The sequence below is a fragment of the Dendropsophus ebraccatus genome, chromosome 3 (genome assembly GCF_027789765.1).
Source record: "Dendropsophus ebraccatus isolate aDenEbr1 chromosome 3, aDenEbr1.pat, whole genome shotgun sequence".
NCBI lineage: Eukaryota > Metazoa > Chordata > Amphibia > Anura > Hylidae > Dendropsophus > Dendropsophus ebraccatus.
This window is the reverse complement of record NC_091456.1, coordinates 190,591,721-190,735,899: the sequence shown is the minus strand read 5'-3', so window position 1 is coordinate 190,735,899 and position 144,179 is coordinate 190,591,721. Positions and strand designations below refer to the sequence as shown.

At 45.5% G+C, this 144,179-nt stretch overlaps 5 protein-coding genes and 1 non-coding gene across 6 annotated transcripts; 1 reads left to right on the top strand and 5 right to left on the bottom strand.

Moving 5' to 3' along the window:
• Window positions 1–1,235: 1,235 nt before the first annotated feature.
• LOC138786831 (DNA ligase 1-like) lies at window positions 1,236–1,961 on the bottom strand. The gene is made up of 2 exons (XM_069963899.1): window positions 1,871–1,961; window positions 1,236–1,774 (listed from the first exon to the last, which is right to left on the bottom strand). Exon 2 carries the CDS (start codon window positions 1,685–1,687, stop codon window positions 1,262–1,264), a length of 426 nt encoding a protein of 141 aa, XP_069820000.1. The 5' UTR covers window positions 1,688–1,774; window positions 1,871–1,961; the 3' UTR covers window positions 1,236–1,261.
• Window positions 1,962–12,354: 10,393 nt separating this feature from the next.
• Window positions 12,355–15,060, bottom strand: LOC138786620 (oocyte zinc finger protein XlCOF6.1-like). The gene is made up of 2 exons (XM_069963601.1): window positions 14,832–15,060; window positions 12,355–13,944 (listed from the first exon to the last, which is right to left on the bottom strand). The coding sequence occupies exons 1-2, from the start codon at window positions 15,058–15,060 to the stop codon at window positions 13,082–13,084; spliced, it is 1,092 nt and encodes a 363-aa protein (XP_069819702.1). The 3' UTR covers window positions 12,355–13,081.
• An 8,790-nt stretch (window positions 15,061–23,850) lies between these two features.
• On the bottom strand, window positions 23,851–108,715 carry LOC138786619 (uncharacterized). The gene is given in 11 exon segments (XM_069963600.1): window positions 23,851–25,624; window positions 53,344–54,515; window positions 63,590–63,856; window positions 65,732–65,891; window positions 73,631–74,943; window positions 75,441–76,236; window positions 76,452–76,515; window positions 78,886–78,996; window positions 78,998–79,882; window positions 104,609–106,046; window positions 108,636–108,715. Coding segments are annotated over 11 exon segments (6,951 nt in total). The 3' UTR covers window positions 23,851–24,959.
• Window positions 37,258–48,996, bottom strand: LOC138786821 (uncharacterized). The gene is made up of 2 exons (XM_069963887.1): window positions 48,878–48,996; window positions 37,258–38,117 (listed from the first exon to the last, which is right to left on the bottom strand). The coding sequence occupies exon 2, from the start codon at window positions 38,054–38,056 to the stop codon at window positions 37,400–37,402; it is 657 nt and encodes a 218-aa protein (XP_069819988.1). The 5' UTR covers window positions 38,057–38,117; window positions 48,878–48,996; the 3' UTR covers window positions 37,258–37,399.
• Window positions 101,039–101,229, top strand: LOC138787639 (U2 spliceosomal RNA). Its single transcript, XR_011362404.1, has one exon. It is a non-coding gene; the product is annotated as a U2 spliceosomal RNA (small nuclear RNA).
• Window positions 108,716–132,389: 23,674 nt separating the features above from the next.
• On the bottom strand, window positions 132,390–138,542 carry LOC138786618 (oocyte zinc finger protein XlCOF6.1-like). Its single transcript, XM_069963599.1, has 4 exons — window positions 138,444–138,542; window positions 137,155–137,310; window positions 136,836–136,875; window positions 132,390–134,187 (listed from the first exon to the last, which is right to left on the bottom strand). Exons 1-4 carry the CDS (start codon window positions 138,540–138,542, stop codon window positions 133,370–133,372), a joined length of 1,113 nt encoding a protein of 370 aa, XP_069819700.1. The 3' UTR covers window positions 132,390–133,369.
• Window positions 138,543–144,179: the final 5,637 nt, after the last annotated feature.

Here is a 144,179-nt window from a genome sequence, read left to right as displayed (position 1 = left end):
ATCTCTAGACAAGACTATTCAAGTGTGGGAAATCATAATAGAACTGTATACATGTTGGTCAGACAGGTAATGTACTCCTGGCATTCAAGAAACCTAGACTCATCTGATTGCATTATTCTTGGTGTTGTAAGGCTTGCATACAGCTGCTCGGCCATGGAACCCCATGCTATGAAGATTCTGGTGGGCACAGTTTTGCTGCTGATACTAATGTCAGATGAGGTTTGGTCTTTGCAGTTATGGGGTCAGCAGAGCGTTGGTGACTGTTATACTCTATGCTCCTCAGCTCTCGGTGAGCCTGCTCTGCAAGGTTGGGTTCACACTGTGTTTTTGCAATCCGTTTTTTGCACAAAAAAAAAACGGATGAAAAACAGATGAAAAAACGGATGCATTTGTGTGCATCTGTTTTGATCCATTTTTCCATTGACTTCCATTGTAAAAAAAACGTATCAAAACGGATCAGGTTTTTTTAACGGACACAAACATAGTGTCAGCTACGTTTTTGTGTCCGCCCAAAAAAACTGATCCGTTTTGAGCCGTTTATTTTTTTACAATGGAAGTCAATGGAAAAACGTATCAAAACGGATGCACACAAATGCATCAGTTTTTTTCATCCGTTTTTTGCAAAAAAAAACATGAAAAAAACGGATTGCAAAAACTCAGCGTGAACCTAGCCTAATTTAACATGGTCTTCAGGGCTAATCCTGCTCACTGGTGACTGTAAAAGAGGAAAGAAGACGTTTCAGGAAATGTCGCAGCAGTGGCTCCTATATCAGTGGAGTCTATACGACCCATCCACTCAATGAATTTAACTACAGTGCGGTACTTTTCTCCCGATAGTGAAGCACAACCCAGCTACAGCCAATCACAGCACACACATATTATATGACTATATTCTACATATTATACACACATCGGGGGAGGTTTATCAAATATGGCATAAAGTGAAACTCAGTTGCCCCTAGCAACCAATCAGATTCCACCTTTCATTTTCCAAAGAGTCTGTGAGGAATGAGAGGTGGAATCTGATTGGTTGCTAGGGGCGACTGAGCCAGTTTCACTATACACCATGTTTGATAAATCTCCCCCCATGTGTTATTACCTGCAGCCATGTAACATTGTCATATATATTATATTAGAATTTTAGCTGACTGATTATATAGCTGGAAAACTGACAGGACACAGAGCTTATAATATTCCACACAGAATAGTTACAGCCGGTGACTGAGGAGAATGTGTGACTGTTCTCTGCATTTAGTGGTCACTACTCACCTGGGCGGTTACCTGTAGTGATGTCCTCCTTATACTGCTCATCACTGCTGTCATCTGTCGCCTCTTCATCTTTTGCCCTTATGTCTGTGCCATTTATATAGTTTAAATTCTTTCCCATAGGAATGTCCTCCTTATACTGCTCATCACTACTATTATCTGTCTCTTCTTCTTCCGCCTCTTCTTTTAATCTTATGTCTGTAGCATTACAACAGTTCAGATTCTTCTTTCTAGTAATTTCCTCCTTATACTGTCGATCACTGCTGTCATCTGTCACTGATTCCTGTAATGTTATGCCTGTATCATCAGTAGAGGTCAGATCCCTTCCTGTAGTAATTTCCTTCTTATACTGCTCTTCACTGCTCACGTATGTCTCTTCTTTTACTTTTACCATCTTGTCTGTATCATTAATCAAGTTCATATCCTTCCCTGTAGTGATGTCCTCCTTATACTGCTCATCACTGCTCACATCTGTCTCTGTGGCATTAATGTTGTTCCCATCTTCCCCCTGATTCATAAGATGTGAGAGAAATATAGTAAAAGTCATCAGACAGGAGGAGAAGTCAGGTGGGATGTACAGATCATAGGGAACATCTCCATCTACCTGATCCTGATCCTGTGGGAGAAGAGGACGGGGACATCTCTCTGGTGCTGTTCTCTTACTGGATCTGACTGGAGGGAACACATACAGAGACTGAATTCATTCTTTCCATCCAGATAATACAGAGAGGAGGTGTGTATATAGTCCTGTCTATTACCTGCTGATGGGAGGGGCTGCTGATCCTCCAGCATCACATCCTTGTACTGATCCTTGTGTCCTTCTACATACTCCCACTCCTCCATGGAGAAATAGACCGCCACGTCCTGACACCTTATAGGAACCTGACACACACAATGATCACACAGTCATCCCCCCCACCCCTCCAGTGGTGTTACTGTATAATGTCCCAGCATTCCCAGCAGCCACAGTCTCACCTCTCCACTCAGCAGCTCCACCATCTTGTTGGTAACTTCTAGGATCTTCTCTTCCTCCATTTCCTCATGTATCAGGGGCCCCGGGATTGGGCTCAGGGTTCTTCCCCATCCTTCACACCCAGGGGCCCCACAGCGCCCACTAGAGGACTTCTTCACTACTGTGTAATCCTGTGTATGGAGAGACACATTACTATCACTCCATCCATTCCCAGAATCCCTCACCTCTCCAGTCCTATCCATCTGTTATTCCATAGATAAGAATGATGTCATGATGACATCACTCCCAGAATCCCTCACCTCCCCAGTAAGCAGGAAGAGTATGTGTAGGGTGAGGGTTATTATCCTCTCGGCCATCTTGTCTCTGTCTCTCTCCATGGTTGATGGGTCGGTCTCTTATATAGAAGATATCAGCAGAGGATCCTGGAGTGTTGGGAGATGAATGGAGAGAAGATGAGACAATGGATAATAAAGGCTGCAAGTAAAAATTACAACTTGTCCGGCACAGGAATAAAAAGAAACAAGTTATAAATACGTAAAGACGTTCAGTCTCTTATGATGCCTCAAAGAAAAAGAGAAAAACACGTCATCTCACAACTCCAAACCGCCCAGTCCTGAAGGGGTTAATCCTCCCGCTGTCCCCCAGCTCCTTCCCTCCACCTGCAGAGCTGTACAGGAGCCGTGTGCTTCCCCTGTGCTTCCAGGACCTGCCATGATGTCACAGTCATGTGATCAGTCACATGGAGGAGGAGGAGTCACATGATCAGGGGCTGCTGCTCAGTGTATGCAGGACTCTGCTGTGCTGGATGAGCTGAAGTGATGTGTATGCAGCAGAGCTGTGTGTGTATGTGTGTGGAGCAGAGCTGTGTATGTGTGTGTTATATATGCCTGCAGCAGAGCCCTGTGTGTAATGTACATGTAGCTGAGCTGTATATGTGTGTAATGTACATGTAGCTGAGCTGTATGTGTGTAATGTACATGTAGCTGAGCTGTATATGTGTGTAATGTACATGTAGCTGAGCTGTATGTGTGTAATGTACATGTAGCTGAGCTGTATATGTGTGTAATGTACATTTAGCTGAGCTGTATATGTGTAATGTACATGTAGCTGAGCTGTATATGTGTGTAATGTACATGTAGCTGAGATGTATGTGTGTGTAATGTACATGTAGCTGAGCTGTATATGTGTAATGTACATGTAGCTGAGCTGTATATGTGTAATGTACATGTAGCTGAGCTGTATGTGTGTAATGTACATGTAGCTGAGCTGTATATGTGTGTAATGTACATGTAGCTGAGCTGTATATGTGTAATGTACATGTAGCTGAGCTGTATATATGTGTAATGTACATGTAGCTGAGCTGTATATGTGTGTAATGTACATGTAGCTGAGCTGTATATGTGTGTAATGTACATGTAGCTGAGCTGTATGTGTGTAATGTACATGTAGCTGAGCTGTATATGTGTGTAATGTACATGTAGCTGAGCTGTATATGTGTGTAATGTACATGTAGCTGAGCTGTATATGTATAATGTACATGTAGCTGAGCTGTATATGTGTAATGTACATGTAGCTGAGCTGTATATGTGTAATGTACATGTAGCTGAGCTGTATATGTGTAATGTACATGTAGCTGAGATGTATGTGTGTAATGTACATGTAGCTGAGATGTATGTGTGTAATATATAAACTACTCAAAAATATTGGGGAAATTTTGCGTGCTGGTGGAATTTTTGTTAAAGGGGAACTCCAGGTAGAGGTTAAAAAAATGAAACTTCTGCAGAAGCATATAGCATTACTTACCTATCAATCCCAGTTTTGAAACTACCAAAAATCCATTTGTTTTGGGGGTTGTTCTATATTGTGTTTCTGTGCTTCCTGGTTGAGCAGTTCCCAGAATGCAGTAATGATTCCAATGCTTTCCCTCAGCTGTTCATCACAGTTCCCCACCCTGCCCATTCCTCGCCCAAATCTGTTGCAGAACATCTAGATCAGTGCTTCCCAACCTTTTCCACCTCGGGGCACACCTTAGAAAAAAAATTTCCTCGGGCGCCCCTACTAAATAATGTTCTACAAAATAAGAAAACCGTCATACAGGGACTCACAGGTGACGTCTTCTTTGATCTGAGGAGTCACTTTCCCTTTTCCTCTCCATCCGCCATGATGATTTCTTCCAGCTACTTTTCATCTTTTCAGAACCTGCGAGACAAACAATTTAGGCTCCGCACATTTCTAGCAACTTCCTTTCCTTCCTCCCTCCTGTAGGCTCCATAGTAACTGCGCTGTTTGGTGTTATGTGCAGTAAAGCGAGTAGGAATGTGGGATGCCCCCTGTATGTAGGATCCCCTGCTGTGATGAACTAATAATGCCCCCAGAGGTGCCCCCATGAACTAATAATGCCCCCAGAGGTGCCCCATATACTAATAATGCCCCCAGAGGTGCCCCCATGAACTAATAATGCCCCCAGAGGTGCCCCCATATACTAATAATGCCCCCAGAGGTGCCCCCATGAACTAATAATGCCCCCAGAGGTGCCCCCATATACTAATAATGCCCCCAGAGGTGGCCCCCATGAACTAATAATGCCCCCGAAGGTGCCCCCATGAACTAATAATGCCCCCAGAGGTTCCCCCATGAACTAATAATGCCCCCAGAGGTGCCCCCATATACTAAAAATGCCCCCAGAGGTGCCCCCATGAACTAATAATGCCCCCAGAGGTGCCCCCATATACTAAGAATGCCCCCAGAGGTGCCCCCATATACTAATAATGCCCCCAGAGGTGCCCCCATATACTAATAATGCCCCCAGAGGTGCCCCCCATGAACTAATAATGCCCCCTGCTCTGCCCCTTAAAAAAAACAAACATCCTACTCACCTAATCCGCGCTGTGCAGGCAGCAGCTCTTCCTCCTCTTCGGGCTCCATCTTGCGAGCCGCGGGGACGGGACTTCCGGCAGGAGTGATGACGCCTGCCGGAGAGGTCACGTCCCGGCCTCCCATAGGCTGCTGGCATGAAGTGCCGGTGGCCTATGGGAGAGAATACAGGAGGAGGACGCTGACACTTCCTGCTCCTATATTCTGCTCGCTTTAATGTTCCGCCCGCTTACAGTGCGGGCAGAACATGAAAGTGATCCGTGCATCCCGAGAAGCTGCGCGACCGCAGCTTCTCGGGATGCTTAAAGAGACAGCGCACATTTCCCACCGGTTGGGAAACGCTGATCTAGGCTGTGTTCACACATTGCAGTTTCATTGTGTTACTGAATTATTTGCAGTAATTTATCATTTCATTGTGTTCCCACCCACACAGCATGCTGTATTCTCTACCTGTAACACCACACAGCACTCTGTATTCTCTACCTGTAACACCACACAGCACGCTGTATTCTCTACCTGTAACACCACACAGCACGCTGTATTCTCTACCTGTAACACCACACAGCACGCTGTATTCTCTACCTGTAACGCTGATATTGGAATAAAGTAAAAAAAACTTTTAGATTTTTTTTTTCCTTTTCATTTTACGCACATATGATGAAGCATCTTTTATCTTTGAAGCTGAGCCCCACAATAAAAACTTTATCCGATATTGTGTTACATGGAATATACTGTTTATGCCTCGGTTTTTCTCCAGGTGGGATTGGCAGTGCCGGCTCTGATCCTCTCTGCCGTTTAGCATCATTTACTTGTGTTACTGCATCATGTTTGTGAATACGCTGCAGTACTGCAATGAAACTCCAACATGTGTGAACACAGCCCTAATTTCACTGCAGACTTTTGCACAATCAGTTAAATCAGTGCAGCAGCTGCTTCTGGCCGGTCAGAGATGGTGAATCACTCAGGGGATTGGGGGATCCATCACACCCTGCCCCCTGTCTGCATCATCAGCCTGTGCTCAGCAAACACACACAATGTGAGACAGAGGCATGGAATATTTGTCTCCTAAGGTGGGAAAGCAGTGGAAGCAGGAGACAATGTGAATTGGCACAGAGGACATTTTTCTTCACTTCCTGGATGTCTATCAGCTACCAGTGTGGCAGAACTGTACAGATAAGGTAATACATTGTATAGACACATCTATATAACTTTTAATAGAAAAAAATTTTCCTTATGTGGAGTTCCCCTTTAAACATAAAAAGTTAATGCTACACTGATATTAGAAGTTGAAAGTAGAGCATTTGGTGGCGGTGTTAGGGTGGGTTCATACTGAGGAATTCTCGCGGATAATATCCGGGGAATTCCGTCGGCTGTCCGCGTGCACGGCTGCGCGCCTTTCCGCCGATTCCATAGACACCATTCTATGGGCTGGCGTATTCCGCCGAAAGAAGTGACATGTCACTTCTTTCGGCGGATAGCGGAATACGCCGGCCCATAGAATGGTGTTTATGGAGCCGGCGGAAAGGCGCGCGGACAGACAGCGGATTTCCGCGGACATTATCTGCGAGAATTCCGTAGTGTAAACCCACCCTTACAATATGTATAAAAATAATGAGACTCATGGTTACTATTTGCAGACAGTGTAAACCATCCCACCACGATAAGGTGGCCTCATGCCGGGATGGACCCTACACTGTACTCAGGGCCGTTTTAATACATTGGTGGGCCCAGTGCACAGCCCTCAAGAGTGGGCCCCCCCTCCCTTTCGGCACATTGTATAATGTACTGAATTTGCCCCCACACTGTATCTAGAGCCCCAATACATACAGTAGTTACCTTATAACACTATATCCACCATACAGTGATTACATATTATATAAAAACTGCACTAAACAAAACAGAAAGATATCATCAATTATACCATTACATAATACCGCCACATCATGACCCCTAACACTACAACCCTATAACAGAGTGCAGTTACATCCAGTGACTCACCGGGGGCGTCTTCTCCGATCAGAGTCTGTCACCTTTTCTTTTTCTCTCCATCCAGCCTGGGCCACCTTGAAGTCTTCTCCTGGCTGGGAATCTTCTCTCCAGAATCTGCCAGACAAATATTTTAGGCTCCAACACATACAGTAGTTAGGTCCCTTGTACCCCTATACAGTAGTAACACCCCTCTGTACCCCTACATAGTTACACCCCTCTGTGCCTCCATAGTTTTAAGGTGTCCCTGTAGTATATAGACCCTCATGCGCTCCTCCAGTTATATACAGCCCTCCTGTGCGCTCCCCCATTAGTATATAGCCCCCCTGTGCACTATCCCCAGTAGTATATAGCCCCCCTGTGCTCTCCCACAATAGTATATAGCCCCCCTGTGCTCTCCCACAATAGGATATAGCCCCCATGTGCTCTCCAATAGTATATAGCCCCCCTGTGCTCTCCCACAATAGTATATAGCCCCCCTGTGCTCTCCCCAATAGTATATAGCCCCCCTGTGCTCTCCCCCATAGTATATAGACCGCTGTGCTCCCCAATAGTATATAGCCCCCTGTGCTCCCCAATAGTATATAGACTCCTGTGCTCCCCAGTAGTATATATCCCCCTGTGCTCCCCAGTTGTATATAGCTCCCCTGTGCTCCCCAGTAGTATATAGCTCCCCTGTGCTCCCCCATAGTATATAGCTCCCCTGTGCTCCCCCATAGTATACAGCCCCCTTTGCTCCCCCATAGTATATAGCTCCCTGTGTTCCCCCATAGTATATAGCCCCCTGTGCTCCCCCATAGTATATAGCTCCCCTGTGCTCCCCCATAGTATATAGCTCCCCTGTGCTCCCCCATAGTATATAGCTCCCCTGTGCTCCCCCATAGTATATAGCTCCCCTGTGCTCCCCCATAGTATATAGCCCCCTGTGCTCCCCAAAGGTATATGCACTCCCCCTCCCATATAACATTGAAAAAAACAAACACTTTTACTCACCTAGGTCCACGCATTCCTCTTCTCTTCCCTCTTGTGGCCGCACTTACCCTCGCGCCGACACTCCAGTGACGTCGGGTGCTAGAGGGAGAGTGCGGCCTCTTGTGACCGCAGGAAGTGCGGCCACAAGAGTGACTGACAGGGAGGAGCCAATGGCTCTCTCTCTGTCAGTATCGCTGCTGCTGAAGCACCGCCGCAGCAGCGGGCGGGGGATGGGGGGGGCCCTGCAGGGGGCACCATGGAGGGGTAAGTAGATTACCCATCCATGGCGCTCCCCCCTGACAGGCTGGTGGCCGGAGCCCTGTGCGACCGCACTGGTCGCACATAGCAACAACCAGCCTGCTCGGGGGGGCCCCTTTAACCAGTGGGCCCGGTGCACGTGCACCATGTGCCCTCTGGTTATAGCGGCCCTGACTGTACTATCACCTCTCCATGACATATAATAAGCCTATGCTCTGGGCATGCAAGACCCAACTAATACTGGCAAATATAATAACCACCTGGGTGGGATAGGTGGAGCGCACGACCAAGTAGTGGCAGCCGCTCCCCCCATCTGGAACACAGGCAAAAATGACAAATTTGGTCAGCTCTCCTAGAACACCATTCACACTAGGCAGGAGCACGTTGCTATGGCTGAAATTGCAAACACACAAGAACACAGGAAAATGTATTGGGTCTGCATCTAACCATTGCGGTAAGCTGTCACATTTTTCTGTGTTAATTCTTTGGTCTCCTCCCAGACCTGGACTAAAGGATACGCCAACTCCTGGACAGTCTGTGCTGAAACGTGACGTTGGTGGATGGAGGAGACATGATGTTCCAGATTTGGTCAAAGGGATTCAGGTCTGGGGAACGGGCGGCCAGTCCAAAGCTTCACTGCCTCCATCCTGCAGGAACTGCTGACACCCTCCAGCCACATGAGGTCTAGCATTGTCCTGCATTAGGAGGAACCCCAACCGCACCAGCATATGGTCTCACAAGGGCTCTGAGGGTCTCGGTACCTAATGGCAGCACATAAAGGTTTGTGCGGCCCTCCAAAGAAATGCCACTCCACGCCATTACTGACCCACTTTGGCTGTACAGCATGATGGAAGTTGTAGTTTTGCAACAGCTGGAGAGCCAAGGTTCCCTAGCCCTGCTCTATGGGGTGTATTCAGTCAAAGTAGCTAGGTAAGCATGACGTTGATTTAGGCTATGGGCAAAATCTTAGGTCAACTGATAGGAACAGTCAGCGCACTCTGGGTTTTCTGTTACTACTGACCTTTATTCAGAATACAGAAATGGTTATAGAAAGTCTCATCTGTGACTATGAACTGATCCTGGCTACAGTCTTATTATTTAAGGACAATGTCCCACACGCATCTGTGGATCTTATGAGAATACGGCCTGAAGTCTCATAGAAGCCTGTTATGATTTAACGCTTCAGACCTGTGTGAAACCATCATATCTCCTCAGGACAGTAGGAAAGCTGGGTCCTACTCTCACAGTCCGGGAATGGAAGCCACTACACCTTTAATGAAGATGGTACTGTGGGTGTGCAATATATCTCTGAAATATGTGGGGGGAAATATGTTATAATTTATCCTGTACTGTCCTTTCTTCTGATGCGTCAGACATTTTTGATCACTTCAAGACATTGTTTAATAAAGTTTTTGAACTATATTTAAAAACTTTAAACATAATTTTACAAAGTTCCAAGCCCTCCGTCCTCCACAGTCTGTGGAGCTCAGGAGGTTCCCATGCATATCCACCAATAAGGCCAGAGCTGCTGGGTAATGTGCATCTTCTTCATTAAAGGGGTAACAAAAACAATCTGAAATATTCTGCTCTGGGTCTATTCTGACCCCGCTCAGCTCCCTCTTCCCTCCTCCCTTTAGAGCTCAGCAAGCAGAGATTTAAACATACACAACGTCCCCCACGCCCAGTAAACATATGCCCGTTATGCAGCACATAGCTACACCATACGCGCGTCAGCTCTGCTATACCATCAGCTAGTATGGAATATTGGAGAGATTCAATGCAAAGTCTGTGAAAAAAACAGCTGTATTTACTGTACTATAGCAGTGGGCAGGAAAGAAAGCTAAGGGAGCAAGTACACAAATGGACCAATCAGGGAGATGCTTGATTTGAAATGTAGTTTCCTGGCCGGCTCCATCTTGGTTATAGGTCGGCTTTTAGAAAAACTTGTAACTCAGGAACGGCAGCAGCTAGAAAGACAAGAGACGGCTCAAAATACTCAGGGGGACTTGGTGGGTGAGAAGAGCTAGCATTTCATTTTTTTCGCTCTTAGGTGGATAACCCCCTTTAACCCCTTGCCTCCGCAGCCTGTTTTGGCCTTAATGACCAGGGCCTATTTTTCTAATCTGACCCGTCTCTCTCTATGTAGTGATAACTCTGCGATGCTTTTAATTATCGCGGTTATTCTGAGATTGTTTTTTCGTGACATATTCCTCTTTATGTTTGTTGTATACTTTGGTTGATACACTCAGTAGTTTTTTTGTAATAAACACATTTGCGCAAAAATTTGAAAAATTTACATTTCTTTATATTCAAAATTCTCTTCTCCTAAGAAAAATAGTCATATCACATAAACTAATTATTACTGCAACATCTACAACATGTCTACTTTATGGTGACGTCATTTGGTGAACGTCCTTTTACTTTTTAGGTTGTTAGAGGGCTTCGGAATTTTGCAAACTTTCATGAAAATTACAATTCTGATTTTATTAGGGACCAGTTCAGTTCTGAAGTGGATTTGTGGGGCCTGTATGTTAGTTACCCCCATAAATCTCTCCACTGTAAAAACTGCACCCCTCAAAGTATTCAAAGTAACATTTCATAAGTTTATTAACCCTTTAGGTGTTTACAAGAAATTTAAGCAAGTTGGGGGGGGGAATGTAAAAATTTCATTTTTTTGGCAGATATTCCATTTTAATTAATTTTTTCTTCTAACACAGCAAATACTAACTGAGAAATACCACTCACTATTGATTCCCCTTATTCCAATGTTTCTAGAAATCCCTCATATGCGGCCGCAGTGCGTCACCTGACTCAACCACAGGCCGCAGACATGACAGAGACCTGGGGAATTATGGGGCCTTTTTTTTATTTGTTTTTTTTTAGCCATTCTACCATGTCACAGAGGCCTTGCGGTGCCAAAATATTTGTGTAAGACAAGTTGATGTTTCCATCTTTACCATTCTGGGGGACATGTGACACCCTGATCATTTTTTATAAAATTTTTTATGAGGTGGTATGAATAAAAAACACAATTTAACAAAAAAAATGTAATTTTGATTAGTTTTTTTTATTTTTGCGGCGTTAATCGGGCAGGATAATTAATGTAACGAGTTAATAGACGGGGTCATTACGGATGCAGCGATACCAAATATATGTATCTTATTTATAGGGGATCATTTCTAAAGGGGGATGAGGAATGTGTATATTTAATTTATTTGTGTATTTATTTATGTATTTGTGTGTGTTTCAACTTTTGCAGGTACATTTATAATACATTACAGCACATGATCAGTGCTGCAATGTATTATAGAGTGAATGAGCTGTCAGTACAATGACAGCTCATTCATATGATCAGACCCATGCCTCAGTGCAGGGGTCTGATAGTTATATACTATAGCAGCCCAGACACATTAAGCAGCACCTGGGTTGCTATGGTGACCCCCGAGCCGCCCAAACGCTTGCATGGCTCGGGGGGGGGGGGGGCTTCGGAGGGAGCAGATCTCCCTCCGGATTCCCCATAGACGATGCGGCGCCTATGGGGTTAACTGTCCTGGGGGGCACGCGGCTCCCCTTCGGGCAGTAGCAGCGGAAGGAGGCTGTGTGACACAGCCTTCAACCGCTGTCCCATCGTTGTTAGGGACAGCAGGAACTACCTGCATTACATGACATTTCCCAAACATCATTTTGCAGCAAGGGGTTAACTATAAGTGGGACTACCTACTTTGAGGATAGGTACATGGGGGATTCTACTTACTTGGCGGGTTAACAACTGGGGGAGGGGGCTACCTACATGGATGCACAGAGAGGCCTAAATACTATATGGGGGCACATAGATGACCTCCTATACTTTATCGGGGCAAAGAGAGGGCATGTCTACTAAATGGGGGCACAGGGTGGCCTGAATACAGTCTCTGAGCACATAATGGCCATCACTGCTCATATGGGTGCACAGTGGGGACACTACTACTGTACGAAGCAATATAGCTGCTGCCTCAAACACCATTAAAATACGCAACTGAGGCGCCTTCAAGGAGAAAAATGTTTATTTAGTAAAAAAATAAATAAAATTAAGATTTAAAACGGGAATGGCCCACACCTGAGCGTTCAACACATACAACATTCATCCGTTATACGAATACATAAATACTACACACTACATATACAGCAGCTAGCTGGGTGTAGTGGTGCATAACTGACCACGTGGACACTTACTAAGGAGTCTAATTTGAGTCTAAGTAAAAAGTTACACAAAAAAAATCCCCAAAAAATTCACCTGGTACTCACCAAACATAGACCTGCACCAGTCTGTTATAAATGATAAGTTTGGGGCAAATCCAGGATTATGTGGATTTTTGGGTGAATACGCAAAACAGGCAGATTAAAAAAAAAAATTGCATCTAAAAAATATTCACTGGTCGAATACTCATTCATGAATAGAACTTAGACCGAAAGGCTGTGAAAAATCTAATTATCCAATAAAATAGGCGCAAAGCCCTTGATAAATCCCCCATGTCCATGGGAACAGCAGGCTGTGATCTCCACACTGCCTGCAGATGTTCTCACCCAGGGGTGAGGGGGTGGTGGTGTAAAGGTAGCATCCTGTAAGGTGGCTCCAGTAGCAGAGCCCTCTACAGCCTCTGTGATGCGAGCCTCTGCTAGTAGCAATAAGCTGTAGCGCAGAGATGCTGCAGGAAGTTGCCAGTGACCAGCCAGGAGCCTTACAGTACAGGACAGCTGACTCTCCTGTGTGTGTCAGGGGAGGAGCATGGTGTCCACTCCAGCCTTGCTACCCTCCTCCCTTCCCCTTTGCTTTGTGTGAGTTCTTTGATGTTTACCAAGAGTTGATTTCTGAGTAAAACATTTCCCACATTTTGAGCATGAAAATGGCTTCTCCCCAGTGTGAGTTCTCTGATGCTCAACAAGATACGGTTTCTGAGAAAAGCATTTCCCACATTCTGAACACAAAAAAGGCTTCTCCCCTGTGTGAATTCTTTGATGTTCGACCAGTTTTGATTTCTTTGTAAAACACACCCCACATTCTGAACAAGAAAATGGCTTCTCTCCTGTGTGGATTTTCACATGTGTGACCAGCTTAGTTTTCTGACTAAAACATTTCCCACACTCTGAGCATGAAAACGGCTTCTCCCCCGTGTGAGTTTTTTGATGTTTAACAAGATCTGATTTTTGAACAAAGCCTCTCCCACATTCTGAACATGAAAATGGTTTCTCCCCTGTGTGAATTTGTTGATGTACAAGAAAATTTGATTTAAGAGCAAAATATTTCCCACATTCTGAACATGAAAATGGCTTCTCCCCTGTGTGAATTTTCTGATGTCTTTTTAGATATTTTTTAAGAGCAAAGATCTTTTTACATTGTGAACATGAAAACTGAGTCTTTCCTGTATTTTCTCTTTGATGTTCATCGTCTTCTCTGTAAATGTCAGCTTGCTGTGATGGATCAGAAGATGGGACTTGTATAACAGGATGAGATGAGAGATCTTTGCTGTGAGGGGCTGAGGGTGTATCTGGGATAGTGGACGGCTCCTCATATGTATCTTGTGTGATATGATCCTCTGAGGAGATCTGATGTCCCCCTGAGCTCCTGGTAGAATCATCTGCAAAGGAGAAAACACCATTTCTGTAATCTTTGAGTCATATAACAAACATATTGCAGACACTATGTAACATATTAACAATGATCACAATGTGTCAGGAAGAAGCATGTAGAAGCTGAAGGCAGGTTAGCCGAAATCCTTAGGTCTTATTCACATGTTCGGTAAATTTGTCCGTAATTATGGAAAAAATTAGGGTCCATTAATTTCTATTGGGCTAATCACACTATTTGTAGTTATATGGATCTGTATATAGGACATGTGCCAGTGCAGCTGTAAATGCGCAACAATGCGGCAATAGACATCTATGGGATCCGTAAAAAATTCGGATAACGGATGCACTAAGGACGGATATGTAGTGGATTGTGGACATAATATACGGTCCTGAAAAATTACTGAACAAGTGAAAGAGGCCTAAGCAGTAAAAAAGGTGGAAACTCTTCTCAAAAAAAGAGGACTGTTAACCACCTACATACCAATAACTACTTTTATGTAGAGTTTGAGAAGGTAAAAGTGTGTATAAAAGCTAGAGACCCCATCAGTCTGGGGAAAATTATAATGGAATTAAGGACACATTCTTCAGACTGGTATCGTTCACGAAACCCAGACTTGTTCATTAGATTGCATTATTCTTGGCTATGTAGAGCTTGCATACAGCTGCTTGGCTGTGGAATCCCATGCCATTAGGATCCTGGTGGACACAGTTTTAAAGCTGATACTTATACCAGATGAGGTTCAGTGTCTGCAGCTCACAGGTGATCAGCTACAGACCGGCACAGCACATACATATTATATGACTATATTCTATCTATCTATATTATACACACAATAATACACACAGAATATTTACAGCCGGTGACTGTTCTCTGCATTTAGTGGTCACTACTCACCTGGGCGGTTACCTGTAGAGATGTCCTCCTTATACTGCTCATCACTGCTGTCATCTGTCTCTTCTTTTACCATCATATCTGGAGCATTAATATAGTTCAGATCCTTCCCGGTATTGATTTCCTCCTTATACTGCTCATCACTGCTCACATCTGTCACCTCCTCTTCTTCTTCTTCTTTTACGGTTATATCTGTAGCATTGATCACAATAAGATCTCCCCCCTGATTCATAAGATGTGAGAGAAATATTGTAAAAGTCATCAGACAGTAGGAGAAGTCAGGTGGGATGTACAGATCATAGGGAACATCTCCATCTACCTGATCCTGATCCTGTGGGAGAAGAGGACGGGGACATCTCTCTGGTGCTGTTCTCTTACTGGATCTGACTGGAGGGAACACATACAGAGACTGAATTCATTCTTTCCATCCAGATAATACAGAGAGGAGGTGTGTATATAGTCCTGTCTATTACCTGCTGATGGGAGGGGCTGCTGATCCTCCAGCATCACATCCTTGTACTGATCCTTGTGTCCTTCTACATACTCCCACTCCTCCATGGAGAAATAGACCGCCACGTCCTGACACCTTATAGGAACCTGACACACACAATGATCACACAGTCATCCCCCCCCACCCCTCCAGTGGTGTTACTGTATAATGTCCCAGCATTCCCAGCAGCCACAGTCTCACCTCTCCACTCAGCAGCTCCACCATCTTGTTGGTGACTTCTAGGATCTTCTCTTCCTCCATTTCCTCATGTATCAGGGGCCCCGGGATTGGGCTCAGGGTTCTTCCCCATCCTTCACCCCCAGGGGCCCCACAGCGCCCACTAGAGGACTTCTTTACTACTGTGTAATCCTGTGTATGGAGAGACACATTACTATCACTCCATCCATTCCCAGAATCCCTCACCTCTCCAGTCCTATCCATCTGTTATTCCATAGATAAGAATGATGTCATGATGACATCACTCCCAGAATCCCTCACCTCTCCAGTCCTATCCATCTGTTATTCCATAGATAAGAATGATGTCATGATGACATCACTCCCAGAATCCCTCACCTCTCCAGTCCTATCAATCTGTTATTCCATAGATAAGAATGATGTCATGATGACATCACTCCCAGAATGCCTCACCTCTCCAGTCCTATCCATCTGTTATTCCATAGATAAGAATGATGTCATGATGACATCACTCCCAGAATCCCTCACCTCCCCAGTAAGCAGGAAGAGTATGTGTAGGGTGAGGGTTATTATCCTCTCGGCCATCTTGTCTCTGTCTCTCTCCATGGTTGATGGGTCGGTCTCTTATATAGAAGATATCAGCAGAGGATGCTGGAGTCTAGGAAGGTGATCTGGAAAGATAATGAGAGAATGAATCAATGACGCACAAATTAATTTTTGTTAGTCGTTTGATCGTTGCATACACAAAGATTATCAAATGTAATGATTTTCCACACAATAATCTGTCCGTGTAATAGGGCTCTAAGATTTACTAACTTTGTGCAGATGATGGGAGGAGACTATAGCGACCAATCAGATTCCAGTATTTTTTAATGTAACAAGAAACCAGAATGTAACCGGTGTGTAATCTACAGAAGCCCAAAACCTCTCATCCTTCCATATTACCTCCTCCTCCGGTATAATCTCCAGTCCTCCAGCATTATATCCCCCTCTACTAATACGTTTATGATGGTAGTCATCTTGTCTGACCTTTTATTAAAAGGAGATATCCAAAAATAAAAATAAAACAGCTCCACCCCTGTCCTCAGGTTGTGTACAGTATTGCAGCTGAATGGAGTCCAATTATAATTCTGCACACAAGCTGAGATGTTTCCCAATCCTGGAGGGAGGAGACTACACAGACCTCAGCACTGCGGGGGAGGAGACTACACAGACCTCAGCACTGCGGGGGAGGAGACTACACAGACCTCAGCACTGCGGGGGAGGAGACTACACAGACCTCAGCACTGCGGGGGAGGAGACTACATAGACCTCAGCACTGCGGGGGAGGAGACTACACAGACCTCAGCACTGTGGGGGAGGAGACTACATAGACCTCAGCACTGCGGGGGAGGAGACTACACAGACCTCAGCACTGTGGGGGAGGAGACTACACAGACCTCAGCACTGCGGGGGAGGGGAACATCCCGGACACTGAGCACCACAGAATCACAGCCTTATCCATGTTATAGGAGAACAGACAGATATATGACAGGAACCATGTGTTTCCCTCTCCTACCAGCATCTAACTGTGTCCGCCAGGTCCTTCCCTGTGGTGACGCCACACATCTTTCCACCTGCAGAGCCATGTGCTTCCAGGACCTGCCATGATGTCACAGTCATGTGATCAGTCACATGGAGGAGGAGGCTGCTGCTCAGTGTATGCAGGACTCTGCTGTGCTGGATGAGCTGAAGTGATGTGTATGCAGCAGAGCTGTGTGTGTGTGATGTGTGTGCAGCAGAGCTGTGTATGTGTGTGTTATATATGCCTGCAGCAGAGCCCTGTGTGTAATGTACATGTAGCTGAGCTGTATATGTGTAATGTACATGTAGCTGAGCTGTATGTGTGTAATGTACATGTAGCTGAGCTGTATATGTGTGTAATGTACATGTAGCTGAGCTGTATATGTGTGTAATGTACATGTAGCTGAGCTGTATATATGTGTAATGTACATGTAGCTGAGCTGTATATGTGTAATGTACATGTAGCTGAGCTGTATATGTGTAATGTACATGTAGCTGAGCTGTATATGTGTAATGTACATGTAGCTGAGCTGTATATGTGTAATGTACATGTAGCTGAGCTGTATATGTGTAATGTACATGTAGCTGAGCTGTATGTGTGTAATGTACATGTAGCTGAGCTGTATATGTGTAATGTACATGTAGCTGAGCTGTATGTGTGTAATGTACATGTAGCTGAGCTGTATATGTGTAATGTACATGTAGCTGAGCTGTATATGTGTGTAATGTACATGTAGCTGAGCTGTATGTGTGTAATGTACATGTAGCTGAGCTGTAAATGTGTGTAATGTACATGTAGCTGAGCTGTATATGTGTGTAATGTACATGTAGCTGAGCTGTATATATGTGTAATGTACATGTAGCTGAGCTGTATATATGTGTAATGTACATGTAGCTGAGCTGTATATGTGTAATGTACATGTAGCTGAGCTGTATGTAATGTACATGTAGCTGAGCTGTATGTGTGTAATGTACATGTAGCTGAGCTGTATATATGTGTAATGTACATGTAGCTGAGCTGTATATGTGTGTAATGTACATGTAGCAGAGCCCTTTGTGTAATGTACATGTAGCTGAGCTGTATATGTGTAATGTACATGTAGCTGAGCTGTATATGTGTAATGTACATGTAGCTGAGCTGTATGTGTGTAATGTACATGTAGCTGAGCTGTATATGTGTAATGTACATGTAGCTGAGTGTTATCCACACGCCACTCTTATTATATGGCAGCGTGGGGTGTTGTGAGTTCTTTGGGATTCTGAGGGAATTGAATGGGGTGCTGTGTCAGGTCTCTTTAAGGGGACCTGTCACACTCCGTGCCGGGGCAAAGCCCGGCCGACCCCTCGCTAGAGACCACTATACTTATGCTGTGCACGAAGTCTCGCTCCTTGAGCCGGTCCCAGCTCTATGAGGATGGTATGAGGGCCCGACATCCACAGGTGGGGGTTGTGCTTACAGCTGAACACCGTGCAGGATGCATGACATTTGCCAGAGAACACCAGGATTGGCAGATTCACCACTGGCGCCCCCTGTGCTCCTCACAGATGAGAGCAGGTTCACACTGAGCACATGTGACAGAGTCAAGATGCCGTGGAGAGTGATCTGCTGTCTGCAATATCCTTCAGCATGAGCGGTATAGCAGTGGGTCAGTAATGGTGTGGGGTAGCATTGCTCTGGGGGCCCGCACAGCCCTCCGTGTGCTGCCAGAGGTAGCCTGACTGCCATTAGGTATCGAGGTGAGATCCTCAGGCTCCTTGTGAGACCATATGCTGGTGCAGTTGGCCCTGGGTTCCTCCTAATGCAGGACAATGCTAGACCTCATGTGGCTGGAGTGTGTCAGCAGTTCCTGCAAGATGAAGGCATTAAAGCTATGGACTGGCCGCCCGTTCCCCAGACCTGGATCCCATTGAGCACATCTGGGACATCATGTCTCCTCCACCTACCAACGTCATGTTGCAGCACAGACTGTCCAGGAGTTGGCGGCTGCTTTAGTCCAGGTCTGGGAGGAGATCCCTCAGGAGACCATTGGCCACCTCATCAGGAGCATGCCCGGGCCTTGTAGGGAGGTCATACAGGCACGTGGAGGCCACACACAAGACTAAGACTCATTAGAACTTGTGTTAAGAACTAGAGATTAGCGAACCAGGTTCAGGTTCGAGTCGATCTGAACCAGAACGTTCGGTATTTGATTAGCGGGGCTGCTGAAGTTGGATAAAGCTCTAAGGTTGTCTGGAAAACATGGATACAGCCAATGACTATATCCATGTTTTCCACATAGCCTTAGGGCTTTATCCAACTTCAGCAGCCACCGCTAATCAAATGCCAAAAGTTCGGGTTCGGATCGACTCGAGCATGCTCCAGGTTCGCTCATCTCTATTAAGGACATTACATCAAAGTTGGATCAGCCTGGATTGTTTGTCCACTGTAATTTTGTGAGTAACTCCAAATCCAGGCCGACATAAACGTGATTTCCATTGATGATGTTTCTGTGAGATTTTCTTGTCAGCACATTCAACTTTGTGCAGAACAAAGTATCACTAAGAAGATTTCATTCATTCAGATCTTGGAGTGGTTATCTGAGGGGACTAGAGATGAGCGAACCTTGAGCATGCTCGAGCCGATCCGAACCCGAACTTTCGGCATGTGATTAGCGGTGGCTGCTGAAGTTGGATAAAGCCCTAAGGCTATGTGGAAATCATTGATATAGTCATTGGCTGTATCCATGTTTCCCAGACAACCTTAGAGCTTTATCCAAGTTCAGCAGCCACCGCTAATCAAATACCGAACGTTCGGGTTCGGGTCGGCTCGAACCCGGTTCGCTCATCTCTAGAGGGGTATAGGAAGTGTATAACACACATACAGCTCAGCTACATGTACATCACACATATACAGCTCTACTCTATAAACATACAGCTCATGTGGCCCAGGGTAATATTGGCTGTTACTGTGAAGGGTTAATTAATGACCTCTGTCTGGCAGTTAGAGAGTGTCATTGGTGCCAGCACACATTGATAGTTTTCCAGCAGTGAAGCAGTTGTGTGTGAACAGGCAGATGTGTGCTGTGCATGCTGGGAAAGAGGGGCGGGGCATAGAAGGATCCTATGTGGAGATCCAGTCAGAGTCAGTGTGTGTGCTCTGAGGTAACAAGAAGGATCCTATTGTGTTATGAGGTAAAAGACTGATAGAGTTATATAAAGAGCCAGAAATAACAGTATAAATAACAGGTATTTACCTCAGGGAGAGAGACCAGGATTTACCACAGGGAGAGAGACTCCAGCCCATTGGGAAGTGGAGGGTTTTACAGGATAGGACTGATAAACCCAGGTACCTGAAACATACCCTCCACATTTGTTCTCACTGATGTTTTTTTACTGATTGAGTTCTACTGTATGGAGAATGTACCACAATAGGTTCTGTTAAATTTCATTACAATGGAGCCTGCTTAACATCATATGTGCTATATAGAAGATAACACTTAAGAGACCTGACACAACATTCAATTACCTCAGAATCGCAATGGTAAAGGGGTTCTCCGGGCCACGGTTATTTTTATTGTATGGCTGGGGAGGGGATGGATCTAGACGGTGCCGGTCGCTTGCCTCCCCGGTTCCAGCGGCAGATCCCGGATCGCGGCGCCCCGTTCTCCAGTCCCGCGGACGCTGCCTGGTCTGAGCTCAACCACTCAGCGGTCGTAGTGGGGTACCGCTGAATGGCTGAGCTGCCTTGAGACGTCACGTCTCAAGCCGCAGCTGTGGGACAGGAGAATGTGGCAGCGCGATCTGGGACCCGCTGGGGGAGGTAAGTGACCGGCGGCTTCTATATCCACCTCCCCAGCCATACAATAAAATACCCCTGGCCCAGAGTACCCCTTTAACTCAGTCTTAAAGAGACCGTACACTGTCCAACAACAGTGGTAAAAATAGATAAACAAATAGATCTCCAACCTGCTGCAGAACTGGGTACAGTTGCAAGATTTATGAATCTACCAGAGGAGTATGTAGCTTAGGCGCATAATCGCCGACAGCTTTTGGCAACCAATTATTGGATGAGTTGGAGGACAGTCAGGAGAAGGACACTCTGTTGGTGTTTCTTCAGAGACTAACTCAGTCTATTGAGAGTTTGCGGGCTGTGGAACCAGAATCAGTACAGGGGACAGTGATGTGAGGTATCTCCACAACAGACTCAGCTGCAGGAGTTAAAAGAACAATTCAGGAATCAGCAAAGTCATTTAAGAAGGTGATTAGTCCTGACAAATTTCCTCATTCCCCCAAGCCAGAACTACTAGTAAAGAGGACCAGTCCAGCCCCAGAGATAACCATCTGCAAAGAATTCTAAATAAATGGCCAAATTGGTGAAAGAGAACAAAACGAGAAACAATGTCCGCTGATCGTTGTGTCGCTTGTTTTTCAAACATGTTGAAAAACAAGCGACTGATACGGCAGCGATCTGCTGCCGTCGCTCCATAGAATAGGAGCGTCGGCAGCAGATGCTGCTATATGCTATGGGCTGCTGGACAATCTAGCGATCACCCGAGCAGCCCCCCCCCCTCAGCTCCCCATGCCCCCCCCAGACCGCTCGCTGCTGACACGAGGAATAGCGGCGGTAGCGAGCGGGGAATGAGCAGCTGACAGCGCTTCCGGTGCATAGAACAGCGTCGTGCACGGGAACTGGGCCGCGGTCCGAAAAACGGACCGCGGCACCGGCCTCCCCGTGACAGCACCGTTCGATCTGTCGGTTCAGATTAAAGAGGATGTACCTGGTGGTACATCCTCTTTGATTAACTCTTTGTTGTCCTGTTTTGGTGTCTCATTTCACTCTCTCCGTAGGGGAACAATGAAGACAGGGGGGAGAGCTTCAAACTGCTTTTTAATGATAAAAATAAATTTTTTGGCTTATAAACCCAATTACAAAGTTTCTTAAAATTGCCTGGACTATTGATTTCTGCAAAAAAAAAAAATTCACGACAGTGACTCTTAAGGGTTGTTTTGTTGGTTGTGTAATGTGTAAGAAAAGTTGCCTATTTTACCTTTAACAAATAAAGATCTACCATCTCCAGAGCTGCGAGAAGAAAAGAGGAGGAAAGGGACTTCTCTATGGATCGTTATTGAGACTCCTTTCCATGCTGAGCTGTCACCGCTGCTGTGGAACCAATAGGAAAAATTATTAAGAGGTAGCTTGGGTATTTTTTGGCTTAATAGAAGATAATGGAGATCTTATCCTTCTTAAGGACATCCGGTATCCTGTTCCTTTTTTGAAGGGAGATGAATAATTTCGCGGACGACATGTTACAACCAAGGATGGTGTGGGGACTCATAGCATGAGAGAGGAGAATTACTACAGAGTAGAAGCGTGGCAGAAATATAAAGGACGGGAGGTACAAGTGAACGGGACAGTAGCCAAAGATGTAGGCTAAATATGCAAAAGTGCCAGATTCTGAGGTCGGCTTCAGCTGGGACTTGTTCTGTCTAGGCGATTTAGGCTTCGTCATTTTAGGTAGATGAGGTAGTCGTGGGTGGACTATACCGGCATCCAAAAAGGGATATCTATCATGGGGGGGGGATCCCCGGAAATTCTTAAACTCTGTCTAGATCATCCGGTGTGTGAATCACAAGTCTCTTGCCTCCCTTGAGAATGGCTAGGCCAAAGGGGTAGAGTCAAGCATATTGGATCCTCATCTCTGGAGCAACGGCTCCAAAACCAAACCGGCCCAGGTAGGTATAATTTCCAAGATAAGCGAAGAGACAGCACTTCCAGTAACACTCCAGTGGTTTTATTAAGCAAACCAATACGTATTGGTCTTTTCATCAGTGTCGTTGCAGCAACATCTTGGAATAGTTGCACGGACTGATCATCCAGCGTTAGTCCTGGGTTTTCCCTGTTGGCTCTCAAAATGGCCGCTGTATCTACATAACTGAGTAGGCCACAGATCACATCTCTTGGACCTTAGTCTGCTTTCGGTTTGGGGGGGGGGGGGAACAGCCCTGGATCCTCTCTATGACTATAGTGGCTGCTCTTTCTTCCCCAATAGCTGGTCAGTGACCTGAGGAGCGTAAGTCTGAGGGATTTCTTTGAATCTAACATTCTTTCTTCTGCTCCTGTTCTCCTGATCTTCTAGGAGCAAGTAAGTGCAAGTCAAATGGGTTTCACGCTGCTGGAAGGAGTGGGACACTCACAGAGTTTGCCGATACGACGGACATCTTGTTTCAGGTCGGCCAGTTTCTGCATAACAGAGGTGAGCGCACAATGTAGCGCCTACTGAATTGTCTTGCGCAGGTAGGCTCTGGAGATTATTGTGGCATCAGGGTCCAGAGTCAGCATCAGCCTTGGGGTCCCGTGCTGCACGCGTCGCCATCTTGGCTGATCGTCCAGGGCTCTGCTTCGGCTTCTTTATAAAGAAATGATCCATGTCTTTCCCGGTTTTCTGCTTTTTAGGGGTGCTGGGGGGTCCAGCACCCTTGTCCCTCCCAATCTTCATCACAACAGGGGCTGTATACTGTAATTAGAAGGCAAAAAGGGGTCTTGCTGAAAGGAGCCAGTCTTCTATGCTGCCATCTCGGTCTGCGATCAGGCTCCGCCCCCAAGTCTACTATCCTCTGAAACCAGCACAGCCGCACATACAGATCCTGGACTATATCCCCATGCCACACAGTGGTGGTAACATGATACAAAGATTAATAGCATTAGACTTCTTCTGGATACACACTTGGAACCCCATAGACTAAACAGAGAATACGAGATATTCTACCATTAAGGACATGAGGCCATTACTCTTTTCACATTGGTTTATTATGTGTTGAAACTTACATCAATTATACTCAGCGCTCAATACTGAAAGTCTATGGCTCCTCCGCTAAAACCCCGTATTAGGTACAGAAATTATAATAAAACTTGTTCGCCACCTGCCCCAAGCGTGTGATCTATGGACGATGGGAGTAGTAGTTGTTTCTCTATTTATTCCAAAGTCAAACTGTGCACAATACTTGTGTGACGTCCAGTCCATATGCAGTGCTGTTATTTCTGTTGCGGTGATGCCCCGGCCGGCAGCTACTACCCAATAAAAAAAAGAATAAAACAAAACAAAAATCCTGAACACTGAAGATAAAAGTATTCAAAGCTATGTCCAAAGTTCCCTGGGTCAAGTGACGTCTCTCTCTAATCTCTATGGATCCTTGTGTGGGTCAAAATAACTATGCGTTTCGGCAACTCTGTTTATTTGTCTCCATCATATGTTGATAGTATTTTTCTTTTTTATCCAGGCTTTAGGATTGTTCCCTTATGTTTGTAGTCACTGTTCCGATATGATGAATGGAATAAAGGTCCAGCAGGTAGTATGACACCATCTCCTGCACGCTTCTCACTTCTATCCTCTTTCCCCTCCACCTGCTCCTCTCTATTACTTCCATCCTCTATGTGTCTTATAGCGTTTAAAATATGTTATTTTTGGCCCATTAAAGCCCGTATATGTCTATTGAGGACACTGGGGGAGGGGCATGGGCACGGCCATCTTATGGACAGAATCACCACAGAGCAGGACGGCACAGCCTGGAGGAGGGGAGGCTGATTATAGCTCTATGGGGTACACAGGGAGCTGCTGTCAGTAAGTGCAGTGAGTACAGTTACTAATACTATACACTGAACTATTTTACTATATTAAGCATATTTTTCCTTTATAATTATTTAGAATTCTTCATATTGATTTAACACATTGTCAACTAGAAAATGGCTTCTCCCTTGTGTGTGTTTTTTATGTGCAATAAGAGTAAAACATCTGCCACATTCTGAACATGAAAATGGCTTCTTCCCTGTGTGAGTTCTTTGATGTACAATAATATATGATTTCTGAGTAAAACATCTCCCACATTCTGAACATGAAAATGGCCTCTCACTTGATGGTTTCTCTAATGTGAATTCTTTGATGGCGAACAAGATCTGATTTTGCGATAAAACATTTTCCACATTCTGAACATGAAAAGTGCTTCTCCCCTGTGTGAATGCGTTTATGTTTAAGAAGATTTGATTTACAAGAAAAACATTTTCCACATTCTAAACATGAAAATGGCTTTTCCCCTGTGTGAACGTTTTGATGTTCAAAAAGTTTTGATGGGCAATTAAAACATTTTCCACATTCTGAACATGAAAATTGCTTCTCCCCTGTGTGAATGCGTTTATGGTTAAGAAGACCTGATTTTTGATTAAAACATTTCCCACACTCTGAACATGAAAATGGCTTCTCTCCTGTGTGAATTATTTGATGTTTAATAAGATTTGATTTCAGTGTAAAACATACCCCACATTCTGAACAGGAAAATGGCTTCTCCCCTGTGTGAATGCGTTTATGGCTAATAAGACTTGATATCTGAGAAAATCTTTTTCCACATTCTGAACATGAAAATAGCTTCTCTCCTGTGTGAATGGTTTTATGGTAACGAAGACCTGACTTGTAAGTAAAACATTTCCCACATTCTGAACATGAAAATGGCTTCTCTCCCGTGTGAATTCTTTGATGTTGAAAGAGATTTGATTTCTGCACAAAACATTTTCCACATTCTGAACATGAAAATGGCTTCTCTTTTTTGTGACTTATCTGATGTCTTTCAAGATTTCCTTTAGTGGAAAAGCATTTTCCACATTCTGAACATGAAATTTGAGTCTTTCCTGTATTTTCTCTTTGATGTTCATGGTCTTCTCTGTAAATGTCAGCTTGCTGTGATGGATCAGAAGATGGGACTTGTATAACAGGATGAGATGAGAGATCTTTGCTGTGAGGGGCTGAGGGTGTATCTGGGATAGCGGACGGCTCCTCATATGTATCTTGTGTGATATGATCCTCTGAGGAGATATGATGTCCCCCTGAGCTCCTGGTAGAATCATCTGCAAAGGAGAAAACACCATTTCTCTTATTTCCCAGTAATAGAAGCTTAAACATATTGCAGACATGGAAAGTTACTCTTTTTTATGTAACATAATAAGAATGATCAGATCTGTTCCCATCCACAGGAAGTGTCAGGGAGAAGAATCTAGAAGCTTAGTAGTAAAACTAATGGGGGGAAAAAAATAAATACAAATTGACCCCCTATATGTCAACCACTTGCTGGATCCCAACCAGCATGGCGTTACTGGGGGCAGATCACCTGACTGAGTTTTTGACACACAGGTGTTGGATGCAGGTGATGCTGTGTATATCTTCTTCCTGGACTCTGATAGGTTCCTTATAAAGAGCTGATATCTGTTATTACATCTGAGAGTAATGGAGTTATCCAGGATGAGAATAATAGAGCTGATAACTCTGCTATCACCAGGGCTGTGGAGTCAACTCCGACTCCTGCTCCTTCATAAATGGCCGGTCATATACTAGGGGAGTTACTTATGTCCTACATGATCCTGGGGCGACTTCTGAGGGAATAAGGAAAGATATAAAGCAGCTTCTCCTGTGTGTGTGCAGTGGATGCAGCTAGTCTCCAGCCTCCATGTCCTGAACTACTCACAACTAGACTAGATGGAGCAGGTGGGCTTTTCTGCTGACAGTCTTCTATGTGTCTAACTAATGTTCACTATACACAAAGAAACACTGCTAACAATGCCGGATACATGTGATATAGAGGGGTCACACATAGTGATTTAGAATACCCCTTTAATTTCTGCCTCTCTCTTTCTCTCTCTCACACACACACACACAGACACACAGCTGCAGCCATAGAACACTAAAGAAAACACACAATCTTCTCCCAGAGAGGAAACACCACACTGAGGACAGAGGTTACAGCTACACTACTTTTGTCTTCTCCTCCTCCTCTATATTACACAGGATATCTTCATATTACACTGCTGCTCATATACAGTCATCCAGCATCCAGGAAGAGAACAGCACAGATCTCCCCCCCCCCCCACACACAATGGACTCTTCCAGCTCAGAAACAAACTGCTAAATAGTAACCGACAACTTTTCCCCAACCCCCCTTATGTAATAGGGCCAGCGTCCGGGGAAGCCCGAAGCTCTCCCGAGCAGCTGAGTGTCTAATTGGAGACGCTCGGCTGCTCGGGAGAGCTTCGGAAGAATGACAGAGGCTTCGGAAGTAACCATCACACTGGCTGCGCCGGGAACGGGAGCGGAGAAGAAGACGCGCGGAGGTCGGGAACGGGCCCAGGTGAGTTAACTGTTTTTGTTTTTTTATGTGTAATCTGATTTTATTGACAACCACACAGCATACAGTAAATACAAAACCAGCAAACATTGGTATAGGGCGACCTGCAAGTCGCATGGTGTCATTCATTTTACATATATATAAAAGAGTAAGAGAAAGATCAACCAAATGTTAACATTTCTAAACATAAGCACCACCAACGCGGTAGCGCCGCTGCAACCAAATAATACTTTCAATAAAAGTGATGCAAAATTTAGGAAGAAAAAAGAGGAGGCAGAAAAAGAGAGAGAAAGAAAAGATCAGGAAAGAGGCGAGGGGACAGACGGAGGACAGCCGCCAGAACCCTGCGTAACCACCAGTAGAGAACTATTATAGCCGGAGATTCCCACCATTAACGCACAAGAGCAGGGAAGGCCTCAGAGTCCATGAACAAACGCCATGGAAACCACACCTTGTCAAATTTATCAGACTGCTCATGAACCTCTGCTATCAACTCTTCCATTCTACCCAATTCCCGTAGCTCACTCAGCCATTCTGCTATCGAGGGTATGACGGGTGTTTTCCAATGTCGGGGGATGACCATTCTAGCTGCAGTTAGAAAATGTCTCAAAATTCCTTTTTTAACTGTAGCGAGAGAACCTGGGATCTGCGAGAGCAGGGTCAGTTGTGGGGAGTTGACGACAGTCTTTCCAGAATAAGCATTATAGATAACAATGATCTTGTCCCAAAAATCTCGGATACCCGGGCAGGCCCACCATATATGCAGCATGTCACCGGTCTCAGTAAGACAGCGCCAGCACCTGTCGGACACCTCAGGGAACATAAGGTGCAAGGAGACCGGGCAGTAATACCACCGTGAAAGGATTTTGTAATTCTTCTCCTTAGCTTTAGCAGCCATGGACATGCCATGAGTAAGCTCACAGGTTTTCTGGAGAGACTGACCGTCCCAAGGAACACCCAAGTCGCGTTCCCATTTATCAAAGAAAGGAGCTCTGTCAGGATTAGCCATAGTAACCAAAATCTGATACAGCACGGATATGCAATGCAGGATAGGAGAGGCGGAATTAGCCAAGTTGTCAAAATCCGTGAGTGTGGGGGTGTATGAACCCCTGGGAAAAAGAGCCTGTACGAATGAGGCTAACTGCCCATATTCCAGCCAGGACAGCAGACGCTCCGGAGACTGAGCCTGAAGGGTCACCAGAGAGGAGATAGCTCCACCAGTCATACAGTCTCGAATTCTAGGGCAAGCGGACCTTTCCCACAAAAGGAATCTATGCGTCTGCAGGCCCGGCCGGAACGAAGGGTTTTGTAGTATCGGGGAGAGCGGTCCCGGAACCACTGACAATCTGTGTTTTGTTACCCACTTATCCCAAATGCACAACACATGCGGAGCAAAAAATGACAGGCCTGCCAGGGACCGACGGTCCCCCAAAGTGATCCAGGGCAAGAGAGAGGGCGCAATCGGGCAGATCGAGAAGTCCAAGTCCACCCACCTCTTGGAGCCCCTGTAATGTACCCAATCCAGGACTCCGCGCAAGACAGCTGCCTCATGATAGAGACGTAGATCAGGCAAACCCATGCCACCCGTAAACCGGGATTGAGTAAGAGTGGAGTATGCAATCCTGGGTTTGTTGTTTCCCCAGATAAATTTGGAAATAGCCCTGCGCAGAGTCCTGAAGAAGGCCACCGGGACCACGATAGGAACAGTTTGGAAAACATACAGTAGCTTGGGAAGAATATCCATCTTCACAATGGCCATCCTTCCAAACCACGAGGTCGGTTTCAGGAAGTAGGATGTCATATCTGAGAGGACCCTGTTCAGCATGGGCGTATAGTTCAGATCAAAAAGGGAACTCAGGGCCGGCGGGAGCTTAATTCCCAAGTAAACAATAAAATCTGTGTGCCACTGAAAAGGGAAAGAAGCTCTAACCGTATCAAACACAGCTTGGGGGATGGAGATATTAAGCCCCTCAGTTTTAGTCAAGTTCACCTTAAAATTACTGAGGTCACCAAATTTCTGGAACTCCTGCAGAATAGAGGGGAGAGACGTAGTAGGGGATGAAATATAGAGCAGGAGATCGTCCGCATACAATGCAAGCTTGTGGTGGTCCTGCCCAATCACAACACCCCGGATCGTAGGATTATGCCTGAGGGCTACTGCCAAATGTTCCATTGATAGAATGTAAAGCATGGGAGACAAGGGACAACCTTGACGTGTACCGTTGTGAATCTCAAACGAGCTAGATAATAAACCATTAGCCCGCACTCGAGCCGAGGGAGCAGAGTACAACGCCATGATTCTGTCCACTAAAAGCGGGCCGAGTCCCACTCCCCGCAGGACCAGCCGCAGGAATCCCCAATGTACCCTATCAAAAGCCTTCTCTGCATCGATGGAAAGTAGGCACAAAGGGGACCCCGTACGGCGGGCCCAAGACATCAAAGTGAGAGTCCTTAGCGTATTGTCCCTTGCCTCCCTGCCCGGAACAAATCCCACCTGGTCGGCATGGATGAGGCGGGGGATGTAAAGACTTAAACGATTGGCCAGCATCTTGGAGTAAAGTTTGAGATCACAGTTAATGAGTGAAATGGGACGGTAATTTTTACAATATTTAGGATCCTGGCCCGGCTTGGGCAGAACCACCACATGTGCCTCCAATGACTGGCGGGGGAATGGGCATGCTGCTGAAATACTATTAAAGCACCTAGTCATAAGTGGCAGTAACAGATCTCGAAATGTTTTGAAGAAGCAAACGGTGAAGCCGTCCGGTCCCGGACTTTTTCCACCCTTCGCATCAGTGATGGCTCCTCTGAGCTCACTGTCAGAGAAAGGAGATTCCAAGTCTTCGACCACCTCTGCAGACATACTAGGCAGCTTCGTGTCTGACAGGTATGCAGATATCCTAGCCTCCAAGTCCTTTGCCGGCATCTCTGAGTAGCGCCCTTTAATGTTATACAGAGATGAGAAATAGGAGCGAAAGAGATCAGATATCTCTCTGGGATTGTGTATGGCAGTACCAGTGTGGTCAAGGAGGCTAGGAATGTGCGTGACCTGTGTCCTTGGGTGAATCAGTCTAGCCAGCGTCTTACCACTCTTATTGGCATGTTCGTAAAGGAAGCTGCGATAGCGCTCCCGCTGAGAGGAGGAAGACCTGTTGAGGAGGTCCTTCAATTGTTCCCTAGCAAGCGTCAATGCCGTCAGTGCTTCATCGGTAGCATTTTGTTTATGTGCCCTAGATAAAGCCTCTACTTTGCCAGCCAGTTTAACAATTTTAGCACCTTTGTCCTTTTTGATCCGAGCCCCCTGCTGAATCAAGGTTCCCCTGACAACACACTTCAGGGCCTCCCATTGCATTGGTAGGGCAGTGTCATCATCAGCGTGATCATGAATGAAATCAGTTATGGTCTGAGTAACAGCCGCTCTACACACCACATCCCGGAGGAGCGATTCATTCAATCTCCACGACCATTCCCTAGGCACGATCCCCGGCAAAGACAATGACAAAAATATGGGAGAATGATCGGACCACAAGGCAGTGCCTATTGAAGCCGTGGGGTTAAACGTTAAGGCATACTGAGCGACAAAAAACATATCCAGTCTGCCATAAGTACGGTGAGCATCTGAATAATGTGTGAAGTCCTTATCCTTAGGATGAAGGATGCGCCAGACATCCACCAAGCTATGGAGACCGAGGACCGATCGTGCAATCGCATAATCAGAGCGTGGCACCGCTGTTTTGCCGGAGGAGGTGTCCAAGGAAGGGTCCATCACCAAGTTGAAATCCCCTCCCAAAATCAACACGCCCTCTATAAATGTAGAGGCCGTTCGGAGAATAGCCCTCAGGGTACTGCCCTGACGGGAATTAGGGAGGTAAATATTTCCAACAGTATAAATCCGTGCTTGGATCTCTATCTTAATGAAAGCATATCTCCCCTTAGGACACGTCAGAGAATCAAGCAATTTATGTGACAAGGTTTTGTGCAGTGCTATGGAGACTCCTTTAGATTTGGCGTCAGAATTAGTACTATGTGTCCACACATTGTAGTAATTGAGCCGCATCTGAGGAGCATGGGCAGTCTGAAAGTGGGTCTCCTGTAGTAGCAGAATGTGTACCTTCTGTCTGTGCATGGAGTAGAGGATCTGAGACCGTTTCTGCGGGACATTCAATCCCCTAACATTAATGGAAGCAAGTCTGACGTCCGCCCCCGCCATGTCCCCACCACCCCCCGCCCCAGAGGGAGAAAAGAAGAAGAAAGGTAGAAAAAGAATATGAGGGAGCAGAGAAAAGAAGAAAAGAAAGAGATGACAAAGAGAATATGTCTAGGAAAAAAGAGCAAGACCGAACCAGCAGCCAGAAAAAGGGGGTTATCAAGAGAGACAACCTCCGATTCCAGGTAGTTCTACACTACCAGGACAGACCCAACTGGGTACAGCAACGCGTCAAGCGTCTAGTTTAGAGAGGGACGGACTGACAGATGAAGGTCTGTAAGCCCGTAACAGAACACCAGAATGTAAACTAAGTATATACCATAAATGCACTCAACAACTATATGTGATATGCTAGATGAAGAAACACCCCACAAACAAATACCTGAGCAAGCTCCCCAAGAGCCCCAACCCCCCACCCCCAGAACCCGCACACATAGAAACCGGCATAACTATACAGCCATGTTATTATAACCAAATAAGCAGTAAGTCTGACGCATTATTAGGAAACAGGAAAAGATACAACCCGCGTCAGTGAGGCACCTCAAAAGAACCAGACGCCATGGCCACTATCCTCCAAAGCGTCCTCAGTCCCCGGAAGCCGCCAAGTCAACAGGGCGAGATGACCTGTTCGGTGTTATCGGCGGGACCGGATCCCAATCCGGCAGAGTCATCTGCGGCAGATCCAGTGCAACCAAGAAGGCAGGCAAATCCTCAGGCGTGTGTAACTCAAATCTTCTCCCGCCTCTACGGACAACCAGCTGGAAAGGAAACCCCCAAGAGTATTGAATTTCACGCTCTCTTAGCAGTTCCAGCAGGGGTTTTAGGGCCCGTCTTTGTGTTAGAGTAGCTCTGGAGAGATCCTGAAGAAAAATCAATTGGGCCCCATCAAAATCCACGAAGTCCATGTTGCGCACCGCTCTCATAATTTCCTCTTTCACTCTGTAGTGATGGAGCCTGCAAATGACATCTCGTGGCCGATTGACATTAGTAGAAACAGGACCCAGAGTGCGGTGAGCTCTGTCAATCTCAAACTCTGCCCCCGGCGGCCGCTTAAGGATAGATGCGAACAAGTCCTGTAGGGACGGGACAAGATCAGCGGCTCCAGTTGCTTCAGGAAGTCCTCTAATGCGAATGTTATTCCGCCTACCGCGGTTCTCCACGTCCTCATGAAGCCTATAAAGATGACGTATTTGCCTCTCCTGAATAGCAAGGGTAGCCTGGACATCATCCACTGTGGTGGTCAAGGAAACCTGGTCAGCAGCAATATCCGAAACTTTTGCCTCCAAGGCATGCACGTCAGACTTGAGAGAAGTAAGCTCTTGCTTATAAGAGGTTTCCAGGCGTTCCACAAATTTTTCCATGTCCGAGCGTGTGGGCAGCATTTTCATATATTCTTTCCAATCCCACTCTGTGCCATCCTGTACGGGGTTAACTGATGCAGCAGAGCTAGGATGGTGCGGCTCGCTGCCTCTAGTGGAGGCGAAGGGAAGTGCAGCAGGGGACAGGGAAGACATGGTGGCTGCCAGGATAGGACCTGATGTGGAGGCACAGTCTATGTCCCTATAGGAAGCAGGGTTTATGGCCACCTCTGCTGTCCTCTGTCCAGAACAAGGGGACACCACTGCACTAAGGCTGGGACCAGGAATCACTGCTGGGAGAGAATGAGGCTCCAGGAGTGCAGCAGCCACAATGTAGGGACCAGGAGACACTGCCTCTGTCACGTCCCTGAGACAGGAGCCCGTCAGCAGCGCACCCGTGCGGGGGAGGCAGCTAAGCACCGCTTCTCCGAGGTGGGGGCCAGGAGGCACTGTGTCAGCAGTGACGAGCGGTCGGCTCCGGTGAGCTGTGGAAGCCGCGTCTGAGGGCCGGGAGGTGAGCCTGGCTGTGCCCTGTGTCTGTCTGTTGCCGGGGCTCGGGGGGGCCAGAGCGGGGGCTGTCGAGGCCGGGGCTCTCACCGCTATGTCCGCCGTCACCGGGGGGCACCTCACACCGGCGGGGGTGTACTGCAGTTCCGGCACGGACGGATCCGCGGCTGCTGCTGCTGCGGCGGCGGCCGCTCTCGTTACTCTAGAGCCGGGGAGTGTGGAGGCTTCAGGCCTTGCAGGTAGGCCGCGACCGGCGGGAGAAAAGAACCGGTCCAGGCTACCCCGGGCGGGCCGGGGCTTAGGTATAAGTGTGCCTGCCTTGGTCCTCCTACGGCCACCGACCATTTGGGGTGAAGCTCGGTAATCTTGGGGTGCTTAATAAGCTGTCTGGTGCTCTGAGGTGGGAGCCCACAGAAGATGCGTGCTCACTCCTCCATAGTCAGGCCACGCCCCCGTGTTTTTGTTTTTTTAAATGGTCGCCCCATAGGGTGGGGATGCGGGCCATTTTTGAGCCCCCCCCCCCCCCCACCTTATGGGGCGACCATACCCGGCGCCGGGAGCTAACACCACCCTCCTCATCACAGCGGCATCAGAAGGGACTGAAACCCCCCCCACACACACACACACACACCCACACCCGTACCGTTATTTCTACTGTGGACTTCAACCAATCAACCTTGGTATCACCAAAGGCGGAACATATATTCTATTGTATACAAACTTTACTGTATAACAGCTACTAACACAGGTTAATGGGACTACCCTACACTCTGGATTCCGGACCCCCTTCCCTTATATATTAAATTGCCCGTTTCCACACAGGGTTAAAGCGTAACTGTCATTTCAGGGTCATTTTTTAAAAAACATTAAATATCAACAGTTCAAGCAATTTTAAGAAACTCTGTAATAGGTTTTATAAACCAAAAGAGTTTCCTTCTGTACTGAAAAAGCAATCTCCCAGCCTCCCCCCTCACTTCAGAAGAAGCAGGATTTCTGTGTCCATTATGTGGCTATGGAGAGGGGAGGGGCTGTTAGGAGTGACTGAGCACGGAGCAGTCCAGCACAGCACAACACCCTGCAATCTTCTCTCAGTAAGTTCATAGATAAGCACTGACCTTTCTGACCCCAGAATCCTGCAATTTAGGTGCCCAGAGAGTCTACAAACAGCTGACCTTCATGTCACCTCTTCCTGCTCCCTCATCTCCCTCGGCCCCTCCCCCCTCCATAAGGATAGAATGGAGAGAGCAGAACCCGTCTTCACTGGCTTCTCTGTAATGAAGACGTGTTTGCCTGATAATGCACAGATAAGAAGTCAGGGGGGGAGGCTGGGAGATTGCTTCTTGAGTACAGAAAAACCTTTTTTGGCTGATAAAACCTATTACAGAGTTTCTTAAAATCGCTTATACTGCTGATTTCTGCAATAAAAAAAAAATATGACAGTTGCGCTTTAACTACTCCTGTCAGATAACCTTGTCACTATATAACTCTTGTATGTGACTTTCGCTACTACTACTATGGCGCTGACGATCCCTGACCACTCTCACTAATTCTCTGGGAGACGCAAAAACTTCTAACATAAGACAATAAATATATTTGTTGCCAAAACGTCTCGTGAGGGTGCGCAAAAATCACAACATATCAGTACGGCCGGCCATGATGGACACATTCAAGCAGATAACTGCAAAACTCCTTCAAAACAAAAAGTCTCCAGATCTTCACAAACATCAAAGCTCACAACCACTGACATGGGTACATTTCATCTTCATCGTGATGACCGCTCTTTGTCATCCCAGGACTTTGCTCCCCTTAGGCCTGTACCCACTGTGCTAACCCCCCCCCCCCAACTACTTATACCTTTTTGTAGCTTATGTGAAGTCCTTTCAGCAGGTATGTTTGCCCACGCTGTTTGTGTTTCATGATGCAGAAAAACAGCGTTCGTGTCCTAGGGAAGTGCCGCCTGTGTGGTGTTGTGCGCCTCTCCCCCTGCCTCCCGTTTCGCCCTCTGTCCGCCCCCACAGGAATCCTTGGCATTGCACATGCGCCGTGGTTTTGACCTCCAGCCCGCTGCAGTGACGTTGGCGGGTCAGCGCCGCCTACGTGGTGTTTCCTCTGTGCGTCAACAACACCCTGTAGAAGTGACGTGCTTGTCCCTGGACCGCCTCTCATGTTTGTCAGCGACCACCCCGCCCCCCGCATACTATGTTTCCGACAGATGCCTGAGTCCTCTTCTCGGCTTCTACGCACATGCGACTTTGTGCGCCGTTGCGATCGTATCCCGCGCAGGCGCAGTGACGCTACCGGCCTTCTCTGTCACTGCGCGGAATACGACCACAATAGAGCACAATGGCGCATGTGCGCAGAAGCCGAGAAGAGGACTCGCACGTCACTTCTACAGGCTGCAGCCGACACGTAGAGGAAACACCACATAGGCGGCGCTGACCCGCCAACGTCACTGCAGCAGCGCCAGAGGTCAAAACCACGGCGCATGCGCAATGCCAAGGATTCCTGTAAGGGTGGACATCATAGACAGCATCCTCCAGAAGAGGTCCGTCACAGCGAGAGGCTACAAAATACTAATATTTTAAGACTTCTCCGCAGTGGTTACGCAGACTAAACGTAACCTCTTTGCTGCACTTTGTACGCATCCGATTATGGTAGAGGGATGGGGTAGATGGGAAGGTGTAGGCAGGGGAGTATGGCAAACATTGCCAAAGAATAGGTACATCAACCAAGTTTCGCAATAACGAAACATAAACAGCAAAATACGAAAGACAGTCCAATCCTCAGGTATCGTGAAAACTAAGCTAAACTAGAGGCTCCATAGAGAATTAACAGAGCCACAGGTCATGTGCCGACCTGCATCTCTATTTAAAATAAAGGAGAAGGGGGCGATCTGGAGAAGGTAGGGGGGCATGGATCTTGGGCACCCTGCGATCTCTTACTTGTGCATAGGGAAATGTACGTTTAAGAACTGTATCAGAAGATGCTTCAACACAACCATGTGGTTTTTAGAACACAATCAAAGGCTATATTCACACGTCAGATGTTCTGTCCGCAATGGTACCTATGGTATTCAATGGCCCCGCTCACATGTCCGTACGAGGCGATCCGTGCAGCAAAGAAAAAAGGACAAGCCGTATTTTGCATCACGGACCGCTACGCTAATGAAGCGTCAATGTAGTGCTCCATGAAGCGGGTCGGCATCACGGGCTGCTCTACGATGTGTGAACTTAGCCTAATAGGAAATGACCCTCTAACCTAATTACTTCAAGTCCAATGTGCTTACCCTCTTTAGGATCTGGGTGTCGTCTCATAACTCCCTTTCCCCATCCCAGTGTTTTCTTGTAATTCACAGCAGAATATATGTTTTGAAAAAGTCTTCCTTTCATCTTCTCACCATCGAAAGACTACATCTTAGACTCTTTTGTACTCTGTACATGGACCAGATTGTATTTTAAAGTAGTTATCCAGCATTAGAAGAACACGTCTACTTTCTTCTAGAGACAGCATCACTCTTGTCTCCAGTTCAGGTGTGGTTTGCAACTAAGCTCCATTCACCTCAATGGAACTGAGTTGCAAAACCTGCACCCAAAACAGAGAAAAGTGCTGTCTCTGGAAGAAGGTGGCCGTGTATTTCTAATGCTGGATAACCCCTTTCATATTAATACCTACTAAGAATGAAATATTGTGTGTTCTTCTCATTCCGAGGTCAGGAGAGAGCGAGAAAGACAATCTCGCTCTGAGATCACCATGCTGAGTAGTCGGTGTAGCGGCAGCGCTGAAGGAGCACAGACAGCGATCTAATGATACCAATACTTTCACCAATCAGACTATAGTGCGGGATTTTCCTCCGGATAGTGAAGCACGACCCAGCTACAGGGCGGCACAGCGCACACATATTATATGACTGTATTCCATATATTATACACACATCATGTGTTATTACCTGCAGCCGCGTCACATCCTCATCTATATTATATTAGAACTTAGGCTGAATGATTATATAGCTGGAAAACTGACAGGACACAGAGCTTATAATATTCCACACAGAATAGTTACAGCCGGTGACTGAGGAGAATGTGTGACTGTTCTCTGCATTTAGTGGTCACTACTCACCTGGGCGGTTACCTGTAGTGATGTCCTCCTTATACTGCTCATCACTGCTGTCATCTGTCTCTTCTTCTTTCATCATCATATCTGTAACCTTAATATAGTTCAGATCCTTCCATGTAGTGATGTCCTCCTTATACTGCTCATTACTGCTCACATCTGTCTCTTCTTCTTTTATCATCATATCTGTAACATTCATATAGTTCAGATCCTTCCATGTAGTTATGTCCTCCTTATGCTGCTCATCACTGCTGTCATCTGTCTCTTCTTCTTTCATCATCATATCTGTAACCTTAATATAGTTCAGATCCTTCCATGTAGTGATGTCCTCCTTATACTGCTCATTACTGCCCACATCTGTCTCTTCTTCTTTTATCATCATATCTGTAACATTAATATAGTTCAGATCCTTCCATGTAGTGATGTCCTCCTTATACTGCTCATTACTGCTCACATCTGTCTCTTCTTTTATCATCATATCTCTAACATTAATATAGTTCAGATCCTTCCCTGTAGTGATGTCCTCCTTATACTGCTCATCACTGCTGTCATCTGTCTCTTCTTCTTCTTCTTCTTTTATGATCATAGCTGTAACATTAATATAGTTCAGATCCTTCCCTGTAGTGATGTCCTCCTTGTCTCTGTCTCTCTCCATGGTCGATGGGTCGGTCTCTTATATACAATATATCAGCAGAGGATCCTGTAGTGTAGGTGATCTGTAAAGAAAATGAGAGAATTAAACATGCAATCAATGACACACGAACAAATTTTCGTTAGTCGCTTGATTGTTGCATACACAAAGATTATAGAATTTAAATAATGTAATCTTAGAGCTCTAAGATTTAATAGACTTTGTGCAGAAGATGGGAGGAGACTATAGCGACCAGATTCCAACCTTTTTTTTTTTTTTATTTCTTTTATTTTGTTTCCATACACCAACAATATAACATGAATAATTCTTGTGAGGGCAACAACACCCCATATAACTACAAAAACACTGATTGCACCACTATTACACCAAAAAATATGAAAATCATCAGGCACCGACCGCGCATTGCTACGTGGAATAGCGGTGCGCGGCTGGTGACCGATGATTTCACAAATACCATACATTACCTAAGCATGTTGCAGGTTCTTCCTCCCGATCCTGCGCGCACCAGCAGCTTTGGTGCGGCCTGTCTCAGCTGACAGACCGCTCAGCCAATCACTGGCCAGGATCACCGCGGCCACTGAGCGGTCTGTCAGCTCAGACAGGCCGCTCCAAAGCTGCTGCTGCACGTGGGACCGGGAGAAGGAGCGCAGGAGAAGACCTGCAGCCCTCGCTAAACAATTATCGGGCCAGATCGGCGCTCGTTTACATTATTGATCGGGCCCCCATCGGCCCATGGAATAGGACCCTAAGTGTGGGGTGTATAAGTCCCTGTATCTATATTCCGTTTACTTACTCCAGACCACCTATTATCAGATAGCTAAGGTGTGAAAAGAATATATATGACCAGGGTCAACAGCAGGATACAGTTAAAGGACAAGTCCCGCGGGGACCCCCCCCCCCCCCCCCCAAAAAAAAGTCCAAAAGTGGGGTAAGGGGGCCAGACCGGGTATTTAACCACAATACAAAGTTATATAACTTTGTAATGTGTGTTAAATAATCAAAAAAAATTTTTCCGTAGGAGTTGTCCTTTAACTTGTACAGAAAAGTAGGATAAAATGGCTGACAGGATGAGGGAGAAGGGAGGAGCTAACACATATCAGCTGGGGTACAGGAAAACAGGAGGGTCAAAGCAAAACAGGCAATGCAATATAACAGACACGTGTCAGTGAATGAAACCAAGTCCTGGGACATGACAGAATGGCTTATGCATTCTTCCTCAGGGCCAGTGGCGTAGCCACCGTGGTCGCGGGGATCGCCGCCGCGACCGGGCCAGCCACAAGGGGGGCCCGCGGGGCCCCCCGATCAGTCACTCTTGTGACCGCAAGCATTGTTTTGCTTGCGGTCACAAGAGTCTGGCTCCGTCTTTCCCACGGCTGCTGCGCGGCTGCCGGGGGTGTCGCGTCTTACCCCCGGCAGCGCGCGCATCCCAGAACTCCCTGCGCGCCTTGGGCCCTGACTTCCGGTTTCCGGCGCGCAGGGAGTTCTGGGATGCGCGCGCTGCCGGGGATAAGACGCAGCAGCCGCGCAGCAGCCGGGGACAGATCGAAGGAGTGAGGATCAACGTGGGAGCGCGATGTCAGGTGAGTTAAGTTTTGTTTTTTTATCAGCCTGTACGGGTGGGGGGAAAGGAGGGGGGCATCTATGAGGGTGGGGGGAAAGAGGGGGCCATCTATGAGGGTGGGGGGGAAGGAGGGGGGCATCTATGAGGGTGGGGGGGAAGGAGGGGGGCATCTATGAGGGTGGGGGGGAAGGAGGGGGGCATCTATGAGGGTGGGGGGGAAGGAGGGGGGCATCTATGAGGGTGGGGGAAAGAGGGGGCCATCTATGAGGGTGGGGGGGAAGGAGGGGGGCATCTATGAGGGTGGGGGGAAAGAGGGGGCCATCTATGAGGGTGGGGGGAAAGGAGGGGGGCATCTATGAGGGTGGGGGGAAAGGAGGGGGGCATCTATGAGGGTGGGGGGGAAGAGGGGGGCATCTATGAGGGTGGGGGGGAAGAGGGGGGCATTTATGAGGTTGGGGGGAAAGAGGGGGGCCATCTATGAGGGTGGGGGGAAGGAGGGGGCCATCTATGAGGGTGGGGGGAAAGAGGAGCCATCTATGAGGGTGGGGGGAAAGAGGGGCCATCTATGAGGGTGGGGGGGGAAGGGGACCATCTATAAGGGAGGGGGGGTGAAGGGGACCATCTATAAAGGGGGGGAAAGGGGACCATCTATAAGGGAGGGGGGGGAAAGGGGACCATCTATAAGGGAGGGGGGGAAAGGGGACCATCTATAAGGGAGGGGGGGAAAGGGGACCATCTATAAGGGAGGGGGGAAGGGGACCATCTATAAGGGAGGGGGGGGGGAAGGGGACCACCTATAAGGGAGGGGGGGGAGGGGACCACCTATAAGGGAGGGTGGGGGGGAAGGGGACCATCTATAAGGGAGGGTGGGGGGAGAGGGGGCCATCTATAAGGGAGGGTGGGGGGAGAGGGGACCATCCATAAGGGAGGGTGAGGAGAGAGGGGGCCATCTATAAGGGAGGGGGTAGAGGGGGCCATCTATAAGGGAGGGGGTAGAGGGGGCCATCTATTTGGGGGGGGCAACATAGGGGGAGAGGGAATACACAGAGGGGGGCATATATTATTAGGAGGTCACATAGAGTCAGGGCTACCCACTAAATGAGGGTGTAAAGGGGACAGTACAGATGTGCAGTGTGTAGAGAGATGAGGATGGTGTCAGAGTGTGGAGCCTAATATGTCTGTCTGGCAGATTCTGTGGATTCGTGGCTCGGAGAAGTTCTCATAACGGCCCAGGACGGATGGAGAAGATGATGAAAAGGAAAGAACTCCGATCAGAAAAGACGTCTCCTGTGAGTCACCTGATATAACTGCACTGTAATGTATATGGTGTATAGAGCCTGTGTAGAGCTGGGGCCACCTCTATATGACTGAATGAGGTGATTTAGTGTACTGGATTTGGTCAGTAACAATATGGTGGTGATGGTAGTGGTTGTGGTGTGGCGGTAATGTTTCCTCCCTATATACTGGTATTACTGGTAATATTGGTCTCAGTATACAGGATTTGGTCGGTAACAGTATGGCGGTAATAGGTAATATCTGTCTTGGTGTGTGTGTGTGTGTGTGTATATATATATATATATATATATATATATATATATATACATACATACAGTGGTACCTTGGTTTAAGAGTAACTTCGTTTAAGAGCGTTTTGGTTTAAGAGCTCACAGTTTTTCAAAATTGTGACTTGGTTTAAGAGCATTGCTTTGGTTTAAGAACTTCCTGTATTGGGTGGGAGCGCGAGTGGAGAAGGGGCATGGCCTGCATAGCGGGGTCTACAGCACTGTACTCTAAACACCTTCCAAATCATAGCAGATCCCCTTCAGGCTGGGGCTTACATCAGGGGACAGGACTGTGGGGGGGGGGGGTAATCTCTCCATAGCTGTAACCCCTCTCTCCCCGGACAGAGAGTGCTGCATGTATGTGCCCACATCTGTCCTGCTCATTCCTTCATGCTCCCTGCAGTCTCTGTCAGCCCTTGTGTTTCCCATCCTCTCCATTACTGTACAGTACAGAATAATAAATATATTTGGGGTGTGGAACCAATTGTCTGCATTTACATGATCTCTTATAGGAAAATTTGCTTTGGTTTAAGAGTGGATTTGGATTACAAGCACGATCCTGGAACGAATTATGCTCATAATCCAAGGCACCACTGTGTATATATATATATATATATATATATATATATATACACACACACACACACACACACACAACAATAGCATCACTTGGTCGTGAAAGGAGGGGGGGGGCCCAAGTTGGCCTCTCGCACCAGGGCCCAGGAGACATTAGCTACGCCCCTGCTCAGGGCCCTATTCCACGGGACGATTATCGTTCAGATTATCGTTAAATCGTTGGAATCTAAGCGATAAGCGGTCGTTCGCAGTAGTGACGAACGCAATAGCGTTGACAAGACGAACGCAAGAACGATCATAAGTAACTATTATCTTTTCATGTAAATGGGTGAATGATTTCAGATCTCTCGCAATAGCGGTCGTTTGGATTGTTTATCATTAACGATTATGCGAATGATAATCGTCCCGTGGAATAGGGCCCTTAGAAACACCGGATTTTCCCATCCAATTTCTTAGTATTGTCAGCCTTGCTAGAAAGAACAGCCTAACAATGTGCTTCCAATTCTCTGATCAGGTTCCTTTCCCAACACCGCTATTTCATACGACAGTTGCCCTCTAAAAAGTTCTTTGTTTTCCAAAACTGCCATTACCTCAACCCAGTACTTTTTTTTTTATACTGGGACATGTCCAAAACATATGGGTCAAATCTGCCTCTTCCTCAGCACATATATAACACCTCAAATCCTCCCTCACCCCCGCTTTATACAAAAACAGTGGCGAACAATGCATTCTATGCAAAATTTTAAAATTGTGTAAGTTTGTGTTCTGGGTTTTGTGATACTTTCCCCACATTTCTAACAATGCCCTCCCATCTAGAGTCAGTTAACGGTCCACACACCTCCCATTTAAAGCGACTCTGTACCCACAATCTGACCCCCCCCAAACCGCTTGTACCTCCAGATAGCTGCTTTTAATCCAAGATTTGTCCTGGGGTCCGTTCGGCAGGGGATGCAGTTATTGTCCTAAAAACAACTTTTAAACCTGCAGCCCCGTACCCAACGGCCATGGCCTAGGTTGTCTATGCATTAGGCTGGCACAACCTTTCTGTCCCTCCTCCCCGCCCTCCTCATCATTAGGAATGCTCCAGGCAGATTGCCTCCTATTCATCACCCGTGTCAGCACGGCACATGGGCTGGATCATTAAGGCACTTGTGCAATGTTCAGATAGGAGAAAATGTTCTAGTGGCATTCCTATTGATGAAGAGGGAGGGGAGGAGGGACGGAGGAGTGGTGCAAAGTTAGGGCACAGATACTCTAAGCCACGCCCATTGAGCACGGGGCTGCAAGTTTAAAAGTAGTTTTTAGGACAATAACTGCATCACCTGCCGAACGGACCCCAGGACAGATCTTGGATTAAAAGCAGCTATCCGAAGGTACAAGTGGTTTGGGGGGGGTCAGATTGTGGGTACAGAGTCGCTTTAAGTGCAGGCTGGGGAGTGGCAGCATGATGATGTAGGTCCGTCACACAAGGCTGCATGCTGCATTGCCGCTGGGTTTGAAATAAGGGAGTTTAGAAGCTGACCCTACCTACCGTGTGAGACTGATCAGCCATCAATGCTGGTCTGCTGGAGTGAGAATGTGCATTGTCCCCATGAGGTAATTGCCAGGCTGTGAGTGAGGAGGGGGGTGGGGGGCAGGGCAGTGCAGAGGGAGCTGCATCTGGAAAGAATTAACCGTGTGTGGGCTGGAGCTGAGCTGTTGAAGTTACTGAGAGGTGGTGCTGAGATAAAGTGTAAGGGCCCTATTCCACAGTTACGATAATCGGCCGGATCGGCCCCATTTGGCCCCGAATCGGCCGATTATCGCTTGGTGAAATAGAGAGAACGATCAGCCGATGATCGTGTCATCGGCTGATCGTTCATTTAGGGCCAGACCTAAAATCATCGTTCCCCCACCGCGCATCGCTACGGTTGAATAGCGGTGCGCAGCGGGTGACCGACGATTTGAGAAGCAGCAGCAGCATACATTACCTGACCAGGCTTCTTCTCCGCGCTGTCTTCATCCCCGGGTCCCGTGTGCTCTATCTTCTGAATGGCCGGTCAGCTGACGGAGTGCTCAGCAAATCACAGGCCGGGACCGCCGTGTGGCCTGTCAGCTGACCGGCCATTCAGAAGATAGAGCGCGGGGGACCCGGGGAGGAGACGGAGCAGAGGACAAGTACTGCTGCAAGGGCTGCAAGGACATCGGTAACGATGTCCTTGCAGCCCTCGCTCAACGATCATCGTACCGTGGAATAGGCCCAGTAAACGAGTGGCGATTTAGCAGATCGGCACTCGTTTACATCGTTGATCGGGCCCTCCTCGGCCCGTGAAGTAGGACCCTAAGACATTGGAGACAGAACTGCTGGAATGGGTGAGATTGTTCTGGTCTTAAAGCGACACTGTACCCACAATCTGACCCCCCCAAACCGCTGGTACCTTCAGATAGCTGCTTTTAATCCAAGATCTGTCCTGGGGTCCGTTTGGCAGGTGATGCAGTTATAGTCCTAAAAAAACAACTTTTAAACTTACAGCCCCGTGCCCAATGGCCGTGGCCTAGAGTATCTGTGTCCTAACTTTGCACCACCCCTCTGTCCCTCCTCCCCACCCTCTTTCCTATTCCTCTGCAGTGAAAACTACACAGGTGCCTTAATGATCGTGCCATGCTGACACAGGTGATGAATAGGAGACAATCTGCCTGGATCATTCCTAATGATGAAGAGGGCGGGGAGGAGGAGCAGAGAGGTGGTGACAGCCTAATGCATACACAATCTAAGCCACAGCCGTTTGGCACAAGGCTGTTTTTTAGGACAATAACTGCATCACTTGCTGAACGGACCCCAGGACAGATCTTGGATTAAAAGCAGTTATCCAAAGGTACAAGCTGTTTGGGGGCGGTCAGATTATGGGTACAGAGTCGCTTTAACAGAACTGTGCCCGCCCAACGGAACTGTATCTGCTAAACAGAACTGTGCCCACGCAACAGAACTGTATGTGCTTAAGAGAACTGTGCCTGCCCAAGGGCCATTCCATCCAAACTGAACATTTTCGTAACACCAGTAACACCTAGTTAAACATTTTTTTTTTTTAACAGCTAATTAAAAAAATTGCAATTTAACCACAAAAGTTCTAAATATACATTAAGACCCTACACCTCAGCAATGACGTTTCAGACACTTCTATGTGCTCTGCACAGATTGGCAGGAAAAAAGGCGCTCAAACGCTAATTTGAACGAACAGTAAAATGTTCGGTTCAAGTTCGAGAAAATCGAAATGTTCGACTCGAACCTAACTTTTTCGAACAGTTCGATCAACACTATATGCAGCCCAGGACCGCGGCTATTAGCTGGCACGATCTGATCAAAGTTGACAGCTGCATCTAAATGCTTCCTGTCCCCCATCCCTGGTGTCTAGTGTGGGGGATCACCTCCCTGCGACGCGATCACGGAGGAGCGATCCCCGCATCTATACCGGGCTGGGGTCTGCGATGTAATGGCGCTGATCCCGGCTCGACATTCTATTGTTCTCGACTGCAGCAGCCGAGAGCAATAGAACACCAATCTCCTGGATCTATGCAGTATATCTATACTGCATAGACCTCAATGAGAGATCAGAGCAGTGATACTAGAAGTCCCTTGGGGGATTTCTAGTATGTACGACATGAAGAGAAAGGAGCTGTTGCACATCACACCTATGGCTGACACTAATGCCTCTCGGCTACATTTAAAAACCCAGCGCCAGGATGTTGGTATATAATTTGATCAAACCATATTGCTCCATGTACCACGTGCAGGTCTCCTGGTTCACATGAGTCCCTACACTCCACACTGTGTTGGTCAGCGACAGCCAACCCCGCAAAGCGTGCACAAGCAGGGAAGGGAGGCCATAGAATGGTCCTGCAACCCCAATGTCACAGGACCAAACACAAAGGGCCCCCCTAAAACCCAGCAGGCACCACCGGCGGAGAAAGCTGCCACCAAACACCACAAGTGTGGATATGGTCTTGCTACTCACCATTGCTCCTGTAGGAAAAATGGGAAAGATAGGAGGAACTTGACATGTGTGCACAGGTGCCTCCGGCTAATTGGGGTCACATGGGTCTTCAACGCTTTACGGGGTTGTCGGTCACTGACCGACAGTGTGGAGTTAGTGTAGGAACTCAGGTGAACCCAGGAGACCTGCACGTGGTACATGAGGCAATATGGTTTGATCAAATTATATACCAACATCCTGGCTTTGGTTTTTAAATGTAGCTGAGAGGCATTAGTGTCAGCCATAGGTGTGATGTGCAACAGCTCCTTTCTCTCCATGTTGACTTCTAGTATGTGTGTAAAATATATATATTTTTTTTTTAGTAACCCCTTAGCGTCCCAAGGAGCATCTCTACTAGCCGGCGCAGGTTCCGTTGCTGGGCCGGCCAATTAAGCATCTAAATGCAGCTGTCAAACCTGACAGCTGCATTTAGATGCTCTGCTCCGCGCTTCCCTGGTGTCTAGTGGGACGGATCTCCGTTCTTCTGGCCGGGCCTCAGCGTTGCACTGATGCTGATCCCGTCTCGGCAAAATATTGCTCTGGTCTGCAGCAGGCTAGAGTAATCTATCACTGATCTTATGGATCATTGCTGTGTATATACACAGCATTGATCTCTATGTGAGATCCATGCTGTGTATATAGAAGTCCCCCAGGGGGACTTCTAATTAAAGTAAAAAAAGTAAGTAAATTTTCTTTTTTATTAATAAAAAAAATCCTCTCCCCTAATAAAAGTCCAAATCACCCCCCTTTTCCCATTTTATAAATAAATAAATAAATAAACATGTTTTGTATTGCCTATTATCACATTCCTGATCTTGCACAGTAAACCGCGTCACGCAAAAAAATTCCAAAGTGCAAAATTGCGCATTTTGGTTGCATCAAATCCAGAAAAAATGTAATAAAAAGCGATCAAAAAGGTTACATATGTGCAATCAAGGTACCGATAGAAAGTACAGACCATGGCACAAAAAATGACACCTCACACAGCCCCACAGACAAAAGGATAAAAGCGCTATAACAATGGTAATAGAGCAATTTTAAACACATTTAGTTTATTTTAAAAGGTTATCATTTTTTAAAAGCCATCAAACAAAACAAAAGTTACGCAAGTTACATTTCGTTGTAATCGTACTGATGTGAGGAATATAGATAACATGTCAGTTTTACCATAGGGCGAACGGCGTAAACACGAAACTCCCTAAAATTAGAGCAAATTCCTTTTTTTTTTTCAATTTGACAGAGCAAATGATTTTTTTTCCAGTTTTGCAGCATATTTTATGGGAAAATAAAGTCTGTCACTGCAAAGTACAACTGGTGTCGCAAAAAATAAGGGCTCATATGGGTCTCTAGGGGAAAAAATGCAGGCGCTATGGCCCTTTTAAACATAAAGTGGAAAAAGCAAAAGTGCAAAAACGAAAATTGGCTTTGACCTTAAAGGGGTAGTGCGGCGCTAAGAAATTATTCACAGAATAACACACATTACAAAGTTATACAACTTTGTAATGTATGTTATGTCTGTGAATCGCCCTTTTCCGCGTGTTCCCCGACCCCCCCCGTGTACCTGGAAGTGTGGTGCATTATACATACCTGTCACGTGCCGACCCCCATCTCTGATCTTCTGTCAATGACGTCATCTTCGGACGGACGGCCGAACAGCTCCGACTGTCCCTAGTGCCTAGCTGCTCAGCCGTGATTGGCGGAGCGTAACTGTGCTCAGCCAATCGCGGCTGAGCATCTGGTGACGCTGCAGAGGGCGGCCGGCACTAGGGACAGTCGGAGCTGTTCAGCCGCCTGTCCAAAGATGACGTCCTGGCACAAGATGGCGGACAGGCGTGACACAGATCAGGTATGTATAATGCACCACACTTCCGGGTACACGGGTGGGGGTGGTGGGACACGGGGAAGGGGGCGATTCACAGACATAACATACATTACAAAGTTGTTTAACTTTATAATGTGTGTTATTCTGTGAACAATTGTTTACCGCCGCACTACCCCTTTAAGGGGTTAATAAAAAGCCCCCTCCTCTAATAAAAGTTTGAATCACCCCACTTTTTCCTATTTTATCAATAAAATAAATAAACAAACCTATTTGGTATCGCCGCGTGCGCAATCGCCCGAACTATTAAATTATCACATTCCTCATCTCTCACGATAAACGGCACAAGAGCGAAAAAATTCCAAAAAACAAAATAACGCATCAAATCTAGAATAATTGTAATAAAAAGCGATCAAAAAGTCGCATATGCGCAAACAAGGTACCGATAGAAATAACACATCATGGCGCAAAAAATGACACCTCACACAGCCCCATAGACCAAAGGATAAAAGCGTTATAAGCCTGGGAATAGAGCAATTTTAAGGAACATATATATATATTTTTAAAATTTTTTTAAAAGCCAAAAAAAAAAAAAAGTTATACAAGTCACATATTGTTGTAATCATACTGACTTGAGGAACATATATAACAAGTCAGTTTTGCCCTAGGGCAAACGGTGTAACCCCCCCCCACCCCCACCCCAATAAAAAAAAAAAGTTTTTTTTGTGTTTCTTTGTTTCTGGTTTCACTGCATATTTTAGCCAAAAATTACGCCTGCCATTGCAAAGTACAATTAGTGGTGCAAAAAGTAAGGGCTCATCTAGGTGTCTAGGTGGAAAAATGTAAGCGCTGTGCCATGGATCTGGTATCTCCGTACATCTACCCATCCTACTTCTTCAGCAAACCTTTTCAATGGAGATCGCACTTCCCCCCGTTTTCTCACAGTCGACCTTCTTTCCTTTAGGGACATAGTCCAATTAAAATCCCCAGAGGTATAAACTCCCCAATGCTCTTTATTTGCAGATCCACCAATATATCTTTGAAGAAGGTCAAAGACAAAGAATCTTTTAAATATCCAAATAAAAAAACCCACAAAGCTCCACCCTGTCCTCAGGTATAGCGGCCGAGTTCCCTTGAAGTCAAGTCGGAATCCTGCTCACAAACCCAGAGGTTTTCCCAATCCTGGAGCGGGGAGGGGAACATCCCGGTCACTGCGGACCACGAAATCACAGCAGTATCCGTGTTATAGGAGAACAGTCAGATATATGACAGGAACCGTGTGTCTCCTTCACCTACCAGCATCTAACTGTGTCCCCCAGCTCCTTCCCTGCGGAGACTCCACACATCCCTCCACCCGCAGAGCTGTACAGGAGCCGTGTGCTTACGGTGGATGCTAGAGTGTCTCCTCTCCTTTGAGTGTGATGTCACCAGGAGGGGCGGAGTTGTATTGACATTACAAGCAGGAAGTAGTGAGCTGATCCAATATCCACAGTAACAGGGGGAGAGGACTGGTGTGTGTGTGTGTGTGTGTGTGTGTGGGGGCGGGGTCTGTATACAGGGGGAGAGGACTGGTGTGTGGGGTCTGTATACAGGGGGAGAGGACTGGTGTGTGGGGTCTGTATACAGGGGGAGAGGACTGGTGTGTGGGGTCTGTATACAGGGGAGAGGACTGGTGTGTGGGGTCTGTATACAGGGGGAGAGGACTGGTGTGTGGGGTCTGTATACAGGGGGAGGACTGGTGTGTGGGGTCTGTATACAGGGGAGAGGACTGGTGTGTGTGTGGTCTGTATACAGGGGGAGAGGACTGGTGTGTGGGGTCTGTATACAGAGGGAAAGGACTGGTGTGTGGGGTCTGTATACAGGGGGAGAGGACTGGTGTGTGAGGTCTGTATACAGGGGGAGAGGACTGGTGTGTGGGGGGTCTGTATACAGGGGGAGAGGACTGGTGTGTGGGGTCCGTATACAGGGGGAGAGGACTGGTGTGTGTGTGTGTGGGGGGGGGGGGGTCTGTATACAGAGGAGAGGACTGGTGTGCGGGGTCTGTATACAGGGGGAGAGGACTGGTGTGTGTGTGTGTGTGTGTGTGGGGGGGGGTCTGTATACAGAGGAGAGGACTGGTGTGCGGGGTCTGTATACAGGGGGAGAAGACTGGTGTGTGGGGTCTGTATACAGGGGGAGAGGACTGGTGTGTGGGGTCTGTATACAGGGGGAGAAGACTGGTGTGTGGGGTCTGTATACAGGGGGGGGGAGGACTGGTGTGTGGGGTCTGTATACAGGGGGAGAGGACTGGTGTGTGTGGGATCTGTATACAGGGGGAGAGGACTGGTATGTGGGGTCTGTATACAGGGGGAGGGGACTGGTGTGTGGGGTCTGTATACAGGGGAGAGGACTGGTGTGTGTGGGGTCTGTATACAGGGGGAGAGGACTGGTGTGTGTGCAGTTAGGCGGAGACTCTTGGAGCAAGGCCTGGTCTCAAGGAGGGCAGCAAAGAAGTCACTTCTCTCCAGAAAAACATCAGGGACAGACTGATATTCTGCAAAAGGTACAGGGAGTGGACTGCTGAGGACTGGGGGAAAGGTACAGGGAATGGACTGCTGAGGACTGGGGGAAAGGTACAGGGAGTGGACTGCTGAGGACTGGGGGAAAGTCATTTTCTCTGATGAATCCCCTTTCCGATTGTTTGGGATATCTGGAAAACAGCTTATTTGGAGAAGACAAGGTGAGCGCTACCACCAGTCTTGTCTCATGCCAACTGTAAAGCATCCTGAAACCATTCATGTGTGGGGTGTCTTCTCAGCCATGGGATTCGGCTCTCTCGCAGTCTTGCCTAAAAACACAGCCACGAATAAAGAATGGTACCAGAATGTCCTCCGAGAGCAACTTCTACCAACCGTCCAAGAGCAGTTTGGCGATCAACAAGGCCTTTTCCAGCATGATGGAGCACCTTGCCATAAAGCAAAGGTGATAACTAAATGGCTCAGGGGACAAAACATAGAGATTTTGGGGGCATGGCCTGGAAACTACCCAGATCTTAATCCCATTGAGAACTTGTGGTCAATCATCAAGAGACGGGTGGACAAACAAAAACCAACAAATACTGACAAAATGCAAGCATTGATTGTGCAAGAATGGACGGCTATCAGTCAGGATTTGGTCCAGAAGTTGATTAAGAGCAGCCAGGGAGAATTGCAGAGGTCCTGAAGAAGAAGGCGAAACACTGCAAATATTATAGACTTGCTGCAGTAACTCATTCTTACTGTCAGTATAAACTTTTGTTACTCATAATATGATTGCAATTATATTTCTGTATGTGATAAAAACATCTGACAAACGCACATAAAGACCAGAGGGCGGCAGATCATGTGCAAATATAATATTTGTGTCATTCTCAAAACTTTTGCCATGACTATACATCACTTCAGCTCATGCAGCACAGCAGAGTCCTGCATACACTGAGCAGCAGCCCCTGGTCATGTGACTCCTCCTCCACCACCACCATGTGACTGATCACATGACTATGACATCATGCTTACAGGACCTGCCATGATGTCACAGTCATGTGATCAGTCACATGATCAGGGGCTGCTGCTCAGTGTATGCAGGACTCTGCTGTGCTGGATGAGCTGAAGTGATGTGTATGCAGCAGAGCTGTCTGTGTGTGATGTGTGTTGAGCAGAGCTGTGTATATGTGTGTAATGTACATGTAGCTGGGCTGTATATGTGTAATGTGCATGTAGCTGAGCTGTATGTGTGTAATGTGCATGTAGCTGAGCTGTATGTGTGTAATGTACATGTAGCTGAGCTGTATGTGTGTAATGTACATGTAGCTGAGCTGTATATATGTAATGTACATGTAGCTGAGCTGTATGTGTGTAATGTACATGTAGCTGAGCTGTATGTGTGTAATGTACATGTAGCTGAGCTGTATATGTGTAATGTACATGTAGCTGAGCTGTATATATGTGTAATGTACATGTAGCTGAGCTGTATGTGTGTACTGTACATGTAGCTGAGCTGTATATATGTAATGTACATGTAGCTGAGCTGTATGTGTGTAATGTACATGTAGCTGAGCTGTATGTGTGTAATGTATATGTGGCTGAGCTGTATGTGTGTAATGTACATGTAGCTGAGCTGTATGTGTGTAATGTACATGTAGCTGAGCTGTATGTGTGTAATGTACATGTAGCTGAGCTGTATGTGTGTAATGTACATGTAGCTGAGCTGTATATATGTGTAATGTACATGTAGCTGAGCTGTATATGTGTGTAATGTACATGTAGCTGAGCTGTATGTGTGTAATGTACATGTAGCTGAGCTGTATGTGTGTAATGTACATGTAGCTGAGCTGTATATGTGTGTAATGTACATGTAGCTGAGCTGTATGTGTGTAATGTACATGTAGCTGAGCTGTATATGTGTAATGTACATGTAGCTGAGCTGTATATGTGTGTAATGTACATGTAGCTGAGCTGTATGTGTACACAGTAGAGCTGTATGTGTGTAATGTACATGTAGCTGAGCTGTATGTGTGCACAGTAGAGCTGTTTATATGTAAGTCTACTATCCTCTGCCAGACACCAGCACAGCCGCACATACAGGTCCTGGACTATATTCCCATGCCACACAGTGGTGGAAACAGGATACAAATATTAATAGCATTACACACTTGGAACCCCATAGACTAAACAGAGAATACGAGATATTCTACCATAAAGGACATGAGGCCATCACTCTGTTCACATTGGTTTATTATATGTTGATACTTACATCAATTATACTCAGCGCTCAATACAGAAAGTTTATGGCTCCGCCGCTAACACCTCATATTAGGTACAGAAATCATAATAAAACATGTTCACTACCTGCCCCAAGTGTGTGATCTATGGACGATATGAGTAGTAGTTGTTTCTCTATTCTTCATTTCTTCCACAGTGCAGGTTATTTTGCACACTACTACAGTCAACATGCAGTCCTGCTATTTCTGTCACGGTGATGCCCGGACGTCGGCAACCCCCCCCCCCACCCCCCCCACCCCTCCCAATAAAGAAAGAATAAAATCCTGAACGCTGAAGATAAAACAGGTATCGAAAGCTATGGCCAAACTTCCCAGGGTCGAGTGATGTCACTCTTTAATCTCTATGGATCCTTATGTGGGCCAAAAGACCTACCCCGTTTCGTCAACTTAGTTTGTTTGCCTATATGTTGATAGAATTATTTTTCTTTTTTTATCCAGGCTTTAGGATTGTTCCCTTATGTTTGTAGTCAGTGTTTGGATGTGATGAATGGAATAAAGGTCCAGCAGGTAGTATGACACTATCTCCTGCACACAACACTTCTCACTTCTATCCTCTTTCCCCTCCAGCTGCTCCTCTCTATCACTTCCATCCTCTATGTGTCTTATAGTGTCCAAAATGTGTTGTTTTTGGCCCATAAAGCCTGTATATACCTATGGAGGACACTGGGGGAGGGGCATGGGCACAGCCATCTTATGGACAGAATCACCACAGAGCAGGACGGCACAGCCTGGAGGAGAGGAGCCTGATTATAGCTCTATGGGGTACACAGGGAGCTGCTGTCAGTAAGTGCAGTGAGTACAGTTACTAATACTATACTATTTTACTATAAAATGCAGTTTTTTCTTCATTATTTAGAATTCTTTTATATTCATTTACCTCATTATGAACAAGATAATGGCTTCTCCCCTGTGTGCTTTTTTCTATGTGAAATAAGATGTGATTTCTGAGTAAAACATTTCCTACATTCTGAACATGAAAATGGCTTCTCCCCTCTGTGAACTTTTTGATGTTCAAAAAGATTTGATCTTTGATTAAAACATTTTCCACATTCTGAACATGAAAATGGCTTCTCCCCTGTGTGAGTACGTTTATGGTAAGTAAGACTTGTTTTGTGAGAAAAACATTTCCCACAATCTGAACATGAAAATGGTTTCTCCCCTGTGTGCATGTTTTTATGGTTAAGAAGACTCAATTTGTGATTAAAACACTTCCCACATTCAGAACATGAAAATGGCTTCTCTTCTGTGTGAATTCTTTGATGTTGAAAGAGACTTGATTTCCTTGTAAAACATACCCCACATTCTGAACATGAAAATGGTTTCTCCCCTGTGTGAATGCGTTTATGGTAAAGAAGACTTGATTTCTGAGAAAAATATTTTCCACAGTCTGAACATGAGAATAGCTTCTCCCCTGTGTGAATGTTTTTATGGTAACGAAGACTTGATTCGTGTGTAAAACATTTTCCACATTCTGAACATGAAAATGGCTTCTCTCCTGTGTGAATTCGTTGGTGTTGAAAGAGATGTGATTTCTTCATAAAACATTTCCCACATTCTGAACATGAAAATGCCCTCTCTTCTGTGTGAGTTTTTTGATGTTGAACAAGATCTGATTTCTGAGCATAACATTTCTCACATTCTGAACATGAAAACGGCCTCTCTTTTTTGTGACTCATCTGATGTCTTTCAAGATTTCTTTTACTGCTAAGGCATTTTCCACATTCTGAACATGGAAAATGAGGCTTTCCTGTATTTTCTCTTTGATGTTCATGGTCTTCTCTGTAAATGTCAGCTTGCTGTGATGGAGCAGAAGATGGGACTTGTATAACAGGATGAGATGAGAGATCTTTGCTGTGAGGGGCTGAGGGTGTATCTGGGATAGTGGACGGCTCCTCATATGTATCTTGTGTGATATGATCCTCTGAGGAGATCTGATGTCCCCCTGAGCTCCTGGTAGAATCATCTGCAAAGGAGAAAACACCATTTCTCTTATTTCCCAGTAATAGAACCTTATACATATTGCAGACATGGAAAGTTCTGGACTCTGATAGGTTCCTTATAAAGAGCAGATATCTGTTATTACATCTGAGGTTATTGGAGTTATCCAGGATGAGAATAATAGAATTGACAACTGTGCTATCATTAACCCAAAAAGTATCCCCCCAAAGAGAGATTGCACCCCCCACCATTATACTGTGGACTTAAACACAATATATCTTTGCTGCAAGATACAATACCAGTATTGCTGTACACAAGAGATCTAGAAAACTGCTTCCTAAAAGTGACACTGTCCCCCTCTATTTGCATTTTGACAGCTCTCCACAGGTGTAAAGGGTAAATGTTACAGCTTCCATTACTTATTTTATATGATACGTCATGGTGCTTGTTTTGGTAAAAAGTGGTTTTATTATCTGTGGATTGGGATATGTGGGCGGGGCTTTACAGCCTAAGCGCCACATCGCCCGCCTCTAGTGCCACTTAGCCCCACCCGAGAAGCCATTGCTGCATAGGCCCCTCCCCCTCAACAGCCATTGGAAGGGCCAGCCTAACGATCTAGCGATATGCAGCGATTATGTCATGGGTGGGGGCGGGGCTAAGTGGGGCTAGGGGCGATGTGGCGCTTAGGCCGCAAAGCTCCGCCCACATATCCCAATCCACAGATAATAAAAACCACTTTTTACCAGAACAAGCACCATGACGTATAATATAAAATAAGTAATGTAAGCTGTAACATTTACCCTGTGGAGAGCAGTCAAAATGCAAAAAGGGGGTGACAGTGACCCGCTAGAGCCCCTTATACTCACCTCGTTCCCGAAGTCCCGCTTCTTCAGCCGGTCCCGGTACGGAGATATCACCGTGAGAAGCCCGGCGCGTGCTGCTGAGGTGAGTCTGACGCTGCTGAGATGAGTCCAACGCCCATATAGAATGACGGCTCCATTCATTCTCTACGAGCGTCGGACTCATCTCAGCAGCGCGCATGCCGGGCTTCATACAGTGATATCTCCGCCCCCGGAGCGGATCCAGGAACGGGACTTCGGGAACAAGGTGAGTATAAGGGGCTCTAGCGGGGGGTCGGCCAGGCTCTGACCCGGCACGGGGGGGGGGGGGGGCTGACAGGTTCCCTTTAACTAAATCAACCTGGGAATCACCAAAGGCAGACCATATATTCTATTCTTATCCCATACCAACTTTGCCATATTACAGCTACTAACACAGGTGTAGGATTTCAGGTTTGCTGCCTATATTACTATAACTCCCCGTGCTCACACGGCGTTAACTACTCCTGTCGGCTAACATTGTTGCTATATAACTCTTACATGTGAGTCTAGCTACGACTACTATGGAGGTGACGATCCCTGACCATGCTGAGACAATAAATATATCAAAACGTCCTCTGAACGTACTAAAAAAAAACCCATCTGAACATATCAGTACGGCCGGCCATGATGGACACATTCAAACAGATAATCGAAAAACTCCTTCAAAACAAAAAAGGGGTGAAAGTCTCAACATCTTCACAAACATCAAACCTCGCAACCACTGACATGGGTACATTTCATCTGCATCGTGATTACCGCTTTTTCTCATGTCAGGACTCTGCCCCCCCCAGACCTGAAGTCTCGGACTATAACTCCTGCCTCTGAAAGAGCGCACAAGCATGGAGGATGAGCCCCTAGGGATAATAAGCATCTCCGACCCACTAAAGCTAAGTTCTTTCACTTTTCCATCATAGATAGCATCCTCCAGAAGAGATCAGTCACAGCGAGAGGCTACAAAATACTAATATTTCAAGACTTCTCCGTAGTGGTTACGCAGACTAAACGTAACCTTTTTGCTCCACTTTGTACACATCTGGGGATGGGAGAGAAATGGGGTTGATGGGAAGGTGTAGGCAGGGGAGTATGGCAAACATTGCCAAAGAATAGGTACATCAACCAAGTTTCGCAATAACAAAACATAAACAGCAAAATACGAAAAAGTCCAGTCCTCAGGTACGGTGAAAACTAAATGTTGACTTGGTAAGTTTCGGAAGAAAGTCCTCTATGACAGTTTCTCTGCCACAGCTGGGAAGGAAAACATGAACTAATATAAACCAGTAACATAACCGGTAAAAGCCAAAGTAAGTGCAGGCAACGCAGTGTGGGAACTACAGCCGGAACACGAGCCGCCCTCTAATGTGGAGAGAACAAGAAGAGGGGATGGAACGTTAGGGCCCTAGGGACAATTATTGTTCGGACTATACTATAATTGCAGGCAACGATCGAAAAATCGTTTATGTGTCTTTGATTCTTGATTTACTGTAGATCTGACCCTAAAATCATCGTTAATCATTCACTAAACGTTGGCTGTAATTCCACATTCCTTCACTAATCGTTCAGTGTAATTGCACATCGTTCCCTCTTTTGCGGGGATCAGATGGAGTAAATGATCGTAACTGGCGACTATCGTTAATTAACCAATGTTGTTTGCGATCGTTTATCGTTAAAAATCGCTTTGTCTAGTGGGACCCTAAAACTCAGTAAACACTAAGCAACTTCCATCAAATGGGGGGGTTAGAGGAAATCAACTGTTCCAAATACCTAGTAGTGTGTCCAAATTAAATTATTGGGGAGAAACCAGGTCTTTGTCACTACAATCGTCCCTCATACATCCCTGTCTGGGCGTCTTTGGTCAACTTCCTTAAAACTGACACCAATATTCGTCATAAAAATACACGACTACTCTTCCACATCTTACAACAAAACACAGTAATCACTGAACTCAAGGAGAACAGTGAAAAAAACTCCAATGAAGTACTCAATCAAGAGTCTCCACTGATGCCCCCCAAAATTTAAATATGCAAAACAAGAGTCCGTGGAGTCTTGGTTGCGAGTCTCAAAACACGGGATAGCCAGATATGTCATGATCGCAGTGCTCGCACCTTGAGTTAGACATTGACAAAAAGGGGCCACCCTGGTGTTTCCCTATTTATGTTCCAATACTCGCAATCGAGTAGGACTTAAGGGGCTATTTATCAGGGTGGTGTGGTGCTCTCCCCATCATGGAGGCACCCCATGGCAACAGGCTAGAGATATCTGGCTATCCCGTGTTTTGAGACTCGCAACCAAGACTCCACGGACTCTTGTTTTGCATCTTCCACATCTTACCAGCTGCTGGGAAAACAATATTAGAAACCTGGTTAGCTCCTGGCATACACCTACTCTCTGTGTTATTCCATACTATTGCGGATGGTTTGTGTGAAGGCATATCTGCAAAACCAATCTCGAGTTAAAATTATTTTTGACCTATGGACGCCTATTATCAGATTACTCCAACACCACATTAAGGCAAGGTTCACACATCGTAAGACAATGGCCGTTCTGTGACCCAGCTGAGTCACAGAACGGCAGGTGTACGTGAAGTTCACCCTGGCCAGTACTGCAGTACCGGCCGGATGAACTTCCATTTGTGCTGCATCCAAATTCAACATAGCACACAATGGAGGGTGTGGCCGGAGCAGCACTCTCCATTGTGTGACCTGTCAGGCTTGTGCGGCCGCTATTCAGTAAATAGCGGGCGCACAAAACTCACGTCAGTTTTCCGTGCGGCCGGTTGGAATCCCGTCCGGATTGTATACTATGTGTATACACACCGGCTGGGATTCCCTATGACTTCTATGGCAATCTATGTTTTGCATTAATCACGGCTGTTGTTGCAATTTGCAACTACGGCCGTGATTAATACAAAAGACATGTTGTGTGCCTAAAGGTGTTTTCCATGTAAGGACCTTATGAGGGTAAGTTCACACTGAGGAATCCCGCCGCTCAAAGCCGTGCACATCTCCAGCCATGCACATCTCCGCCCGTGCAATAGACTCCATTTTTATGGTCAGGCAGATGAAACGGTTCATTCTTTGGACGGACGGCAGGATCCGCCCATGCAAAAAATAGAGTATTGCACGCAGACCTTGAGAGGCGGAATCCGCGGGAACTTCTCTGCGTGGATTGTTCAGTGTGAACATACCCTTACATAGGACGATTATCGTGTGAAAAATTATATTGTTCGACTGTAAACAATAATTGTTTCGTGTGTATGCAGGCATCATCTGGTGATCGAAAAATCGTTTGTGTGTCGTTAATAGCATCTTTTAATCTGACCATAAAAAAATCGTTAATTCTTCCTTAAATATTCACTATACACATCGTCTGTTCTTTTGCTGGGATCAGAAGTTGTAAACGATCACAGTAACAATTGTAACTAGCGACTACTGTTCTGTGTGTTATGGTGAACAATTTCACTTTGTTTCCAAAAGCTCTTGTTTGCGGCACAGTGCACACATATTATATGACTGTATTCCATATATTATACACACATCATGTGTTATTACCTGCAGCCGCGTCACATCCTCATCTATATTATATTAGAACTTAGGCTGAATGATTATATAGCTGGAAAACTGACACAAAGGACACAGAGCTTATAATATTCCACACAGAATAGTTACAGCCGGTGACTGAGGAGAATGTGTGACTGTTCTCTACATTTAGTGGTCACTACTCACCTGGGCGGTTACCTGTAGTGATGTCCTCCTTATACTGCTCATCACTGCTGTCATCTGTCTCTTCTTCTTCTTTTACTATCTTGTCCATAGCAATATTATGGTTTAGATCCTTCCCTGTAGTGATATCCTCCTTATACTGCTCATCACCGCTCACATCTGCGTCTAGAGCATTAATATTGTTCCCATCTTCCCCCTGATCCATAAGATGTGAGAGAAATATTGTAAAAGTCATCAGACAGGAGGAGAAGTCAGGTGGGATGTACAGATCATAGGGAACATCTCCATCTACCTGATCCTGATCCTGTGGGAGAAGAGGACGGGGACATCTCTCTGGTGCTGTTCTCTTACTGGATCTGACTGGAGGGAACACATACAGAGACTGAATTCATTCTTTCCATCCAGATAATACAGAGAGGAGGTGTGTATATAGTCCTGTCTATTACCTGCTGATGGGAGGGGCTGCTGATCCTCCAGCATCACATCCTTGTACTGATCCTTGTGTCCTTCTACATACTCCCACTCCTCCATGGAGAAATAGACCGCCACGTCCTGACACCTTATAGGAACCTGACACACACAATGATCACACAGTCATCCCCCCCACCCCTCCAGTGGTGTTACTGTATAATGTCCCAGCATTCCCAGCAGCCACAGTCTCACCTCTCCACTCAGCAGCTCCACCATCTTGTTGGTGACTTCTAGGATCTTCTCTTCCTCCATTTCCTCATGTATCAGGGGCCCCGGGATTGGGCTCAGGGTTCTTCCCCATCCTTCACATCCAGGGGCCCCACAGCCCCCACTAGAGGACTTCTTCACTACTGTGTAATCCTGTGTATGGAGAGACACATTACTATCACTCCATCCATTCCCAGAATCCCTCACCTCTCCAGTCCTATCCATCTGTTATTCCATAGATAAGAATGATGTCATGATGACATCACTCCCAGAATCCCTCACTTCTCCAGTCCTATCCATCTGTTATTCCATAGATAAGAATGATGTCATGATGACATCACTCCCAGAATCCCTCACCTCTCCAGTCCTATCCATCTGTTATTCCATAGATAATAATGATGTCATGATGACATCACTCCCAGAATCCCTCACCTCCCCAGTAAGCAGGAAGAGTATGTGTAGGGTGAGGGTTATTATCCTCTCGGCCATCTTGTCTCTGTCTCTCTCCATGGTTGATGGGTCGGTCTCTTATATAGAAGATATCAGCAGAGGATCCTGGAGCCTAGGAAGATGATCTGGACAGAAAATGAGAGAATGTAACACACACATAAAGATTATTGCATAAATTTAAACAATATAATGATTTTCCACACAATAATCTGTCCGTGTAATAGGGCTCTAAGATTTACTAACTTTATGCAGATTATGGGAGGAGACTATAGCGACCAATCAGATGCCAGCATTTTTTAATGTAACAAGAAACCAGAATGTAACCGGTGTGTAATCTACAGAAGCCCAAAACCTCTCATCCCTTTGTATTATATCCCCTTCCACTAAGACATGTTCATGATGGCAGTCGTCTTGTCTGACCTTTTATTACAAGGAGATATTTAAAAAAAAAAATTAAAAACAGCTCCACCCCTGTCCTCAGGCTGTGTACAGTATTGCGGCTGAGTTCCCTTGAAGTGAATGGAGTAAAGCTGTAATCCTGCACACAAACTGCTGAGATGTTTCCCAATCCTGGAGGAGGAGGGGAACATCCGGGACACTGAGCACCACAGAATCACAGCAGTTATAGGAGAACAGTCAGATATATGACAGGAACCGTGAGTGTCCTTCACCTACCAGCATCTAACTGTGTCCCCCAGCTCCTTCCCTGCAGAGACTCCACACATCCCTCCACCTGCAGATCTGTACAGGAGCCGTGTGCTTACTGGGAGATGCTAGAGTGTCTACTCATCTTTGAGTGTGAGGTCACCAGGAGGGGCGGGGCCTCGACCGGAAGTAGTAAGCTGCTGCACCATTCAGTGGTATCCATAGTAACATGGGGGGATACAGAGGGAGAGGACTGGTGTGTGTGGGGTCTGTATACAGGGGGAGAGGACTGGTGTGTGTGGGGTCTGTATACAGGGGGAGAGGACTGGTGTGTGTGGGGTCTGTATACAGGGGGAGAGGACTGGTGTGTGGGGTCTGTATACAGGGGGAGAGGACTGGTGTGTGGGGGGTCTGTATACAGGGGAGAGGACTGGTGTGTGGGTTCTGTATACAGGGGGAGAGGACTGGTGTGTGTGGGGTCTGTATACAGGGGAGAGGACTGGTGTGTGGGTTCTGTATACAGGGGGAGAGGACTGGTGTGTGTGGGGTCTGTATACAGGGGGAGAGGACTGGTGTGTGGGGTCTGTATACAGGGGGAGAGGACTGGTGTGTGGGGGGTCTGTATACAGGGGAGAGGACTGGTGTGTGGGTTCTGTATACAGGGGGAGAGGACTGGTGTGTGTGGGGTCTGTATACAGGGGAGAGGACTGGTGTGTGGTCTGTATACAGGGGGAGAGGACTGGTGTGTGGGGTCTGTATACAGGGGGAGAGGACTGGTGTGTGGGGTGTCTGTATACAGGGGGAGAGGACTGGTGTGTGTGGGGTCTGTATACAGGGGGAGAGGACTGGTGTGTGGGGTCTGTATACAGGGGAGAGGACTGGTGTGTGGGGTCTGTATACAGGGGGAGAGGACTGGTGTGTGGGGTCTGTATACAGGGGAGAGGACTGGTGTGTGGGGTCTGTATACAGGGGGAGAGGACTGGTGTGTGGGGTCTGTATACAGGGGAGAGGACTGGTGTGTGGGGTCTGTATACAGGGGGAGAGGACTGGTGAGTGGGGTCTGTGTACAGGGGGAGAGGACTGGTGTGTGGGGGTCTGTATACAGGGGGAGGACTGGTGTGCGGGGTCTGTATACAGGGGAGAGGACTGGTGTGTGGGGTCTGTATACAGGGGGAGAGGACTGGTGAGTGGGGTCTGTGTACAGGGGGAGAGGACTGGTGTGTGGGGTCTGTATACAGAGAGAGGACTGGTGTGTGGGGTCTGTATACAGGGGGAGAGGACTGGTGTGTGGGGTCTGTATACAGGGGGAGAGGACTGGTGTGTGGGGTCTGTATACAGGGGGAGAGGACTGGTGTGTGGGGTCTGTGTACAGGGGGAGGAGGACTGGTGTGTGGGGTCTGTGTACAGGGGGAGAGGACTGGTGTGTGGGGTCTGTATACAGAGAGAGAGGACTGGTGTGTGGGGTCTGTATACAGGGGGAGAGGACTGGTGTGTGGGGTCTGTGTACAGGGGGAGAGGACTGGTGTGTGTGGGGTCTGTATACAGGGGAGAGGACTGGTGTGTGTGGAGTCTGTATACAGGGGGAGAGGACTGGTGTGTGGTCTGTATACAAGGGGAGAGGACTGGTGTGTGGGGTCTGTATACAGGGGAGAGGACTGGTGTGTGGGGTCTGTATACAGACCCCCCAAACACCAGTCCTCTCCCCCTGTATACAGGCCCCACACACCAGTCCTCTCCCCCTGTATACAGACCCCCACACACCAGTCCTCTCCCCTGTATACAGACCCCACACACCAGTCCTCTCCCCCTGTATACAGACCCCACACACCAGTCCTCTCCCCGTATACAGACCCCCCAAACACCAGTCCTCTCCCCCTGTATACAGGCCCCACACAGCAGTCCTCTCCCCCTGTATACAGACCCCCACACACCAGTCCTCTCCCCTGTATACAGACCCCACATACCAGTCCTCTCCGCTGTATACAGACCCCACACACCAGTCCTCTCCCCTGTATACAGACCCCCCCATACACACCAGTCCTCTCCCCCCTGTATACAGACCCCACACAATAGTCCTCTCCCCTGTATACAGACCCCACACACCAGTCCTCTCCCCCTGTATACAGACCCCCCCCACACCAGTCCTCTCCCCCTGTATATAGACCCCACACACCAGTCCTCTTCCCCTGTATACAGACCCCTCCACACCAGTCCTCTCCCCCTGTATACAGACCCTACACACACCAGTCCTCTCCCCCTGTATATAGACCCCACACACCAGTCCTCTTCCCCTGTATACAGACCCCTCCACACCAGTCCTCTCCCCTGTATACAGACCCCCACACACCAGTCCTCTCCCCCTGTATACAGACCCCCCACACACACCCGTCCTCTCCCCCTGTATACAGACCCCACACACCAGTCCTCTCCCCCTGTATACAGACCCCCCACACACACACGTCCTCTCCCCCTGTATACAGACCCCACACACCAGTCCTCTCCCCCTGTATACAGACCCCCCACACACCAGTCCTCTCCCTCTAGTATGAGCAGATGATGGGAGAAGTAATGCCAGGGAGATCCCCAGCACCAAGCCCCTACCATTGACCCCACACCCGCCGCCGCCACGCTCACAGATCTGGCCCCCCCCACACAGTTGCCGCCACCACGCTCAGGTGAGAAACAACACAATACAAAACCAATATATCGCTGATCAGCAGTCAGCATAGAGAAATATCTGTTATCAACAGCCTAGGCGGATACTAAAAGAATATCATGAGGCTGCAGGTAAAGTTAAAGAGAACAAAAAGGGGAGAGAGGAGACAGAGATAAGGAAATAGATGGGGGAGGGAGTAGAAAATAGGTTTGCAAAAAGCTGGTCAGCGATGCCCGGCATCACCTCAGGGGCGAAAGTCTCAGGGATTCCTTAGAATTTTTCTGCTCCTGTTCTCCTAGGAACAAGTAAGTGCGATTCAGATGGGTTTCATGCTGCTGCAAGGAGTGGGACACTGAGTGACAGAAGCTGCCTACGTCTATTGTCACTGTCTCTAATTGTTCCACGCGGTTGCCGATACGACGGACATCTTGTTTCAGGTCGGCCAGTTCCCGCATAACAGGGGTGAGCACACAATGTAGTGCCTGCTGGATTGTTTTGCGCAGGTAGGCTCTGGAGATTAATGTGGCATCACGGTCTGGAGTCAGCATCAGTCTTGGGGTCCCGTGCTGCACGTGTCACCATCTTGGCTGATCGTCCAGTGCTCTGCTCCGCCTTCTTTTTAAAGAAATTAAAAGAGATTTTAAAAACTGGTGTAAAGTAGAATTGTTTTAGTTGCCCCTAGCAACCAATCAAATTCCACCTTTCATTCCTCACAGATTCTTTGAAAAATGAAAGGTGGAATCTGATTGGTTGCTAGGGGCAACCAAGACTATTCTACTTTACACCAGTTTGATAAATCTCCCTCCCATCTCTTTCCCGGTTTTCTGCTTTGTAGGGGTGCTGGGGGGGTCCCGCGCCCTTGTCCTTCCCAATCTTTATCAGAACAGGGGCTATATACTGGAAATATAAGACAAAAAGGGGTCTTGGTGAGAGGAGCCAGTCTTCTATGCTGCCATCTCAGTCTGCGGTCAGGCACAGCCGCACATACAGGTGGTGACAGGATACAAAGACTAATGTGAAGGTATATAATAATATAAATATATATCAAAAACCATTGCTATTCCTTAACTTCAGTCTTAGCCCAATATATATTTAGCATATGGAATCTGCGTGTGAAGGTTTTCTGTTTCTGCCATGCTGCTGGACAACAGACCCTCTTGTCAATCAAGCTATCCCATCCTGGATGTATTGAGAGGAGCCCTGGCCCTAAATAGAAGTACCAGACCATTGCTGTGAAGTCATGAATATACAAAGAACTGTGCCCTGTCTCTGGACTGTAGCCAATGAGAACTTAACATGTATATTCTTGTCCATTTTGAGCCCACCCTAAACTGTATAAGACCCCACTGTATTTGCAATAAAGTGGTGCACCCTGCTGAGAGAGGAGCGATACCAACGCACGTGTTTGGTGTTATTTTCTCACTGCCGGCCTCAGCGTTATAATTTGGACAGGGATGGTCATTCGAAGAGGGGTGATACAAATCACCCAAATCACCCTTTCAGTGGCATTTCCAACGTGGGGCCTGAGGTCTTCACGGGACAATTGATCGCGAGGACCGACAACTTGCTACATACTGGATGACCCCAGGACCTGCCTAAATTAGGAGGCTGATCACCTCCACTAAAACACGGTAAGTCTGCTGATTTTTTTATAAATCTGTGGCTTATGCGTGTATTAGACGGTCCTTGGGAAACTGGGTGTGGCTATATCGATCCTTTAGATCAGGACTGAACGGCCAGTTTTATTGTCCCTGTTGTACTGACCCAAGAACCCTTATTGTGTATATGTATATATATATATGTGCATACACAGCCGTACCGACTGACCATACCCTGGGTTGGTGGAAGTGGTTTCCCTTAGGAACTGTGTGACTGAGGACTCATTGTTGGAGGACTCTTTTGAGGTGAAGACTCTTGGTTAGAGGACTCTTGGTTAGAGGAATAGTTACAGTTATCGGTTGTTCATTTTTACTGTGTCAGTGACATTTTATATGTCCAGGAACTGTGAGGGACCTATGGGGATTATTAAGTCGTGCTCCACACTGTGAGGGACATGGGACCCTTGTTGTGTATAAATTGGACCCTACATTGTGGAGGACGCGGGATCTCTACAGGTAATCTCTACAGGTAACCGCCTCCTGTTGAGACCGATAGATTAGCTACGGTAATAACACGAGGAGTAGGCTGACGCAGGGAGACTGGGCGCGGTGTGACGCGGAAGTAGGATTTTCACTCAGTTGCTCAGTTTTTGGGGGTTACTGAACTCCAAAGGGAAGATTATGACTGTATTGAATACTCTGTCTGAGGAAGGTTGTGATTTTTCTTTTTTGCTGTTTTTTGTATTTTTACGGGCGTCAGCAAAGCTTCCTGGACAGTGTGTGTGACCTTTTGGTCTCACACGCAGGATATTTTTGTACACAGGATAGCATTCGGTGTAATCCGATATTCACCTTGTGAAACAATTTGGGATTAGCCCTGATTGAATCACGTGGGAAGAAACAAGCTGACACCTGGACGGCGGTGTAGGGGAACCAGTCATAGTCCCCTGTGGGGAACAGAAACCAACAAACATAATGAAAGGCTTACGATTTTTGTTTAAGCCAAAAGTGTGTCTTGAGGGATACAAGACTCCAGTGGATTTGGTGGTTTGTAGAGATAAAAAGCTGATGGATTTGTGTGGGATATATGTAATTGGAATATTGTAATAAAAAGGGAAAGGTTAGTGGATATTTATATCATGTTGAAAACGATCTGCCACCACCTTATAATGGTAGCAATCCCCAGTGCTGAGAGTGTCTCTATTGTGGCCAGCAAAACCCACCCACAGCTGAGTATTGTGTTTCTTGTAGGAAGGGACACTCCTTAGGGTACACCCACTAGGCCGCAATCTACATAGCCTCTTGTTTTAGGGGAAAGTAGGGAAGTCCCTAGTTAATATAAAGGGAGAAAGTAGAAAGGTGTCTGAACTGTCTATTGGGGTAGTGTAGTGGAAAATGGAAGCTTGTATGGAGTTGTGAATCTGAATGTTAGGAAAGCTTAGCTCCTTAGAAAGCTGGGTTGCTGGATGAGGTAATATCTTTCCTCTGTGTTTTGTGTTCTCAGTGCAGGGTCTGAGGCTGATTTATTACCTATGTCTGTTACATGGAGTTGGTGGGGGTAGTGCTATTGCATAGCAAATGTTGAAAGATCTCTATGTGACAGATGGTTGTGAGTAGTATGTCATTCTACAGAGTCAGACACATCCCCCTGCTCAGTAATATCTTTGAGGTCTGGAGTTTATAATGATTTTTGGGGGTACTGGAGTTGTGTGTTATTTCTGAGAGTTGCAATCAGATTGTGTAAGATTTTTACAATTCTTGTCTCAGGTTTAGAATGTTTGAAAACTAAACTAACAAATAGTGACTGCTGCTTTATCTCAGTAATTGAAAAGTTTTGTTTATTTGAGATAAAAATAAAAAGTGAGGTAAATTAATGGGAAAAACCAGAGTTGTATTGTGGGGACAATTTTGTTGTAGGGCCCTTAGAGCAAGTAAGTTGTTATCTGTGAAGGGATTTTTAGGGTTAAAAAGAGACTGTTTAGAGGATCTGTGTTTTTGGTTCCATTTTTAGATCCTGTGACCTGTGTATTGGTTTCTGGCTAGGGAGTTATTTTTGAAACTGTCTCTGTAATTGATAGGGCAAGGAAGAATACACAGAGAATTTCTCCATAACAGACTGACAGGTGATAGAAGACCGAAGCAGCATTACATTTATTAAGGAGAAGATCAGGAAAATGTATAAATTAGGTGAATCTCAATATCTGAGTAGGAATGCATTCAATGATGTAATGAAACAGGAAGTTATCAGGCCTGGTATAGGTATTGGCTAGAAGTAGCCCAGTACATAAAGGATAGTGATTTATTGGCAAATGACCTGGAGTAAAAAAAATAGTTATTCTATTGTTAGCAGTAATATAGAAGAATATGCTAATTAATACATTGTAATTATAATTTGACCCTGAGAGAAGAGAATTATTAGTTATTAGTTGTTAGTATAACAAATGTATGGTTTAGGGTTACATTTTTCTTCCCCTAAAATTTCCTGTGGAAAATTTGAAAGTTATTAATAAGTATTGGAGTCATTCCTCAGATGTCAGGAAGAATTTGTATGTACAATCTTTCTCTATTGTATCTATTACTTTTCCACATAATATAGCATTATTAGATTATTTCCGGAATCACTCCCAATGGCTAAATTTTATAATATGTGATTCTAATGTTATTCTTTCTCGTTACAGAGTCTCTATGTAAAAGAATATGTGCATCCTTGTATATAATGGTGGATTGTAAATAGTGGCTTTGTGTTAGCATGCACTCTTTTATATTATGTTGCTAATATGTTGCTAATATGTTGTACTAATATAACAGAATGCATTTGATTAAACAATGTATTGTATCTACCAAGTCTTGTTGCATGATATTTTAATTCCCATTTAGTGTGAGCATAAAAGCATGGGCTTAGGAGGTGATTGATGGGAACAGGATGGCCTGGAATGTCCTGAGATAGATACATGCATTTGTGTCCATGTTTTCTCTTTTATGTCTATTTTGTCTTTAGAAGAATTTTTTTGGAAAGGCCTATATATATATATTTGTGTTCACCATGGAAGGATCAGAATATTGAGGAACAACCAATACACCGAGACTTGTTGGATCCATTAAACATCTATTTTTTGGGAGTTTCCTAGGAAAATACTAAAAGGTTTCAATGCGCATTTTTGAATGGTGGGAGTAAATGTAAAAGTTATCTATGATGAATGAGTGACGTGTTGCAGCAGCTGCTCGGAGGGGGAATGTATGGTACCATGTGTGTGTGTGTGATGTGACAAAATAATTGAAACAAACCATATGACTAAGGAAAAAGTGTCTTAGTTGTTTCCATGAGGAAACATAGGAAAAAATATTAAGTGCACAATGTTTTATTCTGTGACATTATAGTAAAAATATTGACATTTATCCGGATATACATAAAGATACATTTCAGAGGTACATGATGCTTTAGATACAAGGGAGTAATTTTAATCATGTGGTTATAATGATGTCATAATCAGAATTTTGTTTTTATTTCTACAGGACTCTTTATGGTGGGATTTCAAAAGAATTTACATATAATGACACAGATGCAGTGTATATACCTACAGGTGTATAATTATTGGATAGGTGTATGGATAAGTGCATGTATACATATACACACAGCTGTATGGTCATTGGGAATATCTGATTATTGTTAGTGGGTCCTTGTTAGTATAGCCCTTACTGATGTCTCAGATTACAGTAAGACAGCTGCCAAGTTCAGCGAATGTTTCACATAGATCAATCTGGGTTTAAACACCACTCACTGATACCAATTTGTGGGTAATGTTAAAAACCAATATAATGTGGGAATATTAATAAAAATGACATTTTATGTTGTGACATTGTTTAGGTAAATAAAAGAATTAGTATATACATTGGAATAACACATGAGCACAAACATTAACAAAACAAGGTCTATAATAAGCATATTGTTCTATTATATAGAGACAAATAGAATTCTATGTTATGATACACTGTGATTATCATAGGATAGCAATGATTACCAAGTTTTTGGTATAGGACAGGGAAGGAAAAGAAAATCTTCAATCAAGACATCAAAGCCTACAATTCTTTGCAAAGATTCTTGATATCTGATATTTACAAACTCCAGCAGATGACCAGAAGCAAGAGAAAGAGACTGACCTGTAACTTTATCCAAGTGAAGCACTTGATGGGAGAACATGAACCATGGACAGTTTTTGCTATTGTTTTGTTTAGTCAACAGACATGCTGAGATCTCTAGTACTACATCTACATCGCTATATTATCATTGAACTTTCTTAAGGCTATCTATCCTGGGACTATGCCATCTTCATGAGCGACATTTTCTGTAACCTTATCAAGCTAACTACAGATGCCATGACCTGAGACCAAGTATGCGGCCTATGAGGGAAGTTGTGTATGGTTTTTTACAGTCTGCAACAAGTTTACAATGGACTCTAAAAGATTTTGTTCATTTAATTGAATCTCCTCAAGTGGTCATGATGATAGAGGAAAGACTATATCTATATATGATGGCTTCCGGACTATGTTATTGTCAAGTTTAAGTTGCACAAGATCTGACCAACCTCAATGAGTTATTGGAAAGTTTGATACTAAGGAAGAAAAGTTTGGATACAAAGGACTGTGTACATTAAATCACACAAGCTAAGAAATGACTATGCTACGCTATGAGATGTCTGCTTCAGGTACTGATGTTACAGAATTAAAGACGACCCTTGCAGAGGTTTCCTATGAGAAGTTAGATGAAATGTGAAAGCTGCTGTTCATCAAGGGGGGTTTCAAGGATTTTTAACCCTTGGTTTGCTCTTCCAGAGGCCTAGCAGATGTTACCTCACAGTTTCAACTCCAGAGAGACTACACAAAGAAACAAAGAATGCTTTCCATGCAAAGAAAGTGAAGTGTATGGCTGCATGAGGAATAATCTATGGACATTAGCTTGTTGTTTACTTTTTTATTATTTGGATGAACTTTTAAGAACTTTAGCAATCAAATATTTAATTAATAATGACGGAGATCTATAAGTTTGTTACACCAAGAAGAATGAAATCATCTGAACTACTAAATTTATCATGGCTCACAATGAAGACAAGAAGGTGCATTTTTAGATTAGGTTTAGCTAGTATTCTATTGTTTTGTGAAACCAATCACAGTTTATCATAACACAAATATTATAAATCATAGTATGCTTATATCTATAGTCCTTATATAGACAGGTTATTATGGACATTGCCATGTGTATCCATGAGAGGAGATGAAGAAAGAAGATTCAGTAATGGTTTGCTTCTAAGGTTATTGTTCATTGAAAAATCTTAATGCTTTGAAGGATCGATACAATGTATCTCACCCTCATGAGGGGGGAAATGTTAAATATGATGGGTTGATTTTACAATGAACAATTGGATTGTATTGGATTGGAGTGCACGTTTATAAACTACTGATACCATTTTAGTATAGCACTATTCATAATTTCATATGCACTATTCATGGTTACATATCATATGGAGGGTAGTGTTGCTAGTTATAAATAAGAACATAGTATATAGTACAATATCTATACATATATAACTGTAAACAGGTTATGCAGACATATAGAGGTATATTTGTCATGGTCACATATGTGTAGACCATTACACATAATTATAATAAACACACCCAAACAGGACATTCACAGACAGTGTATTTTGTGTAATTGAACTCTTTTTTTTTAATTTTTCTATAAGTCTTTTGATTTGTTTTTAAGTCCAGTTATGACCGCACCGGTTTCTGTCAATAGCAACAGACAGATTTAGGAGAGGTAGATGAGGGGTTTTGTTTAATAATGATATAAGATTTTGGGTGAAAGATAATTTTAATGTGATGACTCTAGATATTGGGGAGTTGTAACATTAAAGTAAATTGGAAATGATTATGATTCCGATGATATTCCCTCTCTTAAGACGACCAAATATTATCAAGGTTGTAATAGCATAAAATAGGATTCAGGGATAATTTAGTGGGAGTCCCCTGGTCCTGGGAAGTCCAAGTACAAAGGGGGGTGACCCATTAGGGGTCTCTCGTCTCAAAATTGGTGAAACCTCCTTTACCCTACCCGCCTGGGACCAGACGGACTCAAAGGCCCCAAGGGATATTAGGGAAAGTTTATGAATTGCAATTGTTTTTAGGGGGGACTGTGAAGGTATATAATAATATAAATATATATCAAAAACCATTGCTATTCCTTAACTTCAGTCTTAGCCCAATATATATTTAGCATATGGAATCTGCGTGTGAAGGTTTTCTGTTTCTGCCATGCTGCTGGACAACAGACCCTCTTGTCAATCAAGCTATCCCATCCTGGATGTATTGAGAGGAGCCCTGGCCCTAAATAGAAGTACCAGACCATTGCTGTGAAGTCATGAATATACAAAGAACTGTGCCCTGTCTCTGGACTGTAGCCAATGAGAACTTAACATGTATATTCTTGTCCATTTTGAGCCCACCCTAAACTGTATAAGACCCCACTGTATTTGCAATAAAGTGGTGCACCCTGCTGAGAGAGGAGCGATACCAACGCACGTGTTTGGTGTTATTTTCTCACTGCCGGCCTCAGCGTTATAATTTGGACAGGGATGGTCATTCGAAGAGGGGTGATACAAATCACCCAAATCACCCTTTCAGTAATAGCATTAGAGTTCTTCTGGATACACACTTGGAACCCTATAGACCAGACATGTAAAACTCTGGCCCGCGTGCCATTATTTTTGGCCCGCCTAGGAAAGCAGTTGATTCCCTAGAGCTGGCCCGCCGATAGGACACTGCAACAGATTATAATATGGGCGGTCTTCTGGACCGCCCATACTATCATCTGTTGAGCTAAAGGGAACCTGTCACCCCTGGACGGCTCCCGAACTCGCTCTACCCCTGTATACGACCCCTATACTTACGCCATCCTGCCGATCCCGCTCCTGATGTCGATCTCGCCGCGGAGAAACTGCCGTCCGCGCAGATGAGCCGGCAGTCATATCTCCTCAGCAGGAGCGGGATCGGCAGGATGGCGTAAGTATAGGGGCTGTATCCAGGGGAAGGGCGAGTTGGGGAGCCGTCCAGGCCGCAGGCAGATCCGGCTTCTCCCCCTCCTCTCCTCCTGGCGCGTGAGCCAAAGCTCCGTGCAGGAGATAAAGGGCGAGCAGCTGCACATGAGGCTCTGGCTATTGAACACGTCGGGCATCAGAGACATGACCGGTTTCCAGCAGCAAGAGGACCAACAGTGCCCCTGTCCCTAGAGGTATCAGCGGCATTCAGGGCACAGGCTGGCTATAGCATGGGGACTATTGTTTTACGGCTGGCTACTACATAGGCACTATTGTGCTAGGGCTGGCTACTTCATGGGGCACTATTGTGGGGGCTGGATACTATATGAGACACTATTGGGAGGGCTGGCTACTATATTGGGCACTATTGTGGGGGCTGGCTACTATATTTGGCACTATTGTGGGGGCTGGCTACTATATTGGGCACTATTGTGGGGGCTGGCTACTATATTGGGCACTATTGTGGGGGCTGGCTACTATATTGGGCACTATTGTGGGGGCTGGCTGCTATATTGGCCACTATTGTGGGGGCTGGCTACTATATTGAACATTATTGTGAGAGCTGGCTACTATATGGGACAGTATTGTGGGGGAATGGTTACTATATGGGACACTATTACTATGTGAGACACTATATATATATATATATATAAAAAACATTTGAGGATTTATCATATCATTTATTGTAGTGCAAAGTACTTGATGATGCACTCTGACAGTGCCAGGAACGCTGCAGGCCACTCTGAAAGTTCCACATATTCTGCTTGTAAGTTTCAATGAATATTAAGGTTGGCCCGCAAGTTTGTCCAAGTTTTTAATTTCGACCCACTGTCTATTTGAGTTTGACACCCCTGCCATAGACTAAACAGAGAATATGAGATATTCTTCCATTAAGGACATAAGGCCATTGTTCACATTGATATAATTATCAACATATAATAAACCAATTATACTCAGTGCACGATACTGAAACTCTATGGCTCCTCCGCTTAAACCCAGTATTAGGTACAGAAAGACACGATTACTTACGGGTAATCTTGTTTTCGGCAGCCCATGACAGCACTCCTGGAGAGGACCTCCCAACGCAGGACAGGAAACCTGAGAATATAAAAGCTTGACACACCTCTCCAGACCTCAGCTCAAATAAAAGTACTCCAGCGGAGGTAAAAAAAACAACATAGGTAATAGTAAGGAATAGTAAACAATATCTAGGCAACATCCGGTCCATATATATATAGGGTAGGGTATGCATGAGGGGTGCTGTCACGGGCTACCGAAAACAAGATTACCCGTAAGTAATCGTGTCTTTACCCTAACGCCCTATGACAGCACCCCTGGAGAATTAGAATAGAAGCTAAATAATTAATTAGGGGGGGGGGGGGGGGGGGGGACTACTGCCGAAAGGACTTTCCGGCCAAAGGATAAATCAGATAATGGCCTTAACTGTACTCTGTAGTGCTTAAAGAAAGTGTGGACCGAGCCCCAGGTGGCGGCTTTACAAATTTGATCTAGGGTAGCTTCAGCCCTCTCAGCCCAGGATGTTGCCATTGACCTAGTAGAATGAGCTGTGAAGAATGGAGGGGGATCTTTATTCTTACTAGTATAGGCTAGAGAGATTGATTGTTTGATCCATCTACTAACAGAAGCTTTGGAAGCTGCTTTACTCTTATTGGGCCCTGAGAATTGAACTAACAGATTTTCAGCAGACCTAAACTCCTTTGTTTTATCAAGATATTTCAGCAAGCATCTCCTTACATCCAGAGTATGGAAAGCCACTTCCTTCTGGTTTTTAGGATTGTTACAGAATGATGGCAAAATAATTTCCTGATTTTTATGAAACTCTGAAACTACTTTCGGGAGAAAGGTAGGGAGTGTTCTCATAATTACTCTGTCATCTAGGATCTGTGTATATGGAGGATGAGCGGATAAAGCTTGTATTTCTCCCACTCGTCTAGCAGTTGTTATTGCCAGAAGGAACACCATTTTGATTGTGAGCATCTTGATTGAGATATCGTCTATGGGCTCAAAGGGAGTCGCCGTTAGGGCATCCAGGACTAGGTTTAAGTCCCATTGAGGCACCAATGTCTTTTTGGGTGGATTGAGACGAGAGGCCGCTGTTATAAACCCCTTTACTAAGGTATTATCTGCTAATTTAAAATTTAGGAAGGAGCTCAAAGCCGAGACCTGAACTTTCAGCGTACTTGGACTTAAGTTCATCTCTAGACCAGCCTGCAGGAAGCTGAGCACAAGAGGAATGTTGGGTTTGTCTGAAGGATCATGCTTACATTTAGAGAACCTCAGGAAGGCGCGCCAGACTCGAAAATAGATGTTAGATGTAACGTCCTTTATGCTTGCCAGGAATGTATTGATTACACTGTCAGAGAATCCCCTTCTCTTTAAGATGCCCCGCTCAGCATCCAGGCAGTCAAGTGTAGGTTCGGAGTGTCCGAGTGCACCACTGGGCCCTGCGACAGAAGATCTTTGATGTCGGGAAGTACCCAGGGTTGATTTACTGACATTTTCCTTAGGCAAGTAACCCATGGCCTTCTGGGCCAAAATGGAGCTATGAGGAGTATTGTCGCCCTGTCTTCCCGGATTTTCCTGATGATTTTTGGAATCAGACGGAATGGAGGGAAGGCGTAACCCTTCTCCTTCCCCCAATTGAGGGAAAAAGCATCTATCTTTGTTGGATTGTCCAGAGGCTTCAACGAACAGAACCTGTTTAGTTTTCGGTTTCCTTTTGTTGCAAACAGGTCTATTGATGGTGTGCCGTACCTTTTTAGAATTAGGCGGAATATCTGTTCGTTCAGCGACCACTCCGTCTGCCTTAGTTGTACTCTGCTGAGAAAATCTGCAACTCTGTTTTCCTTTCCCTTCAGATGGACTGCTGCTAGTGATGTCAAGTTTATTTCTACAAAGGAAAAAATTTGATAGGACAGATTCAAGAGTGTCTGGGACCTGGTGCCCCCCTGTCGGTTCACATAAGACACCGCTGTTGTGTTATCCGAATAAACTACCACATGTTTGTGTTTGATTTGGGGTTGAAAGTTCTCCAGAGCTAGTTGTATCGCCAGTAATTCCTTGTAATTTGAAGAGCTTTGTTTGGTTTGTAAGGTCCAACGACCTTGCTGAGTTTGGTTGTCCATGTGGGCTCCCCATCCCCATGGGCTGGCATCTGTTGTAATTCTCACTATTGGGTGAGGAGACCAATGGATCCCTGAAGAGAGATTGTCTAGGTTTAACCACCAACGGAGGGACAATCTGGTTTTTGAAGGCAGGAGAAAGGGACGGTCTAAGGTCTCCCTGGTTCTGCTCCAAGACGTCAGGATGCTCTGTTGTAGGTCTCTGGACCTGGATTGTGCCCGCCTTACCGCTGGTATACATGATGTCAAAAGTCCTTAGACCGACATAGCCTCTCTCAAGGATGGCTTGAAGGTCAAAAACAGGGTCTGAACTCTGTCCATGATTACCTGTTTCTTGACTTCCGGCAGAAATGTCATCTGAACTGTTGAATCCAAAAGATATCCTAGAAAGATGCAGCGGGGAGATGGGATCAGATTGGACTTCTTTAGGTTGATGTTCCAGCCTAGATGTTTTATTATATCTAAAGCCTGTTCTAGATGGAGAAGTAGGGATTGAGTTGTGTCCGCCACTAGAAGGAAGTCGTCCAAGTATGGAATGAGAACTATATCCTTGGTCCTGATGAAAGCCACCATGTCTGCCACCACTTTCGTGAACACTCTGGGGGCCTGAGAGACCCCAAACGGGAGGGCTTTGTACTGGAAGTGACACCATTGCCCCTTGATGTTCACCGCTAGCCTCAGAAACTTCTGATGCGATGGATGGATAGGGATATGATAGTATGCATCCTCTAAATCCACCGATGCCATCAGGCACCCTGGATAAAGAAGATGGATAGCTGACTTGAGAGTCTCCATATGAAACTTTTTGTATTTTAAATGGACATTGAGACTCTTTAAATTGATGATGACACGATAGGTGCAGTTTGGTTTCTTTACTAAAACCAGTGGGGAATAAAATCCCTTTCCCTGTTGATCCACAGGGACTGGGATTATAACATTTTTGTCCACTAAAGAGAGTACTTCCCCTTCTAGTGCTATCTGTTTTTCCCCGTCTGACATTAGTCTGGTGGGAAGGTATCTGTCCGGGGGAGTGCTGTCGAACTCCAACAGCAGTCCCCAAGCTAAGGTATTTAACACCCAGGGACTGAAGGAAATTTCCCTCCAGGCTGGGAGAAAACGGGACAGACGACCCCCCACTGGACGATTGTCATTGGGAATCTTTGGGTTTGTCTTTACCTGAGAAAAGGAACCCCCTTCCCTTTCCCAGAGACCCTAAATCTCTTGCTGTTGTCCTGCCTAGGTCAAAAGGGTCCTTTAAGCTCCTTCTTGCATTCACCGCATTCTTTGCGGTGATGCCTTTCAGATGATTTACTGGAGGACTTAGAGGTTGGTGTTGATTTCTAAAATACAAACAGCAAACAAATACTCCATTAAAATAAACATAAGGATAAAAGGACCTCTCACCAAACCCTGGTCTTCACTGGTACCGGACTAGAGGTCCTTGAGCTTCTCTTTTCACCCCTTTCAGAGCGATCATGGTGTCCTTTATCCCCTCCTGGAGGTTCCGACATTACTGCAAGAGGTGTACCAGCAGACCTTTCTGTGTAGTAGTAGGGCCGGCTGATGGGAGTCAGTGCCTCAGAACGCAAGAGGCTTCGGACGCCGATCACAGCAGCTGGGGTTTCAAATAAGGGATTCCCGGGCGATGCGCCGGAAGTGACACGACCCGGCCGTAACGTCATCCGGAAGCGCCGGACATCAACCAAGCACGTGCACGCTGCCGTGCGTCCTGACGTCATACGCCCAGGGAAACCAGAAGCCGACACTCACGGATGCCGGCGTTCCACCGCGAGACCACGCTACCCCACCAGGAGATCATGTCGCGGTCCCACAGCCCAGAGCCGTGCGGCCGTCCGGTGAGTCCCCCCAACAGACTTCCAGGCTGCTCCGAGGGAGAGACTTATGCCTGCAGGGAGCCTCACTGTGCAAAGCAGATGGAGGACTTGCGGCCTGATTGGGATGTCAAACTTATTTCTTCCGCTCACACAGGAGCGTCTTCTCAAACCTCCCATCCGCTAGGACAGGAAACTTGAACTGAGGTCTGGAGAGGTGTGTCAAGCTTTTATATTCTCAGGTTTCCTGTCCTGCGGTGGGAGGTCCTCTCCAGAGGTGCTGTCATAGGGTGTTAGGGTAAATAATAATAAAACTTTTTTGCCACCTGCCCCAAGCGTGTGATCTATAGACGATTGGAATAAATAGAGAATCAACTACTACTCCTAAGTCAAACTTTGCACAATACTTTTGTGACGTTGTAATGACTGGAGTCGTGTATCCACTGGACCGTCACCAGCGATGGCGTAAGTCGCACCAGGGAGCGGAGTCTAAGGGGCCGCTGGTCTTCACCAGAGCCCACCGCAAGGCGGGACGGACTTGCTGTGGCAGGCGACCCCCAGGTCGCTACCCCTGGCTTGGCTTGCTAGTGACGGCAGACGAGGTGTAGCAGGCACAGTAGGCAGGCAGGCAGGTAGAAGGGCAGATGGTCACACGGCTAGTAGTCACCAGCAGAACAACGGGCAGGAACAATGGGCAGGGCTGGGCCAAACGCTAACGCATAGCATGTAGAGGCTCCAACACGAGGGACAGGGCATGCTGGGATTTGTAGGGAGTGATTGGTGCACAAGCTAATTAAGGGCGAACTGGCCCTTTAAATCTGTGACAGCTGACGCGCGCGCACACGCCCTAGGAGGCGGGGACGCACGCCGAGCAGGACAGACGAAAACAGAAGCGCAGCGGGGTAATACGGTAATACGTCCAGTCCATATGCAGTGCAGTGGCAGCAACCAACCAATGAAAAAAGAATGAAACAAATATAAAAATCCAGAAGACTGAAGATAATAGAAGTATTCAAAGCGATGTCCAAAATTCCCGGGGTCGAGTAACGTCCCTCTCTAATCTCTATGGCGTTTCGGCAACTTAGTTTATTTGCCTCCATCATATGTTTTTTTTTATTTTTTTATTTTTGGTAAATCTGATTTTATTGATTTTGCATAGGAATAACAAAGTACAACACAAAGAAAATGTGTACAGAAAAGAGAGTACATTCACAAATTAGAAAATTCCGTACATCCAAAAGAGATGTCTGACTTCAACCAAAGATAACAGGTATTCAAGCCGCGGATTCACCGTCCTTGCACCGAATGTGAAAGGGCAAATACTCGATGGTGAAACGCAGAAATGGGCACAAAGACTCGGTCAGCTAATACATAAAACGGACAATCAGGTGTCCTGGTTATCACATTTTCATCATATGTTGATAGTATTTTTTTATTTTTTTTATCCAGGCTTTAGGACTGTTCCCTTATGTTTGTAGTCACTGTTTCGATATGATGAATGGAATAAAGGTCCAGCAGGTAGTATGACACCATCTCCTGCACACAACACTTCTCACTTCTATTCTCTTTCCCCTCTAGCTACTCCTCTCTATTACTTCCATCCTCTATGTGTCTTATAGTGTCCAAAATGTGTTATTTGTGGCCCATTAATGCCTGTTTATACCTATGGAGGACACTGGGGAAGAGGCATGGGCACGGCCATCTTATGGACAGAATCACCACAGAGCAGGACGGCACAGGCTGGAGGAGGGGAGGCTGATTATATCTCTATGGGGTACACAGGGAGCTGCTGTCAGTAAGAGCAGTGAGTACAGTTACTAATGTTATACACTGGACTATTTTACTATATAATGCAGATTTTTCCTTCATAATCATTTAGAATTCTTTATATTCATTTAACACATTGTCCACTAGAAAATGGCTTCTCCCCGATGTGTTTTTTTTTATGAGCAATAAGATTCGATTTCTGAGTAAAACATCTCCCACATTCTGAACATGAAAATGGCTTCTCCCCTGTGTGAGTTCTTTGATGTACAATAAGATATGATTTCTGATTAAAACATTTCCCACATTCTAAACATGAAAATTGCTTCTCCCCTGTGTGAATGTGTTTATGGTTAAGAAGATTTGATTTCCAAGAAAAACATTTTCCACATTCTAAACATGAAAATGGCTTTTCCCCTGTGTGAACATTTTGATGTTCAAAAAGTTTTGATGGGCGATTAAAACATTTTCCACATTCTGAACATGAAAATTTCTTCTCCCCTGTGTGAATGCGTTTATGGTTAAGAAGACTTGATTTGTGGTAAAAACATTTCCCACATTCTGAACATGAAAAGAGCTTCTCCCCTGTGTGAGTGTTTTTATGGCAAAGAAGACTTGATTTGTGATTAAAACATTTCCCGCATTCTGAACATGAAAATGGCTTCTCACCTGTGTGAATTCTTTGATGTTTAATAAGATTTGATTTCAGCCTAAAACATACCCCACATTCTGAACAAGAAAATGGCTTCTCCCCTGTGTGAATGTGTTTATGGCGAATAAGAACTGATATCTGAGAAAATCTTTTTCCACATTCTGAACATGAAAATAGCTTCTCACCTGTGTGAATGATTTTATGGGAATGAAGAGCTGATTTGTAAGTAAAACACTTCCCACATTCTGAACATGAAAATGGCTTCTCTCCTGTGTGAATTCTTTGATGTTGAATGAGATTTGATTTCTTTTCAAAACATTTTCCACATTCTGAACATGAAAACGCCCTCTCATCTGTGTGAGTTTTTTGATGTTGAACAAGATCTGATTTCTCAGCATAACATTTCTTACATTCTGAACATGAAAATGGCTTCTGCCCTGTGTGAATTTTCTGATGTCTCTTAAGAGATTTTTTATGAAAAAAGCATTTTTCACATTGTGAACATGAAAACTGAGGCTTTCCTGTATTTGCTCTCTGATGTTCATCGTCTTCTCTGTAAATGTCAGCTTGCTGTGATGGAGCAGAAGATGGGACTTGTATAACAGGATGAGATGAGAGATCTTTGCTGTGAGGGGCTGAGGGTGTATCTGGGATAGTGGACAGCTCCTCATATGTATCTTGTGTGATATGATCCTCTGAGGAGATCTGATGTCCCCCTGAGCTCCTGGTAGAATCATCTGCAAAGGAGAAAACACCATTTCTCTGATTTCCCAGTAATAGAAGCTTAAACATATTGCAGACATGGAAAGTTACTCTTTTTTATGTAACATAAAAAGAATGATCAGATCTGTTCCCATCCACAGGAAGTGTCAGGGAGAAGAATCTAGAAGCTTAGTAGTAAAACTAATGAAAGAAAAAAAAATAAAAAAATAATTGACCACCTATATGTCAACCACTTGCTGGATCCCAACCAGCATGGCTTTACTGGGGGCAAATCACCTGACTGAGTTTTTGACACATAGGTGTTGGATGAAGGTGATGCTGTGTATATCTTCTTCCTGGACTCTGATAGGTTCCTTATAAAGAGCTGATATCTGTTATTAATGGAGTTATCCAGGATGAGAATAATAGAGCTGATAACTCTGCTATCACCAGGGCTGTGGAGTCTGTAAGCTGCAGCTACAACTCAGACTCCTGAATTTTATCAGGACCGACTCAGACTCCTGCTCCTTCATAAATGACCGGTCAGACACCAGGGTGTTATCACACTGGTGTAAAATAGATCGGGCTCAGTAGCTTCTCCCTAATGTCCTACATGATCCTGGGGCGACTTCTGAGGGAATAAGGAAAGATATAAAGCAGCTTCTCCTGTGTGTGCAGTGGACGCAGCCAGTCTCCAGTCTCCATGTCCTGAACTACTCACAACTAGACTAGATGGAGAAGGTGGTCTTTTCCTGCTATCAATCCAAACACAAAGGGGGAGATTTATCAAAGGGTGTAAAATTTAGACTGGTGCAAACTACCCACAGCAACCAATCACAGCTCAGGTTTCCTTTCAGCACTGCCTAAAGCTGAGGGGTGATTGGTTGCTGTGGGTAGTTTGCACCAGTCTAAATTTTACACCCTTTGATAAATCTCCCCCATAGTGTGCACCAACTTGTATTGGTTGTGGTGTGTCAGACTTATAGGGGATTTAAGGCGCTCCCTTAATCATGAAACTCCAAGAAAAGATGTACTGACACAACTGTTGCAGTTCTCCTGTTTTTTATATTCAATATTTTGCAAAGTTACAATAGAAAGATCATTCAGAGCATAATCACACCCAAGTGCATTGGATACTCAAATGGTCACCATCGTTCCTTCCGGCATGGTTGCTGTTGGAGTCCTTGTATCCTTCAGTAGGCAGAGACCTCCATGATGGTAGGGAGGCCAGATGGTGGCGTAGTGACGCACGCGACGTTTCGGGGAGACCTTCCCCTTTCTCAAGCGTATAGCAAATAAGTGAAACCCATCACCATTTATAACAGTTCTGACGTATTCCAATTTCCGATTATGACGTCACAATCTGGACTAAAAATGTAATTAAACAAAATTTCACTTATCTAGACATTATACAAAATTCCTTTTTATCCATAATTCATAATGATTTACATCTTTTTATCCATAATTCATCATGATTTATACCACTTTATAGTAATTTATGACTTTGCAGCCGGTGGAAGTATATTGTCATATATAAAATTTAGCCACTAGATGGCGACCTAGTCGAGCCCACGCTAATCCACAAGAAACATTGGAAACTGCACAATTCATTCAGTCCTTTGGGATATTGGGATTCGAGAGCACAGATCCAATAAGTTTCCTTCTGCAGTAGTTTCTTCCTTAGATCGTTCTTATCCTCACTCCATACCTCTTCTAGCACTGTCCATCTGAGTTCGCTTACCCTATGGCCTTTTTCTGAAAAGTCTTTTGCTAAACCTGTTTCACCAAATTTTCTTTTATTTTCCTCCTCCTCCTCTCTCTGTTCCCTCTGTCCAAACCTCCTGATTGCTGACCTGTATTCATTTAGTCTCTGTTTTATTTGTCTACTTGTTTGACCCAGGTATACATCTCCGCACGGGCATTTAATTAAATATACGACATTAGATGAATTGCATGTGTGCATTTCTTTCAGTTGTATGGTGTATCCTTTCCTAGGGTGTGATATCTTACCCCCTTTGATAATTTTGACATTGCAGACATGGAAACGTACCATTTCTCTCTGTTGCCAAAACGGCCTGTCTAGATTTGGTTCTATCGCCAATGTCTGCTCTCACCAATCAGAGATAGACCTCCCTTTTCTATATATGAATTTTGGTCTCTCGCTAAACAATCTACCAAACTTGCACAAGTATTATCAAAGGGGGTAAGATATCACACCCTAGGAAAGGATACACCATACAACTGAAAGGAATGCACACATGCAACTCATCTAATGTCGTATATTTAATTAAAATGCCCGTGCGGAGATGTATACCTGGGTCAAACAAGTAGACAAATAAAACAGAGACTAAATGAGCACAGGTCAGCAATCAGGAGGTTTGGACAGAGGGAACAGAGAGAACAGAGAGAGGAGGAGGAGGAAAATAAAAGAAAATTTGGTGAAACCGGTTTAGCAAAACACTTTTCAGAAAAAGGCCATAGGGTAAGTGAACTCAGATGGACAGTGCTAGAAGAGGTATGGAGTGAGGATAAGAACGATCTAAGGAAGAAACTACTGCAGAAGGAAACTTATTGGATCTGTGCTCTCGAATCCCAATATCCCAAAGGACTGAATGAATTGTGCAGTTTCCAATGTTTCTTGTGATTTAGCGTGGGCTCGACGAGGTCGCCACCTGGTGGCTAAATTTTATATATGCCAATATACTTCCACCGGCTGCAAAGTCATAAATTACTATAAAGTGGAATAAATCATGATGAATTATGGATAAAAAGATGTAAATCATTATGAATTATGGATAAAAAGGAATTTTGTATAATGTCTATATAAGTGAAATTTTGTTTAATTACATTTTTAGTCCAGATTGTGACGTCATGATCGGAAATTGGAATACGTCAGAACTGTTATAAATGGTGATGGGTTTCGCTTATTTGCTATACGCTTGAGAAAGGGGAAGGTCTCCCCGAAACGTCGCGTGCGTCACTACGCCACCATCTGGCCTCCCGAACATCATGGAGGTCTCTGCCTACTGAAGGATACAAGGACTCCAACAGCAACGACTGTGACCATTTGAGTATCCGATGCACTTGGGTGTGATTATGCTCTGAATGATCTTTCTATTGTAACTTTTCAAAATATTGAATATAAAAGACAAGAGAACTGCAACAGTTGTGTCAGTACATCTTTTCTTGGAGTCTTTTCCTGCTGACAGTCTTCTGTGTTTCTAACTAAATATTCACCATACACATAACAATGCCAGATGCCTGTGATATAGAGGGCTCAGCCATAGTGATATAGAGGGGTTAGCCATAGTGATAGAGAATACCGCTTTTCTGACACACACACACACACACACACACACACACCCTGCTGCAGCCATGGCAAATAACCAACAGCATAGGAAATGACCCTCTTACCTAATTACTTAAAGTTTAATTTGCTTACCCTCTTTAGCCTTCTACTCTCATTAGGATATGTGCGTCGTCTCGTAACCCCCCCCCCTCCCCCATCCAAGTGTTTTCTAGTAATTCATAGCAGAAGATCTGTTTTGGAGAAGTCTTTCTTTCATCTTCTCACCAGCAAGAGACTACAATTTAGACTCTTTCATACTTTTTACATGCACCAGACTGCAATTTAAAGTAGTTATCCAGCATTAGAAAAATACGTCCACTTTCTTCTAGAGACAGCACCACTCTTTTCTCCAGGTCAGGTGTGGTTTGCTACTAAGCTCTATTCACCTCAATGGAACTGAGTTGCAAAAGCTGCACCCAAAACAGAGAAAAGTGCTGTCTCTGGAAGAAGGTGGCCATGTTTTCCTAATGCTGGATAATTACTTTCATATTACTACCTATAGTAGATTGAAATATCGTGTGTTCTTTTTTAGCCGCCCTTCTCACTCTGAGGTCACTATGCTAAGCAGTCGGTGTAGCGGCAGCGCTGAAGGAGCACAGACAGCGATCTGGTGATGCCGATACTTTCACTAATCAGACTACAGTGCAGGACTTTTCTCCAGATAGTGAAGCACAACCCAGCTACAGGGCGGCACAGCGCACACATATTATATGACTGTATTCCATACATTATACACACATCATGTGTTATTACCTGCAGCCGCGTCACATCCTCATCTATATTATATTAGACCTTAGGCTGAATGATTATATAGCTGGAAAACTGACAGGACACAGAGCTTATAATATTCCACACAGAATAGTTACACCCGGTGACTGAGGAGAATGTGTGACTGTTCTCTGCATTTAGTGGTCACTACTCACCTGGGCGGTTACCTGTAGTGATGTCCTCCTTATACTGCTCATCACTGCTGTCATCTGTCTCTTCTTCTTTCATCATCATATCTGTAACCTTAATATAGTTCAGATCCTTCCATGTAGTGATGTCCTCCTTATACTGCTCATTACTGCTGTCATCTGTCTCTTCTTCTTCTTTAATAATCATATCTGTAACATTAATATAGTTCAGATCCTTCCATGTAGTGATGTCCTCCTTATACTGCTCATCACTGCTGTCATCTGTCTCTTCTTCTTCTTTAATAATCATATCTGTAACATTAATATAGTTCAGATCCTTCCATGTAGTGATGTTCTCCTTATACTGCTCATCACTGCTCACATTCGTCTTTGGAGCATTAATATTGTTCCCATCTTCTCCCTGATTCATAAGATGTGAGAGAAATATTGTAAAAGTCATCAGACAGGAGGAGAAGTCAGGTGGGATGTACAGATCATAGGGAACATCTCCATCTACCTGATCCTGATCTTGTGGAAGAAGAGGACGGGGACATCTCTCTGGTGCTGTTCTCTTACTGGATCTGACTGGAGGGAACACATACAGAGACTGAATTCATTCTTTCCATCCAGATAATACAGAGAGGAGGTGTGTATATAGTCCTGTCTATTACCTGCTGATGGGAGGGGCTGCTGATCCTCCAGCATCACATCCTTGTACTGATCCTTGTGTCCTTCTACATACTCCCACTCCTCCATGGAGAAATAGACCGCCACGTCCTGACACCTTATAGGAACCTGACACACACAATGGTCACACAGTCATCCCCCCCACTCCTCCAGTGGTGTTACTGTATAATGTCCCAGCATTCCCAGCAGCCACAGTCTCACCTCTCCACTCAGCAGCTCCACCATCTTGTTGGTGACTTCTAGGATCTTCTCTTCCTCCATTTCCTCATGTATCAGGGGCCTCGGGATTGGGCTCAGGGTTCTTCCCCATCCTTCACACCCAGGGGCCCCACAGCGCCCACTAGAGGACTTCTTCACTACTGTGTAATCCTGTGTATGGAGAGACACATTACTATCACTCCATCCATTCCCAGAATCCCTCACCTCTCCAGTCCTATCCATCTGTTATTCCATAGATAAGAATGATGTCATGATGACATCACTCCCAGAATCCCTCACCTCTCCAGTCCTATCCATCTGTTATTCCATAGATAAGAATGATGTCATGATGACATCACTCCCAGAATCCCTCACCTCCCCAGTCCTATCCATCTGTTATTCCATAGATAAGAATGATGTCATGATGACATCACTCCCAGAATCCCTCACCTCTCCAGTCCTATCCATCTGTTATTCCATAGATAAGAATGATGTCATGATGACATCACTCCCAGAATCCCTCACCTCCCCAGTAAGCAGGAAGAGTATGTGTAGGGTGAGGGTTATTATCCTCTCGGCCATCTTGTCTCTGTCTCTCTCCATGGTTGATGGGTCGGTCTCTTATATAGAAGATATCAGCAGAGGATCCTGGCGTCTAGGAAGGTGATCTGGAAAAAAAAATGAGAGAATGTAACATGCGATCAATGACGCACAAACGAATTTTCGTTATTCGTTTGATCGTTGCATACACACAGAAAGATTATTGCTTAAAGAGAACCAATCACGGCCGATTATAATAATTTCTTTTATTCCTCCATTTAATTTTATTTTATTTTTAAACAATATTTGTAAATATTATTAATTAATTTTTCGGCCGCATTTTTAATTTATTAAAATTTTCCTTTACTGTTGCGCGCCGGCTCTTTTTAAAAGAGTCGGCGCGTGACAGGAAGGGCTCCCATGAGCCTTTGCCCGCCACTCAATACACAGACTGTCAGATACAGACTGCCTTTGGAGATCATCTGTTATCTATTCCTAAAGATATAGACTGCTTTTGCAGTCTGTATCTTATACTTTACCTACTCCTTCGTAGCGGTGCAGTTAGGCTGGGTGCCGCGATCTTGATTCCGTCGGAACGCAAGTGACGGAATCAAGATGGCGCCCTGCCTTACAGCACCGCTATGAAGGAGTGGGTAAAGTATAAGATACAGACTGCAAAAGCAGTCTATATCTTTAGGAATAGATAACAGGTGATCTCCAAAGGCAGTCTGTATCTTCATAAATAGCCTTCATGAAGAGACAGACTGCTGTAGCAGTCTGTATCTTACACTTACCTCAGGGCTGTGGAGTCGGAGTCGGAGCTAATTTTGGCTGGAGTTGGAAAAAAATGTACCGACTCCAGCTTTAAAAGATTCTTTAAAAAATTTAGAATTGAGTTTTGATATGAATTTAAAAAATTTTACTCATCAATATATTTTATGAGCAACATTCTAATAGGACACTGGCCTTATTACATAAGGGTGGTTGGGGAATATATCAGTAATAGGACACTGGCCCTATTAGATAGGGATGGTCGGGGAAAAGTTGTCGGTCACTATTTAGCAGTTTGTTTCTGAGCTGAAAGAGTCCATTGTGTGTGTGGGGGGGGGGGGATCTGTGCTGTTCTCCTACTGAATGCTGGATGACTGTATATGAACAGCAGTGTAATATGGAGATATCCTGTGTAATATAGGGGAGGAGGAGAAGACATAAGTAGTGTAGCAGTAACCTCTGTCCTCAGTGTTGTGTTTTCTCTCTGGGAGAGGATTGTGTGTTTTTCTTCAGTGTTCTATGGCTGCAGCTGTGTGTTTGTGTGCGCTATGGCTTCAGCAGGCTGTGTGTGTGTGTTATGGCTGCAGCAGGCTGTGTGTACGAGTGCTATGGCTGCAGCAGGCTGTGTGTACGAGTGCTATGGCTGCAGCAGGCTGTGTGTGTGTAAGTGTGTGCGCTATGGCTGCAGCAGGCTGTGTGTGTGTGTGTGTGCGCTATGGCTGCAGCAGGCTGTGTATAAGTGCTATGGCTGCAGCAGGCTGTGTGTGTGTGTAAGTGTGTGCGCTATGGCTGCAGCAGGCTATGTATGAGTGCTATGGCTGCAGCAGGCTGTGTGTGTGTGTGTGTGTGTGTGTGTAAGTGTGTGCGCTATGGCTGCAGCAGGCTGTGTATGAGTGCTACGGCTGCAGCAGGCTGTGTGTATAAGTGTGCTATGGCTGCAGCAGGCTGTGTGTGTGTGTGTGTGTGTGTGTGTAAGTGTGTGCGCTATGGCTGCAGCAGGCTGTGTATGAGTGCTACGGCTGCAGCAGGCTGTGTGTATAAGTGTGCTATGGCTGCAGCAGGCTGTGTGTGTGCTATTGCGTGCCCCCACAGTGACTCTCAAGATCACTATGTGTGACCCCTCTATATTACAGGTATCTGGCATTGTTAGCAGTGTATCTTTGTGTATGGTGAATATTTAGTTAGAAACATAGAAGACTGTCAGCAGGAAAAGATCACCTGCTCCATCTAGTCTAGTTGTGAGTTGTTCAGGACATGGAGGCTGGAGACTAGCTGCATCCACTGCACACACAGGAGAAGCTGCTTTATATCTTTCCTTATTCCCTCAGAAGTCGCCCCAGGATCATGTAGGACATTAGAGAGAAGCTGCTGAGCCAGTGTGATAAATAACTCCCCTGGTATATGACCGGCCATTTATGAAGGAGCAGGAGTCGGAGTCAGGAGTCGGTCCTGATAAAATTCAGGAGTCGGAGTCGGTCCTGATAAAATTTAAGAGTCGGAGTCGGAGCTGCGGCTTACTGACTCCACAGCCCTGCTTTACCTACTCCTCTGTAGCGGTGCAGTGTGGCCGGGCGCCGCCATCTTGATAACGTCCCTTGCGTTCCAGCAATGCGTTCCACTGCTGAAACGCAAGTGACGTCATCAAGATGGCGGCACCCGGCCACAATGCACCGCTACGAAGGATTAGGTAAAGTATAAGATACAAACTGCAAAAGCAGTCTATATCTTTAGGAATAGATAACAGGTGATCTCCAGCTCCAGAATGCGTTAAAAATCCAAATTTATTAGAACATGTTAAAATTTTTTCTAAAAGAACATCGATATTTGAGCCACGAGTAAGGACGTTTAGTCCGAAATGCGTCGTTTATACTTTTCTTGTGAACATCGATTATCTTTTAGAAAATATTTTTTAACACGTGCTAAAAAATTGGTTGTTGGCATATTGACAAATATGGTGGGAGTAAGCCCGCCAATTTTTTCTCCGTGCCCAGTTCACACTACCTATTTGGTGAGCGGACTGTTTTTGCAGCTGTTGTTTGCTACATATCTGTAGGAATAGACTTAGGGCCCTATTACACCGGACGATTATCGTTCAGATTATCGTTAAATCGTTCGAATCTAAACGATAATCGTTCGGTTGAAATGCAGTTAACGATTAACGACCGAACGAAAAAAATCGATCGCTTTATAAGACCTGGACCTATTTTTATCGTTGCTCGTTCACAAGACATTCGCAAATCGTTCGCATTGAATAAGACGTCATTCGCAATAGATACGAACACAATAGCGAATCTGCTAACTTTGTGCAGATGATGGGAGGAGACTATAGCGACCAATCAGATTCCAGTATTTTTTAATGTAACAAGAAACCAGAATGTAACCGGTGTGTAATCTACAGAAACCCGAAACCTCTCATCCCCCAGTATTACCTCCTCCCCCGGTATAATCTCCCGTCCTCCAGCATTATGTCCCCCTCCACTAATACATGGTTATGATGGCCGTCATCTTGTCTGAGCTTCTATTAAAAGGAGATATCCTAAATTTTAACAAAAACAGCTCCACCCTTGTCCTCAGGCTGTGTACAGTATTGCGGCTGAGTTTCCTTGAAGTGAATGGAGTCAAGCTGTAATCCTGCACACAAACTGCTGAGATGTTTCCCAATCCTGGAGGGAGGAGCGGAACATCCGGGACACTGAGCACCACAGAATCACAGCAGTTATAGGAGAACAGTCAGATATATGACAGGAACCGTGAGTGTCCTTCACCTACCAGCATCTAACTGTGTCCCCCAGCGCCTTCCCTGCAGAGACTCCACACATCCCTCCACCTGCAGAGCTGTACAGGAGCCGTGTGCTTCCCCTGTGCTTCCAGGACCTGCCATGATGTCACAGTCATGTGATCAGTCACATGGAGGAGGAGGAGGAGTCACATGATCAGGGGCTGCTGCTCAGTGTATGCAGGACTCTGCTGTGCTGGATGAGCTGAAGTGATGTGTGTGGAGCAGAGCTGTGTATGTTATATATGCCTGCAGCAGAGCCCTGTGTGTAATGTACATGTAGCTGAGCTGTATATGTGTGTAATGTACATGTAGCTGAGCTGTATATGTGTAATGTACATGTAGCTGAGCTGTATATGTGTAATGTACATGTAGCTGAGCTGTGTATGTTATATATGCCTGCAGCAGAGCCCTGTGTGTAATGTACATGTAGCTGAGCTGTATATGTGTAATGTATATGTAGCTGAGCTGTATATGTGTAATGTACATGTAGCTGAGCTGTATATATGTGTAATGTACATGTAGCTGAGCTGTATGTGTGTAATGTACATGTAGCTGAGCTGTATATGTGTAATGTACATGTAGCTGAGCTGTATATATGTGTAATGTACATGTAGCTGAGCTGTATGTGTGTAATGTACATGTAGCTGAGCTGTATGTGTGTAATGTACATGTAGCTGAGCTGTATGTGTAATGTACATGTATCTGAGCTGTATGTGTGTAATGTACATGTAGCTGAGCTGTATGTGTGTAATATACATGTAGCTGAGCTGTATATGTGTGTAATGTACATGTAGCTGAGCTGTATGTGTGTAATGTACATGTAGCTGAGCTGTATATGTGTGTAATGTACATGTAGCTGAGCTGTATGTGTGTAATGTACATGTAGCTGAGCTGTATGTGTGTAATGTACATGTAGCTGAGCTGTATATATGTGTGTAATGTACATGTAGCTGAGCTGTATGTGTGTAATGTACATGTAGCTGAGCTGTATGTGTGTAATGTACATGTAGCTGAGCTGTATGTGTGTAATGTACATGTAGCTGAGCTGTATATGTGTAATGTACATGTAGCTGAGCTGTATGTGTGTAATGTACATGTAGCTGAGCTGTATATGTGTAATGTACATGTAGCTGAGCTGTATATGTGTGTAATGTACATGTAGCTGAGCTGTATATGTGTAATGTACATGTAGCTGAGCTGTATATGTGTGTAATGTACATGTAGCTGAGCTGTATATGTGTGTAATGTACATGTAGCTGAGCTGTATATGTGTAATGTACATGTAGCTGAGCTGTATATGTGTGTAATGTACATGTAGCTGAGCTGTATATGTGTAATGTACATGTAGCTGAGCTGTATATGTGTGTAATGTACATGTAGCTGAGCTGTATATGTGTAATGTACATGTAGCTGAGCTGTATATGTGTAATGTACATGTAGCTGAGCTGTATATGTGTAAGGTACATGTAGCTGAGCTGTATGTGTGTAATGTACATGTAGCTGAGCTGTATGTGTGTAATGTACATGTAGCTGAGCTGTATATGTGTAATGTACATGTAGCTGAGCTGTATGTGTGTAATGTACATGTAGCTGAGCTGTATGTGTGTAATGTACATGTAGCTGAGCTGTATATGTGTAATGTACATGTAGCTGAGCTGTATATGTGTAATGTACATGTAGCTGAGCTGTATATGTGTAATGTACATGTAGCTGAGCTGTATATGTGTAATGTACATGTAGCTGAGCTGTATGTGTGTAATGTACATGTAGCTGAGCTGTATGTGTGTAATGTACATGTAGCTGAGCTGTATATGTGTACTGTACATGTAGCTGAGCTGTATGTGTGTAATGTACATGTAGCTGAGCTGTATGTGTGTAATGTACATGTAGCTGAGCTGTATGTGTGTAATGTACATGTAGCCGAGCTGTATATGTGTGTAATGTACATGTAGCTGAGCTGTATATGTGTAATGTACATGTAGCTGAGCTGTATATGTGTAATGTACATGTAGCTGAGCTGTATATGTGTGTAATGTACATGTAGCTGAGCTGTATATGTGTAATGTACATGTAGCTGAGCTGTATATGTGTAATGTACATGTAGCTGAGCTGTATATGTGTAAGGTACATGTAGCTGAGCTGTATGTGTGTAATGTACATGTAGCTGAGCTGTATGTGTGTAATGTACATGTAGCTGAGCTGTATATGTGTAATGTACATGTAGCTGAGCTGTATGTGTGTAATGTACATGTAGCTGAGCTGTATGTGTGTAATGTACATGTAGCTGAGCTGTATATGTGTAATGTACATGTAGCTGAGCTGTATATGTGTAATGTACATGTAGCTGAGCTGTATATGTGTAATGTACATGTAGCTGAGCTGTATGTGTGTAATGTACATGTAGCTGAGCTGTATGTGTGTAATGTACATGTAGCTGAGCTGTATGTGGGTAATGTACATGTAGCTGAGCTGTATGTGTGTAATGTACATGTAGCTGAGCTGTATATGTGTGTAATGTACATGTAGCTGAGCTGTATGTGTGTAATGTACATGTAGCTGAGCTGTATGTGTGTAATGTACATGTAGCTGAGCTGTATATGTGTAATGTACATGTAGCTGAGCTATATATATGTGTAATGTACATGTAGCTGAGCTGTATGTGTGTAATGTACATGCAGGGGCGTAGCTAAAGGCTGATGGGCCCTGGTGCAAAATTTTAGCTTGGGGCCCCCTCCATGCAATCATGTACTGTACCACTGCCCCTCCCCCTCATGTACTGTACCACTGCCCCTCCCCCTCATGTACTGTACCACTGCCTCCCACCTCATGTACTGTACCACTGCCTCCCCCTCATGTACTGTACCACTGCCCCTCCCCCTCATGTACTGTACCACTGCCTCTCCTCATGTACTGTACCACTGCCTCCCACCTCATGTACTGTACCACTGCCTCCCCCTCATGTACTGTACCACTGCCTCCCCCTCATGTACTGTACCACTGCCTCCACCTCATGTACTGTAAAGGGCCCCCCTTTATAAAAGGGGGACACACGGGATTGCGCCCCCACCCCCCTTTTTAGTACAAGTTTGGTTTTACATGTATGTGGTAGTTGTTCTCTCCCCCCCTTTCTTTCTATTCCTACAGGTACCACAAGCCTTGGAGATTCTGCTTAGCAACAGTCAGCGTTGTGATTGGTGATTACAGCTGTGTGGGAATACAGTGAGCTAAAAATAGAAAGGTGCCCTCTGGATTGGTCAGCTGGCTGAGAGCGGGAGATTTGGAATGGTATTTATAGGGGAGCCGGCTCTCAGCTGTGTCAGTCAGAGTAGCTGTACAGAAGAAGCTGCTCGGTGCTGTGTATTGCTGGTTTCTGTGAAAGAGCTAAGGGCACACTGGGCTAGAGCGGTGCTTGTAAGCATAGCAAGGCTGCTAGTGTGTCCCTGTAAAAGAGCTTCAGCAGTACCTGTCACATAGCTAACAGGTTTCAGCAGCTGCCATAGTCGGTATAGAGAGCCTTCTCACTGAGCTTATCCGGAGGGCAGAAGGAGCTGGAGGTGAAGCATGGCTGAGGCGGTGTCTAGCAGAGCCGGTGTCTGAGGAAGTTGCTCCCGAGCGTGTGGAGGAAGAGGCGGGGCCATCCAGGAGAATTGTGTGCCGTATACTGCCCCCTAGAGACCCGGAGGTATTACAAGAGGCGAGTGCTGCGGAAGACAGGAGGCATAGTGGAAGAAGCAGCCGGGGGGAGCGGCCATCTAAGCGGAGTAGGAGCAGTAAGAGAGCTGATTCCGCTCCCCTCCCGCCGCCCCCTTCTGGCAGTACCCCCGGCACCCAGGCTCATCGCCATCATAGCCGAGGTTCCCATAGGAGCCGCGGTGCAGCCTCCCCACAGGTGACCGCGCCCCCACCGGTGTCCGCAGCCCCGCAAGTGTCCGCATCCCAGCAGAGTGCCGCAGAGGAGTTTACACCGCAGCAGATCCGTGGTGAGGAGTCAGCAGCTGTGGGTGAGAACATCAATGTGGGTCCTGTCCCTGATGTGAGCAGGAGTGATTTGTTTGCCAATGATGCTGTGAAAAAGTTTTGTGCCCTGGTAGCTAAAGGGTTTAATAGCAGTCCATCGCTGGCTAATGTGTGGTCTCAGAGTACGATTGCTGTACCTAATGTGTCAGTTCCAGGTTCAGAGCGCTCTGCTTCTTGTAATACGCCAGTGATTGAGAAGTATGCTGGTGTGCCTGAGATTTGTGTTAAAGAGGCTCTAGCCTGTGAGCAGAGCGCTCTGCTTCTTGTAATACGCCAGTGATTGAGAAGGTGCTGATGTGCCTGAGATTTGTGTTAAAGAGGCTCTAGCCTGTGTGATGTCACCGCTTGGCTTCCACTTACAATTATGTGTGAAGGAAAAAATCTGGAAGGGTGAATTTGTAGATGTGATGTCATTGCTACCTGCTAGTAAGGATGTGTTGGTGAAGCGTACAGATGATAAACCTGATGATGTTAAAAAGTCACCACCTCGTTCTATTTTTAACTGGTTACATGCTTATTAAACCATCTATTGTGCTGTAGTGGGAGAGAAGCGCCCTGAGCTGTGTTCCTCCTTATTTCGGCACATGGATAAGATATTAGAGGCATACCGCAGTTTTGGCGGTATGGCCTGGTTTAACTATGATGAAATGTTTGAGCCTGGAAAGAATGTTGCTCATCTCGCCAGGTTCCCAGACAGGCAGAAAGCTGAATTGATTATTCATGGGTTCTCAATTGGCTTTGATGTTCCGCCTTATGATGGTTTAGGATGCGTGGTGGTGGACAATTTAAAATCTGTGTCCTTGCATGAGGCCGTGGTTAGGGACAAAATAATGAAGGAAGTTCGGGAAGGGAGGGTTGCGGGACCTTTTTCTGCACCCCCCCTTTCCTAACTTTCGCATCTCCCCCTTAGGATTGGTCCCTAAAAAGGAGCCAGGGGAGTACAGGTTAATTCATCATTTATCTTACCCGTTGCACTCTTCCTTGAATGATAATGCAGATAAATCTTTGTCATCAGTTTCTTATGCTTCATTAAATGACGCTGTAAGAGTTATTCGTGTTTTTTGGTGTTCGGGCCCTGTTAGCTAAATGTGATATAAAGTCTGCGTTCCGTTTGTTACCGGTTAATCCTGAAGGTTTTAGTTCACTTGGCTTTTGTTTTGATAATAATTATTACTTTTATCGTTGTTTACCAATGGGTTTTACTCTTTCATGCTATTACTTTGAGGTTTTTTTTTTGCAACGTTTCTGCACTGGATGGTGAATTATGGGGTACCGGATGGTGCCGTCGTTCACTACCTAGACGATTTTCTGTTTATTGGCCGGTCGGACTCCTCTGCCTGCATGGAATTACTTCGCCAGTTTCAATTGATTACTGGTGAGTTTGGTATTCCTCTGGCAGAGGATAAGACTGTGTTGCCGTGTCACTGTTTAGAGTTTCTAGGTATCACATTGGATACAGTGAGAATGGAATTCAGATTAAAAGTTATCCAGATTAAAATGCGCATTGAAGTGTATGTTACAGAAAGTTAAGGTGACTTTAAAGGAATTGCAATCAGTTTTAGGTTTGTTGGCTTTTATTGTGCGTGTCATTCCTATGGGTCGTATATTTTCTAAGAGACTCTATGCAGCTACTGCTGGTTTAAAATCTCCCCGTGCTCACATCCGCCTTACCAAACCGCTTGAGGAGGATCTGAGCATGTGGTTGGAGTTTGTATCTACTTTGAATGGTCATTCTGTCTTTTTACCAGAGTTTGTAGAGTCTGATGCTATTGCTTTATATACTGATGCGGCGAGTGCTCACGGTTACGGGGCTTATTTTGCTGGACAGTGGTCAGCCGAGCCTTGGCCTGATACATGGGTCCAGGCTGGTGTATGTAAGAACATTGTTCTGTTAGAATTATTCCTGGTGTTGGTAGCGCTGGTTATTTGGGGCAAGCAGTTTCAGAACAGGAGTATTTTATTAAGGTCTGATAATAAAGGAGTCATTTATTCAGTGAATTGCCTCTCTTCAAAATCAGCCATGGTTATAAAATTGTTACGCCACTTAGTATTGTACTGTATGTCTAATAAGATCTGGCTAAAGGCTGTACATTTACAGGGTAGTAAGAACAATATAGCTGATTCTGTATCTCGTGGTCAGTTTGCAGATTTCCGGCGTCTGGCTCCGGAGGCGGTGGCTGTGGGCACTGCTTGCCCAAATCACTTGTGGTCGCTGATCTGGGACTAACAGCGCAGCTAATTAGGAAGTCAGTGGCGCCTCGTACTTGGACTGCCTACGCAAACGCATGGTCCCAGTGGAAGTCTTTTGTTTTTCCTTACAGAAGCACCATCTACAACATGACGGGTGGTTGTCATTAGCTTTTGTAAATATGTTAATTGCTAAACAGCTTTCTCACTCTGCTATAGTGAAAACTTTGTATGGTGTTTCGTTCTTTTTTAAAATTCTGGGTCTGCATAGTATTTCTAGTTTTTTCCTTATTAAACAGGTTCTTAAAGGTTACAAAAAGGGACGTGTCTCTCCAGATGTGCGTCGCCCTATTACTATTGATCTGTTATTAAAGTTACATGAAGTTTTACATATTGTTTGCTGTTCTAGTTTTGAGGTTGTTTTGTTTAAAGCATTATTTTCATTAGCTTTCTTTGGCGCTTTTCGCCTGGGTGAGTTAGTATCATTTAGTAAAACCTCTCCCTCGGGCTTGTTGTTTTCAGACATTTCTATTAGTTTTGGCGTTTTATGTGTTTTGTTAAGATATTCTAAAACTGATCAGCTGGGTAGGGGTTCGCTTGTAAAGTTAAATACATTTAGTGGCTCTGTAGTTTGTCCAGTACAGTGTATGGCGGCTTTTCTTGCTGTTAGACCTGCTATTGATGGTATTCTATTTATACACCAGGATTTGTCTTTTGTTACTAGGTACCAGTTTAACAGGGTTCTTAAGTTGTGCTTTGCGGAGCTAGGCCTCTCTGAATTGCGTTTTACCAGTCACTCTTTCAGGATTGGCGCGGCAACTGAGGCCGCTGCAGCAGGGTTGGACGAGCAGTTGATTAAGCGTTTGGGCAGATGGGACTCTGATCGCTTTAAATTATACATTAGACCTGGTTTAGTTCATTAGTAGTTATCTTCTTTTCTTTCAGGTAAGAGAAGGCGTGTATGGATCCTAGGCCACTCATTTGTGGTATGGGCTTCCAAGAGAGCTGAGCGGCATAATTATGGGGTGAACCTGAGTTTTGACTTGGAGCAGTTTGAGGTGCAGTGGTTCGGGTATAGTGGTCTCCGGTGGAGGGAAATATATGCCATCCTGCATAGTCTAGCCTCAGCTCTGCCCCCCCCCCCCCCCGGATATTTTAATTATACACGCCGGGGGCAATGACATAGGAAAATTAAAAACTCTGGACTTATTGTGGGAGATCAAGAGGGATCTGTCGTTGTTTAAATGTATTTTTTCCTGAGTGTATTTTAGTTTTTTCTGAGATCATTCCTCGTCTCTCCTGGATGCGCAAAGGACTGTACTTCTACAAAAAAATTAGGAAGCGTATTAACTTTGCAGTGTCTAAATTTATCCCCTCTCTAGGTGGCCTATCATTTAGGCACCTGGACCTTGAGGGATATTTACCCGGCCTTTATTGGTCTGACCTCGTGCACCTATCTGACATTGGGTCAGACATTCTAAATGCCAATTTTCAGTCAATTATAGAATTGGGTGCCGTGGCACTGTTGGAGGTGGGGCCTGGTCAGCTTGTCTGACCAGGCAGGTGGGGTATTGTCGCCCTGCTCTCAGGGCGGGCATGTCCTTCTGTTAAGCTATGGCTCGGTTATTTATTTATTGATTTATTTATTGATTAAATTATTTGATTATTTATGATATTGGTGCTTAACAGTGTATTTGCTTACCCTTATTAAAGTGCCACGGCCTTTATATTCCAAGTGCTTGTTAGTCTTATTTCAGGGGGGGTATTGGGGGCTGCATTTCCGTGTAAAGGGCCCCCCTTTATAAAAGGGGGACACACGGGATTGCGCCCCCACCCCCCTTTTTAGTACAAGTTTGGTTTTACATGTATGTGGTAGTTGTTCTCTCCCCCCCCCTTCTTTCTATTCCTACAGGTAACACAAGCCTTGGAGATTCTGCTTAGCAACAGTCAGCGTTGTGATTGGTGATTACAGCTGTGTGGGAATACAGTGAGCTAAAAATAGAAAGGTGCCCTCTGTTTGGATTGGTCAGCTGGCTGAGAGCGGGAGATTTGGAATGGTATTTATAGGGGAGCCGGCTCTCAGCTGTGTCAGTCAGAGTAGCTGTACAGAAGAAGCTGCTCCCACCCGCCCTCCCTTATGTTCAAGGACTTTGTCGTGGCACTTTGATAGAGGGGGTATTGTCGCCCTGCTCTCAGGGCGGGCATGTCCTTCTGTTAAGCTATGGCTCGGTTATTTATTTATTGATTTATTTATTGATTAAATTATTTGATTATTTATGATATTGGTGCTTAACAGTGTATTTGCTTACCCTTATTAAAGTGCCACGGCCTTTATATTCCAAGTGCTTGTTAGTCTTATTTCAGGGGGGGTATTGGGGGCTGCATTTCCGTGTACCCCTGCCTCCCACCTCATGTACTGTACCACTGCCTCCCCTCATGTACTGTACCACTGCCTCCTCCTCATGTACTGTACCACCGCCTCCTCCTCATGTACTGTACCACTGCCTCCCCCTCATGTACTGTACCACTGCCTCCCCCTCATGTACTGTACCACTGCCTCCTCCTCATGTACTGTACCTCTGCCTCATGTACTGTACCACTGCCTCCCCCTCATGTACTGTACCCCTGCCTCCACCTCATGTACTGTAACACTGCCCCTCGACATGTACCACTGCCTCCTCCTAATGTACTGTACCACTGCCTCCACCTCATGTACTGTAACTATGTCTTACACATACAGTCACATAAGTATATATGGTCAGGCACATATATACCCATTTAGAGACACATATGCTATACACACAAGCACATACATACAGTCACATATACACAGTCAGGCACATACATACATAGAGACACATACAGTCACATATACATACCTCCCAACTTTTTGCTAAGAGCAAAGAGGGACACGTGTGCTGCGGTCCCCATAGCCTCGCCTCCGTAGCCACTTCCCTACAGTCACACCCCAGGGTAGCTCCACATGCTGCTCACTGAATAGTACCCCACATAGTATCCAATTCCCCATTATGGTGCCCCACATAGTATCCAATCCCCCTTTATAGTGCCCCACATAGTATTAAATCTGCCTAATATAGTAGCCAATCCCCCTAATATAGTTCCCCCACATAGTATCAAATCCCCAATATAGTGCCCCACATAGTATCCAATCTGCCTAATATAGTAGCCAATCCTCTAATGTAGTTCCCCCACATAGTATCAAATCCCTAATATAGTGCCCCACATAGTATCCAATCTGCCTAATATAGTAGCCAATCCCCCTAATGTAGTTCCTCCACATAGTATCATATCCCCCATTATAGTGCCCCACATAGTATTATATCCCCCTATTATAGTGCCCCACATAGTATCCTATCCCCCTAATATAGTGCCCCACATAGTATCTATTCTCCTCATATAGTACCCCACATAGTATCCAATCCCCCAATATAGTGCCTCACATAGTATCCGATCCCCTTAATATAGTGCCCCACACAGTATCCAATCCCCCATATAGTGCCCACATAGTATCCAATTCCCCCATATAGTGGCCCACATAGTATCCAATCCCCCCATATAGTATCCAATCCCCCAATATAGTGCCCCACATAGTATCCAATCCCCCATATAGTGCCCACATAGTATCCAATCCCCCTATATAGTGGCCCACATAGTATCCAATCCCCCTATATAGTGACCCACATAGTATCCAATCCCCCCATATAGTGGCCCACATAGTATCCAATCCCCCATATAGTGCCCACATCCTCCCGCACAGTGAGGGAGTGCAGAGAGCCTCCTGAGGGGTTGGGGAAGATAGTGAGCAGTCATGCATATATTATATGCATGATCGCTCACTGCAGTACAGAAGCAGAGACATCTGCAATACACTGATGTCTCTGCTTCTGTACACACGTTCCGTTGTGTGCTATGCTAATAGCATACTGCCCAATGGAATATGCGTAAAGAAACAGGGACTGCTGCTGCTGTCAGCTGTGTCTGTGTCCTGTAAGGGCGCAGACACAGCCACAGAAGGCTCAGAGCAGAGAGTGATCAGTTCTCTGCTCTGTGTCTCACTTCTAGGTCACAGGCTGTGTTAGGCCTGCGATCTAGAAGTGATCTGGAGCAGCTAGTTATGTCTGCTCCATTAGATCTGCCTTCAGCCATTTACCCGGAAGCATCCGAGAGACACAGCTGCGTGGAAGCTACAGGAGAGGTGAGTAGTGTTTGTTTTGTTTTTTTTTATTTAATCGTGGAAGAAGATTGAGGGGAGGCTTATCACTGCTGGGGGAGCCCAGGGAAGAGGATCATTATTACTGGGGATCACAGGGGAGGGAAATCATTACTACTGGGGGGAGCACAAGGGGAAGAGGGATCATAAACACTGGGGGAACACAGGGGAAGGGGGATCATCATTACTGGGGAGCACAGGGGAAGGGGGATCATTACTACTAGGAGGAGCACAGGGAAAGGGGGATCATAAACACTGGGGGAACACAGGGGAAGGGGGATCATCATTACTGGGGAGCATAGGGGAAGGAGGATCATCACTACTGGGGGAGCATAGGGGAAGGGGGATCATCACTACTGAGGAGCACAGGGAAAGGAGGATCATCACCACTGGGGGAGCACAGGGGAAGGGGGGTCATCACTACTAGGGAGCACAGGGGAGGGGGATCCTAAAAACTGGAGGAACACAGGGGAAGGAGGATCATCACCACTGGGGGAGCACAGGGGAAGGGGGTCAACACTACTAGGGAGCACAGGGGAGGGGGATCCTAAAAACTGGAGGAACACAGGGGAAGGGGGCTCATCAATACTTGGGGAGCACAGGGGAAGGGGGATAATCCCTACTGGGGAGCATAGGGAAAAGGGGTTCCTCACTACTGGGGAACATAGGTGAAGTGGGATCATCACCTCTGGGGGCGGGGCACAGGGGAAGGAGGGTCATCACTACTGTGGATTACAGGGGAAGGGGGATCATCACTACTGGGGAGCACAGGGAAAATGGGATCATCAGTACTGGGGATCACTGGAGAAGGGGGATTATCACTACTCGGGATCACAGGGGAAGGGGGGGGTCATCACTACTGGGGATCACAGGGGAAGGGGGATTTATCCCTACTAGGGATAACAGGGGAAGGGGATCATCACTACTGGGGAGCACAGGGAAAATGGCATCATCACTACTGGGGATTACACGAGAAGGGCGATTATCACTATTTGGGATCACAGGGGCTGGGGGATGATCACTACCGGGGAGCACAGGGAAAGGGGGATTATCACCACTGTAGGAGCACAGGAGGGGAAGGGGGATCATCACTACTGGGAAGCGGAGGGGAAGGGGGATCATCACTACTGGGTAGCACAGGGGAAGGAGGATCATCATTACTAGGGAGTACAGGAAAGACTAGCTACGGCTCTGGCTATGCATACACACCCATACAGGGAAGCACACACATGCTGTACACACAAGAACATGCATACACATCGCCTCTCGGCAATTTGGCTAAGATCAAGTGTAGTATCTGTTTTTATCAGTTTAATACCTGATACGTCCCCTATCTGGGGACCATATATTAAATGGATTTTTAGAACAGGGAGATGGAAAAAGAGCTTGCTCTGTCCTCTCCAGGCATTGACCTGGTATTGCAGTGCCTCCAGGTTCAGTGCAAAAAAAAAAAAAAAAAAAAAGAACATACATACACATATAGGCTATGTTCACACTACGTAAGTCTCCGGACGTAGCGCGTTCCGTGAATAAGCGGCCGGAGACTTACGTAGTTTGCGTACAATGGAAAGTATACGATGTACGGCTGCACAGTTCACACTACGTACGAACTTACGCCCGGATCGTACACGGCGCCGTAAAAAATGAACCAGACCATTGTTTGAGGATGAAAATGCCGTAAATTACGCCCGTAGCGTAACATGCGGTCCCGTACGGAGTGGTGATTTCTTCATTTTGCAAGCTTTTTGTGCCAATTCCAAAAGGTTCTGTGGGGTGTCCGGGGCTAGCCGAAGATTTCCAAGTAAAAGAGCGCTATCAGATCGCTACGTAGGGCGCTCGGAAGCGTAAGTAGACTACGGGCATAAGTTCGCGCTCCGTACGTAGCCGGCCGGAGTTTATATGTCCGGCCGCGAAAATATGCTGCTTTCACACTACGTATATTTCAGTCAGTATTTTGGTCCTCATATTGCAACCAAAACCAGGAGTGGATTAAAAACACAAAAAAGGCTCTGTTCACACAATGTTGAAATTAAGTGGATGGCTTCCATATAACAGTAAATAACGGCCATTATTTCAATATAACAGCCGTTGTTTTAAAATAACAGCAAATATTTGCCATTAAATGACGGCCATCCACTCAATTTCACCATTGTGTGAACAGAGCCTTTCTGTGTTTTCAATCCACTCCTGGTTTTGGTTGTAATACTGACTGAAATATACGTAGTGTGAACACAGCCATATACCCATACACACATGCTGTGCACACAAGCACATACATACAGTCCCATCTACTCATACGGACATAGACACAATTACATATACGCAGGCAGGGCCGCCGATAGGGCAGTACAAGTGGTACTGCCGTATGGGGCCCGGACCCTAAGAGCAGGGCCGTTTCTAGGGGCGGGCGAGCCGGGCCACCGCACGGGGCGCCCACAGCTAGGGGGCGCCCTGCGGCACCCGACAGAACCCAGCCCGCAGCCCCCGCATCCTCAGGGCTGGCCGGGGGATCTGGAATCTAAGTTCCAGATCCCCTGGCCAGAGAGACCTTTAGCTGTGCGTACTTATGAGAAATATTTTATATTTGGTACCAATGTATACATAATAAAAATCATATATATATATATTTTTTTAAAAAAAAAACTAAAACCCAGTGTTTTGTTTGTATAAACCTATATACTCATACAGGGACACAGACAGACACGCGCACACACACACACACTGTACACAGAGGTACACACATACAGCCAGCCACCTATATACTCATACAGGGACATACACACACGCTGTACACAGAGGCATACACATACAGTCAGCCACCTATATACTCATACAGGGACACAGACAGACACACACACACTGTACACAGAGGTACACACATACAGACAGCCACCTATATACTCATACAGGGACACAGACAGACACGCGCACACACTGTACACAGAGGTACACACATATAGCCAGCCACCTATATACTCATACAGGGACACAGACAGACACGCGCACACACACACACGCTGTACACAGAGGTACACACATACAGCCAGCCACCTATATACTCATACAGGGACACAGACAGACACGCGCACACACTGTATACAGAGGTACACACATACAGCCAGCCACCTATATACTCATACAGGGACACAGACAGACACGCGCTCATACACACACACACGCTGTACACAGAGGTACACACATATAGCCAGCCACCTATATACTCATACAGGGACACAGACAGACACGCGCACACACACACACACATGCTGTACACAGAGGTACACACATACAGCCAGCCACCTATATACTCATACAGGGACACAGACAGACACGCGCACACACACACACGCTGTACACAGAGGCACACACATACAGCCAGCCACATATATACTCATACAAGGAGACAGACACACACACACAGAGTTCTTTACACTGAGGCACTTACATAGTCCTCCTCTTCCTGTAGTCTCCCGGTAGTGTGTGGGTGGAGCTTCCTCCTGCAGGGGGACTGGACTGCCCTGTAACCTCCTATATGCCGTTTTCTGTCCTCTTCCCCACTGATCAGCATCAGACCTTATGCAGCAGATCTCGTTCCTCCTCCCGCAGCATGTAATAGGGTCGGGCCGTCAGCGCTCAGAGAAGCCTGCTGCTGCACACAGTCAGTGGAAGTGTCTGGCAGGGCCCTCAGCATCTGCTTTAGAAAGCGGGGTGGGCTGGAGGTGTATGCTGCCTGCTTAGTGCAGTTCTCCCAAACCGGCTGTCATTATCACAGCCGATAGGGGAGAACTACAAGTGACAGAAAGTGGTGAGAGGGGGGCAGGAGTCGGCAGCCCCCCCCCTAGTTTCGGGCCCAGTCGCCACTGTATGTGAAGCGGAGCTGTATATGTGTGTAATGTACATGTAGCTGAGCTGTATATGTGTGTAATGTACATGTAGCTGAGCTGTATATGTGTGTAATGTACATGTAGCTGAGCTGTATATGTGTGTAATGTACATGTAGCTGAGCTGTATATATGTGTAATGTACATGTAGCTGAGCTGTATGTGTGTAATGTACATGTAGCAGAGCTGTATATGTGTAATGTACATGTAGCTGAGCTGTATATGTGTAATGTACATGTAGCTGAGCTGTATGTGTGTAATGTGCATGTAGCTGAGCTGTATGTGTGTAATGTACATGTAGCTGAGCTGTATGTGTGTAATGTACATGTAGCTGAGCTGTATATGTGTAATGTGCATGTAGCTGAGCTGTATGTGTGTAATGTACATGTAGCTGAGCTGTATGTGTGTAATGTACATGTAGCTGAGCTGTATGTGTGCACAGTAGAGCTGTATATATGTAAGTCTACTGTCCGTTGCCAGAAACCAGCACAGCCAGCCACACATACAGGTCCTGGACTATATCCCCATGCCACACAGTGGTGGTAATAGGATACAAATATTCATAGCATTAGACTTCTTCTGGATACACACTTGGAACCCCTAAACAGAGAATACGAGATATTCTACCATTAAGGACATGAGGCCATCACTCTGTTCACATTGGTTTATTATATATTGATACTTATATTAATTATACTCAGCGCTCAATACTGAAAGTCAATGGCTCTTCCGCTAACACCGCATATTAGGTACAGAAATGATAATAAAACATGTTCACTACCTGCCCCAAGCGTGTGATCTATGGACGAAAGGAGTAGTAGTTGTTTCTCTATTTATTCCAAATTCAAATTTTGCACAATACTAGTCCATATGCAATCCTGTTATTTCTGTCCTGGTGATTGTGAAAAAGAAAATGGCTTCTCCCCTGCATGAGTTCTTTGATGTGCAATAAGATGTGATTTCTGTGTAAAACATTTTTCACATTCTGAACATGAAAATGGCTTCTTCCCTGCGTGAATTCTTTGGTGTTTACAAAAGTTTGACTTTTGAGTAAAACATTTTCCACATTCTAGACATGAAAATGGCTTCTCCCCTGTGTGAATTGTTAAATGTCTAATAAGGTATGATTTCCTATTAAAACATTTCCCGCAATCTGAACATGAAAATGGTTTTTCATCTGTGTGAGTTTTTCGGTGGTTAACAAGAATTGATTTCTGAGCAAAACACTTCCCACATTCTGAACATGAAAATGGCTTCTCCCCTGTGTGAATTCTCTGATGCTTAACAAGATATGATTTTTGAGTAAAACATCTCCCACATTCTGAACATGAAAATGGTTTCTCACTTTTGTGAGATCTTTGATGTCTAACAAAAGCTGATTGCTGAGCAAAACATCTTCCACATTTTGAACACGAAAATGGTTTCTCCCCTGTGTGAATTCTTTGATGTCTAACAAGAGTTGATTTCTGAGTAAAACATTTCCCACATTCTGAACATGAAAATGATTTCTCACTAAATGACTTGTCACTAAATGGCTTCTCCCCTGTGTGAGTTCTTTGATGGTTAATAAGAGTTGATTTCGAGGTAAAACATTTTCCACATTCTGAACATGAAAAGGGTTTCTCCCCTGAGTGAATTCTTTCATGTACTACAACATATGATTTATGGCTAAAACATTTTCCACATACTGAACATGGAAATGGCTTCTCCCCTGTGTGAACTTTTTGATGTTCAAAAAGATTTGATGTTTGATTAAAACATTTTCCACATTCTGAACATGAAAATGGCTTCTCACCTGTGTGAATGCGTTTATGGTAAATAAGACTTGATTTCTGAGAAAAACATTTTCCACATTCTGAACATGAAAATGGCTTCTCCCCTGTATGAATGTTTTTATGGTAAAGAAGACTTGATTTGTGATTAAAACATTTTCCACATTCTGAACATGAAAACGGCTTCTCTCCTGTGTGAATTCTTTGATGTTGAACGAGATTTGACTTCCGCGTAAAACATACCCCACATTCTGAACATGAAAATGGCTTCTCCCCTGTGTGAGTTTTTTGATGTTGAACAAGATCTGATTTCTGAGCATAACATTTCTCACATTCTGAACATGAAAACTGAGTCTTTCCTGTATTTTCTCTTTGATGTCCATCGTCTTCTCTGTAAATGTCAGCTTGCTGTGATGGAGCAGAAGATGGGACTTGTATAACAGGATGAGATGAGAGATCTTTGCTGTGAGGGGCTGAGGGTGTATCTGGGATAGTGGACGGCTCCTCATATGTATCTTGTGTGATATGATCCTCTGAGGAGATCTGATGTCCCCCTGAGCTCCTGGTAGAATCATCTGCAAAGGAGAAAACACCATTTCTCTGATTTCCCAGTAATAGAAGCTTAAACATATTGCAGACATGGAAAGTTACTATTTTTTATGTAACATAATAAGAATGATCAGATCTGTTCCCATCCACAGGAAGTGTCAGGGAGAAGAATCTAGAAGCTGGAGGACGGGGAGATGACGTCCTATATGACCCCCTATATACTAATAACCTGCTGGGGGCAGATCACGTCATCGAGTTTTTGACACACAGGTGTTGGATGCAGGTGACGCTGTGTATATCTTCTTCCTGGACTCTGATAGGTTCCTTATAAATAGCTGATATCTGTTATTAATGGAGTTATCCAGGATGAGAATAATAGAGCTGATACCTGTGCTATTACTAACCCTAAAAGTCATAAAAGTGTAAAAAACAAATGTAAAACTGATTGTACAGTCCTCCAAGTATCTTCTAAATGCCGATATATATACATGACAGGACAGGAATAAAATACAATAATAACAATTTCATGAGAAATATAAATATAATATATAAATAAATGTTTTATAAATATAAATTAAAACACACGTGACTCTATATATAAACACATGTGGTGGTAGATCAGCCTGTAGTATAAAGAGTAATAGACAGATTACACAATTAACCACACAGCCCTCGAGAAATAAACACTCCTTTAATGGAGAAACAAAGAACCATATAAACCAGGGGTGGGGAACCTTTTCCATGTCGAGGGCCGGTCGGGCATTAATAAAATCATTCGAGGGCCGCATACCGTGCGCGGCAGTTAGTAGCGGGGGTTTGCAGCACATGGGGCAAGGCAAAGTATTGTTCCCCCAGTGCCCCTGCTATTGTAGTTAACCCCCAGTGATGCCCCTTGTAGTCTAGTTAACCCCCAAGTCATGTCCCTGGTAGCCTAGTTAACCCCCCCCCCCCAGTGATGCCTCTGGTAGCCTAGTTAACTCCCATCAGGCATGTCCCTGGTAGCCTAGTTATCCCCCCCATCAGGCATGTCCCTGGTAGCCTAGTTATCCCCCCCATCAGGCATGTCCCTGGTAGCCTAGTTATCACCCCCATCAGGCATGTCCCTGGTAGCCTAGTTATCACCCCCATCAGGCATGTCTCTGGTAGCCTAGTTATCCCCCCCATCAGGCATGTCTCTGGTAGCCTAGTTATCCCCCCCCATCAGGCATGTCTCTGGTAGCCTAGTTATCACCCCCATCAGGCATGTCCCTGGTGGCCTAGTTATCACCCCCATCAGGCATGTCCCTGGTGGCCTAGTTATCCCCCCCATCAGGCATGTCCCTGGTAGCCTAGTTATCACCCCCATCAGGCATGTCCCTGGTGGCCTAGTTTATCACCCCCATCAGGCATGTCCCTGGTAGCCTAGTTATCACCCCCATCAGGCATGTCCCTGGTGGCCTAGTTATCCCCCCCATCAGGCATGTCCCTGGTAGCCTAGTTATCACCCCCATCAGGCATGTCCCTGGTAGCCTAGTTATCACCCCCATCAGTCTTGTCCCTGGTGGCCTAGTTAACCCCCAAATAAAAAAAAAATAAACATCCCTCTCACCTTACCTCCGTTCCCACGCTGCCCATGTCCTCTTCTGTCCCAGGTCCTCTGTGCCGGTCTTCTCCTGCAGGTGGCGCGCGATGAAATGACGTCATCGCGCGCGGCCCGCAGGAGACGGAAGACACGCGCCGCTCTGCTGGGGAAGAAGCCGGCACAGACAGCATCCTCCTGTATCCGGCAGCTGTCACAGACACAGGAGGATGCTGTGTGCGCCGGCTTCTTCCTCCTCCAGAGCGGCGAGCATCACAGGAAGTCTCAGGGGCCGGACCCCTGATATAAAGCATGTGATTAAAAGGAATCTGTCAGCACTTGGACACGACCTGAGTTGCTGACAGTGTTCTATAGCTCACAGCAGCCTATTCAACATGGTACCTGCAGCTTATCCGTCCATGTAGCAGAAAATGTGCACTCTTAGTGTGACCAAGAGTCAAAGAGGAGGTGCTCTAAGAGAGGTCAAAGGGCCCTATTCCACCGGACGATTATCGTTCGCATAATCGTTAACGATCTCAAAACGACCGCTATTGCGAAAAACCTGAAAACGTTCACTCATTTCCATGGAACGATAATCGTTACTTATGATCGTAATTGCGATCGTTTCTTCTTCGCTATTTATTCGCTATTGCGTTCATATCTACTGCGAACGTCTTATTCAATGCAAACGATTTGCGAACGAGCAATGATAAAAATAGGTCCAGGTCTTATAAAGCGATCAACGATTTCTCGTTCGATTTCTGCATTTCAAACGAACGATTATCGCTTAGATTCGAACGATTTAACGATAATCTGAACGATAATCGTCCAGTGGAATAGGGCCCATAGAGGAGTTCCCTGAAGAAGCCTGTGACGGCGAAACGTGCATAGGGACAGCTGTGACCCACATAGTGAAATAGGTGAGTGTTACAGAGATTTTTTGTCTATATATATATATATATATACTGCCTAGTTATTAGTTACCAATATTAGGGCTATGTTTATATATTTTGGGAACTTTATCAGACATTTCCTAGCACTTGTAGAATGATAAATCATTTTTCTATGTGGTCCATTTTAAATATACAGTGGTACCTTGGTTTAAGAGTAACTTGGTTTGGGGGCGGAGCTAGCCGGCCATGTGAACGGACGTGCACAGAAGGAGCTCCGTCCATGCAGCCCTGAATAAACCTAATTACCGGGGCTCCCGCCGCCAGACCCGCACACTAGCACATGGGGAAGACCACCGGGGGACCCTCACCTACCCCGACTCCTGCGGCGCCGCGGAAGAGCCGCCTGCAGACGCTGGAGCGCTTCTTCCCGCGCGGTGCATCTGGAGGCCGCGAATCCCGCAGCCAGCGCCAGCCACCCGGAGGACCAGAAGCCACTGACCCGGCCCGCTCCTCCAGCTTACCTCCCGCACCTCCACCGGACTGCCGCGGGACCCGGGCGGCTCGCTTCTCAGCGGTGAGCGCAGAGCCGAGGACGCGCTCAGAGCACCGGGAGGGAAAGCAGGCGCCATCTTGTCCACGTGGGGCGCCGGGCCCGGCTGCACGAGACGCAGAGCAGGTGTCCCGGCACCCTGAGACACCACCCCAGCACGCAGTAAGTGAGGCCCTGAGACTGGGGGACCCCCCCAACAGCCCACAATCTCCTGAGGGGACTCCAGACCCATCGGAACGCCCCCAAATCTCAGAGCCGGCGCCATCTTGGCCCCAGGGATCCCTCCAGGGACACACAGCACAGGAGGCAGCGGCTCCCACACAGCCTCCTATACAACCCCCCGTCTCGCAGTGGGACCCTCTGCCTGCCTCTCCCACCCCTTCCCTGCGGAGTACCCTGCACCCTGCTCTCTCTCTCTCCTGTGGGTCTGCACCTTCTATACAATATAACCTAGGCATGGCTGCAACACCCTTGCCTCCCAGAAGTGACAAATCACACACAAAAAACCCACAACAGAAATCCTCCCAGAGACAATCTACTAAAGCTAAAAATGGGGGCAATTCCCTTGCAACCACGCCGCCACATGAAACTTCTTGGCAACCTGGGGGAGACTCTGACTCTGACTCGTCTATATTTGGGGCTCAATCTCAGGGCAATGTTAGACAGCTTCTCTCTCAGCTCCCCACACGAAATGATTTCAGAGCCCTACTCTCGGAGATCAAGGCGTGTAGGGTGGAAATATCGGAAATCCGTAAAGATATCCAACATGTGTCAGACCGAGTAGAAAATCTGGAGGAGGAGCACGACGCCACCCGCTCCTACATTGCACAACTCCACGCTACAGTAGGGGTGCAATCTTCCGCCCTCAATGACATGCAGCGCCACATGGAGGACTTGGACAATAGGGGACGGCGCAATAACATCAGGGTCCGGGGGCTACCTGAGGCAACACACGATGAGGACCTCTCTGAAACTCTTGAGGCCATATTCAACATAGTCCTGGGAGAACCCTCCTCACACAAAATCAAGCTGGACAGGGCTCACAGGGCCCTCCGGCCTAAGCTGAACTCTGGCGTCCCTAGAGACGTTATCTGCTGTGTGCATGACTATGAGGTGAAGGAACGCATCATGACTAAAGTCCGAGCTATGAAGGATCTGGAGTTCGATGGAGCCCCTATTCAACTCTTCCCAGATTTGTCCTGGCTCACTTTGCAAAAGAGACGGCTTCTCCGTCCCCTCCTCACTACTCTGAAAGATAGCCAAGTCATGTACCGCTGGAACTTTCCATTCGCCTTGGTGGCTAGAAAGGATGGCAGATCGGCAACTCTGAGAGACCTCTCTGACCTTCCTGCCTTTTGCGAGACTTTTGCCCTCCCCATCCCCCGGATCACGGAATGGACTGTCGCTCATCCTCCCGCCCCTCCCGAGACTGTCTGGCACTCCACACAGCAGAAGCGGCGTAGATCCTCTTCTCACCCCTCACCTCCCCCAGCTCGCGACCCTGGAGGTTCCTCTTCCTCTCCTCGCTGATCTAGCGCCCTGTCTTCTGGGCCTATTAAGCTACCACCTGGCGGTGGGACTGTTTCTTCCTTTTATTGTTTATTGCTTTACATTAGGTTTTTTGTTTTGCTTCTACAGCTCTTTAGGCTGCATGGACGGGTTGCCAACCTGACTACCATACACCTTGATGCCTGTCCGGTTTGCAACCTGGTCTCTCCCTCCCCCTAGGAGCCTTATCCCTATGTTTTTTTTGATTCTACATTTATATGTGTTTTGTAGGGAGAACCTTTTTTGGTTTTTTTGCTCCTTCCCATGCCCATTTTGCATGGGTATATGGCCTAGAGCCATAAACTTCCCTTTTTGGGATTTTTCTGGAATGTTTATTGCTCCATTGTTTATCTTTTTCTTCTTTCTGTGTCGTTTTTATGTACCTCCCCCCCTTTTTTTTCCTCCCCCTCCCAAGCAGCTCCAGGCTTCGAATGGACTTCCTGCCTCCTTGGATTACCTCCCGTGGTGGACCACCTGTGTCGTGGATTTGGGTGAGTTTTATGCTCTCACTAGCCTTATGTCCTACCTGACTTCCCTATGGCTCAGATAGTCACCATTAATGCCAAAGGGCTAAACTCTAATATTAAAAGGCGCCTGCTCCTGCAGGAACTACGCTCCTTGAGAGCAGATATCGCCTTTGTACAGGAGACCCACTTTGATGCTACAGCTAACTTTAACTTCTCTAAACACTTCTATCCACACGCCTATTCGGCCTCAATGGGATGTAAAAGGGGAGGGGTAGCTATTCTGATCTCCCGACATTGTCTTCTACAAGTGACTTCCTCCTACTCAGACCCTGGGGGGAGATTTGTGGTAGTAGAGGGGACCCTACAGGGTAAACCCCTCCTACTTTGCAATGTGTATGCCCCGAATCGCAGGCAAATTCCCTTTCTCCGAGGGGTGCTCAAGCGGCTTGCAACCTATCCGCCCTCCCCCAGAATACTAGGGGGCGATTTCAATCTTCCATTTTCAGATCAGATGGACAGATGCTCTCACTTAGGTATTCCTCCCTCTCATGATTTACGTAGGCTGTCGGTTGAATTCCGTAAACTGATTCGCCGACATAATCTTTATGATCTCTGGCGTATTGTGCACCCCCTGGAGAAAGCGTATTCCTTTTACTCCCACCCCCATCAGACACACACTAGAATTGACTATTTTTTTGGGAATATCCCGACGGTTCGCCTACTCCGGAAAGCGGACATAGAACCCATCTCGTGGTCTGACCACGGCCCTGTCCGCATCACCCTGGCCCCTATGCTCTCACCCACCCGACAGTGTCACTGGCGTCTCAACGAATCCCTACTTAAAACCCAAGTTTCCCGAGACTCTATTAAGCTATGTATCGAGAACTATTTCAGAGAGAATGAAGGATCAGTCTCCTCCCACTCAGTTCTGTGGGAAGCCCATAAGGCCGTCACAAGAGGGCACTGTATAGCACTCAGCTCTAGACTCAAAAGGGACCGCCAAGCTGGTATCCTAGAGGCTAAGCGCAATATCAGCACTCTAGAGGCCTCCATGTCTTCCCGTCCCTCGGTGAGCACCCTGCGTGGGTTGGTGGCGGCCAGAGCTAAGCTTAAGGATCTCTCTATCCATAAGGTAGAGCGTTTACTCCTATTTTCTAGACAACGCTTTTATGAGAAGGGGAACAAGGCGCACACCCTTTTAGCTCGTATGCTCTCTGAACGCTCGGCCGCACAATCCCCGCAGGCTCTCAGAGACGAACAGGGGAATGCCAAATACCACCCGGCAGACATATCCCGAATTTTCGAGACATACTTCTCTGCTCTTTATTCCCTCCCATCCTCCCTACCATCTGACCCAGCCGCTCGAGCCCAGAGGATAAGAGACTTTCTGACCACCTGCAATCTACCCACTCTAACCCCGGAGGCAATGGAACACTTAAATTCCCCAGTTACTCTTGAGGAACTGCAGGAGGTGCTGAAACATCTGCCCTCGGGAAAATCCCCGGGGCCGGATGGCTACACCTATCTGTATTACAAAACTTTCTCTGAACTCCTCTCCCCCCGACTGGTTTCGCTCTTTAATACCTATATGCAGGGCTCCCCCATCCCCTCTTCCATGCTCCATTCCCACATAACTCTAATACCCAAACCGGACAAAGACCCTTTGGACTGCTCTAGCTATCGACCCATTGCCCTGCTAAATACGGATTTAAAGCTTTTCACAAAAATCTTGGCCACACGCCTTGGGCTCTATCTACCGTCATTAGTGGATAAGGATCAAGTGGGATTCGTTATGGGTAGGCATGGGTCAGATAATACCAGGCGGGCGATAGATATAATTGATGCGGTCAACCTCCAAAACGACAAGGCACTGGTCTTGAGCCTAGATGCTGAAAAGGCGTTTGATCGCCTGGGCTGGCCCTTCTTAATGGAAGCCCTTTCGTTTTACGGGTTCTCCGGTCCCTTTTTGGCAGCGATTAAGGGCCTATATTCTCGCCCGACAGCATCCATTGTATCTTCGCACCAACGGTCGGGAGTATTCCCCCTCTCCAATGGCACCCGCCAGGGCTGTCCACTTTCGCCATTATTGTTTGTCCTTTGTATAGAGCCTCTGGCGGCGGCCATCAGGAGTAATGTAGATATCAGCGGAGTCACTATCAGGGGGAGGGAATACAAGCTGATGTTGTTCGCAGATGACGTCCTGTTGACCCTCACTAACCCACTCATATCCCTACCTAATTTGAATGAACTGCTGCGAGAGTTTGGGGTCTTATCAGGGTACAAGGTCAACACAGCCAAAACTGAGGCGCTTCCCCTCAACTTGCGAGCTGGAGAGCTACAGCACTTGCGGGTGACCTTTAAGTTTCGCTGGTCTACGGACTCTATCCGCTATCTGGGGATTCGTCTGACCGCGTCCTATCTATCCTTGTACCAGGCTAACTTCCCCACACTCTTTAGGGATGTTAAGGCCCTTATGACAAAATGGAGCAAGCACTACATCTCCCTCCTGGGTCGAATAGCAGCGGTAAAGATGACTATACTCCCCAAACTGCTTTACCTATTTGAAACCCTACCTGTCAGGGTCCCTATGCAGGAACTCAAGGCCATACAGGCGGCTATGTTTAGATTTATATGGGATGGGAAGAGGCATAGGATCCCCAAAACAGTGATGATGGCTAGTAAACTACAGGGTGGCTTGGCGGTCCCAAATATCACACATTATTACTGGGCGGCCCACCTCCGTTATATCCCTTCCTGGACTGCCTATCACGCTTACAGTAAATGGATGGCCATAGAGCGAAGGTGGCTGGCCCCCACCCATCCTAACTCTATCCTCTGGCTCTCTAGCCCAGCCGCCACCTTCCCTGATCCACTCCTTGGCCCTATCAAACATACGAGACACATCTGGCAGATATGCTCGGCCAAATTTAAACTTGCCTCTGAAGCATCGCCCTTAGTCTCATTCCTTCTTACTCCTGCATTTCCCCCTGGCATGCGGACTGCAACAGTCCGGACATGGGGGGAACATAATCTGTTTCAATTCGCTGACATTGTCAACCCACTAACCCGTACTCTGTTGCCTTTTGCGGACCTTTGTGGGAAATATGGACTCCCCCGGACTGAGCACTTCACTTACCTGCAACTACATCACTTCATGACTACCCTAATGGCTTCCACCACGGTATCAAGGCCCACAGCTTTTGAGCAGTTGTCTAGACTAGGTCCTAATATGCAGGGAATGATTTCTGATATCTATAAGATATTGGGCTCGCCTCCGGACGACACCCCGATCTCCCATAAATACATGGTGAAATGGGAGGCGGCTCTGGCCAAGACTATCTCTCCGGAGTGCTGGAGGATCATATGGGAAAGGGCAGCCAAAACGTCCATATGCACTACATACAAGGAAACCCAGTACAAATTGCTTATGCTGTGGTATCACACCCCCGAATTACTGAACAGACTGAATCCTTCCATTTCCCCCCTGTGTTGGCGTTGCCTGGGGGGAACCGGAACGGTTAAACATATCTTTTGGGACTGCCCGATCATTAAGCCTTTCTGGGCCACTGTGTGCGGCATAGTGTCCAATGTTATACAGAAGCCCTTCCCGTGTGATCCTCTGGCCTGTCTCCTTAATTTGACCCCCAAGACTATTGCTAAAAAAGCTACCAAGCTTACACTGCAACTACTGTCAGCGGCCAAAACTTTGATAGCGCGACAGTGGAAGCAGACCCTACCCCCTGCATTGACGGACCTGATAGCTAGAATAAAAGATATGAGGACCATGGACCATCTCACGGCCTCATTGGCAAACCGCCTGGATGCCTTCGATGCAGTGTGGTCCCCATGGGATGCCTATTGTACACAACAGGGATATGCCTGAAAGGTCTGGATCGCTGCCTTCCCTTTCCTCCCCCCCCCCCCTCCACCCCCCCCCCCTCTGTTGCTCTTAGTCATGTCTGTCTGTCTTTCCTCTCTTACTATGTCTCTTCTGTCGTTTGGTCTCTAAGTATGTGTCTTTTTCTGGTCTTATATACTTATGATGTGACGTCGGTACCCGATTTTGCACTACTTTTACAGGCCTGGAGGTTCTCCATGTCGATTTACTTCCTCACAATGTTCCAGTGTTTATATGACAGTTTTCTGAAAGAACTATGTGCTCCCAGCCTGCCACGAACTTTGCGGCCTTCCTCGGGAACTCAATGCTTATTATATGCTGTACCGAAGAGTCATTTGTTTTTGGCTTTATAACCTGTTATTTCATGTTTCTCTGTTGTATAAAACTTTAATAATAATAAAAACCACAGTTTAAAAAAAAAAAAAAAAAAGAGTAACTTGGTTTAAGAGCAACTTGGTTTAAGAGCATCGCTTTGGTTTAAGAGCTCCCTGTAATGGGTGGGAGAGTGAGTTAGGGAGGGGCATGGTCTGTATAGCCGAGTCTACAGCACTGTACTCTGACCCAGGAAGTCTCCCTCACCTTCCAAATCATAGCAGATCCACTTCAGGCTGGGGCTTGCACCCGGGGACAGGACTGTGTACGTAATCTCTTCATAGCTGTAACCCCTGTCTTCTCGGACAGAGAGTGCTGCTATACTGTGCCCACATATTCCCATGCTGAACAAACACCCCTTCCCCATTGCTGTCATGTGACCTCTAACAGCTTTCCTGCTTCTCTATTCTAGCCCGTTGTACTACGCTACTGCATTATGGGGATCTGCAGTTCCACCCTGTATCTACAAACTGCTGCTGTGTTATCAGGGTTATACAGTTACTATACATTATACATCACATGCTGATTGTTATACTGTACAGTAACTTATATATCACATATCCAGCTGCTGCTGTGTTATCAGGGTTATACAGTTACTATACATTATACACCACATGCTGCTATACTGTACAGTAACTTATATATCACATATCCAGCTGCTGCTGTGTTATCAGGGTTATACAGTTACTATACATTATACACCACATGCTGCTATACTGTACAGTAACTTATATATCACATCCAGCTGCTGTGTTATCAGGGTTATACAGTTACTATACATTATATACCACATGCTGCTATACTGTACAGTAACTTATATATCACATATCCAGCTGCTGTGTTATCAGGGTTATACAGTTACTATACATTATATACCACATGCTGCTATACTGTACAGTAACTTATATATCACATATCCAGCTGCTGCAGTGTTATCAGGGTTATACAGTTACTATACATTATACACCACATGCTGATTGTTATACTATACAGTAACTTATATATCACATATCCAGCTGCTGTGTTATCAGGGTTATACAGTTACTATACATTATACACCACATGCTGCTATACTGTACAGTAACTTATATATCACATATCCAGCTGCTGTGTTATCAGGGTTATACAGTTACTATACATTATACACCACATGCTGATTGCTATACTGTACAGTAACTTATATATCACATATCCAGCTGCTGTGTTATCAGGGTTATACAGTTACTATACATTATACACCACATGCTGCTATACTGTACAGTAACTTATATATCACATATCCAGCTGCTGCTGTGTTATCAGGGTTATACAGTTACTATACATTATACACCACATGCTGCTATACTGTACAGTAACTTATATATCACATATCCAGCTGCTGTGTTATCAGGGTTATACAGTTACTATACCTTATACACCACATGCTGCTATACTGTACAGTAACTTATATATCACATATCCAGCTGCTGCTGTGTTATCAGGATTATACAGTTACTATATATTATACACCACATGCTGATTGCTATACTGTACAGTAACTTATATATCACATATCCAGCTGCTGTGTTATCAGGGTTATACAGTTACTATACATTATACACCACATGCTGCTATACTGTACAGTAACTTATATATCACATATCCAGCTGCTGCTGTGTTATCAGGGTTATACAGTTACTATACATTATACACCACATGCTGATTGTTATACTGTACAGTAACTTATAATATCACATATTCTGCTTTTTCTGAATGTTTGTTTCATCTGTTTTACATGTTATTCAGAATAATAAACTATTATTTTTGGGGTGTGGAACCAATTAACTGCATTTCAATGATTTCTTATGGGAAAATGTGCTTTGGTTTAAGAGTGGATTTGGATTACAAGCACGGTCCCAGAACCAATTATGCTCGTAATCCAAGGCACCACTGTATATGTAGTTTTACTTGTGAATGGTTATTTTTAATTATTTTTAGAGAAACAGTGATTTTTTATCATGTTGTGTAATGTATCATGGTAAATAAAATTTTATTATTCAGACTTTATGCCCATAGTTTTTCTCTTGTATATAAAACCGAAAAAAAAGCAGTTTAATCCCCCGGGCGTGTGAGAGGCAGAGGCGGGGAGGTAGTCATCTGGGCGGCTCTCCGCCCCTGTCTAGTCACCGCGCTCTGCCTGTCAGCGTGCTCCGAGGGATGATTGACAGACAGAGAGGCCAGTAAGGGACCTCTCTCTTCCTGTCATTCATCCCCTCGGAGTGCTCTGACATATACTGATCTATAGATTCTAATGCTACTTTTATAATTATTGACTGTTTAAAGATTTTTTTGTGGCTACACACACTTACCGGAAGTGGTTTGGACTGCATGGCCGGGAGAAGAAGGCAACGTAGTCCAGGCCACTTCTGGTGTACATGAAGCCGGCCGGTCCAATAGGCGAGTAGTAAATGCGATGAGAGGAGCGGACATCATGCGCTCTTGTCATCTCTGCTGCCGGGCCGTGCCGTGATCCGCACAAGGAAGTGTCCTATTTTTTCGCGGTGCAGATCATGTGAATGGCTGCATTCATTTCATGGGTACCTAAAATTGCCCGAGGTCGCGGATCCGCAACCATGGACAATGGACAACCATGGCCTAAGGGCCCTATTACACAGGACGGTTATTGTGCGAAAAAATTATATAATTTGAACATAGACAATAATCGTTTCGTGTGTACGCAGGCAATGATCGAAAAATCGTTTGTGTGTCGCTCATCGCATCTTTTAAGCTGACCATGAAATCATTGTTAATTGTTCACTAAATGTACACATCGTCCGTTCTTTTGCTGGGATCAGACGGAGTAACCAATCAGAACTAAAGACTATTGTTCTGTGTGTTATGGTGAACCATTTCAGGTCGTTCCCAAAACCTCTCGTTTACGATCGTTTATCGTTAAAAATCGCTTTGTTTAGTACAACACTAAAACTTATCTGTCCCTTATCGACAGGATCCTCAGTGCCTTTGAATACTTTGAATAGAGCTGCGGGTCCATACGTGATCTATTCATTCTCTATACAGCCGCCAGAAAGAGCGGAGTACAGCACTGGGATGCCTCCAGAGGCTCCATAGAGAATTAACAGTGCCGTAGGTCATGTGCCGACCTGCAGATCTATTCAAAATAAAGGAGCCGGTGCCGATCTGGAGATGGTAGGGGGCAAGGAGGTCTCTTACTTGTTTCCTATTTTGCCCATAGGGGACAAGTACATTTTAGTTAGGAAACCCCTTTAAGGACTGTATCAGAAGATGCTTCCATGTGGTCTTTAGAACATAATTTCATAGGGAATGACCCTCTAACCTAATTACTTCAAGCCCAATGTGCTTACCCTCTTTACCCTTCTGCAGCCGCGTCACATCCTCATCTATATTATATTAGAACTTAGGCTGAATGATTATATAGCTGGAAAACTGACAGGACACGGAGCTTATAATATTCCACACAGAATAGTTACAGCCGGAGACTGAGGAGACTGTGTGACTGTTCTCTGCATTTAGTGGTCACTACTCACCTGGGCGGTTACCTGTAGTGATGTCCTCCTTATACTGCTCATCACTGCTGTCATCTGTCTCCTCTTCTTCTTTCATCATCATATCTGCAACATTCATATAATGCGGATCCTTCCATGTTGTGATATCCTCCTTATACTGCTCATCACTGCTCACATCTGTCTCTTCTACTTCTTTAATATCTGTAGCATTGATGAGCTTCATATGTTTCCTTGTAGTGATGTCCATCATATACTCCTCATTACTGCTCATACATGTCTGTACTTCTGATGTTGTGTCAGTATCATTCCTAGAGTTCAGATCCTTCCCTCTAGTGATGTCCTCCTTATACTGCTCATCACTGCTCACATCTGTCTCTGGAGCATTAATATTGTTCCCATCTTCCCCCTGATTCATAAGATGTGAGAGAAATATTGTAAAAGTCATCAGACAGTAGGAGAAGTCAGGTGGGATGTACAGATCATAGGGAACATCTCCATCTACCTGATCCTGATCCTGTGGGAGAAGAGGACGGGGACATCTCTCTGGTGCTGTTCTCTTACTGGATCTGACTGGAGGGAACACATACAGAGACTGAATTCATTCTTTCCATCCAGATAATACAGAGAGGAGGTGTGTATATAGTCCTGTCTATTACCTGCTGATGGGAGGGGCTGCTGATCCTCCAGCATCACATCCTTGTACTGATCCTTGTGTCCTTCTACATACTCCCACTCCTCCATGGAGAAATAGACCGCCACGTCCTGACACCTTATAGGAACCTGACACACACAATGATCACACAGTCATCCCCCCCACCCCTCCAGTGGTGTTACTGTATAATGTCCCAGCATTCCCAGCAGCCACAGTCTCACCTCTCCACTCAGCAGCTCCACCATCTTGTTGGTGACTTCTAGGATCTTCTCTTCCTCCATTTCCTCATGTATCAGGGGCCCCGGGATTGGGCTCAGGGTTCTTCCCCATCCTTCACACCCAGGGGCCCCACAGCGCCCACTAGAGGACTTCTTCACTACTGTGTAATCCTGTGTATGGAGAGACACATTACTATCACTCCATTCATTCCCAGAATCCCTCACCTCTCCAGTCCTATCCATCTGTTATTCCATAGATAAGAATGATGTCATGATGACATCACTCCCAGAATCCCTCACCTCTCCAGTCCTATCCATCTGTTATTCCATAGATAAGAATGATGTCATGATGACATCACTCCCAGAATCCCTCACCTCTCCAGTCCTATCCATCTGTTATTCCATAGATAAGAATGATGTCATGATGACATCACTCCCAGAATCCCTCACCTCTCCAGTCCTATCCATCTGTTATTCCATAGATAAGAATGATGTCATGATGACATCACTCCCAGAATCCCTCACCTCTCCAGTCCTATCCATCTGTTATTCCATAGATAAGAATGATGTCATGATGACATCACTCCCAGAATCCCTCACCTCTCCAGTCCTATCCATCTGTTATTCCATAGATAAGAATGATGTCATGATGACATCACTCCCAGAATCCCTCACCTCCCCAGTAAGCAGGAAGAGTATGTGTAGGGTGAGGGTTATTATCCTCTCGGCCATCTTGTCTCTGTCTCTCTCCATGGTTGATGGGTCGGTCTCTTATATAGAAGATATCAGCAGAGGATCCTGGAGAGATGAATAGAAAGTAGAGGATACAATGTATAATAAAGAATGGGAAGAAAAAGTACAACTTGTCTGGGAAAAAACAACAAACTTTTGTCTCCAGTTCAGCTGTGATTTGCTAATAAGCTAAAAAAAACTTCACCAACACTAGGGACCAGAGTGATGCTGTCTCTGGAAAAAACTCTAGGAGCGCTTAAAGTGACTGTACCACCAGGCCCAGGCTGAAGCATTGGAGACGGCCGACCTTAGTGGGAGGAAACCCCCGCCCCCCCCATGACGTGACTCCATTAGAATCAATGGAACCCTATCATAGAGGGGCGGGGGTTTCCTCCCACTAAGCATGGGTCGGCCCGTATGATCACTGTTTTACCATTGTTCTTATTTGCACTATTGTGTTGATCCGAACTATGTATCAGATATGTTTTAACTATGTGACTGGACTGCAATGAGCGTGTTAATAAAAAATTATCTGATTTAAAAAAGCGTGGGTCGGCCCGGCTCCAGTCTGGGCCTGGTGGTACAGTCACTTTAAAGTGATTATCCAATGTGATCCCCCATACTGCCCCCCTCCTCCTTACTATCCCCCCACCCATACTGCCCCCCTCCCCCTTAGCACAGCTGGATGCCCCCTCTCCCCTGAACACTGTAAATCTCCTACCTGTCTGGCAGCCAGTGGGCAGATCCCAGGAGGCAGCAGCAGCAGCAGCAGAGCACACTAGCAGGAGGAGGGGGAGGGGCAGGAAGGATTTCCACATGTACCTTGTGTCTGGCCCCTCCTCCTCTCCAGTGATTGGTGCTCAGGGGGCAAGGGGCGGGGCAGAGAGGTGAGCAGTGACCCAGCATTAGTACATACTGTGGGCAGGGAGCGGGCGGGACAGTCCAGCAGCAGCTGATAAGTCAGGAAGCCGCCTGCAGAGCTGTACAGGAGCCGTGTGCTTCCAGGACCTGCCATGATTGTCACAGTCATGTGATCAGTCACATGGAGGAGGAGTCACATGATCAGGGGCTGCTGCTCAGTGTATGCAGGACTCTGCTGTGCTGGATGAGCTGAAGTGATGTGTGTGGAGCAGAGCTGTGTATGTGTGTTATATATGCCTGCAGCAGAGCCCTGTGTGTAATGTACATGTAGCTGAGCTGTATGTGTGTAATGTACATGTAGCTGAGCTGTATATGTGTGTAATGTACATGTAGCTGAGCTGTATGTGTGTGTAATGTACATGTAGCTGAGCTGTATATGTGTAATGTACATGTAGCTGAGCTGTATATGTGTAATGTACATGTAGCTGAGCTGTATATGTGTAATGTACATGTAGCTGAGCTGTATGTGTGTGTAATGTACATGTAGCTGAGCTGTATGTGTGTAATGTACATGTAGCTGAGCTGTATATGTGTAATGTACATGTAGCTGAGCTGTATATATGTGTAATGTACATGTAGCTGAGCTGTATGTGTGTAATGTACATGTAGCTGAGCTGTATATGTGTGTAATGTACATGTAGCTGAGCTGTATATGTGTAATGTACATGTAGCTGAGCTGTATATATGTGTAATGTACATGTAGCTGAGCTGTATATATGTGTAATGTACATGTAGCTGAGCTGTATATGTGTGTAATGTACATGTAGCTGAGCTGTATATGTGTAATGTACATGTAGCTGAGCTGTATATGTGTAATGTACATGTAGCTGAGCTGTATGTGTGTAATGTACATGTAGCTGGGCTGTATATGTATGTAATGTACATGTAGCTGAGCTGTATATATGTGTACTGTACATGTAGCTGAGCTGTATATGTGTGTAATGTACATGTAGCTGAGCTGTATGTGTGTAATGTACATGTAGCTGAGCTGTATATGTGTAATGTACATGTAGCTGAGCTGTATATGTGTGTAATATACAGCTCAGCTACATGTACATTACACACATATACAGCTCAGCTACATGTACATTACACATATACAGCTCAGCTACATGTACATTACACATATATACAGCTCAGCTACATGTACATTACACACATACAGCTCAGCTACATGTACATTACACACATATACAGCCCAGCTACATGTACATTACACACATATACAGCCCAGCTACATGTACATTACACACATACAGCTCAGCTACATGTACATTACACATATACAGCTCAGCTACATGTACATTACACACATATACAGCTCAGCTACATGTACATTACACACATATACAGCTCAGCTACATGTACATTACACACATATACAGCTCAGCTACATGTGTGTAATGTACATGTAGCTGAGCTGTATATGTGTGTAATGTACATGTAGCTGAGCTGTATATGTGTAATGTACATGTAGCTGAGCTGTATGTGTGTAATGTACATGTAGCTGAGCTGTATATGTGTAATGTACATGTAGCTGAGCTGTATATATGTGTAATGTACATGTAGCTGAGCTGTATGTGTGTAATGTACATGTAGCTGAGCTGTATATGTGTAATGTACAAAATCTAAATCTGTGAGGAAGGATTGCAGGATTTGTAAAGAGAGGCTACCTTCTGATTATGATCGTCCCACCTGTGTGAATAAGATGGTGGCGGCAGAAAATCTGAATATGTCTTCTTTTTTCCCATCTATAAAGTGAAATGTTTTTTTTCTCCTATGTACATATGTATATGCTGGTTAAGTGGTTGTCTGTCAGAGAAACGGTACAGTTAGGAAGTTTTTCTTTCTTCCCTTAGGGATTTAATTAAAGAAGAGATCAAAAAATCCCTTAAATATGTTCCTCCAGTTACTGTACCATCGCCTGCTCCTAGTACATCTCAGGAAGCAGAAGTCATACCGGATAATGATTCAGAGGAAGAAGCAATTAATGAATCAGAAGCTGAATATTCAGATGAGGAAAGTGCAGGGAAACCTTTGTATTCGGTACAGGATGTGAACAATCTGGTTAAAGGGGTGCGCTCTACTATGAAAATAGAGGAACAAAAAGAAACAAAGTCCGTGCAGGACATCATGTTTAGTGGACTTGATTGCAACAAGAAGAGAGTTGAAGGTGGAAGGGAAAGGATCCGGTAAAGCAAGAGGTTTCCTTTTCAGTCAAAAATCTGAATCCTCCAAGAAATCTACTTTCCAGTAATGCTGGGATTATGGTGGGTGTAGATATCCTGAGATATATTCAGGAAGGTATGGACTTTGATTTTGTCTCCCTATCCCCCACCCGGTTTGTAATACATCAAATGGGAGACATTGGTGACATTGTTGAATAGACGTTAGAGAAAGAAGTTCTCTTATGGACAAAAATGTTCTGATTCTAGTCCCACAGAATGAGATTGAACAGGGGTTTTACTCTACACCCAAAAGCCCAATTTGTCTTTTAGGGTTATTATTAATTTGAAACCCCTAAATAAGTTTCTCCGATATCAAAGGTTTAAAATGGAAACTATTAAATCCAAAATACATTTGTTGACAAAAGAGTTTTTAAGGCATCTATTGATTTAATGGATGCATATCTTCATGTGCCAATTCATAAAGATTTTCAAAAGTTTTTAAGAATTGCTATCCGACTGAATAACACCTTATGTCACTTTCAATTCCAGGCTCCTCCCTTTGGAATCGCAATAAGGGGATTCACAAAACTTGCACATTCGAGAAGGTCCAGGTTTGTTTATTCCCTACCTGGATGATTTTCTGTTCGTAGCTAGGTCAGAGAAAGATCTACAATCTCAAAAAGTGAGAACTTTGGGAATATGAAGACAAACTAGGATGGATAGTTAATAACGAAAAATCTTCTTTATTCCCAGCTCAGAATTTTTTTTTTTCTAGGAATCAACTTAGACTCATCTTCTCAAAAGTCTTACCTTCCAGAAGAAAAGATCCACAAACTAGAAGACATAGTGACCTCAGTGCTAAGGAATCCCAGAGTTTCCATCAGAAAGGGTATGTCCCTGTTAGGACTATTTACAGCTGCCATCCCAGCAGTGTCCTGGGCTCAGATCCATGCTAGACCCCTTCAAATGCACCTTTTAGAACAGGGATGGTTCTCCAGGGGGACTAGATAGGAAGACTATTATTCCCCAAGAAATTCTGGATAGCCTGTCCTAGTGGTTAGAGAACATCTTACCGTAGGACATAACTGGGTTAACCTTTGTCCCATTGTAGTTACTACCGATGCTAGCCCTAGAGGTTGGGGGGCCCACTTAGGAGATCTAGACTTTCAAGGGACCTGGGATAGATCCTTCAGGGATAAATCATCTAATTACCAAAAATTTGCAGCAGTACTGGAGGCCCTAAAAAGTTCTAAAGACTTCATCCAGAATTCCAATGTTAGAATTTTATCAGATAACTCTAGCACAGTGACACTTATAAATAGACAGGGGACCACTAAAGGTCCTGCATTGTTGAATCTCTGCTACAAATTTTTTCATTCACAGAACTAAGTTTGATGACTCTGTCGACAGTACATCTAAAAGGAACCCTGAAAACCAGAGCCGATTATCTGAGCCACAATTCACTACACCAAAGGGAATGGCAGCTAAATCTAGAGATATTTCGGATGATAACTGGTGTTAGGGGTCAGCCAGAAGTGTACTTATTCGCCACACAATCCAATCGGCAGGTGAGACAATTCTTCCCACTGTCTCCCAAGGATCGTCCAGTTGCAATAGATGCTCTATCACAGACCTGGAAGTGGGAGCTGATGTATGCTTTCCCACCAATACCTCTCCTTCCGAGATTCCTAAAGAAGATAAGATGAGACAGAGGTAGAGTACTTGTCGTGGCTTCCTTCTGGCCAAGAAGAGCCTGGTTCTCTTGTCTCGCACAGATGTTTGTGACAGATCTTTGGGTTCTCCCGGACCGTCCAGACCTTCTACTTCAAGGACCATGGCCTGGCACTTAAAAGGATAATTCTGAAAGGGAAAGGACTGTCGGATGCATGATTAAACTTATAAGGCTCTCTTCAGTCTCAGAAAACCACTTAGGGCCTATTCCACGGGCCGAGCAACGGTGTAAACAAGCGCCGGTCTGCTAGATCGGCGCTCGTTTACTGGGCCTATACCACGGCCCCAATGATCGTTTAGCGAGGGCTGCAGGGACATCGTTACCGATCTCCTTGCAGCATACATTACCTAGCAGGGCTTCTCCTGCTCTCAGTCTTCCTCCCCGGATCCCGCAGCGCAGCATCAGCTTCGGTGCGGCCTGACTGAGCTGTCAGACCACTCAGCCAATCACTGGTCGCGGCGGTCCCGGCCTGTGATTGGCTGAGCAGTCTGACAGCTCAGTCAGGCCGCTCTGGAGTTGATGGTGCGCGATCCGGGGAGGAAGACTGAGAGCAGGAGAAGCCCTGCTAGATAATGTATGCTGCTTGAATCGTCGGTCGTCGCCGCGCACCGCTATCCCACCGTTGCGATGTGCGGGTGGCGAACGGCGATTTTAGGTTTGAACCTAAATGAAAGATCAGCCGATGACACGACATCGGCTGATCGTTTTCTCTATTCCACCGAGCGATAATGGGCCGAATCGGGTCGATTATCGCTCCCGTGGAATAGGCCCCTAAGGGAGGAAAGGAGGGCCTTTCCTTTTAGTTCTCCAAGTTTCCTGTCCCTCTCTCCGGTGGTGCTGTCATGTACTTGGGGAAACTACATTACCAGTGAGTAACTAAGTTTTTTTTCACATTCAAGTATTTATTAAGGAATTTTCATAATACAAAAGAACAAACAGTAGAGTAGAAAAGCACAGTCAAAACACTAAGTCCGAAGAATAAGAGACACAGGCAAATCGGATGCCTGGTAAGTGTGCAACTTGGAGAGTAAAAACAGATTAAGGTGCAGACAACTGCGACGGCATATGGTAATAACAATTGCAGTAAGCCGTCGGTCAACTAGTAAATAGGCTATATGCAGACAAGCAATCAATCATAAACTAACATTCGGCTAAATAAAGAAAAGTAACTACGTTTTTTTACACTATAATGTTGGTCTAGCCTTGAATTTTTGAGTCTGTAAATACCCCACATGTGGATATAAAGTGCCATGCGGGTGCAGGGCAAGCCTCTGAAGGGAGGGAGCGCCATTGGGATTTTGGGAGGCTGGATTTGGCTAGAATGGATGATGAAGGCCACAAGTCACCTCATTCTGGAAACTACACCTTTCAAGGAATCTAACAAGGGGTGGACCACAAAGAAGGCCTCACATGTCCAAAATAAAGATGGAAAAACTTTTGTTGAAAACATCCTAAAACAAAAGGTATATGTGGCCCAGGGTAAGTGACTCTCACTGTCTAGGGTGTAATCAACAGAGAATGCCAATGGTGAAAGCTCACTACAGTGGTAGTTGTCCAGCAGCGAGGGAGGTAATAGTGAGCGCTTTGGTGTGCATGCTGGGAGAGGAGGGTCATAGAAAGATCAGGAAGGGCGTCCAGTCAATGAGTCACTTTCTTCCAGAGACAGCACCGCTCTTGTCTCCAGTTTGGGTGCAGGATTTGCAACTTAGTTCCATTGAAGTGAATGGAGCTTAATTGTAAACCATATCTGACCTGGAGACAAGAGTGGTGCTATGTCTGGAAGAAAGTGTCCATGTTTCTCTAATGTTGGATAACCCCTTTAAGCTTAGGCTGTACACACAAGATGAAGATTGTAGTTTATCTGTGAGTCAATGGGGGAAGAATGATAAGCAACTCCAACAGAAGGTTTTCTGCTGTGGTGTTTCTCATTGCTCCCCATAGATTAATATAGAGGGGATGAAAATATAATTTCTATAGATATATTGGTGTTTTTTGGAGTGTTTTCCCCCAATTCCTAAACAGAAATTCTGGTATCACTAGATAAAGAATCACATGACTTACACACACGCAAAAAAAATTAAATATCTATAGTAATTTATACTTTAAGGGGTATTCCGCTAATACATAACTTTTATATGTTGCTGCCCATGGTGAGACTAACAATTCCTTCCATACTTATTATCTATTCAGTTTCCTTCCCCCACTTTCTGCTGAAGACACAAAAATCTGTGTGTGAGCTTTTGTCTTCGTCTCCCCCTCCTCCCCCCCTCTCTTCTGAGACAGCTCAAGTCCCTGGCAGGCGTTGGCTATGTCCCACTACATGTTTTCCTATCTATTTATTATTTTTTAAAATCTCAGTTATTTTGCAGTTTGGCCGCCTGTCAGTGCAATGACGGCTATTGGTGCATTATTCTAGGACAGTGTGTTTCTTTAACTGAAAAGTCCATTGAATTTAATGGTAAAGATGGTGGAAAAAATAAAAAAATGTGTGAAAAACTGAAAAATACTGTCTGTTGTTTGCAAAAGACGTCTGTGAATAATTGTCATGATTATTCGGTTGATGTCCGTGCAAATAACATTCATTATTTAATACACTCTGTGGATTGGGCGGCTGTCATTCCATTGAGGTCAATTAAAGGGGTATTCCCCCCAAAATTATTTTTGCATTAATACGTTGCCCACCTGTAGCTTTCCATCTTTCCAATATAAAGTTATAACGGATTCTGCACAGTTTTGCTGTTATCTAGGTGCCCCCACCCCCACGGATTGCATAGAATCATCAGCTCTCAGTCCACTCCAACACGCTCCCTGCTCCTGCCCCGACCCTCCAAGACGGCATCACGTGTCCTCCTTCTCTTCAATGGGCCGGGTTAGCGCTTCTAACCCAGCACACTGAAGAGAGGGAGGGCACTGACAGGGGACGGCTTCTGTAAGAGAGGGAGACAGTGATCAGTGCAGCTGTCACTGTCTCCCTTTCTAACAGCAGCCACCCCTGTCACCCACACCGTGTGGCCCCAGCCCCAGAGCTCACCCCCTGACTGTGCCGCCTCACTCGTGACGGTGCTTACTGGCGGCACCCCCCCCCCCCCCAGCTGCGGCGCTTGCATGCAACCGCCCTCCGGCCCCCCGCCCACCCACCGGCATCATTAGCGGCACCGGCGCACTCCCCCCCCCCCCATTATGGTTGTGCACAGACACAGTGCACAGGTCACTCACGGCACCCCTGTCATCAGCGGCTCACTCGCGGCGGGTATACATGCGGCACCCGAGCCCAGTCGTCCCCCCCCCCCCCCGCGAGGGTCGCGTGTGACAGAGGTGCCGCGGGACTCAGGGAGCGTGCTGGTGTCATCCACCGCTCACCCCCGTGTCACCCGCGCATACCGGCGGCTGCACCCCCCCCCCCGGAACTCGCCCGGCCCGCGCTCCCCCAGCATTCCCCCAATCTGGTGGATATCAGCTCTGCTACATCATGTACCAATCAGACATTAGCATTGCATGATGGGAGATGTAGTTTTCTGGCCGACGCCATGTTGGATATAGATCGGCTTTTTAAAAAACTTGTAACTACGGAACGGAAGCAGCTAGAAAGACGGGAGACGGCTCAAAATACTCAGGGGGACTTGGTGAGTAAGACCAGCTAGGTTTGGGAGCATTTTATTTTTTTTTGCTCTTGGGGGGAATACCCCTTTAACCCCTTGCCCCAAAATGACGTCCTGGGACATCATGAAAAGCCAGTACTTAAAACATTATGATGTCCCAGGACGTCATGAATGTAAACATGCACCGAGCGAAATCGCGAGCCACCTGCAGGACCCAAGGCAAACCCAAGCCCGGCTGGTCTGTGGCAGTACTGACCACAGAATCTGTAAGGTTGACAGGAGGAGGGAGCTCCCCCTGTCACACATTGGGACCCTCGCAGTGCGATCGCCGCGGGGTCCTGATGTGTTCCTGAGCTGGGTATCTACTAAATCATGGCCCCCAGTGTCCTTTTGTCAAACATTGCCCCCATGTGTGGCCCCCTGATGTGTGTGCAATCGGGTTGCACACACATCAGGGGGCCACACATAGGGGCAATGTTTGGCATAAGGACACTGGGGGCCATGATTGAGCAGGAACACATCGGAACCCCCGCTATGTGCTATACCTGTCAGTGCAGGTATAGCACATAACTCGTCAATAATGACACAACACCATAAGTACTTGCTGTTACTTTATCGTAATAAGAAGTGTATTAACACAAATCTATCTTGCAAATTGCATATACATCACCACGGTGTTCGGATTATGTTCAGCGTGAGAGAGGCAGATATAAGCTTCACCCGCAACGGGCTGATGAGTTAAATTCCACATAGGGAGACACCAGCTGCACATCACGGATAGACTGGAGCTGGACAACGTCCACTTGTCTGCGACGTTTCGAGGTTCACACCCTCTTTCTCAAGCATGTAGCGACATCACCCACCACCAAATAAAAAGACTAGGAAGTCCCGCGAGAGTTCTTCCCTGACTAATCAAGGTCCAATAAGCTCCAATACACACACCGTGGTGAGAGTGGTTTGCAGCATGGCTGAATAACCGAATTATACTGAACATAGCACATAACAATATTGATGTACTGCTATGTGTTATACTGGGGACCGCAGGGTCCTGATGCATGCCTGAGCTGTGTACTTGACCCCCAACACCTCCAGTATGGAAACCTCCTGAAAGAGGGAGCTGCAGGCTGACACGTTGTCAGTGTAAAACTGACAGGTATAGCACATAGCAGTACTGATGTACTGCTATGTGCTATACTAGCAATCTAACAACTGCAGTGTTAAGTCCCCTGGAACAAGAACAAAAAAGTGAAAAAAAAAATAATTAAAATAAAGTGTAAAAACATAAATAAAAATTAAGTAATAAAGTGTAAAAACATAAAAAGTGATCCTTTGATCCTTCCCCAATAAAGGCAAAAAAGGGAAAAAAACATGTTTTTATGTTTTTTGATAGCTTATTTTTTGTGATAGCCTTTTTTGTGAAAATTTCAATTTTCAAGCCAAAATTTTTAATTTTCATTGTCCCCTGCTAAATACTTTCCTCAAACAGTGGAGTCCGTATACTTACTATACCCCTGGATGATTACTTTGAGGGGTGTTGTTTCCAAAATGGGGTCACATGTGGGGGAGGTCCACTCTGAAAGCGCATGCGGCACCCAGAAACTGCTCCATCAAAATCAATGGACGCTCCTTCGCTTCCGAGCCCTGACATGTGACCAAACAGCGGTTTATGCCGACACATGGGGTGTTTTTGTACTTATGTTACAAATTTCGGAGTGCATTTTTGCCTTTGTTCTTTGTGAAAATATGAAATTTTAAACTAAAAGAAAATACTAATGGAAAAAAGATATATATTTTTTTTATTATGTCCTAATAAGAAATGCTTTCCTCAAACACTAGTCAAAATGCTCACTATACCTCTCGATAAAATCTTTGAGGGGTGGTTTTTAATCTGGGGTGACTTTTGGGGGTTCCTAACAAGCTGCTCCAATTCACTTCACAAATGAAGTAGTCCCTAAAAAAATGATTTCGCAAATTTTCACGAAAACTTGAAAATTGCTGATAAACTTCTAAGCTTAGCATCCTAAGAAAGTAAATAATGTTTAACAAATCATGCCAGCACATACTAGACATATTGCTAATGTGACATAGTAACTTATATTTTTGGCATGACTAACTTTTTTAAAAGTAGAAATTTTCAAATGTAAATTTTTCAATTTTTTTTTTAAATAAAATTTTGCAATTCCCCCCCCCCCCCCCCAAAACACTAACTATATTGACCAATTGAATACAATAACATAAAATACAATGTGTCACGAGAAAACAGTCTCAGAATCGTGAGCATACGTTAAAGCATTGCACAGTTATAATGATATACAGAGAGATAGGTCAGATTATGAAAAATGAGCTTGGTCATTAAGGCCAAAAGAGGATGCGGAGGCAAGGGGTTAATATTGGGCAATAACAGACTTTTTTTTTTTTTTTTACTTAGTGTGAATATAGCCTTTATCTGCAACTTTGTAGTTTCTTTGTAATGCAGGGAGGGACTTGTTTACATCAGCCATCTCAGGGAGGAGGGGGGAGACAGAAAGAAAAGCTCACACACAGATTTTTGTGACTTTAGCAAAAAGCTGCATCTCAGGACTGGGGGAAGGAGACAGAAAAGATAATAACAAGTATGGAAGGAATTGTTTGTTTCACCATGGGCAGCAACATATGAAAAGTTATGTTTGGGCAATTACCCCTTTAAACAAGAGAAGGCTAAAGGGCCTTTTACACAGGCCGATTATTGTGCAATAAATCGTTAAATTGGTCGAATTTAAGCGATAATCTTCTAGTGTAAACACAGCAACAATGAAACAAACAAGAATTCCATCCTATGTCATTGATCGCATCTTTTGCGCTGACCCCAAAATCATGAGGAAAGTACTGGGTTGATTACTTTATGTCACATGTTATTCTTTTGTCCAATTGTAGGTGCAGAATACTTTCCCTCCTTTTTCTACCCTATCCTATCCCTTTTCTCTCACATACACAGCCACCACCAATCACAGGGAAGCTTAGTATGCCACTAGAAAAGGAAGTCTAGTTCCTGGTGGGTGGTTCCTTCTAGTCAGTCTGCACAGAGAGAGCAAGATCGCAATACACAGTTCCTGCTGCAGCGAAGGCAGGGCCTGGCTCCGGCCAGGACCATTGTCAGGGACTCAAACTATTTTTCCTTTTCTCAGAGCAAGCAGCCTCTAGCATGCAGTGCTAGATCTCAGGACGTACTCTGAGGAACACTCTGTCCATGCCAGGGATACTAGCAACACAGTACAATGCAGTAACCTGGATCCAATTAGGCACTGACCCCAGTGGAACAAAGCAGCAGCAAGCCTATTCTGGAAAGCTTCAAGGAGTCTGCTCAACCCGGCACAGGAACAATGTGTAGAGGACGGCACTTCCGTAGCGGTGGTACTCAAGGCAATGGGTATCCAGAACATAAAGAGTAGAAAAGACCCAGCACTCAGCAGATACTTGCTAATTTATTATGCTGCATAAGGTTCAAAGAGGAAGCGTTTTGGCCAAGCATGGTCTTCATCAGCTTAGAGGGTACACTCTAAGCTGATGAAGACCATGTTTGGCTAAAAAGCGTCCTCTTTGTACCTGATGCCTTTTGCACCATAGTAAATTAGCAAGTATCATCAACCCAGCGCAAGGACCTGGGACGTCGTACTACCCTCAAAGGACAGGTACCTTGAGACTTTAGGGTATTAGGCAGTTCAGTAAACATGAGTACGAGGATCTTCTTTTCTTCTTCTCTATTATACCCAGCTATGCTATCCTCTGCAGAGCACAGTACTATCTATCATTGAGAAGATTTTATTCATTCAGATCTAGGAGGTGTTATTTAAAGGGTTCCCTATATTTTTTGAGCAGTGTATGTTGATAGTATTTTTTTTTCTTTTTTATCCAGGCTTTAGGATTGTTCCCTTATGTTTGTAGTCACTGTTCTGATATGATGAATGGAATAAAGGTCCAGCAGGTAGTATGAGCACCATCTCCTGCACTCACTTCTATCCTCTTTCTCCTGTTCTCACTTCTATCCTCTCTCCAGCTACTCCTCTCTATTACTTCCATCCTCTATGTGTCTTATAGTGTCCAAAATGTGTTATTTTTGGCCCATTAAAGCCTGTATATGTCTATGGAGGACACTGGGGGAGGGGCATGGGCACGGCCATCTTATGGACAGAATCACCACAGAGCAGGACGGCACAGGCTGGAGGAGGGGAGCCTGATTATAGCTCTATGGGGTACACAGGGAGCTGCTGTCAGTAAGTACAGTGAGTACAGTAACTAATACTATACACTGAACTATTTTACTATAAAATGCGGATTTTCCTTTATAATCATTTAGAATTCTTTATACTCATTTACCTAATTGTGAACATGAAAACGGCTTCTCCTCTTTAGTTTTTCCATTGAAACATTTCACACATTATCAACATGAAAATGGCTTCTCCCTGGTGTAAATGTATTTATGGTAAAGACAACTTGATTTCTGAACAAAACGCTTTCCACATTTCAAACATGAAAATGGCTTCTCGCCTGTATGAGTTCTGTGATGGTCAACAAGAATTCATTGATGAGCCAAACACTTCCAACATTCAGAACATGAAAATGGTTTCTCTCCTGTGTGAGTTCTCTGATGCGTAACAAGGTCTGTTTTCCGAAGAAAACGTTTCTCACATTCCGAACATGAAAATGGTTTCTCCCCTGTGTGAGTTCTCAGATGCCTAACAAGAAGTGCTTTCTCAGTAAAACATTTTTCACATTCCGAACATGAAAATGGCTTTTCCCCTGTGTGAGTTCTTTGATGATTAACAAGAACCGATTTCCGAGTAAAACATTTGCCACATTCTGAACATGAAAATGGCTTCTCCCCTGTGTGAGATCTCTGATGCTTAACAAGATCTGATTTCTGATTACAACATTTCCCACATTCAGAACATGAAAATGGCTTCTCCCCTGTGTGAATTCTTTGATGAGTAACAAGAACTGATTTCCGAGTAAAACATTTGCCACATTCTGCACATGAAAATAGTTTCTCCCCTGTGTGAATCCGCTGATGCTTAATAAGATCTGATTTCCGAGTAAAACATTTCCTACATTCTGAACATGAAAATGGCTTTCCGCCTGTAAGATATTTTTTATGTTGTACATATGAAAATTGAGGCTTTCCTGTATTTGCTCTTTGATGTTCATCGTCTCCTCTGTAAATGTCAGCTTGCTGTGATGGAGCAGAAGATGGGACTTGTATAACAGGATGAGATGAGAGATCTTTGCTGCGAGGGGCTGAGGGTGTATCTGGGATAGTGGACGGCTCCTCATATGTATCTTGCGTGATATGATCCTCTGAGGAGATCTGATGTCCCCCTGAGCTCCTGGTAGAATCATCTGCAAAGGAGAAAACACCATTTCTCTGATTTCCCAGTAATAGAAGCTTAAACATATTGCAGACATGGAAAGTTACTTTTTTATGTAACATAATAAGAATAATCAGATCTGTTTCCATCCACAGGAAGTGTCAGGGAGAAGAATCTAGAAGCTGGAGGCCGGGGAGATGACGTCCTTAGTAGGAAAAATAACAAACTCTTCCCAAATTGAAAAAATAAAAAAATATAATAATAATAATAATATTCATCTGTATAGCGCCAACAGATTCTGCAGCTTTTTTTACACACACACACACACACACACACACACAATACAGAGGTTACATTTACACATTATAGAATTAAATCATTAAAATATATAAATAAAGATACAAAGGATGTGAGATATCTGCTGGCGAGAACTTACAGACTAGGAGGACTGGGGTGATACTAGACACAACAAGTGCTTTATTTGCCGATGGTCCAGCCATTATACATAGAGTCATAAAATGTCTATAAGTGTTGGGTGAGCCAGTCACCCGCCAATGTCTGAGTACAGGTAATACATAAAAAGTGGAAGTCCACAGCTCCAAGTAAAATGTAAAGTCTTTATTAGAAATCCTCTTAAAATCCAAACATAACAATAAAAAAACATGGCGTGTTTTTTATTGTTATGTTTGGATTTTAAGAGGATTTCTAATAAAGACTTTACATTTTACTTGGAGCTGTGGACTTCCACTTTTTACCTATTGCCACTGGAAAATGGCCCAAATCTCTGTTTCCTTCCACCTGCTCCAGACGTAATTGAGGACCAGCACCACTGACTATTGCACACATGGTGAGCTGATTTGCCTTTCTACATTCCCACAGGTAATACATACATGGAACAAGAGGAGATATAGGGTAGAAGGCGAGGGGATAGCAGAGGGAAGACGAGATTAGGGAATGTTATAACCCTGTAGAGATGAGTCTTCAGGACATGTCTGACACTGTGGGTGTTGGAAATGAGTCTGAGGTCTTTGGGTAATAAATTCCAGAGAAGTGGTGCAGCACGAGAGAAGTCCTGGAGGCCGGAGTGAGAGGTTCTGATTATGGAAGATGTTAGTGTTAGATCATTAGCAGAACGTAGAGCGCGGGTAGGATGGCAGGTGGAGATGAGGTAGGAGATGTATGGAGGGGCAGAGTTGTGGAGAGCTTTATGGGTTAGAGTGACTGGTACAGAGGGGAGACGTCAGTGTAACGGCTAGAGAGGAAGATGAGCCTGGCTGCTGCATTCAGGATAGACTGGAGGGGGGAGAGCTTAGAGAAAGGAAGAGAGATTAGTAGGGAGTTACAGTAGTCAAGACGGGAAGGGATCAGGGGGACAGTCAGAGTCTGATCTGTGTCAGTGGTGAGAAATGGACGGATTCTGGAGATGTTTCTGAGATGTAGGTGACAGGAGCTGCAAGAGCTTGGATATAGGGAGTGAGAGACAGATCTGAGTCCAGCATAACCCCCAGACATGGAGCTTGATATACAGGAGTGATGCTAGTACCACGGACTGAGAGGGAGATGTCGGGATTGGGTTGGTTAGAGGGAGGGAATACAAGAAGTTCAGTTTTAGAAAGATTACGTTTGTGAAACGGGGAGGTCACAGTATTAGAGAGGGCGGATAGACAATGCAAGGATAATGTCACGGGAAGAGGAGTATAGATAAAAAAAAAATAGGACTATTGACGCCCTCGATACCAATAACCTTCTGGACCCCAACAGGCATGACGTTACTGGGGGCAGATCACAACTTAAAGAGAGAGAGAGGAGTGTTTGCGTGTGTTGGAGGAGGGGGGGGGCGCCTTAGACAAGCCAGGAAGTGAATCAGCGCAGGAGTTGTCCTTTAAAGCGGCTCTGTACCCACAATCTGACCCCCCCCAAAACTGCTTGTACTGTCAGATAGCTGCTTTTACTCAAGGTGATGCAGTTTTTGTCCTAAAAAACAACTTAAACTTGCAGCCCTGTGTCAAATTGATATGGCCTAGAGTGTGTGTGTGCCCTAGCCTTGCACCGCCGGTCCGTCCCTCCTCCCCATTTTTTTTCTATTTTTCCTATTTATCACCTTTATGACCACTGCACAGGTGCGTTAACGATCCAACACGTGCAGTGTTCAAACAGGTGATAAATAGGAAAAATACTGCCCAGGGCATTCTTAATGATGAGGAGGGACGGAGAGGCGGTGAAAGGCTTGGGCACACACACTCTAGGCCACGCCAACTTGGCACAGGACTGCAAGTTTAAGTAGTTTTTTAGGACAATAACTGCATCACCTGCCGAACGGACCCCAGGACAGATCTTAGATTAAAAGCAGCTATCTGAAGGTACAAGTGGTTTGGGGGGGGGGGGGGGGTCAGATTGTGGGAACAGGGTCGCTTTAAGACTGTAAATGATTAATCTGGAGTTGCGGTCAGTTTGTGTATAAGCTATAATATATTGGGAGAATATAGGGCCAAACCGTCTACGCTGAATAGTGGTGGAAATAAAGGGCCATGAGGTCTTGTCGGAGGCCTTTCCTGGATCTAAACTAAGTGTAATGGTCAAAGGTCACGAGGGGTCATATACTCGGCATTGAAAAATTCTCGACTAGTAACAAACACTCGAAAATTTTAGTTCTTGCTGAACATCACTGTCAGTCATTACCGAGCCATGTCTGTGAGCGCCGGGACTTTGTGTTTGGTCTCTTTTTAAACAAAGGAAAGACCAAATATCGTCACGAAGGGAACATGGAGCACAGCTCGGCCGGATGTATAACACTGATGTAACTGTATAATTATACAAAATAAATATATAAAAGTGAGTATATTACATAACAGGACACAGAGCTTATAATATTCCACACAGAATAGTTACAGCCGGTGACTGAGGAGAATGTGTGACTGTTCTCTGCATTTAGTGGTCACTACTCACCTGGGCGGTTACCTGTAGTGATGTCCTCCTTATACTGCTCATCACTGCCCACATCTGTCTCTTCTTCTTTTATTATCTTGTCCATAGCAATATTATGGCTCAGATTCTTCACTGTATTAATTTCCTTATACTGCTCATCACTGATCTCATCTGTCTCTTCTTCTTTTACAGTCAAATCTGTACAACTGATCTCAATTAGATCTTCCCCCTGATTCATAAGATGTAAGAGAAATATTGTAAAAGTCATCAGACAGTAGGAGAAGTCAGGTGGGATGTACAGATCATAGGGAACATCTCCATCTACCTGATCCTGATCCTGTGGGAGAAGAGGACGGGGACATCTCTCTGGTGCTGTTCTCTTACTGGATCTGACTGGAGGGAACACATACAGAGACTGAATTCATTCTTTCCATCCAGATAATACAGAGAGGAGGTGTGTATATAGTCCTGTCTATTACCTGCTGATGGGAGGGGCTGCTGATCCTCCAGCATCACATCCTTGTACTGATCCTTGTGTCCTTCTACATACTCCCACTCCTCCATGGAGAAATAGACCGCCACGTCCTGACACCTTATAGGAACCTGACACACACAATGATCACACAGTCATCCCCCCCACCCCTCCAGTGGTGTTACTGTATAATGTCCCAGCATTCCCAGCAGCCACAGTCTCACCTCTCCACTCAGCAGCTCCACCATCTTGTTGGTGACTTCTAGGATCTTCTCTTCCTCCATTTCCTCATATATCAGGGGCCCCGGGATTGGGCTCAGGGTTCTTCCCCATCCTTCACCCCCAGGGGCCCCACAGCGCCCCCTAGAGGACTTCTTCACTACTGTGTAATCCTGTGTATGGAGAGACACATTACTATCACTCCATCCATTCCCAGAATCCCTCACCTCTCCAGTCCTATCCATCTGTTATTCCATAGATAAGAATGATGTCATGATGACATCACTCCCAGAATCCCTCACCTCTCCAGTCCTATCCATCTGTTATTCCATAGATAAGAATGATGTCATGATGACATCACTCCCAGAATCCCTCACCTCCCCAGTCCTATCCATCTGTTATTCCATAGATAAGAATGATGTCATGATGACATCACTCCCAGAATCCCTCACCTCCCCAGTAAGCAGGAAGAGTATGTGTAGGGTGAGGGTTATTATCCTCTCGGCCATCTTGTCTCTGTCTCTCTCCATGGTTGATGGGTCGGTCTCTTATATAGAAGATATCAGCAGAGGATCCTGGAGAGATGAATAGAAAGTAGAGGATACAATGTATAATAAAGAATGGGAAGAAAAAGTACAAGAGGTGAGCAGTGACCCAGCATTAGTACATACTGTGGGCAGGGAGCGGGCGGGACAGTCCAGCAGCAGCTGATAAGTCAGGAAGCCGCCTGCAGAGCTGTACAGGAGCCGTGAGCTTTCAGGACCTGCCATGATGTCACAGTCATGTGATCAGTCACTTGGAGGAGGAGTCACATGATCAGGTGCTGCCGCTCAGTGTATGCAGGACTCTGCTGTGCTGGATGAGCTGAAGTGATGTGTGTGCAGCAGAGCTGTGTGTGTGTGATGTGTGTGGAGCAGAGCTGTATATGTGTAATGTACATGTAGCTGAGCTGTATATATGTGTAATGTACATGTAGCTGAGCTGTATGTGTGTAATGTACATGTAGCTGAGCTGTATATGTGTAATGTACATGTAGCTGAGCTGTATATGTGTGTAATGTACATGTAGCTGAGCTGTATGTGTGTAATGTACATGTAGCTGTATATATGTGTAATGTACATGTAGCTGAGCTGTATATGTGTAATGTACATGTAGCTGAGCTGTATATGTGTAATGCACATGTAGCTGAGCTGTATGTGTGTGTAATGTACATGTAGCTGAGCTGTATGTGTGTGTAATGTACATGTAGCTGAGCTGTATATGTGTAATGCACATGTAGCTGAGCTGTATGTGTGTGTAATGTACATGTAGCTGAGCTGTATATATGTAATGTACATGTAGCTGAGCTGTATATGTGTGTAATGTACATGTAGCTGAGCTGTATGTGTGTAATGTACATGTAGCTGAGCTGTATATGTGTAATGTACATGTAGCTGAGCTGTATATGTGTAATGTACATGTAGCTGAGCTGTATGTGTGTAATGTACATGTAGCTGAGCTGTATATGTGTAATGTACATGTAGCTGAGCTGTATATGTGTAATGTACATGTAGCTGAGCTGTATATGTGTGTAATGTACATGTAGCTGAGCTGTATGTGTGTAATGTACATGTAGCTGAGCTGTATATGTGTGTAATGTACATGTAGCTGAGCTGTATGTGTGTAATGTACATGTAGCTGAGCTGTATGTGTATAATGTACATGTAGCTGAGCTGTATGTGTGTAATGTACATGTAGCTGAGCTGTATATATATTATGCTAAAGAAATGAAGATCTATCCTGTCACAGGCCGAGTGATAATATCTCTCTCCCTCTTCCTGAGGTAAATACGGCCACAGAGGTTATAGAGGGGACTGTACCTAGGTGTGTGGTGATGCTGGTACTTGTAGTTCCCCCTGGGGCTTCTCTATTACTGCTGCCTGAGGTGATAATGGAGAAGCCCTTGATGGTGATGAGGAGCAGAGAAAATCAGACAACAGGAAGTAGGGGCAGTGAGATACAACAGTGACTGTTACTTGCATAGGAAGTATGTAGCTTAATGGTGCGTTCACACCTACAGGATTTGCAGCTGATTTTCTGCAGCAGATTTCATTTAAATAACTGAACACAGCATCAAATCTGCAGCAGATCTGCTGCAGATCCTGTAGGTGTGAACGCACCCTCAAGGAAACCTTTTACCCTAGCTGCTGGGGTGAAGCCCGCCTGACCCCTGGTGGAGCCCCATATACTTACCTCTTCCTCGAAGTCTTGGTCCCGCTGCCAAGAAATCCCCGTCGGAAGCCATTTGCACAATCACCAGAGATGACTCCAACACCCATAGAAAATGAATGGAGCAGGGTTAGGGTTAGTGGTCATAAGCCACAACCTTTTGGTTCCCAGGATATATAAGGGTATGTGGAGGAGTTGCCCCTCAGTGTGACACCTTGATGAGTAAGTGGATCAGGCTCGCTCTCTGGGTAAATTCATCAATAAAATAAGCTGCTTGGCTCAAAAACTCCTTGATGTCGCACTATTTCTGTTAGTTATTCTGCTGAGTGCAGTAAATCTCCTCACAGGCTGTACACCCTCAGAAGATGTTACTACTACCACAGCTACCACATTTTGAAGGAACGATTTGGTTTTAATAACGATCAGCGTTTAGACTAATAAATTGTTAGAAAAATCGTAAGAAAAATCATTAATGCGATCGTTTTTAAGATCGCTTAAGCCCATCTTTTACATGGTGAATCTTTGAAAGACTGTTTACACAAAACGATCTGCGAATTTTTATCAAACGATGAACGACGATTTAAGAACATGTTGAAAGATCAAAATGAACGATTTTTCGCTCATCGCTTGATCGTTTGCTGCGTTTACACTGAAGGATTTTTGCTTAAATGCGATTGTTATTGCGAAATGTCGAATGATAATCGTTCCGTGTAAACGCAGCATTATTCTCTTGTCCAATTGTAGGTGCAGACTACTTTCCCTCTTTTTTCTACCGTATTCCATCCCTTCTCTCTCACATACAGCCCCCGCCAATTACAGGGAAGCCTAACATGCCTAAGAAAAAGGAGTCTAAATATCAAAGGGTAGGCGGTGGCCGCCAGGTGGACCAGGCTCCATTCTACAAAGCCCCCCCCCCCCCCCACGGGGTTCAAATCGCACTCCGCCCCCCCCCCCCCCCAGGCTTACATTGCGCTGGGCCGACAGCAAGCCCCGCCCCCCCTGGGGCTTATAGCCCCCACATACAGTATAGCCTTCTGGCTGCCCCCGCATAGTGTACAGTCTCCACACCCCACATAGTATAGCCCCCACAGTGTACAGCCCCGGGCTATACACTGTGGGGGCTATACTATGTGTGTGTGGGGGGGGGGGGGGGCGCGGCGTGATGACTACACACTATGGGCACTATTACACCAGCAGATTATCTGACAGTTTTTTTTTTTTTAAAACCAAATCCAGGAATGGACTATAAACAGGGAAAAGGTAATAAAGGAAAGACTGAGATTTCTCCTCTTGTCACATCCATTCCAGGCTTTGGCTAAAAAAAAAAATCTATCACATAATCTGTCGGTGTAATAGGGCCCTATATGGGGGCAGTCAGGAGGCTACACTGTGGAGGCTATAGTGATGCACGATGCACCGAAGTATTGATACTACTATCGATATTCCCAGCAAAAAAACGGTTCGTACCAGGATTTCCTGGTATCGAATCGATACTTTATGTTAAGCTGAATAATAGTGCAGCTTAACATAAAATATAGCACAGAGAACATGGCCGGCGGTTAGCTGAGCGCCGGCCATGTTCTCTGTGCTGCCTCGGCCCCCTAGTGTCACCTCCTTGGCCCCACGCACTGTCCACTCCCAGCGGTGCCAAACTCAAATAGCCGGCACACAGCGATCGCTTGTGCCGGCTATTTTACAGTTTAGATGCCACTGACACACCTGACATCGGCATTTAACCCCTCCGGAGCCCCTCCATATGCAGCAGGGGTCTGTTACATATGGAGCCGCCCCCACTGCTAAAGACTGCAGGCCGCGATATTACAGACATCAGTCATCTAACCATCCCCCCGCCGGTGCTGCCGATGCACCCTGCCAGTCCTGCTTCCCATCCTTTCACCCCCGGGAGCCGCCGATGCACATTGCGATCCCCGCACACCGGCCAGTTCCCTCCCAGGATAACTTCTTGTGCCTTACACCTCCCAGCGTACCTCCTTGTGCACAAGAAGGTATGCTGGGATTTGTAGTGTACAAGGAGAAATGCTGGGGGTTGTAGTTTTGCAGCAACAACCTCCCACCAAAACTGTGTAGTGTACAAAGAGATATGCTGGGAGTTGCTGTTGTGTCAGGAGGCTGCTGCTGCACAACTACTGTTTATTGTTGTGGCCATTTAGGACGATAATTGCTGTGTGTAATAAGACCAGCAATTAGCGACATTGTGCATGCTTCTTCATCTATCTTCTCTTCTTCTTCTCCTCCTATCTGTCTATCTATCTAGAAAAGGTATTGCAGGTGCGGCACTCAAAGTGCAATCTTGAAGGTGGGTGCCAGCGATGTCCACTAGGGAACCAAACTGTATATAGAACTCCAAATGAAATCAAACATTTATTGCTCCCACAACTGCGACGTTTCCCTCATACAATCAGAGCTTTCTCAAGCAGGCCTTCATTTAGGCTACATTCACACGCTCCGGGAAGTTGTCCGTGCTCACGGATCCGTGCGCACGGACAATTTTACAGTCCATTGCTTTCCATTGGGCTATTCAGATGTTCCGTGATTTCACGGATCCGTTAAAAAATAGGACATGCCATTACTGGGAACGGATGCACGGAAAGGATTCCCCATAGAAGTCAATGAGATCCGTGTTTTTCACGGATGTACACGGATGTGACATCCGTGTTCATCCGTGAAAAACACGGATGTGATGTAATCAATGTCATTTAAAATGCTTTAACACAGATCCATGAAAAAAACGGACACGGATGCAAAACGGATGAAAAACGGACAGTTTTAAACGGATCACGGAGGTAGCTGCCGGACCACAATCACGGATCGGGAAAAACACTGAACTTGTGAATGCAGCCTAGAGTGCAGATCTGACAACAGAATATCTGCCAAAGATTTGAAGCCAAACCCAGGAGTGGATTTGAAAAGAGGAGAAATCCAGTCTTTCCTTTATGACCTGTTCTCTGTTTGGCTTCAAATCTTTGACAGATGATCTGTCGTCAGATCTGTTGGTGGAATAGGGCCTTAAGATGTAGTCGGTGAGGGGAAGCAGACACGTGCTCTCCATGATAGTCAGCCATAAGCAGCCATGTGCTGACCAAAACCTTCAAGTAAGTGAAGTAACCTGCTGAGTGCAGAGCAGGCAAAGCAAGGAGAGAGGGAGAGGAGAGATCCTAACCAGCCAGATAAGGGCTATAACCACTAAGGCAGAGGAAACCCAATGCTCACTTCATGCAGCCTGACTGGAGAGTGACTGAACACCATTCCAATGTGCTGTATTACTGTGCTAACCAGAAAGTAAAGTCCCTCAGTCAGGGGCGTAGCTAATGTCTCCTGGGCCCTGGTGCGAGAGGCCAACTTGGGCCCCCCCCCCCCCCCCTCCTTTCACGACCAAGTGATGCTATTGTTGTGTGTGTGTGTGTGTGTGTATGTATATATGTATATGTATATATATATATATATATATATATATATACAGTGGTGCCTTGGATTATGAGCATAGTTCGTTCCAGGACCGTGCTTGTAATCCAAATCCACTCTTAAACCAAAGCAAATTTTCCTATAAGAAATCATGTAAATGCAGACAATTGGTTCCGCACCCCAAATATATTTATTATTCTGTACTGTACAGTAATGGAGAGGATGGGAAACACAAGGGCTGACAGAGACTGCAGGGAGCATGAAGGAATGAGCAGTACAGATGTGGGCCCATACATGCAGCACTCTCTGTCTGGGGAGAGAGGGGTTACAGCTATGGAGAGATTACCCCCCCCCCCCAACAGTCCTGTCCCCTGATGTAAGCCCCAGCCTGAAGGGGATCTGCTATGATTTGGAAGGTGTTTAGAGTACAGTGCTGTAGACCCCGCTATGCAGGCCATGCCCCTTCTCCACTCGCGCTCCCACCCAATACAGGAAGTTCTTAAACCAAAGCAATGCTCTTAAACCAAGTCACAATTTTGAAAAACTGTGAGCTCTTAAACCAAAACGCTCTTAAACGAAGTTACTCTTAAACCAAGGTACCACTGATATATATACACACACACACACACACACCAAGACAGATATTACCTATTACCGACCAAATCCTGTATACTGAGACCAATATTACCAGTAATACCAGTATATAGGGAGGAAACATTACCGCCACACCACAACCACAACCATCACCACCATATTGTTACTGACCAAATCCAGTA

Coding starts and splice junctions, on each gene's coding strand:
- LOC138786831 (XM_069963899.1), bottom strand. CDS start 1,687: ATGAACTTGATTAATGATACAGACAAGATGGTAAAAGTAAAAGAAGAG.
- LOC138786620 (XM_069963601.1), bottom strand. CDS start 15,060: ATGAATCAGGGGGGAGATCTTATTGTGATCAATGCTACAGATATAACC. Junction 13,945..14,831: donor CTCTACAGGTAACCGCCCAG/GTGAGTAGTGAC, acceptor TCTCCTTTGCAG/ATGATTCTACCAGGAGCTCA.
- LOC138786821 (XM_069963887.1), bottom strand. CDS start 38,056: ATGGAGAGAGACAGAGACAAGGAGGACATCACTACAGGGAAGGATCTG.
- LOC138786618 (XM_069963599.1), bottom strand. CDS start 138,542: ATGGCAGGTCCTGAAAGCTCACGGCTCCTGTACAGCTCTGCAGGCGGC. Junction 137,311..138,443: donor CCGCCCGCTCCCTGCCCACA/GTATGTACTAAT, acceptor CTTATGAATCAG/GGGGAAGATCTAATTGAGAT. Junction 136,876..137,154: donor TAAAAGAAGAAGAGACAGAT/GTGGGCAGTGAT, acceptor TTGTTTAAAAAG/AGACCAAACACAAAGTCCCG.